The sequence below is a fragment of the Squalius cephalus genome (genome assembly GCF_949319135.1).
Source record: "Squalius cephalus genome assembly, chromosome: 13".
In the NCBI taxonomy this organism is placed as follows: domain Eukaryota; kingdom Metazoa; phylum Chordata; class Actinopteri; order Cypriniformes; family Leuciscidae; genus Squalius; species Squalius cephalus.
The window spans coordinates 32152287-32296465 of record NC_137134.1 but is presented as its reverse complement, the minus strand read 5'-3'; the positions used below and the strand labels follow the sequence as shown (position 1 = coordinate 32296465).

Here is a 144179-nt window from a genome sequence, read left to right as displayed (position 1 = left end):
TAAATGTACACATCGTAACAGATGGGAAGAAATATAGTGTAAGAAACAAGTTTTCAGTAGACTAAATTCTGGATGCATTTTTCCTATTCATTTTCTCCATTAGGATTTCACTAAAATATTTATAAGCCATAAATTAAACCACCAACTCCCAATATGAATCACAGAACAAACCTTGATCTGAAGCAAAAAGAAAAGAAAAAGTTTTTAAAAATAAGGAAAAAACACTGGTTTAAGACTGCTTGCCATCTTTTATGATGGAATGAACCGCAGTCATGATGCAACATTTGCCATAATACTTTGATTGTTTTCTTAAAAAAAAAAAAAAAAAAATCAACATTTAAATTTATGTTATAGTAAATTGTTGTAAATGTATCTCTCTCACACCGCATTGTCCTGCAAAATCAACTCTCAACTCATCAACATGCAGCAACAGAGCAATAACCAGCCGCTGTTCTTCTGATCAATGATGATCAATAACAGAGAAATAGAGCAGATATCACTGAGTTTATCCATTTATGTTTTGAAAAAGGATTTCAACTCAACATTTCAACTCAAGGATTTCAACTCAACATATGCCTGTGAACTAATTTGCATCTGTTTATCTCTGTATCTACTCAAGATTATTTTGGAAATATTTAGCAATCATTATGAATAGATATGATGATTAATATAGATGGGGTGTATGATAGAAATGTGTGTATTTGATGTGATTTATGTATTTTTTTCTCTTTCTGGCAGCTAATGTAAAAAGTGATTATCTTGTGGCATTGAATAAAAAAAAAATTCATCAGATATCATAAATATTGTAAACTTTTTCTTCTATATTAGTGATTTACATGTTTGCATTTTCAGACGCTTTTCTCCAGAGCCAATATGTTGTATGTTGTGTCCATCTGGCGGCCAAAACTAGAATATTCATCAATATTTAATTTAATTGAATGCATCCATTTTATATTTCTTTGCCATTTACAGTTTCTAAATTAGTTTTATTGCTTTGCACATTTTCACTTTGCTTTGTTTTAATTACAGAACAAAGCTGCAAATGCTTTAGAAACATAACAGTAGAAATATTTGTCATGCCAATAAAATGCTCTTTTCTGCTCTCCTGTCTTTTCGGGGGATGTTTGATGACTAAGAGTGGGCTCATTTGTTAACTGTGTAACCCAATCTCTGTGTAAAAATTAAATAATGATGCTGTTCTAAAGTCATTTTTACCCCCCGTTGTCTGACTCCAAATCTCAGGATAAAATTGTAATTTTGACCCCCTAAACAAAACAGTGGATTACTCAGTAATACATCTGTCACTTTTAATATTGTGGCTTTATTCCTTTATCTTTTATCATAAAAGAAATGATAAAAATCAAACATTTTAGCCAGTGACCTCTGGTTGAGTTGGCTCAGAATGACCCTTGTATGCTGTTGAGTGAAATTATCATGTTAGTATACTTGTGCATATAAGCAGCTTCTGGTAAAACTTAGATCAGATGCTTTCTTTACTGATGTTTTTTCACCGCTGTCATTTTTGTTGCATGTTTTTTTTTCTAATTTAGAGGAAAGCGTGCAGCACATATTTACACATTCATCTAGGTCACTTTCAGCAGCATGGACTGCGTCGGCTGTTCGCCAACAGTAGGCTATATCACTGCAAAGAGATTTAAAGAACTTTGCCACGAGTATATCGGGGCCTTGAATATAGAGCAACCCTGTATCACATGAAATACGTTCTGAGGAAACTATTTTGCAAATCGCAATTACGTTACATGCCAACATATAAGCAGTGCTATTACGTTGGTCCTTAACCTAATATAAGCAGTGCTATTACGTTGGTCCTTAACCTAATATAGCCAATCTATTGCAGTGCTATTACGTTTGTCCTGAACATAATAAATCCAAAGCAGGTTTCGTAGCAGCTAATGCTGTTCATTTTGTTTTAATTATTTACTCCCTTTTTTCTCATTGGGCTACAAAATATTATCTATGCCAGGGCGAGTCAAATGGCGGCACCCAGATAATTTTTATCTGGCCCTCCAACTGGTTTTTTGATGTTTAAAACCCCTCGCAATCTGATATCAAAGTCCCCGCAAAGGTTTAGCGCGTTCAGCGGTGATTTTAACAACGCACGTGATCATTCAGCGGTGAGTTTAACAACCCAGTTTCACGGCAGTTCGTGATATGGTCACGTAATTTAATCTATTGATTCGTGCCACGGACACGTTTATTTCGTTATTTATTTTTTATTTTTTTAAACTAATGTATTTTCAATGGGAAGCGTCTTTCGTGATAACAGCACGATCTTTCTGCCTGTCGGCTGCAGCAGAGAAGCTGTTTAATCAACATTTATTCACGAGATCTTATGTATTTTTATGTATTTTTTTAATGTTATTATTTCGGTCTTATTGCCGGGGAAGCTGGATTGCTTTGCTGTTTATTGATATTTTTAAAATTATATTTTATCAGTAGGAAATCGCGCTGAAGAAGTCTCGTTCCGAACACATCGCGATATTTGGCATCAGTTCACGTGTGTCAGATGTTGGTAAGTAAATAAATACCTAAATACGCTGTCCTAATAATGTGTGATATCATGTCTTTTCTGTTTGTCGATATTAATCTGCCATTATATCTGCCATCTCCACGGAGACTTTGCGCTTCATTGCTTTCTAATTCAAAACAGGGTGATTAACACTGCCTGTCACGTGACGTGCTATAGGCCTAGATATTCATATCAGATTAAAAATAGTACAATTAGTTCCAAAGTTGTATTTGTAGTAGAAGCACAGTAAAAACAACACTTACCATGCTTTTACCACAGTAACATTAGTTTTACTGTGATAAGTGTAGTAAAAAGACAGTAATCACAAAACTTACCATGCTTTTACCACACTATTTGTAGTTTTAATGTGGTACTTATTGTAAATGCACAGTAACCACAACACTTACCATGCTTTTACCACAGTAACCATAGTTTTACTGTGATTGGTTTAGTAAAGGACAGTAATCACAAAACTTACCATGCTTTTACCTCAGTATTGATTGATAGTTTTAAAGTGATATTTGTTGTAAATGCATATTAACCACAACACTTGCCATGTTTGTAAGGCTTTATAATGTAACATCCAATATTTGTAAGGTATATCAGTATTTTTTCCTTTAAATAATCCTATATATTATACATAATGATATTTTCTTTTCTCTTTTTTCAGCTGAAAAGACCAAAAGAGCCTTTCGGACTCAGTCAGCCCATTATTGTTGGAGGAGAAGTAAACGGAGGAGACGGACAGCTTCAAAGGCAAATATTCGCAATGGTATGTATGTGTTGGTTTTAACCCTAAATCAAACATTTTATCAAGCATTTGTTGTTTCTTAAAACCTTTCTCACAAAACCCATAGCCCAATCAGTACAAACAGAGACTCAAAGTCTTGATATTTCACAAGATTTAACAAGTTGTCAAATTCGTATGATACTCGTACATATTTGTATACTCGTACACAATCCTGCAGCTTTTACTCCTAGTGCTGTCATTGGCTACTGCCTCAATTCCTGTACACATTTATCGCGATATTTGTAAATCAGTTGCGCCCCTTCTTGGAAAGTTGTCGGATGTCACACACACTGTCAGAAAGTTTATATTAATTGCAAATTGGTCCCCGTCTGTTTATGTTCCAGTGATACATGATGTCTCTCCACACCTCATAACCTACCTCTGTTTGCAAGAGTGGAAAAGCTTATCTGACTTGTCTCATGACATCAGATACTCGATTATTTTGTCATAATCAGATCAGTTACACTGCTGATAACTGTCCCGTTTGCATGTAAATCATTTTCATGATTATTGCTTGCTATTAAAGACATACTTTTATTCATAGAAATGCCCACATATCAGTGAACTTAATACATAAAAATGCTTTTAACATTTAATTATGCAACACTCTTTACAGAAAACATATCCTACAGTTATAAACTGACTATTTGCAAGTAATGTATTAAAATTACCTTCCTTTCTGTTTTGCAGGATTACTTAGTCCTTTTTTTTTAAAGCTCTGCCAATATCAAACTCAACCCTCACAAGAGCTACTAGTGAGTCGCAGCGAATCTTGCCGTGATCAGCCCTTCCCAGGTGAAGTTTCTTAATATATCAGTATTTACTCATCAAATGTTCTCTCCTGAATCATATGGTAAATTAACTAATTTATAACTGTCTTAATTTGTGTTTCAAGAACAATAGAGTAAGTCGAGACTTTCTTGTTTTACAGCCGAGAAGGAAGACCAGTCCTTATATCAACGCAAGCTAATCGAATAAGTCCTTTGTTTCGGGTGAGGAAGGAACATCTGGTGCCCAAAGACGACAGAAAAGTGCGTGAGTCAATTGGTATGTCTTGTATTGAAACAATGCTGTATTTGTTTGATGTTGACAATTTTACATTGTACAGGTTATCACTTGGTTTTTGACCAAGTGAAGCTCTTGAAACAATTGACAGAAGAGTATGTTGTCTGGAAAGAAATCAAGCATCACTGGCAAAGGCTCAAAAGAGACCATGCTTTTCTAAAAAATCTTTTAAAATATGTTGCTGTTGATATGGTTAAAACTGTTTTTGTTCAGTACTTAGCTTATATTATGTGCTGCAATATATATATATATATATATATATATATATATATATATATATATATATACTTCAATGTGTATATATACTTCAATGTGTATATTATATAATGTACTGACTGCTGCTTTGTAAATTTATGTAAGGAACAGGCAACTCTGGCCCTTTGCATTCTACTTTTTGAGGTTAGTTAAGAGTTAACCTCCAACCCTAATCAAGCACATCTGAAAATTTTAACCCAAGTCTTCAGGTTTACTTCTAGACAATAGGCAGTAAACCATCACTGCTTTAAATCATGCAGAACATAAGCTGACCCGACTGTCCATTAAACAACTTGGTTTCTGTTTTTTTGTTTTACTTTCAGACCAGGACTGGAGAACGCCTGACAATGGGATGTTGAGACTTCTTCTTCTGGTTGAGAAAAAGCTACACCACATCAGTGATCACATCTTCTGTTCTTCAACTGAACAAACTGTTTAGACGAGGAAGAAGAACACGATAGAGACATACAGGGAAGAGCAAGAAACCAGTTTATCACAGCTAAACTGGTTTCTTGCTCTTCCCTGTATGTCTCTATTGTGTTCTTCTAATGAATCATTATTTTCCAACACAATATCAAATCTGTTTTCTGTAGGTGACTGAATATGATTATCTGGCACTCGTTTTGTGGCTTCAGCAGCTGTGAATGGATTCTTATGATGTTAATGTATTTTTGAAGACACATTTTTATTTATCTTGAATCTCATTTGTCTTTATGCTACTTTATCAACTGCTTTGTTCTCCAATAAAGTGTTGTTTAATAAAGTATGGTGACTATTGTGTTTTGAAAGTGGTGTTTGGTACAGTAAATAGAAATTTTTATTTGAGAAATTTTCATTTCTTATTTCTTTAAAAATAACTACATATAATTAATAACTTATAAATAACTAAATATAATTAATTACCATGATTCTTTTACTTGGGACATAAAAATTTAGATCTGGTTAATGATATTTGGGACAACAATGCAACAAAAGTTGCACATACATGTATGCATGTATGCCAGTTTGCAGTGAAATAAAAGGAAGCTATGTGAATAACAAGAGGCTGCAGTGGGCTATCTTGCTATAAATACTTAAAGCTTAATTGATGATGATCCATGTTGATCATTCTAGTATACTCTATAAAGTATACTCTATATATCACTGATGTCAGGAATATAAGCAGCAAGAGGGGGTGAAAAGGAAATGTTGGCACTGTTTTTTTGTTGTTTTACTGAATGGTGCATTATCCTTGTGTAATAGTAATAGTATGTGTAGATCTGTGTAGATTATACTGTCCTTCCACCCCCAGGGGCCCAGCAATGGCCCCCAGAAGAGCAAACAAATGCACATTTCAAATGGCTGTAACTCAAAGTCTGGTTAGTGTATCAAAGAGAAAATTGGCTGGACAACTGCTTATACTATGTTTAATAAATAATGTTGGCCACAGTTTTCAGACATATATGGAAAGCTGGCATAAAGGTTATTTTTAAAGTGCTCACAGTAAAATATCAAATTTCAGCCTGTCCCTCATATATGTCATAAAGGTTTGCACAATGAACAAATTTAGATATCCAGATGTCCATTAAATATATTATTTATTTAACATTTATTGTTTTATTACTAAACGTTTTAAACTACATTACCCACATATCTCTGTCATTCTATCAGTGGAGCAGGATGCATTGCACTGTAGTTCATTGAAATGTGCAGACATGCTTAGGGTTAGGGTTAGGATCTCGGTAAAGGAGTAATTTCTCACAACATAGAGACACTTTATAGTTAGCTTAATGTATAACTAACGTAATAATAACACCAAAACATACTTTGTAACATGAAGCGCCGTTTTATATGGGTTAAACGATTGTCCAATCACAGCGAGCTCTGCGATAAAGGCACAGCCAATACAAACCCAGCTGAACAGATGCGTCACACTTACATGCCCATTTATGGTAAATGATGACAGATCTCTTCTGGTTCCGGCTGCAGGGATAGATACCTTAAATAAATTGTATTTAGGCTGTTAAACATGCATTCCTTCTAATTAAATTATAAAACTCATATTTAAAAACAAAAGACTCCTTTGTGTGGTTACCATCCAAAAACGAGTTCACATGATCACTGACACAAATTTGCATAGACTGATGCATAAATACATTTGAAAGAGAAACTTTTTTTCTAAGCAATGGCCTACAGCAGGGTAGTTTTGCAGTATTTTAATTAAAAATAATTACATGTACTAAAGTGCTTCTAACATTTACAGTGTATGTATAGTATATTAAAGGTATATCAATTATATTCAAATAAATGTAACAAAAGCACAATGAATGGACACCATTTTGAAAGCTTATTCCAATATTTAATGTCAAACTGTTTAAAGACAAATGTAGTGCCAAAACTACTGCACAACAGTATAAAAATCAGTTAATTAAATATCCAGATACAGGAGCAATCTATTATAGTGACACATACATTAACGTTAAAAAATTGCTATGATGAAGTTATATATTTACAAACCAAGAGATGAGATTCAACTTTGTTATGTGAACATACATTTGTTTCTTCGCTTTAAAGAACAAATAGGTAAAAACATAAGCACAACATTTTACATTCTCAACTTTCATTCTATATCCTTGTGATTATTGGTCACTTTTATTGTAACTATGCAATTAATATGTCCTTCAGCAAAACACCTGATGAGCACTGACACTTTTTTGAAAAAGGCATTAGGCAGACATCAAGTACAGTTTATGAAGCTGAAAAGAGAAAACAAAACGCTTTAACAATATGGAAAAAGATAAATCACTATTTTCAATATTGGTTCTGCATATATCAAAGAGATCCTGAGGAGGAGTGGGACTTCACATGAAGACTTTCAGAAACTGAGACAGAGCAAAGGGTGCACCTCGCTGGACACATCCTACGCATGCCCAAACAACAACACCCAAAGACAGTTAGGAAGTGGACACCACCAGGAGGATGCAGGAGACAGGGAAGACCAAGGAAGACACGGAGACAGATGTTTCACGAAGACCTGAAGAATGTCAGTGTCCCATGGGAAGATGTGAAGAACTTGGCCACGGATTGAATACGTTGGAGGACACTTGTTGCCCAATGTGCCCAGCACAGGACTTGATGATGATGTTGTGAGTTTATCCATAACTGTGGGAAATGTTTTCTGTAAAGAGTGTTGCATAATTAAATGTTAAAAGCATTTTTATGTATTAAGTTCACTGATATGTGGGCATTTCTATGAATAAAAGTATGTCTTTAATAGCAAGCAATAATCATGAAAATGATTTACATGCAAACGGGACAGTTATCAGCAGTGTAACTGATCTGATTATGACAAAATAATCGAGTATCTGATGTCATGTGACAAGTCAGATAAGCTTTTCCACTCTTGCAAACAGAGGTAGGTTATGAGGTGTGGAGAGACATCATGTATCACTGGAACATAAACAGACGGGGACCAATTTGCAATTAATATAAACTTTCTGACAGTGTGTGTGACATCCGACAACTTTCCAAGAAGGGGCGCAACTGATTTACAAATATCGCGATAAATGTGTACAGGAATTGAGGCAGTAGCCAATGACAGCACTAGGAGTAAAAGCTGCAGGATTGTGTACGAGTATACAAATATGTACGAGTATCATACGAATTTGACAACTTGTTAAATCTTGTGAAATATCAAGACTTTGAGTCTCTGTTTGTACTGATTGGGCTATGGGTTTTGTGAGAAAGGTTTTAAGAAACAACAAATGCTTGATAAAATGTTTGATTTAGGGTTAAAACCAACACATACATACCATTGCGAATATTTGCCTTTGAAGCTGTCCGTCTCCTCCGTTTACTTCTCCTCCAACAATAATGGGCTGACTGAGTCCGAAAGGCTCTTTTGGTCTTTTCAGCTGAAAAAAGAGAAAAGAAAATATCATTATGTATAATATATAGGATTATTTAAAGGAAAAAATACTGATATACCTTACAAATATTGGATGTTACATTATAAAGCCTTACAAACATGGCAAGTGTTGTGGTTAATATGCATTTACAACAAATATCACTTTAAAACTATCAATCAATACTGAGGTAAAAGCATGGTAAGTTTTGTGATTACTGTCCTTTACTAAACCAATCACAGTAAAACTATGGTTACTGTGGTAAAAGCATGGTAAGTGTTGTGGTTACTGTGCATTTACAATAAGTACCACATTAAAACTACAAATAGTGTGGTAAAAGCATGGTAAGTTTTGTGATTACTGTCTTTTTACTACACTTATCACAGTAAAACTAATGTTACTGTGGTAAAAGCATGGTAAGTGTTGTTTTTACTGTGCTTCTACTACAAATACAACTTTGGAACTAATTGTACTATTTTTAATCTGATATGAATATCTAGGCCTATAGCACGTCACGTGACAGGCAGTGTTAATCACCCTGTTTTGAATTAGAAAGCAATGAAGCGCAAAGTCTCCGTGGAGATGGCAGATATAATGGCAGATTAATATCGACAAACAGAAAAGACATGATATCACACATTATTAGGACAGCGTATTTAGGTATTTATTTACTTACCAACATCTGACACACGTGAACTGATGCCAAATATCGCGATGTGTTCGGAACGAGACTTCTTCAGCGCGATTTCCTACTGATAAAATATAATTTTAAAAATATCAATAAACAGCAAAGCAATCCAGCTTCCCCGGCAATAAGACCGAAATAATAACATTAAAAAAATACATAAAAATACATAAGATCTCGTGAATAAATGTTGATTAAACAGCTTCTCTGCTGCAGCCGACAGGCAGAAAGATCGTGCTGTTATCACGAAAGACGCTTCCCATTGAAAATACATTAGTTTAAAAAAATAAAAAATAAATAACGAAATAAACGTGTCCGTGGCACGAATCAATAGATTAAATTACGTGACCATATCACGAACTGCCGTGAAACTGGGTTGTTAAACTCACCGCTGAATGATCACGTGCGTTGTTAAAATCACCGCTGAACGCGCTAAACCTTTGCGGGGACTTTGATATCAGATTGCGAGGGGTTTTAAACATCAAAAAACCAGTTGGAGGGCCAGATAAAAATTATCTGGGTGCCGCCATTTGACTCGCCCTGGCATAGATAATATTTTGTAGCCCAATGAGAAAAAAGGGAGTAAATAATTAAAACAAAATGAACAGCATTAGCTGCTACGAAACCTGCTTTGGATTTATTATGTTCAGGACAAACGTAATAGCACTGCAATAGATTGGCTATATTAGGTTAAGGACCAACGTAATAGCACTGCTTATATTAGGTTAAGGACCAACGTAATAGCACTGCTTATATGTTGGTAACGTAATTGCGATTTGCAAAATAGTTTCCTCAGAACGTATTTCATGTGATACAGGGTTGATATAGAGACAGGTTTGTGTTTCAGATGGGCGTTACCTCTCATAACCTGTGAAAGACTCTGATTGGTCCTGTTAAGCACCTGACCCGGATATAAGGACTAGCACTTTATGCCATTGTGCGTTCGTTCTACTTGATTGTGTTTCTTGATTGTGAATACTAGCATCATGTCAAATACAGCCGTATAAGGCACAGCATGGCAAATAAAACTGTGAGATGTGTCCCCAAAGACCTCAATCAGGTGTGTATTAAACAGACTAACAATTGTACTAATAGAAAATGGAGCAAATATGTCTTGTTTGAACAATGCAAAATAATAATAATATTTGGTGTGCTGTCCTGTTCTTATCACTGCACCTGTCGGCTCTGAGGCCCGGTCGTATCTGTACCTGCATGTCCATGTTTGCATACCATATATTTGGAATTAGCAATATTGGTTTGATATGAAAAAAAATATTTTGTTGCACAATTATTTGACTCTATCCATGGTCAGAAACAAAAGACCTGTCCCTGGCCAGTTTTCAATCCATCTAGACTTAATCAAATTAATATCTGAAATGGAATTACAGACTTGAAAGTACAGATGTTCTGTTTGGTATCATAAGCCATATTCACACAGCAACAGAAAGAATACAGTTGTCTGTCCTGTATTTGAGCATAGAGCCTCAAATTCCTGATTTAATAGGACATTTAGATAAATATGTAAATAATTGGTAAATAAATAAAGCCACCTCTATTAACATAGTGCTTTATACAATACAGATTGTTTCAAATCAGCAAATGATTATTCAAAGTAATATAACAGCAACAGCAAATCTTAAAAGTAACTTACCAATCAGAAGGCAAAAGCACAGCCAGACAAAATCAAATAAAAAATATAGCTGCGAGCAGCGATTACGGGCCCAAGCCGGTGGCACCGCAACCCCGGTGCCTTTAGTTACCTAAAGGCACCGGGGTGGCGGTACCGCCGGCTTGGGCCCTCCATCGCTGCTCGCAGCTATATTTATATATATATATATATATATATATATATATATATATATATATATATATATATATACACATACATACACACACACACATACATATATATGTATATATATATATATATATATATAAATTATTGTTCAAAAGTTTGGGGTCAGTAAGATTTTTAATGTTTTTAGGAGAAGTCTCTTCTGCTCACCAAGGCTGCATTTATTGATTAAAAATACAAACAAAAACAGTAATATTGTGAAATATTATTCCAATTTAAAACAGCTGTTTTCAATTTTTAAATATTTTACATAGTAATTCATTTCTGTGATCAAAGTTGAGTTTTCAGCATCATTACTCCAGTCTTCAGTGTCACATGATCCTTCAGAAATCATACTAATATGATGATTGATGCTCAATAAATATTCATTATTATTTTCAATGTTGAAAACAGTTGTGTACAGATTTTTTTTTTCAAAATGCTTTGATGAATGTTAGTTCAAAAGAACAGCATATATTTCAAATATATATATTTTTAACATTATAAATGTCTTTACTGTAACTGTTGATCAGTTTAACTCATCCTTCATAAATAAAAGTACTGATTTATTTTATTTATTTACCCCAAAAATAAAATTTTAATTATTACTAACCCAAAACTTTTGAGCGGTAGTGTTTAACGTTACAAAAGCTTTAGATTTCAGATAAATGCTGTTCTTTTGAACTTTCTATTCATCAAAGACTGTACACAACTGTTTTCGACATTTAAAATAATAATGAATGTTTCTTGAGTATCAATCATCATATTAGAATAATTTCTGAAGGATCATGTGACAGTGACGACTGGAGTAATGATGCTGAAAACTCAGCTTTGATCACAGGAATAAATAAAAGTTTAAAATATATTAAAATAGAAAGCAGCTGTTTTAAATTGGAATAATATTTTACAATATTACTGTTTTTGTTTGTATTTTTAATCAAATATATGCAGCCTTGGTGAGCAGAAGAAACTTCTCTGTTATGTGCGCGCCACAGACTGCACGCACGTCCGCTTAGAGTTCCGCCTTTTGCCTTCCGTCAATATTACGTTATTAGAAAAATATTTTTTTAGAGAATCGATTTTTTGACATTTGTGAATCGATTCAGAATCGTCCACGTCCGCATCGCGATGCATCTAAGAATAATTTTTTTCTCCCACCCCTAGATTTCATACAAATAAACAGTTACAATTAAGTCACTTACATTTTAGATGCAATGTTGACTGTTTTTGTTCTGTTTCAGCAGCGAAAATAGTTAAACAAAGATCACGGCAGAACCATCACTTATCACGTGTTTTCTCATAACTGAACGATTCAGCATTTTTAACGAATCGGTTGACTCAAAGATTGAATGATCAATCCATAAACATCTGTCTTAATCATGATCGACTCATTCGAACGAATCGTTTGAACGAATGAATCAATGACTCGCTTATTAAGATGGATGCCTGGCGACACCTAATGGCGGTTTAGTGTTGTTCATTCTTTCCCACATGTGTGTGATTTGTGTGTGCAACATTATCATTATTTTTCTTTCACTATTATATTAGCGATTTAAAAGCACCCACTCGTGTCACACGTCGATTAACCGGTGGGAAAATATCCTCAGACACATAGGCTACCTAATAAATGTATATTTAAATACAATATTGGCCTACCTGGTTAAAAGTTTTATATACTATTTTGATGTCCTTTTGGACACAAGAGGGCAGTATAGCCCTATATGTTTGCTTTTTTGTTGAACCAAATAGCACTAAATAGCCTGTTTTAACTTTTTCATTCTTCTTGAATTGCAAAAACAGAATAAAATGGGTTTAGTTGTGATATTTGTATTCTTTTATATAGAAATAAATGGTATATAATTACATTTTTAGAAGATTTTTAGTGTTTCCTTTTTGGACATTATTTAATCCCTCGCCATAGCAAAACCGTTTAAGATATTTATTATCCATTCACAATTTAGCATATTTAATGTAGTTTCATCATGTTGAAAAAGTTTGGTACGAATAAAATAAATAGTTTAAGAGGAGTGGCTAAAAATTCAGAGGCTGATTTAGCAAAAAAAAATCACATTCAGACCAAAATATCTGACTTCCTGATGGCCAGAGCTATTGAATGTAAATTAGAAAGTTGTCCAGCTTGATGAGAACAATATACAAACTATTTTTTCTTTACTGTAGTTAAAACTAACCCCCCCACTTTTGTCAAAAGCATGTTGAAAGTGACACACTTCCTGCTGCCAGTTGGTGGCGCTATAACTTTGACTCACAATAGCTACATCCATCTGATCGGCCTCTTACCACGAACACACTGCTGAAGTTTCATCAAGATCAGTTAATGTATGCAGAAGTTATTCCACTTCCGTGTTTCTCTTTTCTCGCCATAAATTCGATTCCTCGCCACAGCCAAACCGTTCGAGATATCAAAAATCCGTCCGCAATTTAGCATCCTCAATGCCTTGACTACATGCACACCGAGTTTGAAGGGGACACGGTGAATTTTCTAGGAGGAGTATTTCACATTCCACAGCAAGCGTTTTCCAAACAACCCATAATAGCCGACTTCCTGTTGGGCTGGCGTAAAACTTAGAGCACGAAAGTTGTTCGGCCCGATGAGATCTATATGTGTACCGAGTTTCAAATTAATTCATGCAAGTTTGTTTGATATATGGACCAAGTTTTAGAACCCCGTTCAAGGGGGCGCTGTCGAGCCCCCCTGCCACGCCCGGCTACCAGATTCAGCCCCGCCCTGATGGCCGCGGGTTCTGACCTGTGTGCAAAGTTTCAAGAGTTTTCGAGCACGTTTAGGGACCCAAAAGCCCCAGAAACCTTGAAAAACAAATGAAAAAGTAAATCTCACTCAACTGACAAATCACCCCCACCCCTCACACACTCAGAGACAGAGAGAGAGAGAGAAAATTCTCCAAAAAATCACATTCAAACCAAAATATCTGACTTTCTGTTGCTTTGAGCTATTAAGTGTAAATTAGAAAGTTGTCCGGCTCGATGAGAACAATATACATACCGATTTTTGTGATTCTAGGAAAAACTAAGGCCCCATTTTTGACTAAAGGTGGCGCTACTGAGCCATTCCACCACGCCCGTTTTTGAAACTTTGCACATGTCTACTGGCTAATAAGTGTGATGTGTCTGTTGAGTTTCATGCAATTTCAAGTATGTTAAGAGTCTCAAAAGCATCAAAAAAGAATAATAAAGTTTGATCCGTTGCCATGGCAACAGTATCTAAGATATCAATAATCCTTTCACAGGTCTTTATCTGCCGTGTGTCTACATTATACACATAAAGTTTGAAGCAAATCGGGTAAAAATAAGAGAGTGATTTCAAAGCATTTTGAAAGTGACACACTTCCTGCTGCCAGTTGGTGGCGCTATAACTTTGACTCACAATAGTCACATCCTTGTGTTCGGCCTCTTACAACGAACACACTGCTGAAGTTTCATCAAGATCAGTTAATGTATGCAGAAGTTATAACACACTTCCTGTGTCCCATTATTCGCCATAAATTCGTTTCCTCGCCACGGCCAAACCGTTCGAGATATCAAAAATCCGTTCGCAATTTAGCATCCTCAATGTCTTGACTTCATTCACACCTAGTTTGGTGGCGATCGGATGAATTCCCTAGGAGGAGTATTTCACATTCCATTGTATGCATTTTCCAAACAACGTATAATAACCGACTTCCTGTTGGGCTGGTGTAAAACTTAGAGCACGAAAGTTGTTCGGCCCGATGAGATCTATATGTGTACTGAGTTTCATATTATTACATGCAAGCGTGTTTGATTTATGGACCAATTTTTCCGACATAATTCCAGGGGGCGCTGTCGAGCCCCCGTGCCACGCCCGGGTACCAGCTTCAGTCCGGCCCTGATGGCCGCAGGTTCTGACGTGTGTGCAAAATTTCAAGAGTTTTTGAGCATGTTAAGGGCCCCAAAAGTGCCCGAGAAGTAGAAAAAAATAATAATAATAATAATAAATATAGCTGCGAGCAGCGATTACGGGCCCAAGCCGGTGGCACCGCAACCCCGATGCCTTTAGTTACCTAAAGGCACCGGGGTGGCGGTGCCGCCGGCTTTGGCCCTTCATCGCTGCTCGCAGCTATATTTATATATATATATATATATATATATATATATATAATCTTGAATGTATTTTTTATCATGTTGAAAAAGTTTGGTGTGAATAAAATAAACCACTTAGGAGGAGTAACTAAAAACTCAGAGTCTGACATATCCAAAAAATCCACATTCAAACCAAAATATCTGACTTCCTGTTGCTCGGAGCTAATGACTGTAAATTAGAAAGTTGTCCGGCTCGATGAGACCAATATGCGTACTGATTTTTGTAACTGTGGGTAAAAGTAACCCCCCCACTTTTGATAAAAGCATTTTGAAAGTGACACACTTCCTGCTACCAGTTGGTGGCGCTATAACTTTGACTCACAATAGTTACATCCATCTGACCGGCCTCTTACCATGAACACACTGCTGAAGTTTCATCAAGATCAGTTAATGTATGCAGAAGTTATAACACTTCGTGTTTCTCTTTTCTCGCCATAAATTTGTTTCCTCGCCACGGCCAAACCGTTCGAGATATCAAAAATCCGTCCGCAATTTAGCATCCTCAATGTCTTGACTTCATGCACACCGAGTTTGGTGGGGATTGGATGAATTCTCTAGGAGGAGTAGTTCACATTCCACAGCAAGCGTTTTCCAAACAACCCATAATAGCTGACTTCCTGTTGGGCGGAGCTAATAACTTAGACTGCGGAAGTTGTTCGGCCCGATGAGATCTATATGTGTACCGAGTTTCATATTAATTCATGCAAGTGTGTTTGACATATGGACCAAGTTTTCAGACCGTGTTCAAGGGGGCGCTGTTGAGCCCCCTGCCACGCCCGGGTACCAGCTTCAGCCCGGCACTGATGGCCGTGGGTTCTGACCTGTGTGTAAAGTTTCAAGAGTTTTTGAGCACGTTAAGGACCCCAAAAGCCCCTGAAACCTTGATTAACAATATAAAAGCAATAGTCAAATCCCCCCCTCCCCTCACACACACAGAGACACAGAGAGAGGGAGAGAAAATTCTTCAGAAAATCCACATTCAAACCAAAATATCTCTTTTCCTGTTGGTCAGAGATCGTTAATGTAAATTAGAAAGTTGTCCGTCTTGATGAGAACAATACACATACCAAGTTTTGTTGCTGTTGATAAAACTAACCCCCCCCATTTATGACTAAAGGTGGCGCTACTGAGCCCCTCACCACGCCCGTTTCTGAAACTTTGCACAAGTCTACGGGCTAATAAGTGTGATGTGTCTGTCGAGTTTCATTCAATTTCAAGTATGTTAAGAGTCTCAAAAGCATCAAAAAACAATATTAAAGTTTGATGCGTTGCCACGACAACAGTATTAAAGATATCAAAAATCCTTTCACAGGTCTACATCTGCCGTGTGTTTACATTATACACATAAAGTTTGAAGCAAATCGGGTAAAAATAAGAGGGTGATTTCAAAGCATTTTGAAAGTGACACACTTCCTGCTGCCAGTTGGTGGCGCTATAACTTTGACTCACAATAGTCACATCCTTGTGTTCGGCCTCTTACAACGAACACACTGCTGAAGTTTCATCAAGATCAGATAATGTATGCTGAAGTTATAACACACTTCCTGTGTCCCTTATTCGCCATAAATTCGTTTCCTTGCCACGGCCAAACCGTTTGAGATATCAAAAATCCGTCCGCAATTTAGCATCCTCAATGTCTTGACTTCATGCACACCGAGTTTGGTGGGGATGGGATGAATTTTCTAGGAGGAGTAGTTCACATTCCACAGCAAGCGTTTTCCAAACAACCCATAATAGCCGACTTCCTGTTGGGCTGGCGTGAAACTTGACAGAGGGAAAGTTGTTCGGCCCGATGAGATCTATATGTGTACCGAGTTTCATATTAATTCATGCAAGCGTGTTTGATATATGGACCAAGTTTTCAGACCCCGTTCAAGGGGGAGCTGTTGAGCCCCCCTGCCACGCCCGTTTCTGAAACTTTTCACATGTCTACTGGCTAATAAATGTGATGTATCTGTCGAGTTTCATCCAATTTCAAGCATGCTAAGAGTCTCAAACGCATCCGAAAAGAATATTAAAGTTTGATGCGTTGCCACGGCAACAGTATCTAAGATATCAATAATTCTTTCACAGGTCTACATCTGCCGTGTGTCTACATTATACACATAAAGTTTGAAGCAAATCGGGTAAAATTAAGAGGGTGAATTCAAAGAATTTTGAAAGTGACACACTTCCTGCTGCCAGTTGGTGGCGCTATAACTTTGACTCACAATAGTCACATCCATGTGATCGGCCTCTTACAACAAACACACTGCTGAAGTTTCATCAAGATCAGTTAATGTATGCAGAAGTTATAACACACTTCCTGTGTCCCATTATTCGCCATAAATTTGTTTCCTCGCCACGGCCAAACCGTTTGAGATATCAAAAATCCGTTCGCAAGAATTCATCCTCAATGTCTTGACTTTATTCTCACCGAGTTTGGTGGCGATCGGATGAAATCCCTAGGAGGAGTATTTCACATTCCATTGTATGCGTTTTCCAAACAACGTATAATAACCGACTTCCTGTTGGGCTTTTGTAAAACTTAGAGCACGAAAGTTGTTCGGCCCGATGAGATCTATATGTGTACTGAGTTTCATATTATTACATGCAAGCGTGTTTGATTTATGGACCAAGTTTTCGGACCCCATTCCAGGGGGCGCTGTCGAGCCCCCCTGCCACGCCCCGGTACCAGCTTCAGCCCGGCCCTGATGGCCGCGGGTTCTGACGTGTGTGCAAAATTTCAAGAGTTTTTGAGCATGTTAAGGGCCCCAAAAGTGGCAAAAAGGCAAAAAAAAAAATAATGAAGAAAAAAATAAAAAATAATCCTTACGAAAACAATAGGGCCTCCGCCCTTTCAGGGCTTGGGCCCTAATAAACAATAATCCTACCGAAAACAATAGGGCCTTCGCCCTTTCAGGGCTTGGGCCCTAATAAATTTCTTTAAACATTTTCTTCCAACCACTTGAAGTGGCCAACTGATACAATGGAGTATGATTTCCTTCCAGAAACGAAAGCTTTATAATTTTTCTTTGGAATAACACATAAAACCTGCTATCCAGATAGCATTGACATGGAGTCTGACCACTGTCTTGTGTAGGAGGATTAAAACATGAGAGCTCTTTTACCTGTCAATCATTTTGGATGACAGGCCTTGGGGGCGGGGTTTGTGGCTGAAGATATGGGGCGTGGTCTAATTCAGTCTGCACAACTTTACTGTCTGCAGGCTCTCACAGGTTATCAGACTTGACTGGAACTATTTCAGAACACTGAACTGTTGAAGAAAATGTTTCACACATTTGCTTTTTACAGTTTGTGCTTTATGCCGTCTGGTTGGTAAGTGATATAAAAGATGTTTAGTTGGTTTAGTCATGTTATTTGTGTGGACCAAAACTTAAAATACAATATATAAAGATGTATAAATTCAGATATTTTGTATACTGCCATTTATTTTACACATTTTATTTTATTTATTTATTTATTTTTTGTTTATGCGAGTTTTTCTATTGTTCCAAAGTCTGTTGTCACTTCAAAACAACTTCAAACTTCAAATAAAGCTTCATTAAACCAACTTAAATTGGGAAAAAGGTAACTAAATTGTAAACTGTGTGTTCTTCAGGTGTGTTTGGTGGCGATGCAGTGAAGTCAGTGTCAGTGACGGAGGGAGATTCAGTCTCTCTAAACTCTGATACTGAAATAAAGGATGATGATGTGATTGACTGGAGGTTTGGAACTAACGGGCCTCTATTAGCTCAAATCAATAGAGAGCTTGATGAGATCTTCATATCTGACGGCACTGATGGGAGATTCAGAGACAGACTGAAGCTGGATGATCAGACTGGATCTCTGACCATCATGAACACCAGAATCACAGACTCTGGACTTTATGAATTGGCCATCAGAGGAAGAAAGACCACATTCACTGTTACTGTCTATGGTGAGTAGAGAATTACAGCTCACTCTATTATATAACAGAAGTGCCATTTTATTGCCATAATTCTTCTTAATACTACAAAATAAAGATAATTTATTTGTGATCTTTAAAATTTCTCTATGACACTGTATTTCCATTTTAAATATGAATCCATATAGGCTTCTAAAACTGACCATGAGAAAAGCCTCTAACGTTTGTAGTGTTGATAATTTTCACACCTGTCATACTGTCACAGTGTTTTAAAACTCATAAAGCTCACTCAGAAATGAATGTCATGCAAGCAATGGCCAGGTGCAAATATGATGAACTACTGTATCTCCACACAAAAGCTTTTTATTTCTGCACACTGAGGATACGTTTACACATCAACAATGTAAACATCAGACACGAAAAACTGCCATTTTAGATACTTTTATCACGGTGATGTAAGTTCAAATGTTCATCTTTTAAATAAGTTTGGTTTTAGTTAGTTATTTGATGTTATATAAAAAAGGGGGGTGTGACTTCATGATTGACAGCTGTGATTGACAGCTTCTCTGAACATAGCCAACAGACTTTTGGGGGGATTTTCGGGAGATTGGAGCTTCAACTTTAATTTAGTAAATAAATGTAATTTAAAACTTAAGCAGAGTAGACCAATCACAACAGACTGAGTTATCTGACCAATCAGAGCAGAGTAGACCAATCACAACAGACTGAGTCATCTGACCAATCAGAGCAGAGTAAACCAATCACAACAGACTGAGTTATCTGACCAATCAGAGCAGAGTAGACCAATCACAACAGACTGAGTCATCTGACCAATCAGAGCAGAGTAAACCAATCACAACAGACTGAGTTATCTGACCAATCAGAGCAGAGTAGACCAATCACAACAGACTGAGTCATCTGACCAATCAGAGCAGAGTAAACCAATCACAACAGACTGAGTTATCTGACCAATCAGAGCAGAGTAGACCAATCACAACAGACTGAGTCATCTGACCAATCAGAGCAGAGTAAACCAATCACAACAGACTGAGCCATCTGACCAATCAGAGCAGAGTAAACCAATCACAACAGACTGAGCCATCTGACCAATCAGAGCAGAGTAGACCAATCACAACAGACTGGGTTTAGAGAGAATGAATCTTCGAACAAACAGCCTCTTTTGGCCAGAGGTTTTCAGCCTCTTTGAGAAATGATGTAATTTCATGTTCAAAAATAATGTTCATGTGTTTTTTGACATTGGATGCATGAATCTATTGTAGGAGACTCCAAAACAAAACAATAGAAACCTTTAAAATAGCATAATAGGGCACTTTAAGCAATACAATCTGCAGAATGACAGCACATTTAATTTCATGACATTTTTAATGTATTTTTGCAGTATTGTATTCTACAGGAGGCCTCATTTTCATGGAATATGAATGTAGTTTCATCTGTTGGTTAGAGAGTGTGTGCATGAGCGAAGATTTCAAGTAACGAAGTACAAATAGTTTGTTACCTTACTTAAGTAGAAATTTTGGGTATCTATACTTTACTGGAGTAATTATATTTCAGCCAACGTTTTACTTCTACTCCTTACATTTTCACGCAATTATCTGTACTTTCTACTCCTTACATTTTAAAAATAGCCTCGTTACTCCTCTTTCATTTCGCCTTGTTTTCTTTCCGGCTTGTCAAAAAAACGTTGCCCTCAGATTCCTGCATCTAAGCATGGAAGTACATTTACATTCCAATAAAGGTTTGATAACATGCCTCTGAAGTTTGACTTTTTGCACCATTACAATACTTATAGGCAACTAGTCATCATATCTTCCACTCCATGAAACACGTTAATGCTCATGAGTACACATATATGGTTCTTTGCATTGTACTAAAATGTGTTCATTTTCAATAGGCATATGTGCGGCTGAAACAGTAGCCTAGTGCATCCCAAATTATTCAACATTAACATTTTTTAATAACATTATAGTCATTATGGCCTTTAGAAAAACATTTTTTTGAGGAGATGGGGTAGTGCACTAAAGGCCCCTGTGGTGCGGCCTAAGCTTTAGTCCTTAATGGCATTTTTTTCCTTCCATTACTTTTAAAAGTAGTTTCGAAACCAGCACTCTTATACTTTAAGTAAAAAGCTTGAGTTGATACTTCAACTTCTACAGAAGTCTTTTTAAACCCTATCTATAGGCCTATTTCTACCTGAGGAAGGAATGTGAATACTTTTGACAGCTCTGTGCATGAGAATGTGTTTTATCACTGGACGGGTTAATGTGCTTTTGTGTTTGCATGTTTTGAGGCGCGAATAGCGTCAGTGTGTGTTTCTGTGAATCGTGTGGGGCTGAACGGACCACAATTTAACTTCCTCATATAGCAACAGTTTTAATGTGAAATAAAGTAAATAAAGAATCAGTGAATGCTAATGTCTGACAAAAAAACTCTCTGTGAATGTGAAATATTGATATACTGTACATCATACAGTATACTATGAGTAGTGAAAAGAAAAGATTGATGTTCAGCAGCATATGCATCTCTCTATATTTCCATGATTTGCATATTAATGCTGTGAGCTTGCAGATAAGCAAGTTTCAGTAGGAGTTATTTCCAGCTGTTATTTATAAGAAGTTTCCCCTATTCTTATCATTTTTTTTTTGAAAAATATATTATATGTTTGTCTGTCAATGACAAAAACAAATGAATAATTTAAAAAATGTATGTATGCACAAGTTTTACAAAAGATTTACAAGGTTTAAATAATAAAAATTTCTATTAGCATAAGAGTGACAAGCTTTGTTGTAACCGCTAGCGTGTATCATAAAGCTAACCACCATCATCATCATGTCATGTGACTGATGCTCTATATTAAAACTTCCTTCAGCAGACTGTGAAAAACACATGATTATCTGACAGTATTAAAACCCTCCAAGAAACTTTACTGCTTTTATATAGTCATTAATGGAAAGAGATGCTTTTTGCCTTCAAAAGTTTATAATTAGTCTTTTTTAAGGCTATGCTAACCAGCTAAACCGTGAGCCTCTGTCGATATGGACGGTTCTTTGAGCCCTGCTCAGGGATTGATACAGTAGTGGTTAAAAGTGATGTCTGGAGGGATGTTTGCACAATATTTGCTTTTAATAACACTTCAGGATGTAGCCTTTGAATTGAGACACAGCTAATGTGATCATCAGCCCCACTCACACCGCCAGCGACACGCAGCGACAAAGCAACATGATCTCATTCATTTCAGTGGAGAGCGGTCGATTTCTGGCTACACGAGCAACAGGATGAGCGTGTCCAGAGATGTGAGAAAGTTGAGATATGCTTAACTTTCTGCAGATTAAGAGCAACTGGCAGTTTAATGATAGTTACAAACAGCTTGAGGAAGCAAAAAATAGTAGGTTATAAATCTTTAAAATGCTAAAGAGGTATTGGACTAATCTAAGAAATAACAGTCAATGATCAGACACACAATAGACAAACACATACAAAAAATAAAGCATGATTTTGTAAATGCTTGTTCCTTCTCTGGCTGCAGTAACTTACACCAAATGTTTCCTGTATTTGTAACACAGTGGCCAGGAGGAATATTGCACCATTTTTCTATGAAAAACTTTCAGGTATATTATTATATAGACTAAAATAGGCAATACAGAAGGTGATTTTTTTTCTCTTTAATGTAAAAGTTAATTTACTCTCGTGCTTCGTCCGTCCACAGAATATCATCGGCTTCTTTTGTGGTGTCCATGCTGTTTTAGTTTAGAGATAACCAGATTTTCCCTCAGAGATTAAGTCTTTCACTGACACTTTAGCTGAAGATTCTTCTTAACATTGTGCATTCACCTCTATTTCATCACTAGAGCAGCAGTGCTGAACTTCCTCCATTTATACACATATTACAGTGGACTGATCAACATCAAGGTTTTTAGAGAAACGTCTAGAGAACTTCTTTAAAAAATCAGCTTATTTTATTTTGAGTAGAAAACTGAACTGTAACTGTAACTAAACTAATCCAGTTAACTTTAAAGTCATGATACTTTTACAACCATGTGCTGTAAACATTTGCACAATATTTTCAGCTAAATAAATGTATTTATTTGTTGTTGTAACTGCAGATCAGATTAAATTCTATTTCTGGTTTATGCTGAAATTGAGAAGTAAATGAGATTACTAAATTAATGTACATTGAAAAAAATTAAAGTTTAATTTACTAATTTTTTTTTATGGTAAGTGGTTCCACACAATTGATTTTAGCTACATTTAAACAAATGCATTAAGTTGAACTTATTAAATTTTAGTTCAACTTAATGCATTTGTTTAATGTAGCTAAAATCAATTGTGTGGAACCACTTACCATACATTTTTTTTTAGTAAATTCAACAAATAATTTTTTTCAGTGTAGTCCAAACAATAGTGTGAGTGGTCATAAACCAATACAGTATCATCAATGCATTGACACACAGCTCAAAAACACGTCAGACTGTGGTTTAGGAGAAAAAAATCAGCAGAACTGAAGTACAACCCCCAACACACACAGACTGACACACACTGAAGCAGTTTCCACATCAGTAGACTCGCTACACGACTATTAAACATTTCCTCTTTTCTGAACTGATGAAGAAAATGTTTTGCTCGTTTGTTTTTTGCTGTTTGTGCTTTTGCCATCTGGTTGGTAAGTTCGAAAAAAAAAAATTTTATATATAGTTTCAATTGTACCAGAATCATGAATCAAACAAAGATATCACTGTGTTTGCTTAGTTTTACTGGCATCTTACTGTAATTATTGAAATTTGAAGTTTTAGTGTTATAAACGTCCCTCAGCTGTTTCCATCTGAAGGAACAAAGTTCTGCAATATAAATAACGGGATTCTGTCCCAGTCAGAAAGGGCATAAATCTTAAACAAATATTTACTTTTCTACTTTCCAAAAGCTTAATGTATAATGCAGGATTTTGTTTTATATCAGTTTGATCAGGTAGTATGTGTGTTTGTAAGAGGACTGTATACTGTAATACTGTTCATTCAGCACCTCTAAAGATTCTGTGCAACAAATGTCTTACTTTGATTACTATAATAACTGATCATTATAAATGATGATCTGAAAGATCATTCTATTGTGTTTTGATGAACACTGAAAAGGCTGTTATAGTTCATGTGTAGATACAATAAATGTGAGAAATAAAACATGTACCAACAAAAGCACAACAGCAGAAGAACGAGTTTGTTGTAATTAATTAAGATTTGAAATGTTGCCCCTGTGAAAAAGGTAAAATTCAGAGATCTGTGTTTTGATTCAGAAAATTAATTTTTGGGCATCAAACACAAACGGTGTTCATATAGACTATATAAGATCATGACTGATGATTATGGTTTCCTATATTTTTGCATTGCCTCACAAAACTTTGTATGTCGTGAATGTCCGAGCTGCTGATGTCTAGTTGAATGTACCCAAAACAGATCTGTCACTGCTGTCATATTTTGCCTTGTAACGGCTGCCTGTGGCTTGATTTCACTTCTGATGTTTAAGTTCAACAAGAGCCGATGCTAAAGGTCCTTCCAGCTTAAATACTCACTTTTATTTTAAAGGATCTCACTTGACCACAGTGTCAGAGTCTCACTTTAATGTCAAAGCCGAAACAAATGTTTTTGATCATTTCAAACCTACAAGCTTAAAGTTAAAGCTTGATTAAACCAATGTTAAGATATTTATTTAAACATTTTTAGTTTAGTTTAGTTTAGTTTAGTTTAGTTTAGTTTAGTTTATTTGAGCTATTTTTCACAATCTTGGTTGTTACAGAAGTCATAAACTTACACAGTAATAGAAGCTCAAAAGGAGTAGGCTGAAGCAAGGAAGCTTATATGCGCCTACCCCTTTGTACAATACTCTCAGTACCTATGGATTTCACATTTGTATATCCAATTGTAACTCAATAAATAACACTGCATTTAGCAATATATATTACATTGATAAGGTTACCATAAAATGTGCAAAATTCAATTATATAATTTTCATACCCAGGCACCCACCACCACGAGCGTGCACCTGTTTATGAGTTACATTTCCAACCATACAATCAGTAATATGGATGTTACAAATTGCAGCATTTGAGATGGTTAGAGCTTGTAGCTACAATCCATATCCAATGTATATTGTCACAAGCTTATAGAGATAACTGTACAATGTTTGAGTTACAGGATACACATATTGTACAAGCAGCATGACTACATCTGCATTAGTAAGTTCTTCCATAAGGCATTATGTCGTGAAGGATAACATTAATACAGAATCCTGTATTCTACTAGAAAATTTACACCCACTGTTAAAAAAAAACCCAATCATAACTGGCACAACTGACATGACCAGTCTCCACATTATTCACTTCTTTCAATTATTATTATTATTATTATTATTATTATTTTTATTATTATTAATTTCTTTATAGATTCTATAATGCAAGTATTAGATTCAATGGTATCACATTATTAGCAGTATTGTGTGGAAAAACAATTAAAAAAACATTAACAAGAACTTCAACGTTTGACTGAGAAACTCTCTCTGTTCTCCAGTGTTTGCTGATGCAGTGAAGAACGTTTCAGTGAAGGAGGGAGATTCAGTCACTCTAAAATCTGGTCTTACTCAAATACAGAAAACAGATCTGATAAGATGGTGGGTTGAACCTTTAAACACCAACATAGCTGAAATTGATAAAGAGACAGGAATCTTCAATACATCTGATGTTCCTGATGGGAGATTCAGAGGCAGACTGGAGCTGGATCATCAGACTGGATCTCTGACCATCACAAACACCACAACCACAGACTCTGGAGAATATAGAGTGACCATCAGCGGGGAAACGACCATCAGATTCAATGTTACTGTATATGGTGAGTCACAATTACAGGTGTGCTTCTGTATACTATTTATTAGTAAAACAAACTTTAAGGGCACTACACATATTTCCTTTAAAAAATATGAAAATTTAATGTGGTTTACAATAAGTATTTACATAAGTTTTAGAATACTTAATGGAGTCATGAACTGCATTGTTTGGGTGCACACTTAATGTTTGTATGATTTTTACATCAAAAACGATCATAATTAGCCTGATTTTAGCCTCTGATTTGAACACTCAGTTTTAGACTTCCCATGCAAGGAGGTCAGGATCGGCTCTGTCAATGCCTAAAAGAATCGACACACAACTGATGCTGGGGTTGAGGGACAGAGTTGTGTATAGGGTTGGATAGGGTTAGGATGTGGGTCGATATTCATATATATATTATGCCAAATGCATAAATATAATATTCTAGCACCACCCATAAGGCCAAAATTACATTCGCTCCTCCTCGCTGGACATCTAGTGAGGACTAGCTAGACCCATTTGCTCTGCAGTGAGCAGCTTCTCCATCTCACGAACAAGCCAGTGGGTGGGGCAAAAGTTGCAATAATAAAGTAGTTATTATAAAGTAATTTTCTTCTGCAGAAGCGGTCATTCACCTATCAATAGGGTTGTTCGACTTCATGCAGCTCTGCGCAGACCGATCGGTGGCTGACTTGAAGCAGTGCGTGCTGGTTAGAAATTTTGTCTGACTTCAGATAGCGCCGACGCCACGTGACTGTGATGTGTGTCATCAAAGTACCGCGAGTACATACAATATTGAACGAAAATGTCCCTGAAAATATGTGTGTTTGAAAAATATTGCATTAATTTCACTTTACCTGTGGTAAAGTATGCAAACTCAGCAAGCAATTTTGCATTTAAAAGACGTCTAATAGCCGTCCAAACACAGCCCAGACGTCTAGCCTAAAGCAAGGCAAAATTCGGGCATCATTGAAAATGTAATAGACTTCTAAACCCAAAACCATAGCCCAAGAATAGACTAGTCATCAGTTAGATAACAAAGAAGTGAAATGAGTGAAGAAATGAAACCAAACACCTTGTAATCACTGTTTACTTTGCTTACATGATGGAATATCATACATCTCGCAAGTTATTTTGGCAAAAATGACATGTAAACAAATTCAAGGTTGTTTTGGCAAGAAGTGGGTTACTCCTAGCCGGACTATATCGGGTCTATTAACCTAGATGGTGAAATGACGGCTATAAATAATAAAACGGAATATTTATATATTTTCTTATAGAAACACCAAGATTCATTGAGCATTCGCCACTATTTCATCATAAGAGCGGATGCAGTGCTGAACTTACTCCATTTATAGACAAGGCTTTTATAGCAACTTCTAAAGAACTTGTTTTTCAATACAATTATTTCCAGCTTTAATTTAAATGAACAAACCTACTGTAAATAGGAAAATGAACTCAGCTACTTCTCCAATTTTGTCACATTGTTTGAACTCATTGTTAGCAGATTCCTGATCCAGTTAGCTTTTAAGTCATGCTACTTTACCACCATGTGCTGTAAACATAACACAATGTGTTTAGTGAAGTCATGAAAACATATACATTGATGCGTTTAATTTTAGCATTTATTTGTTGTTGTGACCGAAAATCAGAATAAATTATTTTACCAGTTTATGCTGAAATTTAGAAGTACATGAAATTCCCATTTGATGTTTCCTTTCTTTGGCCAGCAATCATCTCGTTGTTAAATATTTATAATTTGGACCTACTGTTGTAAGCCAAAGAATTTGTTTCTAGACTACATTACTAATTTAAACTAGTCTCAAACGAGAGGTCATAAGTCAATACAGTATCATCAATGCAATGACACACAGCTCAACAAAAATAAGTGATCATTATAAATGCCAATGTGAAAGAACATTCTGCTGAAGTAGTTTCCTCTCATCTGAGAGTTTAGAAATGTTGTCCCTTGTGATGATGCAATAAAAAGATGAAATTCAGAAATCTGCATGTTTGGATTTAGTAAATTGATTTCTGGCCACCAAACCCAAACCGTGTTCACATAGACTATAAGATCATAACTTTATAAGATATATCTTTGCAATGCCTCACAAAATGTTATATGTATGTCGTTGTCGCAATGCCCAGGCCTAATGGACAAAAGTTTTATTGTCAGTAATTCTACAGTCTAAAATCATCACAAGAGATGCTGATGTCCAGTTGATCTGTCATCTGTCATGTTGTTCTTTGTTACGGCTGCCTGCTGCTTTATTTCACATCTGATGTTTAAGTTCAATAACAGCAAGTGCTAAAGGTTCTTCAGACACAGACTGGCCTGAGCTAAACCAGCTCAAATACTCACCGTTTCTAAAAAAGAGATCTCACTTTGCCACAGTGTTCAGAGTCTCACTTTAATATCAAAGCCAAAATGAAAGTTTGTGATCATTTTAAAACTACATGTTTAAAGTTAAAGCTTGATTAAACAAATGTTAAGATATTTATTTTTTACCAGAAACTCTCTCTGTTCTCCAGTGTTTGCTGGTACAGATGCAGTGAAGACAGAGTCCGTTTCAGTGAAGGAAGGAGATTCAGTCACTCTAAACTCTAGTCTCACTAAAATACAGACAGACGATGTAATATCGTGGATGTTTGGACCTTAAGGGACTAAAATAGCTTCTGTTAGGGGTCCTGTAAGCTTCTTCACATATGATGATGTTCCTGATGGGAGATTCAGAGACAGACTGAAGCTGGATCATCAGACTGGATCTCTGACCATCACAAACACCAGATCCACAGACTCTGGAGAATATAATTTATTCATCAAAGGCGAAACAACAGACACCAAATACAGATTCAATGTTACTGTCTATGGTGAGTAGAGAATAACAGGTGTGCTTGTTCTGTCAACTCTTTATTAGTAAAACTAATCTTAAGATGGGGTTCTTACCTGTTTTAAAACTATGATGACTGGCCTTTAGCTCAAAAACACTTGATGGAACTTCATCCCACATCTTTCAAGAACAAATGCAAATACATGAAAATATAACACTGTAATTTGGGGTTTACAATCCCAAGCTGGTGGTCTCTACGGCATGAAAAGTTGTTTGTCCTTATATAATACTATCTCTAAAGGAATTGCACAACATACCTTATACTTTTTACTTAAAATGAAATGTTGAACTCTGTTTAGGCTAAATTTGGGTTAATTATATAGCATTTTTCACAATACACGAAATAGCTTTATAGACAAGCATATGATTGCGTTGTAATGAATGATTGCAGTGTCTCGGACACACACTTAAGCAGTCAAATATACTTGAGAGATTTAAATATGAATCCGTTTAGTTTATTGATTAAATCCATTTACTTGACAACCACTGCATAACACTGAGAGAGTGAGTTTTGTATTTAAAATAATATATGAAAATCTAGTTTCATATTGGTTAAAATGACTATTTCCATAAGTTTTAGAATACTTGATACAATGTATTAGGCCTATATAAAGATAACGTTTTAGAAGTATCACGATTATTGAGATTTAGCTAAAAATACAAAACGGCTGATGCGATGAGAGTATATAACAGTAAGATCAGGCCTTTTCATCATTTATTTTAGTTTTTTAACAGGACTGATGAAAGACATAGTGGGATTCACAGACATGGGATCAACCTGCCACATTCATTCACTAATGTGTTGATTTTATCAAGACTTATAACTTAGACATGATGAATGAGCTTCTGTCATCTCATGTTTTTAAAACTGTTTTATTTATTTTTTTCTTGTGTGGAGCAGAACATTTTATATTTTTAAAGTCTAAAGTCAGCTTGTTGAAAAGCTTAATTTATTTTATTATTTGTTTCATTTGTTTCTCTTGAAGGCCACGCCCCCTGTTGTGATTCTGTTGAAGCTGTGCTGCGATTGGTCGCCACTGCGCTGATGGGCGTGGCTTCTGCGCTTGCTGTTGTTCTTCTGGTCAATGACGTCAGAGCTGCAAGACGTAAAACAGAGAAACCAGAAGAGATATCATAAAAATGGTGGCATATATTGTATTTTTAATCGTAACTTAGATGAAAGTATGTCTGGTCTAATTGTTTAGTGATGGTAAAACGAAGCTTTGCTTTCCTATTCTCTCCATCTTTGGCTAAAACTGTGAATATTCTTTAATATTTCATTTTATTCTTTAAATCAACCCATTTTAATTTAATTTGTCAATTACACTGTTTTAAAGAGTTTAACAGAATATGACTTACTGAAGTGCTATAATACAGCTATATAACTATATATATATATATATATATATATATATAATTTTTTTATTTTATTTTTTTTCCATAAGGATTTCACTAAAATAGTTAAAAGAAATTAACCAAAACAACCAGCCTTCAATATGAATCACAGCAGTACAAAGTTTGGTATAAAAAAAAGCAAAAAAAAAAAAAAAAAAAAAAAAAAAAAAGTCAGGTTAACGACTGTTTGACATATTTTTTTTCAATATTTTCAATATTTGCATAGTATAATATTAGTAAATGTATCTCTCTCACACGTGTCCCACATTGTCCTGCAAAATCACATCATGCAATAACAGAGCGATAACCAGCCGCTGTTCTTCTGGTCAATGATGTTCAATAACAGAGCAGATATTCAGTTATTTTGCATCTGTTTTATCATTGAATCTACAATTTTTGTCTACTGTAAGTCTATTAGTCTACTATAAGACTATTCTGGAAAGATTTAGAAATATATGATAATTTCTATTCGTATTCATAATAGAACTGGGTGCATTTCATGCGCTTTATGTATTTTTTTTCTAATGTAAATTATGTGATTATTTTATATTGTGGCATTGAATAAAAAAACGTCCATCAGATATCATAAATATTGTGAGTTTTAATCTATAATAGTGATTTACATATTAATTTTAGATGCTTTTCTCCAAAGTGACTGTATGTTGGGTCCATCTAATGGACAAAACTAGAATTTTCATCAATATAATTGCCATCCATTTTATATTTCTTTGCCAGTTACACAGCTTCTTATTTTACTTTTAGTTGGTTTGCACATTTTCACTTTGCTTTGTATTAATTGTACAGAACAAATGCTGCAAATAAATTTTGTTACTGTAGGTTTGTTTATACAGAATCATTACAAATAACATGTTTCTCTATGGAGAAAATGAATGGGACTTTAACTTACAAAAATGTTCAGTAACATTATAGACATTACAGTTATTTGGACAATGTTTGAAAAATTATTTCAATCTCTGAGGTACAATGAAAGTAACAGTGACTATGTCTTTGGTCTGGTGACTGCATTCATTTATCTTCATCTGACACTTATTATAATACAATAAGGTTCATTAGTTAACATTAATGAATTTATTAACTAACATGAACATTTGTTACAGTATTCATTAATGTTAGTTCATTAAAAAAATTCAGCTGTTCATAGTTTGTTCATGTTAGTTCACAGTGCATTAACTAATGCTAACAAATACAACCTTTGACTTTAAGAAAATGTATTAGTAAATGTTGAAATTAATATCAATTAAGATTAATAAATGAAGTATTGTTCATTCTTAGTTTATGTTAGCTAAGGTAGTTAACTAATGTTAGGAATAGAACCTTAGAGCAAAGTGTTACCAACTCCTGTGATAAAGTGCTTGTGAAGCTCATCTGGTGATTTGGATAAAAACATCTGCTAAATGACTAAATGTAAATTATTGAATAATCGTTTTTAGTGTTATAATACCAAAGCAAAAACAATGAAAGAAATCACTGTTTGACCACATCGTCCTGTGACATTAATAACATTTAAATTAAGAAAATATCCCTTGAAACCAAATATCCAAATCAAGATTAAACAAGAAGCATAACAAAGAGAAAGCAAAATAAAGAAAACAAAATAATACATTATTACATTATCAAAGAAAATAAAACACATGTAACAACTTGGCTCAGAGGGAAAATATTAATAATTAATCATAACTTAGGATCTATTTGGAATATGTAGATCAGTTAATTGGATTAACTTTATGTGGCTAACTTAATACTGCAATCAATATCAAATCTGATGTTGTATCTATTCTAAAGGATCTATCCACACATAAAAAAAAATGTCGATCCTAAGGTGTTTTTTTTTTAAACCAGTAATTTTATTAATTTAGCACAAATTTATTTTACTCAGAATGTATGCATTAAATTGACTAAACGTGACAGTAAAGGATTTTACATGGTTACACACACACACACACACACACACATATATATATATATATATATATATATATTATGTGATAGATAGATCCTTACATGGATCCTTACATTTACATGGAATATATATATATATATATATATATATATATATATATATATATATATATATATATATATACAGTATATATATTCCATGTAAATGCTGTCCTAATAATTATGATGCTGAAAATTCAGCTTTGATCGGAATAAATTACATTTTTAACATATTCAAATATAGAACAGATCGCCTATTTTAAATTGCAATAATATTTCACAATATTTGTTTTTACAAAGATTTACTGTCTGTATTTTTGATCAAATAAATGCAGCCTTGGTAAGCTTAGACTTCTTTCAACATTAAACATCTTACTGACCCAAACTTTTGAACAGTAGCGCACTTGTAACATTTACTAATTATTCTAGTTTGTGCAATTACATTTATTTTGATTGATCGTTAAAGTTCAAATGGATTGTGTTATGATCTGTAATTGTTGTTAACAAATCTGTCAGAAGAAAATGTGCAAAAGGTTTACCTATGGGGGTACAACAGCGGCAGTCTTCTACGGTAACCATACACACGACTAATTACAGGTGCATCGAGAGCACAAATCACAAAATCTTTTAGAGGTCATGAAAATGTATTCAGATTTAGCATATTAATGAAATCGTGCCTCAGCTACAGATAGTCCGTCTTCCAAGATTATTTGTGATTACCCACCCAATCTTTCTTATCTAAGTATAACTGTGCCCATTGTATACAGAAATCAACTTGCTATTTGTTAGGTAACATATATATGGTTTTGCAGCCCGTTCTCACCCCAAAACGTCATGGTTTTGTGCCACTTTTAGCACATAGACCACCAAACTGTGGGGCTTCCAGTGCACAGCTTTATCCATATTTTTTTTTCCATGGTAAAACTTAATAGGATTTCCGTTTCTAATGATTTTCCTTTGAATTCTGTATGTTAAACTGTGCCATCAGAAACACCACATGGGGGATGTGTTACTTATGTTATTGACTTCACTGTAATGCTAAGCAATTCCAAAGAAATGAAGTGTGGAAGTGAAGCAATCAGTGTCAGGTTCATGCTGCTAACAGTTCAAGGTTACGTCACAAGATGTAACATCCTGTGCATGTCAGAAGAGTGGCTGTGTATGGATTGTGACACACATGCACAAAAAACTCACCCTCCAGTGAGTCCTGCACTGAGGGAATTTACAAGCCCATTGAGCCAACAGTGTGCTGTGTAAAAAAGATGGCAAATATACACCGCTCAATCAAGGTAGTGTTTTGAACCTTTTTGGTAAAGTGATTAAAATGTTTTTTTTTTTCATTATTATCTTAATTGTACATATTTTTAATGCTTTCTCACTAAATATTTCACTTCTCTTTTCAGTATGTTGATTGCCTTCAGTGAGACCTGTCCAGTTATGCACTTGCGACCCTTCAAACGTCTCAGAATCAGCTGGCAGAGCAATCATTTTGGTTTGGTACGAATTATGGTATTATATTTAAAAATGTTCTTGTCCCTTTGTGCTTTGCACTTGCCAAACTTGCTGTGCAGATTATGTCTGGCACATTGGACACCTGACATGAGCGACCTAATCAGCAGTGGGTATTGGCCAGCATCTGTGAATGCTGACACACTGTTTTCTGTAGATGTCTTCAGCTCATTTGAAGAAATGAAAGCTGTTGCACCAGGTTTACCGAGACAAGGTTTTTTTTGCGGATATTGGAGAGGAGGACCTGTCTGTTTGGAAGGGTAAGATCAGTGTGGATCAAAGTTGCCTCAAGTAGAGTTGAGAGAATATTAGTGTAGCTATTTCATTTTACTCCTTACTAATCGAATGTACAGGCTGGGAAAATACATGGAGACGTATTCCAAAGAAGCTTCATGGAATACACATTCTGCCAGTGCCAGTGTGAAAAAATGGCCAGTGTAGAGCACCTGCCCGGCATGTACACCCAACATGCTTGCTCTGTGCCGATGGCAACAGAAAAGTGTACCAAGTTCATACACTATAAGTAACTAGTTAGGAAAAAATAGCAACTTTCAGTTTTAACCAGAATTATTGTGTCATGCAGACTGCCGGCAAAGGGATATGTGGAGCCAGTCAGTGGTCTGCTCACGTGAAACGGCCAGAAGAGCAAGCAAACTGGATGAAGAGGGCCTTGAGGTGGTAGTTTGCAGACATGGAGTGCTACTCAAGGCTACTTAACATGTACAGGGGGGAATAATTGCTTATCCGCTGTACCTGCAGAAGGAGCTCCAAGCAGCCACAAACGGACAGTTCTTCAATCACACTTTGATGTTCTGTTGTTGTCTTTTGAGCGTAGGATCTGTTTCTCAGCTGTGCAGCAAATACTTGACACGACTCCCAAGTTGCTCTTTGTAGAAATGAAGTTTTACGCACGGCCGGGAGATCACTGGCCACAACAACCAAGTGAGTCTGAATAGAAAGATACATGTACATTTATATCATACAGTTGAGTAAAAATCAACGTTACTCAAGTCTTCTTCACTGTGATTTATTCTGGTGATTGGTTTGTAATGATCTGAGCTAATCATATGACTGTTGGTTCTACTGTGTTAAGCACTTTTTGGTTAAGTATATATGACCTTTGACCTGAGCATCCTTAATCTGCATTTCTCTGTACATTTAATGATTGAAAATGCCCATTACATAAAATATTTCTATCACACTAGTAACAATGTCTATTTCTGATATCAGGAATTACATTTTCACTAGTACTAGTTAAAGGAGGGAGGATTGTACTGGGAGCACTGGGGTGTCAGGTGTGACTGTGTGGCAATGGTAAATGGTTTACATGGCTCACGGGTCAGGTAGGAGGGCCCCTTCACAGAATTTTGCATAGGGCCCATGCAGGGAGGTCAGGATCGGCCCTGTCAATGCCTAAAAGAACCGAGCGCACTCTCAGCATGACTTCTCCTCTGCACACAATACAAGCCCACGTCTCATAGCATGATCATTCCCCACGCTCTCACGTTTGATCTTCTCTCACCTGTCGCTTTTACTCGCTCGAACACTTAACCTCGAACCTCAAATGGCAAACTGGACATCTATCCTTGAGGACAACCACGCATTTTTCTTTATCCAAAGTAGGCCTATTCCCATACTGGCTACGGTCCGCTTCATAAGAATTCAACGCTTTTCGCTTTCAGCTGGGTCTGCTGTTTGTCTGTCTCCATCTTTCATGGGATTTTTGCACATTTGTTCTCCCGCCCTTCAATCAATCAATGAAGTAGTTTCTGGAGCGTGATTTATTCTACCCTTGTATTATTATTATTATTATTATTATTTTACTCAGTAACAGATATGATTTTAAAATGTAGTGAAGTGCAATACTTCAAACTTAACATATTTAAGTAAAAGTAAAATTAGAAAAGTAAAATTAAAATTTAAGTAAAAGTAAAATCACAGATAACAACTACTTTAAAAAAGCTGTACACAAAACAAAACTACTCAATTATGTAACACGAGTAAATGTAATTTGTTGTTACTTTCCACCTCTGCCGATCACAGACATGTTGAGTGCATGAATGCAGTGATCTCCTCATTGTTTCTGCACACTAACAAATGTTTTCATCATAACTAACAGTGCAAACATAATGTAAATAAGAGATTTGTTGATACTGTAACGGTCACTAGCTGGAGTGCCCTTGAGAGCCACCAGAGGGCACTCCACATCAGACTATCATTATTCACTCACTACTACATTTCCCACAATTCACTGCCAGGACTCATCATCCCTGATTATCACATTCACCTGTGTCTCATTATATTGTTTAGTTCACCCCATATAAGCCTGGTTCACCTCATCATTCCCTGTGAAGTCTTGAACGTTATTCCACTGCATTTCTGTTGTTGTTGTTGTTGTTGTTGTTGTTGTTGTTGTTGTTGTTGTTGTTGTTGTTGTTTCTTGATCTCTGCCAGTGTCCTGGTTTTCCTGTTTCTGCCTCACTCTCTGGATTTGTCTGTTTGTTGGATTGCCTGCCTGTGTATGACCTTTGCCTGGATTTTATTACAATTCTGAATAACACTAAATAAACTGCATTTGGATCCTCAACCTTCGTATCTCAGAGCAGTACGTAACAGATACAACGGCAGTAAGTCAGTCAGTGCAAGAACTCAGTCCAGAATCTAGAACAGAATGCAAGTCCAAACTCATGCTGTTGGCCGAATTTCGTGTTTATTTTCACACTTTCAGTTCCACTAAAGCTCACAAATCAGTTTTTTATAACAGTAAAATCTCTTTTAATGTAGTCACGATGTTATATTGTATCATGTTTATCAAAATAAAATTAATACAATTTTGCACCAGCACTTATAGCGAGTGAGTTATAGGCTTTTGCGTTTGTCTACAGTTGTTCTGTACAGTTTAAACGTTGTTCCGATTAAAAAGTTCAGAAACAGATCCTCTCTATTCTTGTCGTTCTTCAGACTTTACAATAGTATGAATGTTTGAAAAAAAAAAGCTAATGCTGAAAGTTGAGTCTGTCCAGTCTTATTTCTGGCATATGTTTTAATTCGCTTTAAGGCTGAGAATGTCCACTCGACAGAAGCAGTGGACACAGCGACAGTCACCGCAAACCATTAGGATGTGTAAAGCTGCCCCATGCTCTAACAGATTATTTGATGGAAATCAATGAGATCAGCAGGACTTTTGCCTTCAAAATCAGTCATGGCATACATTACAGTTAATTCTGTTTTTACCCGGACAGATCGAATAGAGAGAGTTCTGTGACTGGATAAGGCTGAATAAGGGATTTTTTTCAGAGTAGGGAAAGAAACATTAAATTTGTGGGTTGAAAATCTATTAAATCTACAGAAAATATATTTTAGTTTATGCAGCGCATAAAGCAGTGCAACAAAGAGAAAAGCTTGAAATTAAGAGAATGGACTATTGGGAATAATTTAATAAAAAAATCTATTAAAGCGCAAGTCAGTGATTCTGATAGTGTTTAGGCCAGCAGAGAAGGCCTTGCTGGCCCTGTCGGCCCACCAGTGTTAGCTATAAATACAAAATGGCTGATAACTGATGAGTGTATAACAGTAAGATCAGACCTTTTCATCATCTTATCAACAGGACTGATGAAAGATATAGAGATCCGCATGCATGAGATTAGCCTTCCATTACTTACCAGACTGTTGTTAAACTAGAAACATGAGCGTCATTACTGTGATTAGACGTTAAACTTCCGACCAAGAGCTTGACTCATGTCTAATTTTAAATGTTTTTTGTTTTTACTGATTATTCTACGGTGGCAATCCCCGCCCAACCCGCACACACACTCCACGCGTGAATGCGGGAGACAGGGGAGCAAGCTGTGCCGTCACCGTGGCTGTCGTCTGGGAGATATCAGCCAAATCCAGGGCTGCCAACTATCAAGCATTCACCGTGAGACTCACGCAATTTATTTTGCTGCTACCTATTTCTTGGTAGCCTGGCAAGCCAGACCTAGGCTACATCAAGATGTTAGGTCTGGCAACTCTCCATAGACACGGCTCAATCTGAGGGGCGGGATAAACGGTTATTGTCTCTCAAAATCCCTCTGCACGCAATAGGATAGCGCTACAACCAATCAGAGCAACAAGCGGTCGATATCAGTGTCATAGAGAGAATGAATAGAGAATCTCTCTATGGCTCTGATCTGTATAATAAACTTTTTCCGTATCCAGTCGGCAAAACTCTGAACACATCTTCCTTTTTAAAAAATGACTGAAGTGCTGTTCTTGCTCTTTTCTCAAAGAAAAACTTAAACTGCAAGTCCAGTGTCGCGGCCAAAGCCGATTCAAAAGGCCGCTGTTCGCCAGCAGCAGCAGCCGCCCATTCATTGTTTTCAAGGTTCCCTAACGGTTGCAACTTTGTCGTCATTTTGTTAAGCCTGCCCCACCGACTCTATACACGACGTTATTGGCCTAACCCAATTTAGGTTTTTGCAGCAAAAAGGTCTATGGAGAGTTGCTAGACTACCCTGGCTGCAAAATACATTTTGCTGCCGCTAGGGTGCGTCTAGATTTCTAGGCTAATTTCTTGGTATTTGCTTGGCGAAATTGCTAGCCAATGTTCAGAATACATTTCACACAATTATACATTTATATCTTTATTATATTATTACTTATATGTTTTGTGTTATTAATAGTAATAATTATTTAAATAATTAAAAATATATATTATTATTATTATTATTATTATTATACTTTATTATTATTTACACCTTTATTATATTATTACATTTGATACCTTTTATACAATTTTCAAGTCACTGGAAAAGACGCCTAGTTGGTACAACAGGGTCACAGAGCATTTTCTTGAATAGGAACGTAGAATTTACGTATAAATAAATGGACAATTTTGATGATGTAGGCTGATAATGAGCTTCCCCTCTTTGAAAGACCAGCAGCCGCCACTGAAAGAGAGTGAAATGAACATTATAATTTAAAGTTACAGAACATCAGCACATCTGTCATTGAACAAGTTCTGTCTGAAATGTTGATTTTTCCATAGGGATGCTTTTGCCAGTAGGCTATAAATGAGGAATGTGAAATTCAGAGTGTTCTACAAAGAAACGAGAGAATGAGAAACCTCAGTGTTGGACTTTCTAGTCCATCGTTGGATTATTTTCCTGTCTGCATGGAAAAATAATCACACACGCAATAAAATGCTAATTTTGCCAAATAAAGATGTTTACCTTTACTGTAGTGTCTGTAGGTGGTGCTTGCCTCTTCCAGACATCCAGCGACAATAGATGATCCAACCAACAGTTACAGCCAGAAGCAGAACAGCAACACAGATCAGTGAAATATAACAGAGAAAATTCAACTGTAACCAACTGTAGAAAAAATAGCCTATGATTAGGGATAACACTGTAAAGAGGATATTATTAAATCAGAGGGATTGTTAAAGAAATTCTTACGCCAATAATTTTTAAAATTGTAGTTAAAAATAGTAAAATCCCCCAAAAATAAAGCTGAATGAAATCTGATCATGTAAAAAAGCATAATAAGTCATCTTTGAAGTTCAATCAGTTCACAGTTTACTGGAGAGATCTTCTATACTTCCAGCGGCTGTAGAAAATGAGGACCCAGCCTCGAACTAACTAAGGACACTAAAAACACACACACTAATGTTTCAGGAACATGGATGATCAGTTGATGTCATTTCTACAGGTTCTGATAGATCAACCGTACAGATAATTCTAGCAACGTACGAACATGTTGTTTGGTTCTTTACACAAATGTGGTTATTTAAAGATATATCATTCTTAAGAAACTATCTGTTGATTCTTCAACTGATCCTCCATTAGTCTCCTCCTCTTGTGGATCTGATGTCATAAACCAGAAGAATGACAGTAGCCACGCCCACCACAGCAGAGACGACCAATCGGATCACAGCTTCAGTAGATCCACAGCAGTGGACTTCTAATCCAACACTACGAGCTTCAAAACTACGAGATAGGCTAGTATCTAGTCATCTTCCTGCCAAAAAACAGATTACTTGGCTTTACAGACAGTTAAAAGGTACTTACAAATGTGGGTCTTGTAATCATTGTTCTAATATTAAAGAATGCAAATAATTCTGTAATTGCAAGACACATAAAATGTACAGCATTTAAGCATTCATTAATTGCAATACTACTTTTGTGGTATACAGGTTATCATGCAAATGTGGATGCTTTTATGTAGGCCGGACCAAGAGACGTCTTAATAATATAGATATAATAGATATAATAATATAGATATAATAATATGTCCGCTTAATAATATAGAATTCATAGACAATTGGAAAAGTTTTTGGGGCAAACCTGACCTGTTGAAAAGAGATGGTATTCATCCCTCCTGGGATGGTGCTGCTCTTCTCTCTAGTAATATGGCTCATAGTCTTAGAGCTCAAACATGACAATCTGGGGCTCAGGTCAGGAAGCAGACAGACTGGCTTAACCGACCGTCTGCTAGCGGCCTCGCGTCACCAAGGTCAGATAAATCCTATCACATAGAGCCTCTTTCACCTAGCTATCATCATATAGAGACTGTGTCTGTTCCCCGAATTTGGAAATCCAAAAAACGTTTAAACCCAACTAAGGTTAAAAATTTAATTGATGTTCAACAAATAAAAAACAGCTATAATACAGATGAGCAAATGCTAAAGCTTGGGTTGCTGAATATTCGATCGCTTACTTCAAAAGCACTCGTTGTTAACGATATGATTTCAGATAATAACCTAGATGTGCTGTGTTTGACAGAAACCTGGCTAAAACCAAACGATTACATTACTTTAAATGAATCAACCCCGCAAGATTACTGTTATAAACATGAGCCTCGTCCGAAACGCAAAGGGGGTGGTGTTGCTGTAATTTATAGTAATAGTTTCAAAACCACTAAGAAATCAAGTTTTAAATATAATTCTTTTGAAGCATTGGTGCTTAATGTAAAAATATATAGTGTAAACGATAAATCACGTTTGAGATTTGTGCTGGCTACTGTATACAGGCCACCAGGGCACCATACAGACTTTATCAAAGAATTTGCGGACTTTCTATCAGAATTAATATTGACTGCAGCTAAAGTACTAATTGTTGGTGATTTTAATATACACATCGATAATGAAAAAGATGCATTGGGATTGGCATTTAAAGACATTGTAAATTCAATTGGAGTTAGACAACACGTGTCAGGACCTACTCATCGTCGTAATCATACTCTAGATCGAATATTATCACATGGAATAGATGTTGATGCCGTTGAAATTCTGCAGCAGAGCGATGACATCTCAGATCATTACCTAGTCTCGTGTAAACTTCATTTAGCCAAGGCTGCAAAGCCGACTCCGTGTTTCAAATATGTGAGACCTATCACTTCTGCTACTAAAGATTGCTTTATTAATAATCTTCCTAAACAGTTTCATCATCTCAGCATCTCAGATAGCTTAGAAGAACTAGATATTACAACAGAAACGTTTAACTCTCTCTTTTCCAGCACTTTAGACACAGTTGCTCCGTTGCGCTTAAAGAAGATTAAAGAAAATAGTCCAACGCCGTGGTACAACGAGCACACTCGGGCCCTTAAGAGAGCAGCCAGAAAAATGGAGCGCAACTGGAAGAAAACAAAACTAGAGGTATTTCGCATTTCATGGAAAGAGAGCTCAATTACTTACAGAGAGGCTTTAAAAGCTGCTAGATCTGCTTATTTTTCAACCCTATTAGAAGAAAATAAACATAATACTAGGTATTTATTTGAAACGGTGGCTAAACTAACGAAAAATAAAGCTTCAAGCACCGAAGTTTCCAAGCAACACAGCAGTAATGACTTTATGAACTTCTTCACTTATAAGATTGATAATATCAGGGACAAAATTATAACTATGCAACCGTCTACTACAGTATCACATCAGGCAGTGCATTGTAGTCTCCCTGAGGAAAAATTTGATTCATTCGTTGCTATAGGAGAGGAAGAATTTACTAAACTCGTTAAATCATCTAAATCAACAACATGTATGTTAGACCCTATACCGACTAAGCTACTGAAAGAGATGCTTCCAGAGGTCATAGATCCTCTTCTTAATATCATTAATTCGTCTTTGTCTCTAGGATACGTACCAAAAAACTTTAAGCTGGCTATGATTAAACCGCTTGTTAAAAAAACGCAACTTGATCCTTCAGAATTAGTCAATTACAGGCCGATCTCGAATCTACCTTTTCTGTCAAATATATTAGAAAAGGCGGTATCCTCACAACTGTGTTCCTTTCTTGAAAGAAATGATATCTGCAAGGATTTCCAGTCAGGATTTAGACCGTACCATAGTACCGAAACAGCTCTCGTTAGAGTCACAAATGATTTGCTCTTATCATCCGATCGTGGTTGTATCTCGCTATTAGTGTTACTCGATCTTAGTGCTGCATTTGACACCATCGACCACAACGTTCTTTTAAATAGATTAGAACATTATGTTGGCATTACGGGAAATGCACTAGCATGGTTTAAATCATACTTATCTGACCGTTATCAGTTTGTAGCAATAAATGATGAGATGTCTCATCGATCACAAGTTCAGTATGGCGTACCACAAGGCTCAGTACTAGGACCGCTGCTGTTCACTCTGTACATGCTACCATTAGGAGATATCATTAGGAAACATGGCATTAGCTTTCACTGTTATGCCGATGATACTCAGCTCTATATTTCTTCAAAACCTAACGAAACTTACCAATTCACAAAATTAACGGAATGCATAGCGGATATAAAAAATTGGATGACTTGTAATTTCCTACTTCTGAATTCTGAAAAAACAGAGTTTCTAATTATTGGACAAAAAACGTCCTCACGTAATAATCTAGAATACTGTCTAACACTTGATGGCTGCTCTGTTAAGTCTTCGTCGTCGGTTAGGAACCTGGGTGTGCTCTTTGATACCAATCTTTCATTTGAAAGTCACGTGTCTAGTATCTGTAAAACTGCATTTTTCCATCTTAAAAATATATCTAAATTACGCCATATGCTCTCATTGACAAATGCGGAGCAGTTAGTTCATGCGTTCATGACCTCAAGGCTAGATTATTGTAATGCTCTACTGGGTGGTTGCCCTGCACGCTTAATAAACAAACTACAGCTGGTTCAAAACGCAGCAGCTCGAGTTCTTACCAGAACCAGGAAGTATGACCATATTAGCCCAGTTCTGTCAAAACTGCATTGGCTCCCTATTAAACATCGCATCAATTTTAAAATATTGCTGATTACTTACAAAGCACTGAATGGTTTAGCTCCGCAGTACTTGAGCGAGCTCTTAACGCATTATAGTCCGTCACGTCTATTACGATCTCAAAATTCCGGCCAGTTGATAATACCTAGAATATCAAAATCGACTGCTGGCGGTAGATCCTTCTCCTATTTAGCACCAAAACTCTGGAACAGTCTTCCTACCATTGTCCGGGAAGCAGACACACTCTGTCAGTTCAAAGCCAGATTAAAGACACATCTCTTTGACCTAGCTTTCACATAATACATTATAGACTTCTATAATTTAATGTTAGGCTGCATATAGTAGGTCAGCCGGAACCGGGAACACTTCCCAAAAATCCTGATGTACTCGTTACATCATGAGAAGAATGGCATCTACGCTAATTTTAGTGTCTGTGTTTATCCCGAGGTTTTCCTGCAGCCTGCCGGATCCAGGCCGTATCCAGATCTGACGAAGGACCTTCGCCTGGACCGATGACAACGCAGTGCTGAAGTGCCAACTAGTCTCTCCCTATGGAGGATCCCACTACCACTCTACAGATAAGGCGTTGTCGGGAAAATTCGTCTCGCGGTCCTACCCCAAAGCAACAAATAAAATAAAATTCCTTATCAAAATTGATAAGGAAAGACAAGTATTCTGTTTAGGCTTGGCTTGTAGGGAATTCCAAACCTGCGTATATTCAAACGCACATAACTATAGAACCCATTCTAAATGCGCATGTGAACGCCATCAGTGTTTCTCACAGGTTCGCATTTAAAGTCTGTGTAGAGAGAATGGTGTCGTCTTAGCAAATGACAAATGATCATTGCGACGGAAGCAAATCAATTAAAACTAACTTTAGATGGAAATAACTTAACTCTGCTGTACAGCCGAAACAATCTCTGTTGCCTTAAATTATACGCTTATCTCTGTAAAGCTGCTTTGAGACAATCTACATTGTTAAAAGCGCTATATAAATGAAGATGACTTGACTTGACTTGACTTAAAGACAGAGTATCGGAGCATAAAAATGCCATTAGAAAAGCTCATTTAGATTACCCTATGGCAAAACACTTCCAAAAATGTGCTCAATATAATCCAGAAGCCCTAATGGTTGAGGGTTTAGAAATGATTAAAAAGAGTATTCGGGGTGGTGACTGATTAAAATAAATTTTACAGAGAGAAATATCCTATATATATATATATATATATATATATATATATATATATATATATATATATATATATATATGAGCTACAGGCCACAGTATACCCTGGGTTGAATGAAGAAATAGACTTCAGTCCTTTTTTGTGATTTATGCTTTCTGTGTCTAGCCTACTTTTGTCTTTCATCATAATTGTTTTTTTTTTTTTTGGTCTTTGGATTCAATTTGCAATGTAGCCACCTAGTGGACTTTCTCTGTATGTGCATGTATTATGTCACTCAGGTGTTTCTAATTAGCACACATAAAAGAGGAAATTGTTTGGTTGGAAAGCACACCCTGAAGAAGGCCGTTTGTGCTGCTACACGTGGGTTGCTTTCAGCAATACTAGAGTAAGTAGAAATTATTCCACAAACTCTAACTGGCCAAGTTAAATTTACTTTGTTAATTTGATCTAATTTGTTAGTTCCATACATGTAACATCCTTAAATAATGAGTGTAAAACCTTTTTGCAAGTGTTTTTTTTTCTTTCTTTTTTTCAGTTTAGAACTAGACCTTGAACTCAAGACACACACATACATTTTAAGATTTGAACTCTCTTAATTATTACTATAAATCTATAACTAATATGCCAGAAATGATAAAGTTTGATCTTTGCCCAGGACACCCGGATGTTATTGCCTGATATTATGTGTATAAATATGACCCATCTTCATTCAATTGATATGAGAATGTTCTGGTGTTACACAGGCTCTGGCTATTCACAAAATCTTCCTCTGAGATTCTGACGGCAACAGTTTAAAAACCAAAGTGAGTTCTGAATAAATGTTGTGCTTTGTGTTTAAATGCGTTGAGAATCGCAGTGTGCAGCATATGAGTGCATGCAGACATTTAACTTTTCCTGCTTATTCATTTCAGGTTCATTATGGCAATGCTGAAAAGTTGTCTGCTTTTCATTATCTTCTCCATGGGGGATGCAGAAGGTAACCAAGACATTTATTTGTAAAACTATCTAAAAACATTTTGGAAATGTACATTATTCCACTGACTAATATTTGCATGAGGGTTTACAAGTGTATAAAGTACACATATTTTCAGCACATAATCACACAAACATAAAATCAGCTACATAAAAAAAATCAAAACATTCTTTGCAGTGAATTCTACAAGCAATGTTAATAGAGTGGGCAGTTTAGCCGGTAGATGCCCCGCTGGATGGATAAAATTTGAACTCCGATGCTACAAGTACATTTCTCAATCGACTGACTGGATCACAGCAGAGGTAATGTGTTACAACAAGATGATTTGGTCGCACTTTATACTAGGTGTCTTTAACTACATCTAAAAGACAGATCTAAAGACCTGTATCAAATTATTAACTTAAACTGATAAGTTATTCTCCAGTGAAGTAAATGCTGCAGTAAAACTAATATAATTTCTACATGGAAAAGTTAGTTCAGGCAAGCCAAAAGTCAATTCTATAATATCGTGAATCAAACAATATAAAATTAAGTAAAACCTATTCACCTTTTATACTGGTGTTCCCATCATGCACTGTGGCATGAATAATTAATACGTTTTGACTTCACTGTTTTCCAGCTGTATTTACCGGTACACCGTTTTATCATAGCTTTTGTTGGTAGGTTTAGTAATTTGGCATTTTGTTTAATTTTCTACTACACAATTACTCAAACAATCTATCGAATGTTACCGTCACAATTGTGGATTGTGTACCAAGTATTGAGGTGTTCAGTTGATTCAATGTAGATTCAATATCTATTGTTTGATTTATGAAGATTTTTCTAAATAAGCATACACTTTAAATGTGTGGTTTAATTCAGTATTATTTAGTCTCAGTAAAAAGTCAATTTTGTTTAATTTGCAAAAGTCTAAGTAGATGTTACTTAATTCTATGTGAAATTAAGTAACGTTTACGCAAGTACTTCAATTAACTAATTTAAATGTCAAACTAATTTTAAGCCCAATATTAAGTAGATTTTACTTGATAACAGTAGCAGTAAAATTAACTTGGTGTCAGTGCAAATTGTTACGAGGGTTTTATCAAGTAAATCAGACTTTGCTTTATTCTAAAAGAATTGGTTTTGTATTGACAAATCTGTCTCTTTAGGAAAACTGTGAAAGTCTTGGTGCGACTCTCGCATCTGTGAGGAATAAACTGGAAAATAATGTCCTGCTGAGTCTGTTGTCTTCTTCCACACGTTCTTGGATTGGTGCTAATGATGCTGTACAAGTAAGTTCAATTGTGTCCTAAAGAGACATTTGTTTGTCTACACTATAATTACTGCTTTAACCAGTAAATGCAAAGTTTGTAATGAAGATAGTTTTACTTCAAATCTGAACTTCGCTTCTTCCTGAAGTCTGACAACAGTAGTGCACTCTGTCTTCACTCTCTTCACTCTTTAGGAAGGACACTGGTTATGGAGTGATGGATCTCTGTTTTTGTATACCAACTGGTGCGCTGGAGAACCTAACAGTGCTGGTGTTCCCGAGAACTGTTTGGAGATCAACTTTAGTTGTAAGAATGCAGTCTTTTTCTTAATACTTTAAGTTCTAATTTAAAATCCAATTTCACGTCACAGTAACTATTTATAAAATCTATTTTATTTTGATTCTAACAACTCTATAATCATCAGAATAACTGATTTCATTATTCCACCTTACAGCTAACCGTTGCTGGAACGATGTGCCCTGTTCAATCTCATTATCCTCTATCTGTGTTAAGAACCTGTGAGACCTTTATGCTGCTCCAGTTACTTGATTAAACTACATTTACAACATCTCTCCAATCTTCTCTGAAACACCCCTCAAATTAATAAAAGCATTGAAAAAGCCAATTGTGCATTGTGGACATTCAAGTTCATGTATGTAAGAGCCTGATCTCACGGGAAAACGTACAAATTCTACGAGGTGGCTTATTCATACGACCTCACTCGTACGAATTAGTGCTTTTTTTTTTTTTTTTTTTTTTTTTTTTTTTTTTTTTGCAAAATCGTGCGTTACGAATTGCTCAATTTGTATGAATTCATACGAATGACCTACCCCGACCCCACTCTAAACCTACCCATCACGTGGGTTTAGAAAAATCGTACGAGTGAGGTTGTACGAATTAGCCAACTTTTATCATTCGTACGAATTGGTTGTGAGATAGCGTTGGTATGTAAATATAAATATATTGTGTGGCACTGGCAGGGGCGGATCTAGAAAAATATTTATGGGGTGGCGAGAGGGGGGCAGGAATTTTTCAGGGGTGGCAACATATGGCAGAAGTATATATACTGAATTTAATCACAGGTAAATTGGCCATAACTTTTAATTCGTTGCTGCCAATAGGGATGGGTATATCCAGGGGTGCAACTACCCAGTGTCAGAGGGGTATGCAGCAACAATTTTGGCATTAAAAACAATAACTGTCCCATGTAATGACTGGCAAGGTCTGAGGATATGGTTGAATGGCATTAAACTAGGCTTCATCATCATCAGGGGCGGTATAGCAAAGTTCAGCTGGTTGAGGCACGTTAAATATGGATCAGATTCGAGAATCATGAGTGTAGAAGAGATTCTTTAATGAGGTCCTTATTTACAATATTGATATGCATCTGTGATTGTATGTGATCTACATAAAGAAATAATTTACAATAGTATTTGTCAATGTATGTCTCATTGCACTAATAACACTCAGAAAATCAGCAACCATAATGCAATAAATATATTCCACTTAAATGTCAATATTGTAATGACCTGGCAGTCAGTGCTAGCAGCTGGGTGCATTATGGGTAATTGTTTGTTGGGAGTTGATGCGTTAAAGCAAGATGGTTGGGTTTTGTGTTGGTAAAATTGTGTGGTTTTTATGCTTAAGTTAGTTCAAGTGTTCTTGGTTCATTTACTGCTTTATGTAAAAATGTGGTTCTCACCGTCATGGAAAGAGATGTGTAAGATGGGTTTTTGCCTTTGCAGTTCATAGTCTGTGTTCTGAATAGATGACAGTACTATTCTCCGGCTGATCTGTGATACTGATGCTCTTCTCGGAGAGCGGTGTATGGGATGAGTGCACTTAGCTTGCGCTAGCAATTAGCCTATTAAAAGAAATAATTTAGCTCCAGTCTGCTCAAACGTTTAATAACTGGCAGTTATTACAATAATCACAAGGAAGTTAACGAAAATAGTACACAGCATAATACACTTATGTAAAGCAAAACACAATATCTTACATTTACTTGAGTACTGTACTTAAGTACACTTTTTGAGTATCTGTACTTGAGTATTATTTTTTTCTGGAAACTTTTTACTTTAACTTGACTACATTTGAAAAACAAATATCGTACTTTTTACTCCACTACAATTCTGTCCTTGAGTAGAAAGTAACATCAGTCAGGGGATGATTCTGGTTGCATTTTGGTTGGAAATGAAAGTCGGGTTGACATCACAACCCTGCATCTGACTGACATCAGAACCCGACGTTGGATATTGATTGAAAATAAAAGTCGGGTTGACGTCATAACCCGACTGATGTTGGTTTCTGACATCACCCCGATTTTCATTTTCAACCACAATACAACGTCTGTCCAACATTGGAGATCAACATCAATCTGACATTGGATTCTGACATAAACATGATTTTCATTTTCAACGTTGGGTTTGGTTTTCTAAATGCGAATTTTGTCACTTTTTTGGAGCACACTAGCTTATAGATAACAGTAAGGCTAACATATTCATACTAGAAGCCAAAAAACTTTAAATAGGGCAATATTTGGGGGAACAGTCATTTGGGTGTCCGAAACCATTGTGGACGTTATTCAGTGCACTTATTTAATCTCACATTCAATCCCACTACTGGAACTGTGTTCTAGAAATAAATTTGATATTGATATGAGGGTAGGTATGCAGGCATAGATTCAGAGGCATACAGTACTTTAAGTATTACATACAAACAATAATAAAACAATGCACTGACATTTACTTTTTACTTTTGATACTTTTCTGTACTTTTACTTAAGTAAAAATAGGTCTTTACAACTTTTACTTGTAACAGAGTAATATTTGACCAGTAGTATCTATACTTCCACTCAAGTAAGGAAGTTGTGTACTTCGTCCACCTCTGATATCTTGTCTGGTGATGACTCCAAGCAATGGAGTTTGTAAATCCAAGCAATGTAAACATAGGAAATTACCAATCGCATGCTCGACACATACTAATAAGGTAAAGATATATATATATATATATATATATATATATATATATGAACTTACATATTGCATGAACACATCAACACAGAACAAACCCAACAGCATAAATATTATTTACTGTCATCTTCTACCAGTGTGCGTCACTAATAACGGAACATGCGGTAAACAATAAACACTGTTCCCAGGACTGGCTTTCTGACAGGCAGGTTATAAGGATGCTGCAGCTGCACACATGCTTCATCATTTGGCAAAAAATACATTTGCATTTTTGTTCCCTGGATTATAAGCAAATTAATGCATAGTAGTATTTCTATCTATACTATTTCTTCATTTAATAAATGCTTAAAACACAGGATACATTTCAGTTATTTCATTATTGTATTACCTTAATAAATTATTTTTCTACAAATAGCTTACAGTGCCATTTTTAAGAAACCAAACACATTATGAGATTTCTTATAAAAACCTCTTTACAGTGTTTTACTCTTACATAAAGGTTTCTTATAAAAAGGTATGCAATCCTTTTCGTTGAAAAGGTCACGCTTGAAAAATTGAAGAAAATGTTCTTTTTGGCTTTTTAATATTAAAACACCCAGGATGCGCTAGTTTCGCTAGATAAGACCCTTATTCATCGTCTGGTATCGTTTAAAGCCCTTTGAAGCCGCACTGAAACTGTCATCTGGACCTTAAACCGTTTGGGTCCCAATGGAATCCATAATATGTGAAAAAATCCTGGAATGTTTTCATCAAAAACCTTAATTTCTTTTCGACTGAAGAAAGAAAGACATGGACATCTTGGATGCCATGGGGGTGAGTAAATTATCAGCAAAAGTTTTTTTAAAAGTGAACTTCTCCTTTAAGAGTTAGCTGGTTGTATAGCTACAGTTGCTACACTGCAGTGAGGACAACACACGTATAAACAATTTAAAAAAATGATGGAGAGAATTTAAATTTTGAAGTGAACTAATTGACTTTGCCACAAGCAGAGAATCTGAACCAAATATTTATTGTGCACAAGTTTTATGAACTAAATCACAAACCCATAACTAACCCTAAACAAAACACATACACACAATCACCCAGTGACTGAAAAATTGGAACAGAACAGAGGAATGAAGTTAAGGGTCATTTAAACATGAAGCTAAATTTCACAAAATGTTTTTTTTAGAAACTTAAAGGGGGGGGGGGGGGTGAATTGCTGTTTCATGCATACTGAGTTTTTTACACTGTTAAAGAGTTGGATTCCATTGCTAAACATGGACAAAGTTTCAAAAGTTAAGTTGTACGTTTGAAGAAGTATTTTTGTTCCAAAAATACTCCTTCCGGTTTGTCACAAGTTTCGGAGGTTTTTTTTCGAGTATGGCTCTGTCTGACGTAAGAGAGGGCGGAATTTCCTTATATGGGTCCTAAGGGCACTTCTCCGCGGGCGCGTGCGCACTCGTAGACCAGAGAGAGAAGAGAGCGAAAGCAGTACGTTACCTCAAAGCGCTATGCTCGGCTTTTAGGGAAGTCAATGTCACCAAAGAAGTGGGTTTTTGGTTGCCAGGGCAAGACAACCCTGCACAGATTCCCAAAGAACCCAGCATTAAGGGAACAGTGGATGGAGTTTGTTTTTCCTGAGCATAAACGGAGTTGTGTAGACTGTTTGTTCCCTGCATTTCGACGATGATTGTTTTATAAACAAAGCCCATCGACGGATTTGCAGATCGTCTAATGCTTAAGGATCGAGCAGTCACAATGATAAAGGTTCGCTGTCGCATGCGGTGAGTAAACTGCTTCAAATGTCTCTCTGTGTTGTTGTTAGCTCGGTTAGCACTATAGCACACCGCCCACACGGCCCGCCCCCAGCCGCTCGGTTTTTTCCGGAAAGACTCTGTATAGTCCATCTTTATATTATAAATATAATAAAACTAAAGACGTTTTGGAGATATGAAGGATGCAATACTACTCTATAGGTACTCAAGATTAACAGGAGATTGAGTGAAAATGAGCAATTCACCCCCCCTTTAAATATGTTATACAGTATATTCAGTCCAATGGTAATAATGTTAACCCTCTGGGGTCTAAGGTGTTTTTGGGGTCCTTGAGATGTTCTGACATTCGTGCTTTTTTCAGTTGCTTATAAATAAGCATTCATATTGTCATTAGAAAGATATTTATTCTTGCAAGAATAGTTCCCCGTCCACCCACAGTCCAGCTACAGGCGGAGTGAGACATTTCAGAGGTGTTTTGCTGGCAGTTTTATAATGTTTCTCCTCAGAGCTATCTCTTACAGCCCCCCAAACAGAAGAAACCCCTGTGGCTCCTCTAACCCCTCCCCAGCCCGGGAATCTTCCCACCTCTGAAGCCTCACACACACCCTTCCAGCTGTATCAACATCATAAAAAGAAACTCAAAATACAGCCAAGTGAATGAATGGCATTCATTTTGTTAAATCAGTGATATATAAAACAAAGAAAAGAGAAATTTTTCCATAACACTTGTAAATATATATTTTTATTTAAAAGGTTACAATTACAACAACAATTCAAGTGCAATCTTTCTTTGTAAAAACTAAAGTATACATTTTATCATACATATTTCAAAGTTTCAAAGGACACATTACTTTGAATATATAGCTTATACATTGGAAGAAACACTATAATAATATTATTTGACAAAACATACTATATTTAACATAAGAGCAGAAATTGGCAAACAAAAGCTTATTTGATGTGGCAGTCTATAGAAATGTATAATCTATACAAAACTAGTCAAAGAAATGTTGTCTTTCATATCTCTGTAACATATGTGTATCGTTTTAAGAAATATAAATGATAATTTGCAATTTAATACGTTGCTTATACAAATACATTTTATTTCAACATATTTCAGTCGATTTTTACTCATCTCAGTATAGCAATATAGTTTTCTAAAAGCGGATCATTCATTCACACACAGAAGCGCGATTCACTTGTGAATGAAAAAACGTACTACAGTGTATCCGTTGCTCCTCGAAATACCAGCACTTCTGAGGTACATTTTCCATTATTATTCTTAGGATAGTATTATTCCTCACAGCGCTGCAAGACGGTGTAAACAAGTACGATGATTTGAATAAACTTGAGCTGATATGTGGGCGTTCACAGTTTGAATGAGCTGCCTGAGATCATTTGCGTTTGAATAGCACGCGTTCTCCGTGGGCGGGATCACAATAAAAATAATGAGCTGAGATGTGAACGACTGGCATCTCTCTCTTTTTGTACAGATTACATAAACAGAGAATATTTGATTTAGTTTTGAATTAGATAATTTAAAAGTACACACTTGAATGTTTATAAAGATATATTGCTCATGCCTGGGTGAATAGTACTCGCTGAGTTTTAAGTTTAGAGATGTGCTCCAAAAAAAAGTGCTCCAAGCCGGACAGGCAGAAAGCACACCCTGTTTATTTTCTTTATCTTACAAAAACACTTTTTTTTCACTTGTAAGTGGACACATAAAAAGTATACATTTAACAGTTTATTTTTTCATATTTCTTAAGTCTGTATGACCATAAATGACGGAGTATTTTAAGTTTAGCCTATTTTGCTGCTATGTGAAAAAAATCGAGCAAAGTGCGCCGGCGCGCCGGATCTACAGTTTAGGTCAGTACAGTATCATATTGTGTGTGTGTGTGTGTGTGTGTGTGTGTGTAGTGTATTTACTAGTTGTCATATCAATGTATTGAATAAAAATAGCATCAAAATTCATATAACACTTCAAGCTGTTGTATGGTTGTTTTTACATTTCAATTCCAATTTCTAGAGAAAAATAAAGAAAGAAAAGAAAACATACACCATTTAAACAAGACAACATATTTGTCCTAGATTTGTTGAATTACTGAGGGGGGAAAAATACTCTGAACCTCAAGTGAATTTACACAAAACTGAGAAAGTTAGAAAGTGTAAGGTTGTGCCCCACTGTCCCCTAGTTGCAAAACATATATTTTAAACATTTTTATTATCACAAACTTATTTTGTTTATGCTTTAACTGAATTCTCCCACCATAGCTTTTAAATTGAATCGCCAGGACTCATGGTCACATGACGATAAACAATAAAATTACTTCCATGACCATCACATGTACCCTTCACTAACAGACTTGTGGAAGGCCCCTTGAGATTCAGTTGTTCACTCAGAAATATCTGAGCGGAAAGTCCCGACTGACCAATCAGAATCAAGTATTCCGGAGAGCCAGGTAATACTTTTGCACAAAAAGTTTCCTATAGTATCTGTAGGTGATGCTTATCTTTTTCAGAGCTCCTGCGGCGATAGTAAGTCACACCAACAGCTGAAGCTACAGACACCAGCAGAACAGCAGCAGATATTCCTGCAACAGCACCTGAAGACAGACCTGATCCTGGATCAGCTAAAGAGAAACAGACATTAGTCTGAGTGAATCTGACTGTGATTATAATATTCATTAGATATATTTTATAAAGATATATATATATTCATTAGATAAAGTGAAGTTCCCCATAAGAACAGTGTTTTTATTAAATAAACTGTAATACATGTAGATTTAGACTAGAAGTAGAGAGGAAAACATACCTAAGTCAGCCGCATGCTTCTCCATATGAGGTTCTTTATTGGTTTCATCTTGATCAGTCAGAGAAGCTGGAAAACACAAGAGAACACAAGAATTGAAGTTTTTGACAATCTTTTGATTCAATGTTACAAAGACACATGGATGCAGGATTGTATGGATCACAGTATTGCATATTTAATTCAAAAATGACTTTTTGACAGTTAGACAGTTTGACAGTTTTTTAAATGAGCAGAGTGATCAGAAATGCAGTTTATTAAATTTACAGCATGCCAATGAAATTGAATGTTTATTATAATAGAAAAATAATTTAATTAAATAATATTTAATTCCTTCAACAAAAACAACAAAAATACTTAAGGGAAAATAACATTGAGTGACTCACCAATGATGATCACACTGAATATTTTGATGGTGTCATCATGAGAGCTGCTGATTTTTCTGGTGATTTTTGTGCTGTCACACTTCCGGTTTCTGTTCAAGGTTTGCCTTTTGCCTGAACTTTCGCTTCTGATCAGCTCTGCTTCATAACGTCCAGCATGTTCAGATCTGATGTTTGTGATGGTCAGAGATCCGGTCTCATAATCCACCTCCAGTCTGTCTCTGAATCTCCCGTCTTCTCCATCATATAAACAGCTCGTGTTGTGATGTCCGTTGATCAGAGCTATGCGAGTGTCTTCAAAATACCACAGCATCTTGTCATGATGTTTTTTAGTAATATTAGTGTTTAGAGTAACAGAATCTCCCTCCATCACGGACACTTCATCACCAAACACACCTGGGGACACAAATAAACAATTATGTATGTGTGTGTACAAATTTCACATAGGATACATAGACTAAAGATATCCTGAAATTGTCACGATACCACACACAGGCAACAGGGATAGATCCAATAGCAGTATTTAATCAGGGTAATCCGTAAATCATAAACCAGTCCAGTCAAGGGTCAAAACCATAAAAGCGAAACAAGAAATAAGAACGAAACAAGAAGTTTTGTGACATTAAACAAGGACTCTGTGACAAACACTGAAACAACCAGGGTATATATCCACAGATACTAATGAGGTGACGGGAAACAGCTGTGTGCAATGATACAATGAGTGACAGAACAGGATGATGGGAAATGTAGTAAGAGTGAATGACACCGTGGGGAAAGAGGACCTCTAGTGGTGACCCAGGGAAACACAAACCAGACACTGTGACAGAAATCAGATTTTGTAGCGACTAGTTAACCGTTCCCATAAAAAAAAAAAGATAGATAAGTAAACATAACAAATAATTAATATCTAAATGCAAAAGGTTACGATTGAAGGTGGGTTAAGGGCTATGGGACAAAAAACAAATCATTAGCTTTGATTAAAAACCACAGAATTACAAGCAGAGTTAGTGTCCCAGTCACACCACTGAGAATGGCCGAAGTTACACATACGGTGTTTCACTCAATTGAAGCTAAAGCAAAGGTTTTTTGATCACTCACTCTTCAGCGTCTGGCGCGAGTGATTTCGATTCAATGTAAGTCCTGTAAAATAATCTAAACCATGCAAGGGATTATAAGGGATTACCTAGGCTACCTGAGGTAATTTTCCCAGACCTTTTTTACTGAAGAGCCTAAAAGTCGCCGTAATCTTTACTTACATTGTCCGTGATCACTGAGATGGGACTAAAATCATTGAGAAGCTCTGGTAGAATAACTACTTTACCCCATCTCTCCATGTTAAACTAGTCCCGTCCGAATAGGGCTTTTATTCAAGCCTCTGTTTGTTTGTTTTTGCTGTGTTGGAGAAATAACTACCAACCAATGATGCTTAAGAAATAAGATATTTGTAGGCCTATGTGTAATAAGAATAAAAAGATCGTATTGTGGTTTGTAGCCTATAGCTGTAGTCACATGATTGACTTTCCCAGAACAGGAGACACGAAATAAACGCCGTCTTAAAAAATGTATACCTGTTACAAGAAACATTGTCACCTTATATTCCTAAACTATAGGCTACAAAATTATTTAAACAGCGACCAATAGAACAAGATGCGATGTTAGAATATGATGTTAACTGAAACTAGAATTCGTTATAGGCTAACCATACATTCAAAAACGTCTTACCATCAAGGAGAAAAAACAGAGTAAGCAGAAAACAGCGTCCTATTCTTTCATCAGCTGTGTTTGATTTACATAGCCAGTGTTGCTCCATTGATCTGTTCAATCTCTCTCTGCCTGATCCAGATTAAATAAAAATAATGTCTAATGTCTTAGCCGGACAAATAAAAAAAAACGTATGCCTATATATCGCGTGTTGGTTGCGAATGCGAAACATTTAGGCTAAAGCAAGCATTACATCATTCAGCGTGATGTAAATCCCCAGATTCCCCAGATAAAAATCACGGGGTAGTTTCCACAAACAAGCCAGCCATTAAGTTTCTTAAGAACGATGAATAGTGACTTTCGGTTTCAAATAAGACAAATGTAACGTTACGTTGTTTTGTAACTGACTTAAAAATAAGCTTTCTGGACAAAACAAAACAAATCAAAACAAAACAATTAAGTATAACTTCAGGACTTCAAGGCATTTTGACCCGAGAGGGGAACACCTACAAAAGGGTTTTTCCTATAAGCAGAAAATGAATGAGTCACATGTGACGCAGTTGAACGCATAGTGAAACAGGGGCGGAAATTCCCTTTTTTTTTTTTTTTTTTTTTAAACGGGAATTTTTAATGCATGTGCTGAGGGGGTGCTAGATCATAGACAGGGGGAGCTGCTAGGCTATACTGTAAATATGTAAAAAATTAGCTAAACTTGGCCACTAAATATTTAATATTCAGTTATTTTAGTGACCACAATTAAAGTTTTAATTTTATTAAATTGAACAAGTGCAACATTCAGCATTCACTCAAATATTCTAAAAGGCTTATTATTAATAATAATGTTATTTCAGCAATATATCTCGTTATTTCGACATAATATGTGTGCGTGCAACAAGCAAGATGTGCATTTGTGAAATGGTGGATGAAAATGTTTTTTTAAATTAAGGTACAATTTGTCCAAAACGAAATTCACTTTAAAGAAAGGCTTTCTACAAAACAAAGTTTAATGAAGTGGTCAAAATCATGTCTGACCCACTCCATGTCTCTCAATATATTGTGGCTCTTACTCGTGCTGTTCACTTTTCATATTCAATATAGATGGAAAAAAATAATATTATAATATTTGAACAAATATGAAACTAAATGCGCTTTTTTTAATGGCTAAAACAGTATATTAGGCCTATACAGACTGTCTATTTGTACAAATTGCTGCACATTCATTTGATTCTGAATTTTGCACACACAAGTTGAAAGGCATTTGTTCAAATCAAGTTCACGGATAATTGTGCGTGCATTCATTAATCATTATGATGCTAAAATCATAACAAAGTAGGCTATGCTATGTACAAAAAATCAGATGAGCCCAGAATATGAACGCAACGTTTTATTACACGTTAAAGGGGGGGTACAATGGTGTTTCATGTTTCATCAACGCGCTTCAACAGGAAATCATCGGCAGCGCTGCATAGGATTTGTTCAAGAATGTCTCCAAAAAAGTGTGTATTTGGATGTGAGGGAAAGCTTACCGTGTTCAGTTTTCCAAAGAACCCAGTGTTACAGGAACAGTGGATGCAGTTTGTTTTTCCGGGGCAGCAACGGAGTGTAGGAAGTGCGGTTGTGTGTTCTGGTCGTTTCAGTGACGAATGTTTTATTAACAAGGCCCAGGTCGACGCTGGATTTGCAAATCGTTTGCTATTAAAACGTGGAGCGGTCCCAGTGATAAAAGACCCCATTCATGTAAGTACAACTGGATCAGATTTCTGTCTTTTGCTGGAAATCAAGAACTACCGCTTGACTCTATAGCTCCGCCTCCAGGACCTCGGCTTTTTCCGGAGAGAATCGGAAAGCTGTATTTTTCTTTTCTAAATATAATAAAACTAAACACTTTTTTGAGATATTAAGGATGCACTACTACTCTATAGGTACTCAAGATTAACATGAGATTAGGTGAAACTGTGCATGTTATGTACCCTTTAAGCATTTTCCTCCCATAGAAAACCATTATAAGAATGTTTAATGAGGCCAGTAACGTGCGGTGAAATCTTGTCATGGGTAGGCTGTGACCTATCAATGTGGCATATATGTTCATATTCATTCCCAAGTTCAATATCAGGCATCATCACATCGCTGCCTGCATACAGCAAAGTCAGTCATATGTGAGGCTAATGCACAATCAAATCTAATAATCAAATTAATGGACACATCTATCTTATGACTTATACAACAAACAAATGTTTTGTGCGGGACACAGTAAGAGAGGGAGGCGGCGCGGTGTCAGCGAACCGACAACCAGCCTAGTCACTCCTTCAAAATGCGCAAACGCGCACAGACAGCCACACACACACACTATTGGTCTGGTGACGGCGCACCAGGATTTGAATATGCTACAGTCAGAAAACATTGTGTCAGCAGTACAGCTTTAAAGTACAAAAACAGCTTATTCGCTCCTACAAACTGCGCTACGCGCACACACCGACACGCAGTTGTCATGGTGAAACATACAATCATTTGGTAACTTATCTCTGAAAAGCCCTGAATGTGCTCTGTACAGGACATGTAATGTCTCAGAGAAATCGCTAAAACATAATGTCCTCTACAGAGGACAAAACACTATAGTAGGTAGTCAGGAGTTTTACTAATCACAACTAGGTAAGCAAGATGATACGCACCTTTGTACGAACAACAGTGTTTTCACAACTCGGCGGTTTGTAGGCTTCCAAGTCATGAACCCAGCCATTTGTGAACTGAACGTGGGCTTCCTCCATAGATTTATAATTACGAAACTGAGCCTCGGAATAAGCACTCACACCACAGACTAAATAAACAAAAATATCTGGAAATGTCAGAGGAGGTAAATCGTCGGGGTCTCGAGTAACTATATTCTCTTGCAGGCACCTCATACGGATCCATATTTCCGATCAATGACATCTTTTCCATGTACCGTTTTCTTGCGTCAGGTAGAAGTTTGTCTCTGTATAGTACATTTCGTTCTTTTAATCGACTTTTCAACATTGTTTCGTGTAGTAAGTGATTGTTTTAAATCTCGCCCGATGTGGCCTCACAAAATGGCGGCGCACTCTTGTTTACGTCCCAGAATGCACTGCGCAGTGACGTCGGTTGCCAAGCCCGAGAGCGAGTGGGTCACGTGACATGAAGCAAGCTCGGTCTCTGCCTCAATGTTGATCATTCAAGACAGCATGAGAACTGACTGCGCATGCGCAAACCTACGTAAACTACGTTCTATGGACCAAAGAGGCACTGCTAACCTCTGCCTCAATGGCCATATGGCTTTGAATTTCCTGCATGAAACAATGGTTTTAGGAGCAAACAATGGCAAAATTAGTATATTATGTGTGTATTCCTGAACATTTTTGTTACAAAAATTTATATTTGGAATAAAATAAATGCAATTAATAATGTGGTGAATTAATAAAGTTCTTGGAATTAATAAATGTAATGTCAACATTTCCTTTGGTGAGGCACTGCCTACCCTGCCTACCCTGACTGCACGTCCCTGAATGAGGCTTAATGCAGATTAGAATGTCCCCGTGTTATGTCAAAATAATTAGACATTATGTTGAAATATCGACTTAATATCTCGAAATAACAATATAAGTTCACTTTTTTGTTCTTCAAAATGCGGCTCAGGGCTTCCATAGAATACAGCCTGAATATAATTGCTTCCAGAAATTATTTTTGGGGGTGCTATCGGGGTGCTTTGGTCTTTCTTGGGGGTGCTGAAGGCAAGCACTTGCTAGCCTCTCCCTAGCGCCGCTGATGCATACAGATTAAGCAGAGAGCAAACTGGATCTCTGATCATCACAAACACCACAACTGAACATACTGGAGATTATCAACTAGAGATCAAAGATATGTGATCAAGAGTTTCAATCTCACTGTCTATGGTGAGTTAAATCATTTTTACACAATTATTTTTTACTTTCCTTATCAGCCCATTGAATACTTTCATTTTGAGCAGTCTATTGTTTATGAATGACATCACAAACTCTCTCTCTCTCTCAACACATTAAAACAATGAAAAAAAAACTGCCCTTTTATTCACTGATGTGATTTATTCTGGATATCATCGTGTTCATTTGTGTGTTCATCAGTGTTGAATTATTGTTTTGTCCAGCATCAGTGCGTCTGATCTCAGCATCAGTCTCTCTCTACCTCTGGAGGTGGAATATCAGGATAAAAACACCTACAGCTGTGTGCTGAACAATCCCATCAGCAACCAGACCACACATCTGGACATCAACACACTCTGTCACACATGTGCAGGTACCACAGCACTGATGATAATATTCACTATGTGTGGATTTTATTGAGACTTATAACTTAAAGGTATAGCGGAGGATTTTCTTTTTCCGGGTGGGTAACCTATACTATTGGTCCACTTAAGTGTCAATCATTGTGGTGATATGTTTACGTAAGGCCGTCGTACGTGCTCGTGCACACGATTCACACGATGGCGTGCGCTCAAAATAGGTTGGGCTTCCCACTGATGCCTCAGTCGCGAAGTTTCTACTTGACAGGTAAAGTCTGGCATGCTATTTGGAGAAATCCATTTAAAATCACTGCTAGTAAAAGTAAATGTAAGCTATGATTAGCACGTGCATACGTTTGATAGGCGTTCCCTCTCGGGAGCAGGTAGAGTGTTGCGCATGTGCATTTTTTCAAAAAGTGGAGAGGGTGGTTCTTTTCTAAAATTCGGGGAAAATCCTCCGCTATACCTTTAAGATGCCAGACATGATTAATGAGCTTCTGTCATCTCATGTTTTTTTGTTTTTTTTAAACTGTTCCTAATGTTTTTTTCTTGTGTGGAACAGACAATTAGACCTTTTTTAATTCATGAAAGACTAAAGGCAACTTTTTTTAAATCTTAATTTAATTTATAATTTGTTTCAATAGTTTCTCCGGAAAGCCACGCCCCCTGTTGTGATTCAGTTGAAGCTGTGCTGCGATTGGTCGTCACTGCGCTGATAGGCGTGGCTTCTGCGGCTGCTGTTGTTCTTCTGGTCAATGACGTCAGAGCTTCAAGAGGTATAAGCAAAGGTAAAATTTCTCATGTTGAGCACACGAATGCGTGTCTTTTATTTAGAAGCAGAAAAACAATGGCGCTGCCAAGCTCCCATGTCATCACGCATTCAGAACATTTAAAGGGACCGCGATCCCTGAACAGTTATGAAGAAACACGCTAATAACAAAGTGCTGCATTTATAATGAACAGTGTATAGAACTACGCTTAACAACAAAGGTGAATTATGTATGTCACATTCACTACAGTTGAATAAAAACACATTATAGCATTAAACAGTTTATTTAAAACACATAGTGTAAATGTACACATCGTAACACGTTAGAGGATATATATATATATATATATATATATATATTACACTCACTTAAAGGATTATTAGGAACTAGTGATGGGAAGTCCGGTTCTTTTCCGCGAACCGGTTCTTTCGGACAGTTCGTTTCAATGAACCGGTTCAAAAAACTGGTTCACCAGTTCTTTTACGTCATCACGTAATGACGTCAATTCTATCATCCCGGCGTATAAATATACATTAAAATAAAGGCATTTGTAATCATAACTTCAGTTAAATAATAGTACTCATTGTCATAATCATCTTGGATAGGTTTCTTACATTTACGTTTTGAAAATGAACCCTGTAGTAGGCCTAAGGCGATGCGCAAACGCGGATGTTTTACATGTCTTAAAGTGAATAAACTGGTCTTCATCAATTTTATTTTATTTGTATTTAAATAAACTTACATTTCGCCGAAATTGGCCCCTCATTCAAGTCCTTGGTTCACCCGTGCTCATGTATCAGCACAGCACATAGACAGTATAAACACAGCATCAGTTGAACTTGGCCAAAAGAAAGTTCGGTTCAGAGACGGTGCGATCACGCATGCGCAGTCTTTCCAGCTCATCGGTTCTCCGTATCGAACGTGTCCGAAAGAAACAGTTCTCGGTTCTGTGCTGGTGATCCGAGAACTGCTGCAACAACCAGTTCTTGACTCGAGAACCGAACCGTAGCATGCCTGTGTGTGAGCTGAAAACTACTGAAACCTTACTAGGCTATAGCCTTATTCAGTCGACAAAACTAAAAACTCGATGCATGTCTCCAGTATGTTTAATACGTTATGTTTTGATTAACACATTATAAACATTTAATGCACCCTTTAAAACCTTGGCAAGAGTTTACATCAAAAATGTATATCACCTTACTTAGAAATTAAATTATCTGTTCCTGAAAATAATGTTTTAGTATAATAATGTTTAGTTTTATAATCCATTCATTCCAATCTTTAAAATAATACAGTGAAAAGGCAGTAGCCTATGTGATAAACATGTTTCTAACATGTTTTATTTTGTATACACTTATTGATGTTCAATAAAATAAAACATGCATTTCGTCCCTCTGAAAAAAATCGCACGCATGCTCAGCTCATCAGCTCATCGGTTCTCCGTATCGAACGTGTCCGAAATAAACAGTTCTCGGTTCTGTACTGGTGATCCGAGAACCGCTGTACCTGTACGTTCGGTAGTGCGCGCATGCTCAGTATCAACTGCTCGTGCTCATCACTTCTCTCAGCACAACATCTCAGTTCAGTGAACTGTTGGATTTACTGGAGTAACATATATGCCTACTCCGGGATATTGGTTTATTTTGAGTCGAAGGGACTGTCAGGAGTCAGGACTCAGGCATGTCCGAAAGTGAGTAACTTAACTTCAAGCACTGACGCAAGACGCGAACTGTTTCGAACGATTCAGTCCGATTAAGTGTACTGGTTCGACCAGTTCACTAAAAAGAACCGGTTCAAAAGAACGATTCGTTCACGAACCGGCCATCACTATTAGGAACACCATACTAATACTGTTTTTGACCCCCTTTCGCCTTCAGAACTGCCTTAATTCTACGTGGCATTGATTCAACAAGGTGCTGAAAGCATTCTTTAGAAATGTTGGCCCATATTGATAGGATAGCATCTTGCAGTTGATGGAGATTTGTGGGATGCACATCCAGGGCACGAAGCTCCCGTTCCACCACATCCCACAGATGCTCTATTGGGTTGAGATCTGGTGCCTGTGGGGGCCATTTTAGTACAGTGACCTCATTGTCATGTTCAAGAAACCAATTTGAAATGATTCGAGCTTTGTGACATGGTGCATTATCCTGCTGGAAGAAGCCATCAGAGGATGGGTACATGGTGGTCATAAAGGGATGGACATGGTCAGAAACAATGCTCAGGTAGGCCGTGGCATTTAAATGATGCCCAATTGGCACTAAGGGGCTTAAAGTGTGCCAAGAAAACATCCCCCACACCATTACACCACCACCACCAGCCTGCACAGTGGTAACAAGGCATGATGGATCCATGTTCTCATTCTGTTTACGCCAAATTCTGCCTCTACCATCTGAATGTCTCAACAGAAATTGAGACTCATCAGACCAGGCAACATTTTTCCAGTCTTCAACTGCCCAATTTTGGTGAGCTCGTGCAAATTGTAGCCTCTTTTTCCTATTTGTAGTGGAGATGAGTGGTATCTATCAGCTTGAATCAGTCGGCCCATTCTCCTCTGACCTCTAGCATCAACAATGTATTTTCGCCCACAGGACTGCCGCATACTGGATGTTTTTCCCTTTTCACACCATTCTTTGTAAACCCTAGAAATGGTTGTGCGTGAAAATCCCAGTAACTGAGCAGATTGTGAACTACTCAGACCGGCCCGTCTGGCACCAACAACCATGCCACGCTCACAATTGCTTAAATCACCTTTCTTTCCCATTCTGACATTCAGTTTGGAGTTCAGGAGATTGTCTTGACCAGGACCACACCCCTAAATGCATTTAAGCAACTGCCATGTGATTGGTTGATTAGATAATTTCATTAATGAGAAATTGAACAGGTGTTCCTAATAATCCTTTAGGGGTGAGTGTGTGTATGTATATATATATATATATATGTATTTTCTCTATAAGGATTACTAAACCATAAGCCATTAACCAAACAACCAACCTTTAATATGAATCATATATTGTTTATGAATCACATCAGTTTATGAAAATAAGGAAAGAGACAGGTTAAAGGGGGGGTGAAATGCTCATTTTCACTCAATCTCCTGTTAATCTCGAGTACCTATAGAGTAATATTGCATCCTTCATATCTCCAAAAAGTCTTTTGTTTTATTATATTAATCAAAGAAAGATAGGGTGTACCGAGTCTTTCCGGAAAAAACCGAGCGGCTGGGGGCGGGCCGTGTGGGCGAAGCTTAGCTGTGCTAACGCGCCGAGCTAGTGACAACACACAGAGACATTATTTGTTCAACAGTTACTCACCGTCCGGTTCCAACGTACGACCGCGAACCTTTATCATTGCGACTAGACGATCTGGGCTTTGTTTATAAAACAATCATCGTCGAAATGCAGGGAACAACAGTCTTACACAACTCCGTTTATGCTCAGGAAAACAAACTCCATCCACGGGTTCCTTAACGCTGGGTTCTTTGGGAATCTGTGCAGGGTTGTCTTGCCCTGGCAACCAAAAACACACTTCTTTGGTGACATTGACTTCCCAAAAGCCGGGCAGGGCGCTTTGATGGCGAACTGCTTTCACTCTCTTGCTCTAGTCTACGAGTGCGCGCGCGGCCGCGATCTTACCGGAGAAGTGCCCTTAGGACCCATATAAGGAAATTCCGCCCTATCTTACGTAAGACAGAGCCATACTCGAAAAATACTTTCCGAAACTTGTGACAAACCGGAAGGAGTATTTTTGGAACAAAAATACTCCTTCAAACGTACAACTTAGTTTTTGAAACTTTGTCCATGTTTAGCATGGGAATCCAACTCTTTACCAGTGTAAAAAACTCAGTATGCATGAAATAGCATTTCACCCCCCCTTTAACGACTGCTCGACGTATTCTTTCTATTTTTTCAATATTTAAATAGTATAATATTAGTAAATGTATCTCTCTCACACACAATGCCCTGCAATATCACATCAACATGCAGTAACAGAGCGATAACCAGCCGCTGTTCTTCTGATCAATGATGATCAATAACAGAGTAGATAACATTGAATTTGTCCAGTTATTTTGAATCTGTTTTATTTTGTCTACTGTAAGTCTATTAGTCTTCTATAAAACTATTCTGGAAATATTTAGAAATCTATATTAATGATATTCATATCCATGTTAGAAATGTGTGCATTTTTAGTGCTTTATGTATTTTTTCTCTCTTTCTGGCAGCTAATGTAAATAATGTGATTATGTTTTTTTTGTGGCATTGAATAATAATAATAATAATAATAATAATAAAACATCCAATAGATATCACAATATTGTGAGTTTTAATCTATAATAGTGATTTACAGGTCTGCATTTTAGATGCTTTTCTCCAAAGTGAGTATGTTGGGTCCATCTGGACGCCAATACAAGAATTTATCAATATTTCATTTAAGTGCTATCCATTTTATATTTCTATGCTATGTTTCTTATTTTACGTTTAATTGGTTTGCACATTTTCACTTTGCTTTGTTTTAATTGTACCAAAAGCTGCTAACGCTGTATAAACACAAATTTAGAAATATCTGTAATGCCAATAAAACAACAGCCTTTCTTTTTATTGAAGTCGTTGTATAACAAAAAAATATTCAGACTTAATGATTCTGCTAAGTTTGTCTGGACCAACTAATGCAATCCATGATGAATGAATATGTTTAAAATATACAACTATTATTACATAATGGCTTGATTATTTTAATTATTGAATTAAATAGAAATACACTAAACACAATTCAATAATAAAAACACGAGCAACAACATGCCACAGGAAATCTGAAGAGTTTTTTATTTATTATAGACATTACATTGTAGTGTTGAATAAATATGATAATGCAGTGTAAACAGTGACAGTGTCATTTCTGTTTTGGATGTGTTTATCACATTCATCTTCTCCATATTTCACATTCTAGCAGCCGTCTTCATGAATCACAACATTACAAACTGATTTGAAGCAAAATAAAACAGAAAAATAAGACTGAGGTAAGAGGCCACATATCAGACAATGAACACATGATTCTCTTTTCTTCAGGATTATAGATATTGTAGTTTTTCATGTGGAATTTGTAAATTAAATAAATATTGTTACTGATAGATGTGTGTTAGTTTTATACAGAATCATTACAAATAAGTTTATGGAGAACATAAATGGGATTTTTAACTGATTTTTAAACGTTCAGTAACATTATAGACATTACAATTTTATAAGCTTGAAAGATCATTTCACCCTCTGAGGCCTGAAGACAGTAATATTTCTGAACAGTGACTTCATGTCTTTTTCTGATGGTATAACTAGTGACCACATGCATTAATATTCATCTGACATTTATTATAATAACTCCTGTGATAAAGTGCATGTGATGCTCATCTGTTGATGTGAATAAAAATGTCTGCTAAATGACTAAATGTAAACGTGCACTGAGTGACTGTCACATTTAACATGAGGTTTATTAAATAATCTTAGTTAGTGTTATAATATCAAAGCAAAAGCAATGGAAATTACTGCTCAAAACATCATCCTGTGATTTTACCCACATTTAAATTAAGAAAATATCCCTCAAAAACAATCAAATATCCAGCAAAACCACACAATCATTAGATTGAACAGCAACGAGGGAAATAATGAATACGTATATATATATATATATATATATATATATATATATATATATATATATATATATATATATATATATATATATAAATGAATAAATAATTATCCAAGAAAATAAAACACAACTTTGTCATTACTTTCAGTGCTTTGTCAGTATTTTTCAATGGTAATAATGTTAAAGTAGTCGGACACTGATCCTGCTGGGATCCTCTCAAATCACACAATCTGTATTTTTATTCTGCAGAGAGAGAGAGAGAGAGAGAGAGAGAGAGAGAGAGAGAGAGAGAGAGAGAGAGAGAGAGAGAGAGAGAGAGAGAGAGAGAGAGAGAGAGAGAGAGAGAGAGAGAATCAGCACATCTGTCATCTATCAGTGAGTTGGATTCTGGTAAATGAGTTGCTTTGCCATTAGGATGAGTTTGTCAGTGCAGGGGAAATCAAACACAGATCTCTGAAGTAAAGAAGTTCAGTACAGTATCTTACCTCATCTTTTTCCAGTCCTTCGTAAAGTCCTTTGGTTTTCTCCCTGTCTGCTTTAAAAAAACAATCACATACACAAAATTAAACACTCAGAATGGGATATTGTATACACACACACACACACACATACACATATATATATATATATATACTGTAAACAAAAATGTGTGCCCCACTCTCCCCAACTCACAAAACGTATCCAGTGTTGGGGTAACATCAAACGTAACATGAGTTACATGAGTTAATCAGATTACTTTTTCAAGTAACTTTTTTTTTCCCCCATTTATTGACAGACAGCTCTCCTGTCCTCATGTTGAGAGAAATCATGAGTAATGGAGAGGCGTCTTTGACCTTCTATGATCCAATTGACTTAAGATTAACATCACATTTGTGTTTAATTTTTTCATTTTTATAATTAAACTTTCTTCTCCTGCCTCCAATTCTTCTGTAATCCAGAATGGCAGCACAGCTGTGAGGTTTGAGCGGCACCCTCTACTGTACAGGTGTGAATTTGCATTTACATTTACAGCCTGAGGATTATTCATTTCACTTTTGATGTGAAAGGGCCTTTACATTTGCCAAAAATTACAAAACCAACCCAGCAAGCCCAGCCGAGGTGAGAAAAAGTAATGCAAAAGTGATGTAGTGCATTACTCTCCAGAAAAAGTTACTAAATAATGTTGCTATTGATTACCTTGGAATGTCGAGACTGACCAATCAGAATCAAGTATTCCAGAGAGCAGTGTAATAATTGTGTGTGAAACACATAGGGCCAGATAACAGCTTGTGGCAGTGCAAACCTTTCGGCGTTAAAAACTTCTGTCAGGATTTACCAAAGACACGCAGTAAAAAGTGGTTATTTTTCCAGCTTACCTTCCCGATGCTAATTTATGAAAAAAGAGTATTTAAATGAATCATGCAAGGTGATTTACTAAGGTTTGCGGTCGTCAATGTACTGGTATTTGCACCATTATTAACCCCCCCCCCCCCCCCCCCCCCCAAAAAAAAAAACACTTTAATTTGCGCAGATCTTGGTGGATTTCATTGGTCATTATGGAAATGATCCGGGTGTGTCTGTGTTCTTTTATTTGTGTATCGAACTTTCCACTCACATCTGCACTTTTTTTGGAATTGTGTTCTCACACTAATTTGCCCTGTTTAGTAAATCTGGCCCCATAATGTTTTCCTCTCACTATAGTATCCGTAGATAACACTTACCCTTTCTCAAGCTCCTGTGGCGATAGTAAATCACACCAGCAACTGCAGACACCAGCAGCAGAACAACAGCACTTATTACTGTGATAACAGCTGGAAACACACCTGAATACACACCTGAATCTGAAGACAAACAGCCATTAGTGTGTGAGAATATGACTGTGTGTTTATACAATATGCTTTGGATATATTCTCTATGGACATTATATCTCTATGGACACTTTTACATTGTAATGTGAAAGGCTTACTCCTCTATTCCAATGTGAAATAATCCCATAACAGTTTATGAAATGTGTGTATGTTACCAAATAATTTTTCCAAAGGAGAATTAGAGATTAACTTCCCCTGTTTACAACTAAACTATCTGTGCTTCAAATCTATGCACAAGAGATGCCTTTTCGCTGTCTGTGACCCCTAACATCTGTCATCTTGAACTTTACATATGTTTGATCAGCCGCATGTTTCTGTTTGCCTTTCCAGTAGCATGTATCCATCAGCATTATTAATTATTTCTGATATATTATAAATATGTTTTTAAGATAGTTTGACAAACAATATTTATAGATATTTGAAATGTGTTTATAAGAACAACTGCAATATCGTTTTAAGTGAACTATAAAGTTAAGCTCCCTTAAGAACAGTGCATAAATAAACTGTATTACATGTTATGCAATATATTAATAGATAAAAAAAAGGAAGAAAACATACTCATGTTAAACTCCTGCTTCTCCAAACGGGGTTCTGCAGTGGTTTCGTCTTGATCAGACAGAGAAGCTGGAAAACACAAAGCAATAAAAAATTAAGCAATACGAAAGAACACATGACTTGATGTTTTTGATAAGACATATGAATGTTGGATTGTTTGTAGGATCACAGGATTTCAGTAATGTCATATTTAATTATTCACAAAATATTTCTCCTGAAAATGAGTCAGTCATCAAAAATAGTTTTTATGTTGATTAACTATTCAATTTACTTCTGTTCTGTTTATTTAGTTGCATTTTCATGGACTTTTAGTGTTTTTGTACATGAAACTTTATAATACATCATGGAAGATGGACAATTTGAATAGATGTGTAATATTAAATATTCAGAATATAAAAATAACTGTTTCAACATCTCATGACAAATACACCATAACAGACAGTTCTGCATGCCATTCTCTGATATATTTAAGAGACTCTAACACATCCTCTATGTGCCACATTATGGAAAAAGATGAAGAGGGTGCAGAGATTTCCAAAACGAAGGTTTTTAATCCAAGAATAAACACAAAGCAGTCCAAGCAGAGCGACGGTGTGCTCGACACACACACACACATGCTCTTGTCGCACACTAACACATTCAACAACCGACCACAGTGAATGAATGGGGAGGAAATTAAATACACAGAGGAATCAAACTATAGGAATAATCAGTGTCTATAGAAACTCATGAGTCGCGGGATATAAAGAAAAAAGAAACGCGTTGAAAGTGAAAATAAAACTAAAAGTCCATGAAAATGAAACTAAACAGAAATGTGACAACATCATGCCAATGGCATTGATTGTGGTTTTATATCATCTTTTTCTAATAGATCATTTTATTTCTTAAAAAAAGCTTATTGAGTGACTTATTGATGTAAATGACATTGAGTGACTCACCACTGACGATCACACTGAATGTTTTTATGGTGTCATCATGAGAGCTGCTGATTTTTTGGGTGATTTTTGTGCTGTCACACTTCCGGTTTCTGTTTAAGCTTTGCCTTTTGCCTGAACTTTCGCTTCTGATCAGCTCTGCTTCATAACGTCCAGCATGTTCAGATCTGATGTTTGTGATGGTCAGAGATCCAGTCTCATAATCCACCTCCAGTCTGTCTCTGAATCTCCCGTCTTCTCCATCATATAAACAGCTTGTATTGCGATGTCCGTTGATCAGAGCTATGCGAGTGTCTTCAAAATACCACAGCATCTTGTCGCGTTGTTGTTTGGTAATACCAGTCTTTAGAGTAACAGAAACTCCCTCCAGCACTGACACTGACACTTCATCACCAAACACACCTGAGGACACACATAAACAATTAGGCTTCTTGTGTCTGTGTGTAGTGTACAGGTTTCACCACATAAAAATATAATCCTGAAATCATTGTGTTGACCAGCTAACCATCCCCATGAGGACAACAGATCAATAAACATAATAAAACAAACAAAGCATGAGCACCCTCAGTTATTGTAAAAAACCCATATTAACTAAACAGATTTGCCAAATGCTTTAAAACGTATTAGTGTTTGTGCTCTAGACTAGAATGTCAAATGTTTCTATTTACAGTGTGTTTTTGCAGCGGCGAGCAATGTAGCCAATCACTGACATGTTTGTTGATCTCTTGAATGCAGTGGCCAATCAGAGGTGTTTAATTTAGTCAAAATGTCAGTACCACTCAAAAACACCAGAGTTTTTGTTCATTACTATTCACAGTGAATCCTCTCATTATAATAAACGTAGACACAATGTAATTAAGAGATTCATTGTGCAGTGTAGACAGCTTCATTGGTTATAACGGAACTTGTGAGATCGAGATGAGTAACAGCTTTGTAGTAGGGATGCACCGAAATTTCGGCTGGCGAAAATAATTTTTTGGCCGAAAGAAAAAAAGCCTGAAAATATAAGCCGGAAATGTGCCGCACAGCCCCTCCATGTTCAGCAATCAGGTTTCACTCTGGCTCAGCATGTTTTGCAAGTGTCTTCGCTTCCGAAGATGCACATCTTCAAAGTGACTGCAGTGTTTCACTGTGTGTGCGCTGCGCAAATTCTCTGGACTTGTTTCTGTTTGCAATAGCTTATGGCGCTTTTCCACTGCATGGTACGGTACGGCTCGCTTTAAATGGTACCACCTCTGTTGAGGTTCCAAGCATATCGTACCGATACTAAAATGTGACGTGAAAACACTGCAGATCACTGATTGGTCAGACAGAATCGTCACTACCAGCGTCATTGTATTTGCAACACAAGGCACCAAACCTGCTAGATTTAAATAGCCAATAACAGCCACCGCTGTAGCACCTGTTTTTAAACACTTGCTTGACTTGCTTGAAGAAAAAAAAAAAGAAAAGAAATGGCTGAATCGTGGTCAGAGGACGAAGAGCAGACGTTATTCTCGTTGGTTGCTGCAACTATAACAATCAGTCTATAATCCCACCCACTTTGAAGCGGCACTAACTGCAGTGGAAAAGCAAAGCAAGCTAAAGCGAGCCGTGCCACGCCGAGCCATACCACGCATTGGAAAAGCGCCCACGGACCGTTGGCTGAACGTCTGATGCATATGGCACACTTTTCTGGAAACACTTCAGGAGTTTCGAAGTCCCGATCTGATTGGTTGAATTCTGCAGGATGTCCGGGAGACGTGTGTGTCTCGTTCTTTAACAGTCCGCCTGGAAACAAATACCGTGACACCAATGTGAAACTAGCAATAGTGAAACTAGCTATGTGAAACTAGCAATAGCCCTACTGTGATGTAACAGGGTGTGTATAGCAGTGCTGGGCAACGCTAGTAAAATGGGATATCTCGTTCACTGATCCACTAATTGCTATCTGCTCACATGCTCTTATAATAATAGCTTTGTGGAATTGTGCATTATTTTGTTAATTGGTCAAAAAATAATCAATAAAATGTTTCAATTGTAATCAATTAAAAAATATAATTAACTGTTAAATCTGGTTATGTTGCATATTTATATAACTGAATGAAGAATAATATATTGATATATAGATATGAAAATATTGATATTTAATATTATTTTAATAGGCCTATTTTATGTCCATTGTTTGTTATTTTAAACAAATGTGTGGCTATTTTAGTGGCTTTTATTTATTTATTTTTATTCAGATTATTCAGATTCAGTAAAATTATTGAATTTAAAAAGTCTAATAATGATAGAATGTTACAAAAATGAAACGAATAGTCATTTTTTAAAGGTCATTTTCGGTTTCGGCTTTCGGCCAAGTGCATCCAGAATTTCGGGCCCAACATTTTAATTACGGTGCACCCCTCCTTTCTCCGTTTCCTAGTCCGGTACAGGAAGAACTAGGAAATAAATACCGCCCACAAAACGTTAAAGAACAAGGAAATATAGTACATTTAGACAAGTACAATATAATATAAGGTTTTAGATATTATTTTAAAATAACATTTATCGATGAAAAAGGGAAAGCATTAAACTACAAAATAAAATAGTTTGTCTTACCATCGAGCAAAACGCACAGAGTGAGCACAAACCAGCGACCCATCATTGCATCTGCGGTGTTTCTCTGTTGCTATAGAGTCTGTCTTTCTTCCTGCTGTTGTGATCTTATTCTCTGACCTGGTTCAGACCGTGGGTCTCTACATTAGGTTACTGAATGATATACACACGGAGACAGGACTGTGGCGACTCGTGCTCTTTTTATGGCCGGACCCTTTACAACAACAATAACACTGGGTAGGCTAATCTGAGGCTGCGCACAAGAAGTGCTGCAGTCATAAACGATCAGATGTATCACACCTGCCTCACAAAAACGCCCTCAATAATTTGATATGTAGTGTAAATATAAATTTCGGATAATAAATACACGACCTATTTAATATTTATCCACATCAAATCACAATAATCACTATTTCTTAGACCAAATGAAATAGCCTACTGCATTTTGGTTGCTGTTCTCGTCAGGCGAAGGAGAAAGCGAAAGCATCCGCGTAAATCCCAGTGCAGCCCATGGCATGGGCGGGATATCGGATATCGCCACAGTAGGCTACATCTTGTGAGACGTAATTAGGAAGTCTCTATGAATAAGCTACATTAAACAGACACATAAAAAGCCACGTGTTTTTCCTTAGCAGAATATGTGAATCACTGAATGCCTGTGACGCATTATTCATAGTGGAACTGCAGTAGGCTAGTCTTATTTATAGAACTGAAAAGGAATACCTCGCTATTTGACTCACTCCACGCAAAGCACCATTTTAATTGAAATAAGATGAATCCATTACTGATTTTAGGGAAACATTCTAATAAGTCGAAGCCAGGATTCATGCATTCCCCTTTTCACGAACTTTTAAGTTTATGGACGCTTCTTTTTGAACATGCACACAACACAATGCAATGTATAATTCAAAATTCAGGTAGTAGGCTAAGGCCTTTGAAAAAATCAGTACAGATATGCTGAAGTTCGTTTTCCACTTGTAAGAACAGTAAGTATTAAAAAATGTATCATTAATATATGTGGTCTTTCAGTAATGTAATGGGTGATCATCAGGTTGTGTTGGGGGAGGATATGAGGATTCACAAACACACACACACACACACACACACACACACACACACACACACACACACACACACACACACACACTAGATTATATCTCACTTCTGCTGTGTCGAAGCAGTCTGTTTTCAGACTTCCAGCATTCTCATCTTATAGTGCTCAGAGAAATGGTTCATGTTGTCGTTCTGTTCTGCTTGTGTTTGTGCAAACTGGCTGGTAAGTAATAAATGTGTTTTATATGTTTATATAGACTGATTTATTTCATGCTGTAGTTTTTATACAGAGTAATAACATTGAGATGCATTTGCTATTATTTTCAGATATTTTGAAATTGAAAAAGTATTACTTATAAATTCTGGTTTGGATTCAGGACTATCATCAATAACTTTAGGGACAGATTCAGATTCCTTTAGCTTTTCTCATTTTTAGCTTTTATGTTCATTTATTTGTTCTTTCGTTTGGCTTCTCCTGTTCTTCATTTTACTTTTACATAGTTTGATCCTAATTAAACCAACATAACGTTATTTGGGACCCGATCAACTCTGTTCTTTAGGAGTGTTTGCTGACACAGATGCAGTGACGTCAGTGTCAGTGATGGAGGGAGATTCAGTCTCTCTAAACTCTGATCTTACTGAAATGAAGGATGATGATCTGATTCTGTGGAGGTTTGGAGATGAAAACACTTTAATAGCTGAAATCAATGTAATGGACGACAGCATGACTGTATATGATGATGTTCTTGATGGGAGATTCAGAGACAGACTGAAGCTGGACGATCAAACTGGATCTCTGACCATCACAAACACCACAACTGAACATACTGGAGTTTATAAAGTAGAGTTCAAAGATCGTGTGAGCAAGAGTTTCAATCTCTCAGTCTGTGGTGAGTTAAATCATTTTTACACACTTATTTTTGACTTTCCTTTACAGCCTATTGAATACTTTCATTTTGAGCAATCTATTGTTTATGGATGGCATCACAGACTCTCTCTCTCTCAACACATTAAAACACTATTTTAAAAAAAAGCCCTTTTATTCACTGATATGATTTATTCTGATTTATTCTAATCTTTTCCAGCTCGTCTGCCTGTTCCTGTCATCATCAGTAACTCTTCAAACTGTTCATCATCATGTTCATTGGTGTGTTCATCAGTGGTGAATGTGTGTGATGCGACTCTCTCCTGGTACGCAGGAATCAGTGTATTGTCCAGCATCAGTGTGTGTGATCTCAGCATCAGTCTCTCTCTACCTCTGGAGGTGGAATATCAGGATAAAAACACCTACAGCTGTGTGCTGAACAATCCCATCAGCAACCAGACCACACATCTGGACATCAACACACTCTGTCACACATGTGCAGGTACCACAGCACTGATGATATATATGTGTGTGTGTGTGTGTGTGTGTTTACTGACCTGGGGTGCGTTTCCCCGAAAGCATCGTTAGCCAACTATGGTCGCAAGTTCCCTCATTACCAATAGAGTTCAATGGACATTGCGATGAACTTGTGACCATAGTTGGCCAACGATGCTTTCGGGAAACGGACCCCTGATCTCTGTCTTCTGTTGGAGATCAGACTGATGCGTTCACTTCTTTCTTTATCATTACAGCACCAGACACACAGTCGTCTTCACCCTCTCCAGTGTCTCTGATAGTGTTGATCTCTACAGCTGGATCTCTGATGATTGTTGCTGCAGTCGTGATCTTCTGCATCTGCAGGAAATGTAGAAAAACTGATCAAGAAGGCAAGTGTTTGGCATTTATCTATAAAATGACCCTGGGCAGCGCTCTTTACTCATCTCACTCAGAAAAACACTTTCTGCATTTCTCAAACTGCATCAAAACAAGAATTTAATTTACCATGGCACATGTTAGTGGTGTGACAATAAAAGTGATTTGAAGACAGACATGCAAATCTGCATTAATGTAATGATACAATAACAATAATACATGTGTAAAAGATGTTTAAATTAATTTCTAGAATAGCAATGACTATATAGATCTTGGTTATTTGAGACTATAGTTTGAATGAATCCCTTTTCTTTGCATGACACATTGACATTACAGTACAGACTGGCTCTTTCAGCATTATCCTGAACATTGTATAAGCATTCAATTAATGTGTCATATAACGGACAAGAGGCTCTCAGGAGCGCATGTGATCATCACATCCTTTTCATTTTCCCGCAAACAAGGTTTCAATTTCTTCACATACAGGCTTTTATAGACAAACAGGAAGTCAGGGAAAGTCTTGTTTTTTAAGTTTCATTTCAAGCTATTCACACATTGGCAATAAAAAGTGATAAATAGGCCTATATTAAAATTCTTACATATAGCCCCTTTAATGCTGTAACTTTGACAGCCATGATAATAACACATACAATATGTTGTGAAAAAAACATATCTAGTTGTTTAATGTATCTTGTATTATTTTTGAAACAGATCAGACTCTTGAAAAAGAGATCATATACTCTGAGCCAACGTTCATCGAAAGAAATGCACATAAAACGGTAAGATGATTTTTTTCTAAGTTATGTTGGACATCTTTGTATAACTTTAGCAGGCACACAAATGTATGTATGCTTCAGTATCATGATACAAAAGAAAACACAATAGCACCATATCATATAAATAAAAGCCATAAGATCATCATTCAATGCAAGACATATCCCAAAATCTATCATCAGAAAAAAAAAAAAAATTATTATTGTTGTTGTTGTTTTTTACAGAATTTTATAGAGGAAGATCAAGTGGAGTATGCACCAATCGCCATGAGAAGTTAATTTTTCTCCTGCAACAACCTTTACAACTCCTGCTGACAAGTTCTTTAAAACTTGTAGATGAGTTTTGGGATTGTTGACAATCACTGTATGTAGCACTTAAAGCCCCGTTCACACCGGCAGCAAATACAGCCGCCCACTTTCTCCGACAAACAACAAACGAACATTTTTGAAAATCGAAACGTTTTGAGCTTCGGGTGCATTGAAAAAGTATTTTTCCACTAAAATTTTATCTTATTCTTCAAACACTATTTATGTAAAATGGATGGCTATGAATAATTATGTAAAAAATGGTTAAATAATTATTTAGAGCCTTTTCATGTTTAACTCTTACAGGCGCAAATTCTGCAAGAGTGATTCGTGATTACGGTCTTGTGCACACTGCAAGTGCACATGAAGTGTGCCATTTGGGACAGGGCCACAGTTGTTTCATGTTTGGTCGAATTCACCGAATACAATGATCACATGTGTTTGGTGTTTATTCTGACACATAGACTGAGTCCGAAATCGCATACTCTCTTGTATGTACTTTGCGACCACTGAAAAAGTACATTATGTAGCCTATAGTATGTATGTAGTACGCACTACATTTGCCATGTTGTCATTCTCATGTGATCTACCAGCGTCAGTTGCATCGCTTCACTGCCATTCATAAATTCTCTCCCGTGGCCTCATGGGATATTAAAGTGTCCATCATATGCACACCTCACATTCTCACCGGGACAAGCAAATCATCCCGGTACTTTGTGCCTACTCTTATATGAGTACTGTGAATTCAGACATACTTATTTTATCACATACTGTTGTTTTTGCCTAGTATACAATTGGGAAATATGCGATTTCGGACACAGACAATTTTTTATAACAGTAAAAGCTCTTTTCATGTAGCCTAATCTTAATGCAATATTGAGTCATGTTTATCAAAATAAAACTGATAAAAGATATAGTACCACTTTATTGGTATTCATATAGTATAGTCTTATGTTGAACTTTATTCTTGAATATACAAGCGCTGTATTAACCAATACACAAAGTACTGAATGAAAAGTGTCATGGAAAACATCTGAGATGTCTGTGTATTTGACAAACAGGCTTTTGCATCTAATCAACTCCATCTGTGATAAAATAGCCTACGCAAAACGTCTCTACAGGAAGCAGAAGGTGTTTGACTTTAACTCTCTGTTTTCAATTCCTCCCCAAATGAAACGTCAAATCTCACCGGTTGAATCCAGCAGGAGTCGAACACACCTAATGATGTGACTTAGTTGCGGTCAGATGACTCCTGGAGTTTGAGGATCTGGTCCACTAACATCTCAGTATTAGAGTCACATTGAAACCTGTGGTTGGATATATTTACTGCTGAGCTGTACACAAATTGTGGTTTGACTTGTTGGGTAGATAAACAGCTTGTTCATGAGAATGTGTGTACCGCTGGATTTGTGTGCTTGACGTCTGTTTGTGAGTGTGTGTCGGAGGTGTGAACAGCTTGTGGTTGAAGGTCTTTTCCATTCCTGCTCATATGAAGCTCACAGTCGACACACTACAAAATGCTGAACCCATCAATAAAGTCTGACAGATAAAAGATTCTCTAAGACATATGTTAGTGTGAAGCTGAACATGTGAAATGTGAAAATATCATGTGTAATCAATACTTGGAGCTGAACATGTGAAATGTGAAAATATCATGTGTAATCGGTACTTATTACTTATCAATACTCATGTTCACGCTCCTCTCCATGACCTCACATTATAGTCATGGTAGATAAGCAGTGCTAGTTTCAGTGGTTATTTCTAACTCCAGTGTATGAGAAACCGAAGTTAGTTCTAAGCAGATCTATTCTTGACATCACACTTTTTTTTATAAAGTTCATATCCTGTTTTTTTTTTTTTTTTTTTTTCTGTCAATGTCTGGGGACTTTAAAGGGTACATAACATGCACAGTTTCACCTAATCTCATATTAATCTTGAGTACCTATAGAGTAGTAGTGCATCCTTAATATCTCAAAAAAGTGTTTAGTTTTATTATATTTAGAAAAGAAAAATACAGCTTTCCGATTCTCTCTGGAAAAAGCCGAGGTCCTGGAGGCGGAGCTATAGAGTCAAGCGGTAGTGCTTGATTTCCAGCAAAAGACGGAAATCTGATCCAGTTGTACTTACATGAATGGGGTCTTTTATCACTGGGACCGCTCCACGTTTTAATAGCAAACGATTTGCAAATCCAGCGTCGAGGCCTTGTTAATAAAACATTCGTCACTGAAACGACCAGAACACACAACCGCACTTCCTACACTCCGTTGCTGCCCCGGAAAAACAAACTGCATCCACTGTTCCTGTAACACTGGGTTCTTTGGAAAGCTGGACACGGTAAGCTTTCCCTCACATCCAAATACACACTTATTTGGAGACATTCTTGAACAAATCCTATGCAGCGCTGCCGATGATTTCCTGTTGAAGCGCGTTGATTTGCGCGGTCTCGCTCTCCTCTAGTCGACGTGCTCGCGGGCGAGCTTTTCCGAGAGAAATGCTCATATAAGGAGTTGCACTCTGATCTACGTCATTAGATCCACGATCTAAAAAAAACCAGCCGAAACTTGTACCAACCCGGAAGTAAGATTTTCAGCATAGAAATTCTCCGTTATTCGTCCAAAATATTTTTTTAAAACTTTGCCCATGTTTAGCATGAGAATCTATCTCTTTAACACTGTAAACAACTCTGAATACATGAAACACCATTGTACCCCCCCTTTAAGAATAAACACAATTTATAATTGTTGAAATGATAATTCTGATGTTCAGAGTATTTAATAATTTCTTTAGTTTTCATCAGTCTCGGGAGTAACTAAATGTATAAATTTGGCAGACAATTTTCTGCGCTGCTGTCCAAAGGCAAAAAGCAGTAACCCCACATATTTAGATAAGTTTTGTCTTTGTGTGGGTGTAACATGATACTGAGTCATAATGCGTTGTGACTGATCACTCTATTAAAACCTTTACAGGGAAAAAACCTGTCAATGTGGAGAGATGATTCTTGATGTAAAATAGTTAAGGTTAATTGGCCATGTTAGCCAGAAAAAAAACTTTGACACTTTAAGGGGTTAATTAATTAGAAAGACAGGCTTTTATTGGTAAGTAGAGTGCCATCTAAAGTCCAAAATTAGACTTCTGGAACAATAACAACTCCGAATTTGAAAGATCGGGTGAGCTATAAATACATCTCACAGTTGAGAAGCCAAAGCCCCAATAATAAACATGAAAGTGTTGTAGTTCCCTTTCGTTGTCACTCCGAGTTACGTCGGATGACGACGAATGGGGTTTCGCTTAGAAATCCTATCATCTTCGAGTATTAAAACACGAGCCAATGGCAAAGAAATGCCATGGGTCTGCGGAATTTGCATAGCGTAACTCCGCCCCACCCTGGGGGTATATAAGGAAGTCGCTGGCAACATGCAGATATGTTTTCGCTTCGGAGCCAAGTTCAATACTTCACTCCACAAGCCTTTTGAGTGTCATCTCAAATCTCTTCGAGACGAGCGGCTCTTCAGTGTGTTGGTGTGACGGCGTGTTCCAGCGAGATCGCATTTCCTGCTGCTGTTTTGTGCAGTAATCTGCCTACAGTGAGTGTGTTTCTCCCCGGGCGCTTCAGCACTCTGCTGAGCTTTTCCACTCTCTAAAAGAGCTGCACGCGGCACGTCTTTTTCAAGACGGTTCGCCCGTGTATTTTCTATTTTCTGGATGTGTGTGCGTGATTCATCTGTCTAACGGTCGCGAGCGCTGTTTTGCGTGTTGGGCTTAATCACGCTCGGCAGCGCTCGTTGATGAGTCATGTTTTTCATTGCGGGAACATGACCATCGCGATGTTTATAGATCGAGACTCAATGATCTCCATGTGAGTAGAGTCCCCTCTGCCACACCCCAATTTATCTCTTCCTCGAGAAGGGATACTTTGGCTGGTGGCCAGGGTGATCTGAGGGTTCGGTGTGGCACAACAACCGACGAGTCAATTCCTCGGGCCACACCCCCCTCCACATCGCAGACCATGCACTCACAGCATCACAAGGCGGGCTTGATTCCTCTGGAAATGAAGTTTCGACTGCGTTGCCTCCCACAGGAGTGCCATCGTTGCCGGGACCGATCCAGAGCTGTCAGCCATGCTTTCCCGGGCAGCTGAAAGCATCGGCTGGAGTGGCCCCGCCCTCCCCCCGAGCGCTGTAAGCTTCTCCCGGACGTGCATCAGGACGACTGCGCTCCGTGAGAGTCCACGTGACTTTCGCGGCCCGCGGGTGTCCTCCGCCTTCGCTGCTTTCGATCGCACGGCGATCATGGTCTGTATGGTCCCTGTCACTATCGTGGCACGGTCATGCAGTGCTGTGTGTCGCCTGCGCCTTCGATGCAGTGCTGTCCCGGGAGTTCTGTCCGAACCGGCCGCAGTGGAACGCTAGTCCTTCCCTGGCCAACCCTGGCAGAACGCGGAAATCCTAACCACGCCCCTATGCTGGGACGCTATGCCTCCCAGGCCCGGCCTGGTTTGTTCCGCCACGCACACTGCCGACCTCGCTCAGGCGACATCAGCACCTGCGTGATCCTGGGTCAGGTGATGTCCACTAGTGTGGTCCAGACATGGGCTTAGCCAGGTTGATGTGGGGGTGTCTGAGAGTTCATTTTTCTAAGCTCCCCCATGTCCCAAGCTGGGCTCTTTGGCGGTGTGGCTTCGACCACCTGAAGTAGACTCGGTCCTGCACCGATGGTCATCCATCCGTGTGGTCTCCTTAGTCTGCTTCCCGCCTAGGCCCCCTCCATGCGGTTGCTCCCCTCGGGTCTTCACCGGCCCTGAGCAGGAGCAAGTCGCTGGAGGGCGGCGCTGCCCGTCTCCGCCCCTTAGACTGCCACGCCAGCCTAAGCAGCACTCTTGAGACGGGCAGCCTAGTCGGCGGTGTGGTTCAGGATTGCGCCCAACAGTCTTCGATCACTCTATAAGCGGGCTGAGGACCTTCTGCACCGACGGTCATCTGTCCGTGCAGTCTCCTTAGCCTGCTTCCCGCCGACACCGCCCCTCTGCGATTCCTCCCCTCGAGCCTTCACTGGCCCAGAGTACGAGGAGGTCGCAGGAGGGTGGCACCAACCTGTCTCTGCCCCTTAGCCGGCTAACACCTGGCTGAGCAGCACAAACCTGAGAGGCAGGCAGCTTGGAGTTAGGGCTCAGTTCTTCAGGAGCTGGTAGCAGGACCACTCCTTCCCCCACTGGAGAGCTGGGGCAGAATCTCTACAAAAGAACTGATGCTCTTTCTCTGAGCCCCAAGAGGCTTGGATGACAGCACGCGCCGCCCACGGGCCACGCTCCTCTCATCCCCCTCTGTCGCCAGACCCCTGCCAGAGCACGCCCCCGTGGGACGCTGGTCCTCCCCTGGCTTCCTCCGGCAGGACGCGGTTAATGACCGTGCCCCCGCACCGGGCCGCTATGCCACCCACGCCTGGGCCGGTCATTCCGCCTCGCTGCACCCCCGACGGTACGTCTGTGGTTCGTAAGACCCCGCTGGTGCACTTTCTGGAAGCCTGGCTAGAGCTTCCCAGACTGTCCCGCTGGGTCGCGAGTACCATCAGGCTCGGCACGCGATTCAGTTCGCGCGATCTCCTCCCCGCTACAGCGGAGTCCGCTTCACTATGGTCGGTGGCAATGCCCCTGTCATGAGAGCGGAGGTCGCCACCCTACTGGCGAAGGGTGCGATCGAGATTGTCCCTCCAGCCGAAATGAGGTCCGGCTTCTACAGCCCTTACTTCATTGTTCCGAAGAAATCGGGTGGGTTACGACCGGTCTTGGACATGCGCGTCCTGAACCGCTCCCTTCACAGGCTGCCGTTCAAGATGCTCACGGCCAAACGCATTTTCGAGTGTGTGCGGCCACAAGATTGGTTTGCAGCGATCGACCTGAAGGACGCCTACTTCCATGTCTCCATTTTACCTCGACACAGACCGTTTCTACGGTTTGCTTTCGAGGGGCAGGCATACCAGTACGCGGTTCTCCCTTTCGGGCTAGCCCTGTCTCCTCGCGTCTTCACGAAGGTCGTCGAGGCAGCCCTTGTTCCCCTACGAGAACACGGGGTTCGCATCCTGAACGATCTCGACGACTGGCTGATTCTAGCTCACTCTCGAGACCAGCTTTGCGAACACAGGGACCTTGTGCTCCGGCACCTAGCTCGTCTGGGCCTTCGGGTCAACTGGGGGAAGAGCAAACTCTGCCCAGTGCAGAGGATCTCTTTTCTCGGTATGGAAATCGACTCGGTCGCCATGTGCGCGCAGCTTACGAGCGAGCGCGCGCAGTCACTGCTGACTTGTCTTCGTCAATTCGAGGGCAAGAGTGCGGTTCCACTGAAACTTTTTCAGAGGCTCCTGGGGCATATGGCATCCGCAGCCGCAGTAACGCCGCTCGGTTTGCTTCATATGAGACCGCTTCAGCTTTGGCTCGCGATCGAGTCCCGAGGTGGGCATGGCATCACGGCACGCGCCGAGTCCAAGTGACTCCGACCTGCCGTCAGACCTTCCCCCGTGGGGAACCTCAGTTTTCTTCGGGCCGGAGTGCCCTTGGAACGAGTGTCCAGGCATGTTGTTGTATCAACAGATGCCTCCACCACGGGCTGGGGCGCCATGTGCAATGGACATGCTGCCGCGGGCTCCTGGACAGGACCCCAGCGTCTTTGGCATGTCAATTGCCTCGAGTTGCTGGCTGTACGCCTTGCCCTGCACCGCTTTCGGGCGTTGCTCTAGGGTCAACACGTACTAGTCCGATCAGACAATACCGCCACAGTAGCGTACATCAACCATCAAGGTGGTCTACGCTCTCGCCGTATGTCGCAACTCGCCCGCCACCTCCTCATATGGAGTCAGAAGCATCTGAGGTCGCTTCGAGCCATTTATATCCCGGGACACCTGAACCAGGCGGCCGACGAGCTGTCTCGAGTTCGGCCTCTCGCTGGAGAATGGCGGCTCCATCCCCAGACGGTCCAGCTGATTTGGGATCAGTTCGGCGACGCACAGGTAGACCTGTTTGCCTCCCACGACTCGTCCCATTGCGACCTGTTTTATTCCCTGACCGAGGGCACGCTCGGCACGGATGCACTGGCGCACAGCTGGCCGCGGGGCCTACGCAAGTATGCGTTTCCCCCAGTGAGCCTTCTTGCGCGGACCCTGCGCAAGATCAGGGAGGACAAGGAGCAGGTTATATTGGTTGCCCCATACTGGCCCAGCCACACCTGGTTCTCAGAACTCATACTCCTTGCGACAGCACCTCCTTGGCCAATTCCTCTGAGGAAGGACCTCCTTTCTCAGGGACGGGGCACCCTTTGGCACCCTCGTCCCGGTCTTTGGAACCTCCACGTGTGGCTTCTGGACGGGACGAGGCAGGTTTGAGTACCCTACCACCAGCGGTGGTGGCTACCATCACTTCCGCTAGAGCATCGTCCACGAGACATGTCTATGCGTTGAAGTGGAACCTCTTCGTCACCTGGTGTTCTTCTAAAAATCTTGAACCCACGAAATGCCCCATCAGTGTCGTGCTTTCCTTCCTGCAAGAAGGGTTGGAGCGAAGGCTGTCTCCCTCCACCCTGAAAGTGTATGTTGCCGCCATTGCCGCACATCACGACGCAGTTGATGGTAAGTCTTTGGGGAAGCACGATCTGATTGTCAGGTTCCTGAGGGGAGCCAGGAGACTAAATCCTCCTCGTCCTCCCCTCGTACCCTCTTGGGACCTCTCAGTGGTTCTAACTGCCCTGCAGAGTGCTCCATTTGAGCCTTTGCAATCAGTGGAGCTTAAGTTCCTGTCAATGAAGACAGCGCTCCTGGTTGCATTGGCCTCCATCAAGAGGGTAGGGGACCTGCAGGCATTTTCGGTTGACGAAGCGTGCCTGGAATTCGGGCCGGCTAACTCTCACGTGATCCTGAGACCCCGGCTTGGATATGTGCCCAAGGTTCCTACTACACCCTTTCGAGACCAGGTAGTGAACCTGCAAGCGCTGCCCTTGGAGGAGGCAGACCCAGCCTTGGCACTGCTCTGTCCAGTACGCGCCCTTCGTGCTTACGTAGACAGAACGCAGTGTTTCAGGACCTCAGACCAGCTCTTTGTCTGTTATGGTGGGAAGCTGAAGGGAAAGGCTCTCTCCAAACAAAGGTTGTCTCACTGGATAGTGGACGCCATTGCTTTGGCATACCAGCAGCAAGGTCGACCGTGCCCCCTTGGTGTGACGGCCCACTCCACTCGGAGTGTGGCATCCTCTTGGGCTCTAGCGCATGGCGCCTCGCTAACAGACATCTGCAGAGCTGCAGGCTGGGCGACACCTAACACATTTGCGAGATTCTACAATCTCCGAGTAGAGCCAGTTTCTTCTCATGTACTCGCTTCAACTAGCCGGTACTAGATTCTGCTCAGGTGTCTTCGCTTGCTCGCCATTCCTCTCCACGGACGGGATACGTGCGATATTCCTCAGGTGAGCCTCATAAGCCCTGAGTCTCCTCCAGCACTGACGACGTCAACGCCAGAGTTATGCCACTGGCAGCTTTCGCGCTTGGCTAGGTGCCTCCATGTGCATGGTTCCCTTCGGGCGACCCCCACATGTGTATTCCACTGTAAGCCTCTTTGAGCATGTGTCTTTCCCTTGGCAAGCCACCTTGCCACCCCTGGGGTTGAAATATTCCACCTGCGGCTGGACACCCCAGTGTTACTCCGTATGCAGCCCTTCGGGGTCATATGTGTATTCCAAGTCCCCCCCTTCGGGTTGGGCATGATTGCATATTTCCACTGGATATGCTTCCCAGTGTACCTTGGTATTCCTGTGTTAAGTAGGACTCCTTCGTCCGTGCTAGTTCACGACAGGGAGCTCAGACTTACGCAGGGCACTGGAAGACAGTCGAGAGGTGGCGTGATTATACGGGAACCCCATTCGTCGTCATCCGACGTAACTCGGAGTGACAACGAAAGGGAACGTCTCGGTTACGTATGTAACCCTCGTTCCCTGAGTAGGGAACGGAGACGTTACGTCTCCCTGCCACTTCCGCTGTACCGCTGGAACGCCTGAGTTCAGTCTCGGCTCCTCAGCGAAGACATATCTGCATGTTGCCAGCGACTTCCTTATATACCCCCAGGGTGGGGCGGAGTTACGCTATGCAAATTCCGCAGACCCATGGCATTTCTTTGCCATTGGCTCGTGTTTTAATACTCGAAGATGATAGGATTTCTAAGCGAAACCCCATTCGTCGTCATCCGACGTAACGTCTCCGTTCCCTACTCAGGGAACGAGGGTTACATACGTAACCGAGACGTTTTTCATATACTTTATGACTGTGATTTCCACACACTGGAGTCCAGTTTATGAACACTAAAAGACAGGACCTCTTTCATGAAACAGGAGCAAAACAGATGTCTTTGTAATTGTCCAAATCCCTTAATAATGTTCTCAAAGGATTCACATAAAAACGTTATTTATACATTGTTTGTAGAAGGTTTGTAAAATGTCCTCATGTTGGAAGAAAACATTCTCAGAACAGCATTCTTGGACCATATATGACAACTAACTTCAAATGAATAAGGTTGTGTGTCTGTTTTAAAAGATCATCCTCTGAAAGTTTAGCCTGTCCCATTAGTTATTCTTCCTAACTTTTCTCTTAAATTGATGTAAAGGCTATGCAAGTGTTAGAATGAAACCCTTTCAAAACACTGATCATGAAATCACCACATATTGTCGTTAGTATTTGATGAACGTTCTCGTAATGTTGGCAAAAACATTTTTTTTGGACAAGATTCTGCGAACGTCCTTTAAATATTAAAAATCACTAACTTTCTGGCTTAAAGTTAGTTCTTTCATGACAACTCTTGGAGTGATTGGCATGGAAATGGGTATGACAATGTTGTATGTTTGGTCTTGGTTAAATAGATCAAGACATGCTGCTGCTGTACAATATAGAGTACATGAATTACCCGTAGCGGATCTATACAGGTGGAGCTGGGGAAGGTAGAGGATTTCTGAAGCGCGCTGCACTGCTAAGACAAATGCTAAAGTATTTGAAGGTTGAGCAGCGAAGCTCATTGGCTGCTGATACGGCAGGAACCAATCAGCTGCACCCTATAGATGACGATGTGATTATGAACAGGTGAGTTAAAGGACCTATTAGCCTGCACCATAAAGTTTCATGCCAGAACTTTGTATATGTCACACAGCCAAATCCCCTGTGTCATGTCATGTTACTGTGTGTGTGATCTCAGCATCAGTCTCTCTCTACCTCTGGAGGTGGAATATCAGGATAAAAACACCTACAGCTGTGTGCTGAACAATCCCATCAGCAACCAGACCACACATCTGGACATCAACAGAGAGAACGGATAATACAAATATTGTGACATGATGAAGTTTTAAATTCAAGTTATCAATAAAATCAACAAGAGGTTTAATGTGTTGGTGCAAATGTATTAAAAAAAGATAAATATTTTGTCAAATTATATGGAAAAGTAAACCACACTATATGAGGAAAGAAACAATGCATTCAAAAGATAATGTGGTCTAAAGGTAAACGTTAGTAATGCAAAACGAAGATTTTCTCACAAATGCTTTCCTCAATACTGTATATACGCTGCGGCCATCTGGTGGCCAAAGTATTCTTTAATATTTCTTCAATATTAATACATTTAATAATGTCTTAAATGCCATGCATTTTATATTTATTTGTCAATGATATGTTTTAAAATGTATTTTATGCTGCTTTGCACTTATTTCCTTTAGCACCGTTTTAACTGTACGCCGCAAAACTGCATTTGCTTTGGCAACAACAACACAAACATTTGTCATGTAATTAAACACATTATAATTCAAACTGAAAATTAAATAGCAACTGCTAAACTGATATACATCTATGAATCATACATCATACGCCCATAATATGCATAGGCCTATAATTATAATTAAAGGAGTGTCACAATAACAAGAAGTTACAAATTCAAATTGAATGAATGATTAATTTGACCTGATGTTACCAGATGTTTAAAATTGTTATTATTATTTAACTCAATCAATTGTAATTATTATTGAAAGATTTCTGTACTAATTGTGAGTACCCCAATGGTCTTCTTTAAACCTTCATTACAGTTAAAATTAATTGTGTGAATTAAATCACATTTACAGCATTTGCCCACATAGACAGTGTAAATAATGTACACATCATAACACAAAAATTAGTTCTAAATATGATATGATTTATTTGTTCTTTAAAGAGTGCAACAGTCAAAGAACAATTTTCCAGTGGTTTGTTTGTATATATTTGTAAATATTTTCCCATTTATTTTGACAATAGAGATTTCACAGAAGTATTTTTAAGCCTGAATCAAATCATGAACCTCAAATACGAATTATACAGCATTCATTTCTCTATGGCAAAAAATGAATGGGATTGTATCTTCCAGAAAAATGCTTTGTCTTTAACAGTAAAAGTGCTTCAATACAAGTTTCAAAGTTATACAGTATATCGAGTACAGTCTACAGATATGTAGATTAACAATATAGATTAATTAACAATGTAGATTAACAAAAGCACAATCATTAACAAAAACACTTACCATTGTTTTTGTGTAATACCATAAACATATCTACTATAATAGTTTAAATAACTGCCCTGCAAAACTGAGGTACCTCAGATCAATCAGACTTGCAAGGCCTATGAAAAAGAAATACAAAACCTGTGCTAATTGAAAAAATCAAGTTGATAAAAATGATTGAATCCAATATTTGGTAATAATATAGCATATTATAAGCAAATTTTCAGAGGTTGGACATTTTTGGCATTGAACACCACAAGTGTAAAAAGGTAAGAAAAAAAATCAGCAGTCATTCTACCCTGTGTAAACAAAAACATTCAGTTTTAGTCTAATGCAGTATATTAACGAACATATTCAGGAAAAAGAAAATCTCCAGGACCAAAATGTCCAGAACACAACATGAGGGTTGAAGGCACATTTCAGCAAATTGCACAATAAAAGAAAATATTGCCACGCCAAACAGCTAAAATTGTCTACAGTGACTGTTAAAATTGCAGATGATACCAGATCTTTTTCTACATTTTAATGCAATATTAAAAATTAATGAAACAATCAAAAATAAAAATCTTAAAAATAATAATAAAATCACCTGGTTGCATAAGTGTGCAATATAATTATTTATATTTGAGGGATGTAATAATGGGGGATGTTGAGAAATTAATCAACCACATCCAAACTCTTAATGAAAAGTACCGTAATTAAAATCCTCCGGTTATCATTTAAGTGATGCTAATTGTCCATGATATAAAATAAGCCGTTTCTGTAGGATTTTCTTAGCCATGGCCTGCAACAAGCTTAAAAATGATTTCTTGGGATCTCGTTGTGAAGAGGTAACACTCAGAAGAAGGGTGCAAAAGTATTTACAAACCATTAGATGTGCCATGGAATACCATGAAGGAAGTCATCAACCGGTGGAGGCAATACCCAAACAGCAACGTCGGCCCAGATCCGGCCCACATCTGGTACGCGTTAAATCCACATCGGGAACCAGACAGTACATGTGGCCTGGATCTGGGAAGACATTATGTTGCTGTCTAGGTAGGGTAACAATGACAAAATGTATCAAGGAGGCTGCCAAGAGACTTACAGTAACATTAAAAGAGCTGCATGAATGTCTGGAAAGTACTGGTCATTTGCTGCATGTGAAAACAACATTCAAGCCAAAAATCTAAGCCCACCTAAATTTTGACTTAACATTTTATGGTCTGATTAAACCTAATTACCAACCACACGGATAGTTCCTAATATCAGAACATTTGGCACAAAACCTGTAGGCCTCCATTAAAAACCTGAGGATGAATAAGTCATTAAAAATATGGTTTCAGATTAGGAAGAAGACTGATTTGGAAAGGCCCATTCTGAAGCAAGACTTCAAAAAACTTAAAGAATGTTTTGAAGAGGGCTGGAGATCCCCTGCAATATGATCAATCTAAAGCTCTTTTGCAAGGAAGAGTGGTAAACATTTTCAAATCAAGATGTGCTAAGTTGATGGACATTTTCAAAAAGACTGGCTGCTGAATTAAAAGCAAATGGTGTTTCAACCAAGTTAAGTTAAAGGGTGTGCACACTTCTGCAACCAGGTTACTGTGTCTTTTATTTATATTTGTTTGTTACATGAATTTTGTTGGTTTAAAACCACATTAAAGGAGGAAAAAGGTCTGACATGATTTTACTTGGATTCAATTTTGTTACATCTCAATAGTCTGCATTTGTAACAGGGGTGTGTACACTTTTATAGCCATTGTAAACATCCAGTAGCAGGTCATTTAAATCTGATTTTAAAAGTGCTTTATCGTGGTATTGTTTGGTAACAATGGATTAACTATTATCCTGCTTCAGTGGGTGTACTGTTGGGTCGTCACTATCTGAAAGACCTGAAAATGAATCACACACATAATTAAATACTAATTTTGCACAATAAAGATGATGTTTTCCTCTCACTACAGTATCTGTAAGTGATACTTGCCATTTCTGGAGCTCCTGCAGTGGCGATAGTAAATCACACCAGCAACTGTAGCTACAAACACCAGAAGAACAGCAACAGATATTCCTGCTACAACAGCTGAAGAAGGACCTGAACCTAGATCAGCAAAAGACAGACAGTCAGTGAATCTGTCAGATTGATCTAGAACAAACACAATGAGATATCAGAAGGTCTGAGAGAGTATGTGAATCTCATTCAGTTTAAAGTGGAAAACTATTTCATGCAGAAGTACCATCCCAGCTAACACATTTTTGTTCTACGTTTTGGTTATGGAAACGTAAAAACGTTCAGTTTTCTCGAAACTTTAGTGGAACGTTTAAGGTTACTATGATGTTCCTGAAATGTTCTTTCAACTTGATTGTTATTAACAACTCAACATAGAATGTTGATTGGTAACATTCCAAGAACATAAAACTCCAGTTTCCTTAATATTAATAGAACATCATTTAAAGGTTAGTATGATGTTCCTGAAAACACTCTTTTAAACATTCAAACACCTGCACACAAGAACTACAAGCTACATCCTTAGATGAAATCAACTGAAGATAAAAGACATTAAATCTCTGAAGATCTCAGCAGAAGATGATTAAACAACTCCACAAACACAATTACCAACTTTACTTATTACTAACCAGACTGACTTTATTTCTACATCTACAGTGGCTCTTATTGAGAATTAGAGGTTTAGATGTTGATGATTTTTTGAAAATATTTCATTTGAAGTCACCATCAGCCCAACTACAGGAAACACTGTTTCCTGGTACTGTCAAATATTTGTTCCTGCTTCAGTGTTATTTTAACCCTCTGTAGTGTGGAAACATATGAACACTGAATGGTGTTAATGAATCACCAGGAATTCTGCATTGTTTAAGCCAGAATGTTAGTGGTCCTTAATATTTAAAGGACGTTTGAGGAATGATGTTCACATAATGTTTTCTGCCAGCATTATGAGAACATTCGTTCAATACTAATGACAATATGTGGTGATTTCAAGATTGTTTTGAAAGCGTTTCATTCTAACACTTGCATAACCTTTACATAAATTTTAGAGAAAAGTTAGCTAGGAGAATAACTATGGGACAGGCTAAACTTTCCCATGTTCCAAGGATGATCTTTTAAAACAGCCACACAACCATATTCATTTGAAGTTATTGTTATTCTAATGTCTAAAGGATGTTCTAAGAATGTTTTCTCCCAACATGAGGACATTTTAAAAACCTTCAACAAACAATGTATAAATACGTTTTTGTGCAAACCTTTTGAGAACATTATTGAGGACCAGACAACATTGATCAAACATTCTATTAACATAACTGGAAGTACGTTTGTTCGTAACTTTGAGAGAACCTTGCCAGAACATTAGCCAAAGTTATTTTCTCTGTCAGCTTGGGCCAGTGGCGGACTGGGACAATAATTCAGGCCGGGAATTTGACTCCACTGCCAGGCCACCTCTGCTGCTGCAGTCACCACCACCCTATTCATGTAATCTACTGGACTGATAAACTTGTAGGCTAACCCTATTAATGTACCAGGTAGACTACCAGATGCAATATAAATGAATAAAAAAATAACCCTTAAAAACTCACTAGAATACACCATTTATACTACCAAACCAATGACAAATAGAAAATTGGCTTTTTAAAAGAGATAATAAGAGACACATTCACATGTTGAAATATTTACATTTTATGTATTTTCAGTGCTCAACTCTAGGGGTGGGCGATATGGCAAAAATATAATATCACGATTTTTTTCAGAAAAATCACGATTCACGATTTTATCACGATTCTTTTTTTAATGTTGGTTTTACTATTTTGTGACTGAGCATTACAGCCAAACTAATGTCCATATTTTAAAAACAAAGCCTTAGGTAACAAAATATAAAATAAAAAAGAATAGCAGACAGGGGCGAAGATATTTTTTTGTCATTTTCTTTGTTATTAAATATTAAGATCAAAGATACACATTACACATACACAACTTAATATACAAATTAAATAAACAGTGCTTTATGTTTTCAGCTGCAGTAGGTGTATTTAACAGTAGCATTGAAGAAAGTACTTAAAATAACAAAAATAACAAATATGAAAATAAAACAAAACATAGACTTCACTGTATAAATTATACATTGATACTTATTAAAGCTACTATTAAAAGTTATCAGTCAGGAGCAGTGAGTTATTTTCTCTTTGCATTTTGTTGTTTTATTAACATTAAAGGGATAGTTCTCCTAAAAATGCTATTTGTCATAAGTTACTCTCTCAAGTTGTTTTAAACTCGAATAAGTTTCTTTCTTCTGTTGAAAATAAAAGTTATTTGGAAGAATGTTGGTAACCAAACAGTTGATGTACCCCAGTGACTTCCATAGTATATTTTTCTCCTATGGAAGTCAATGGGGACCAGCTACTGTTTGGATAGCCACATTCTTCAAAATATTAATATTAGAAAGATATATTAGAAAATATTAAAAGGAAATTAATACAGGTTTGTAATAACATTAGAGTGCGTAAATAATGAGAGAATTTTTATTTTGGGGTGAACTATCCCTTTAAGGAGAAGCGGCAGCGTGTTTACTATTACTACTATTACTACTGTCTCTTTAAGAGTTGCGCACGACGCGTCTATTATACACGCATTTGACAAGCAGATTTTCTCTCAATTTTCTCAAGTTTGCGTTCACTTTAGACATAACCGACTTTGTTTATGTAAACCATGTATTTATGTATTTGACAGTATTAGCACAATAAGACTCAAAAGATAACTTAGTCCAGTATCCAGGCGCTGGTAGACAGGCTTTTAGTGCATGTGAACTTCACATGTACGCGCTGAGAAACGCACACGTTAGAACAGCGCATCAGCACGCGAATTAAATGTTTAACCGACAAGGCATTAAAGCACTGCACTGCGTCTGCATTCGTAGTTGCACACCAGCCTATCACATGCCAGGCTGATGGTCTGCACAGCGGCAGCCGGCAGGCCAGAACGACCGTCAGGCCACCGGGAAATGTCCCGGTGCTCCCGATGGCCAGTCCGCCCCTGGCTTGGGCTGCTACAGTTCCAAGTCATCAAGATAGTATATACACACCCTCACTGTGGAATATAAAGAAACATGATATTGTTACATTAAAAAGTACCAATATCGTGTTTCTTTATATTCCACAGTGAGGGTGTTTTCACTGCCAGATGGAAAATTGCCTGAATGTCTAAATTACACTTACCAATGACAATAACGTCAAAGCTCTTTACACTGCTGACGCTGCGACGACGGCGACGGAGGCTGCTTCTGCTGATCTGTAGTTTATAGAGTCCAGAGTCTGTTGTTCTGGTGTCTGTGATGGTCAGAGATCCAGTCTGATGATCCAGCTTCAGTCTGTCTCTGAATCTCTCATGACAATGAAAATCTGTGCAAGTCTTATTGGGATCTCCACTGATTTTAGCGATGGAAGTGTCATTAAAATACCATGTCATCACATCATTTGGGTTGTTTATTACACCAGGATCTAAAGTGACAGGTTCTCCCTGCTTCACAGATTTTTTCTTCATTTGATCTTGTTCAGCAGCAGAAACACCTGAAACACAAACCAACAGATAATTGAAGGATCTTTTGGGGAAAGAAACACCACAACGAGAAAAAAAAAACTTGAAAATATTTGTGCAAACTGCACATTCTTTTTTGACCTTCAGTCTGTAAAGCAACTCTAGAATGGTACAGGCTATAAAAACTGCATTTATGAACTAGAATGCTTCAGATCCAACACATGGCCAGAGGAATTTCAACAAAACACTATTCTACCAAATTCGATGAGTTATTTTTTCGAACCTGTCCCAGGCAATTTGTCCAATTTACACAAAATTTGGCATATATCACCTAGGTGTCATGGGCCATCTGTTCTTGTGTTTGTTTTGGGGTGCATGGGTTTTGGTTCAGTTTCATGTGGTTGTTTGTTTCCATAGTTTTTCTTTTGATTGATTATGTTGGATACCTGGTGATCGTTTTGTTAATTAGTTTGTTTGGATATTTCAGCCCTGTGTTTCTTTCAGTCCATTGTCTGTTCTCAGACATACGTGTTGTTCTGCTCATGGTTTACCAGTCTTAGGCCCTGTCCACGGGTATTTTCAAAACCACAGTTTTTTCTATGCAGTTTAGCCGTTTGTCCACAAGCAAATGCAGTATCCGGTCACTGAAATCTAATTTTTCAAAAACTCCTGCCAGGGTGAAGATTCTTTGAAACTACAGTTGTGTTGTCACGTAGACGGTGAAACCGGAGAAACCAGAGAAACCGGAGATTTTGGCTTGTGACGTCGGAGTGCATGCTATTATCTCCTTTGTTTGATGCTAGACTGTGCGCCACTATCTCCTTTGTTTAAATGAGGCGAGACTGTGCATTGGCAGACATAGCCAAAATATTGATGCTAATAGCTGTGCAAACAGGGCTTATTACATGTATACAGATACATGCACAGTTCTCCCATTATATTGTGGAACAGAGGCATCAGATCGCAATACTACACAGCTCACTGCTTATGACAACATGTTGTTAGCCTACCAGAACCGGTAGGCTAATAACCTTTTTTTTCAGGCTTCTGATTGGCCAACGAGGCTTTACGGTTAGGGTTATATCAATACCTGTTGGTTTAGCATGCTCTTGACAGTGAATATATATACATTTTTTACTTTTACCGTGCTTGTGTGGACATGATTCTTCTTTTTCTTTTTTACAAAGGAAAACTATGTGTGGACTAGGCCTGAGTATCCTGAGTATTTTTGGTTTGAGTTTAATAAAATCAACTGCTGCCTGCAGTTAGATCCAGCGCTTTTCATTACCTGCTTTAACAGAAGAACAGACTGACTAAATGGACATAGCGGCAGTAAAGATCCTCCTCTCTCAACATCTCGTCCACTATGATAATGCCAGCCTCTGCCTGTTTTTCCTGGCAGGTTTGAATCTGCAAAAACCAAAGCACACATGCCTGGAGATGGCCCTCAACGGATATTCATGGAGTTTGTGGACTGGGTCCATTTTTGCTGCAGATCTCCCTTTACCATCAGTAAGATGGAGGAGGATCACAAAACCACAGTCCACGCCGTGAGCATCGCCACTTCAGCCAAGCCTCCGGCATAATTAAAGCCTAACCCTACCGCAGACATAGAGCCTTAGCTGAGTTAATGTTGTCTGTGATGTTCCATTCCATTCCGATGGTCTCTGCCTGTTCCGTATCGCCAAAAAGGCCATTCCTGAAATGTATGTCTGTCCCATGTCAGCCAAGAAGGCTGATCCCGAAGTGTCTGTCTGTCCCATGTCAGCCAAGGAGGCCACTTTTAATCTTTCTGTCCATCTTGAATTGGTTTTGTAACCCTCTGCCCATGCTACCCAGTTCTTCAGCCCTATCTTCGCTGGCTCCTGCCAGCCCTTTGGCTCTTCCTAAACTGTCTGCTCCTTGTATCCTGGATCCACCTGGGGCTTCTAGTTCACCAGGTCAGCCCTGGGGTGTCAACTCTTCAGCTCCAAGCCCATAACTCCACCTCAGCCTAGGGCTGTAGTCAAGACCACCTTTGTCGAGTCCAAGACAAGTCCAAGACCAGGACTAGTCGAGTCCAAGTCAAGACCGAGTCCAAAGAGGTTCGAGTCCGAGTCAAGACCGAGTCCAAAAAGGTTCGAGTCCGAGTCAAGACCGAGTCCAGGACAGGAAAAAAAAAGTCTGCTAAAAAATATAGGCTAGCCTATAGAAATTAAATCATTATGTAATAATGAAATAATGAATAATTTTAATTTTATTTAAAATAATTGACTAATTTAAAGAACAACAAAAAATAATAATTATATAGCCTAGGCCTAACACATTCGTTTCGACTGTCTGATCAGCCTTACATTCTGTTCCTGTCAATCATACACGCGATGTCAACCAATTAAACTGCATGAGGGAAGACCAAGACAACTCACAGACACACACACACACACACACACACACACACACAAGAGATGCGGATAAACCGCGGATCGGGCGGATGACGTGACGAAAAATAATATTTTAATTAATTTCGGGCGGGTGGCGGCTGAAGCAATCAAATGAAAAAAGTTTGCCACTAAGCAAACCTGCAAGTTATGAGCTGGGTTATTTTGTTTCGATATTAGCTATATTTTAAAACAGCCAGTCATTGCGCCTACCACTCATGGAATAGGCAAAGAAAGAAAGAAAGAAAGGTAAGAAAAAAAGTCGGAAAACTTTGCCCATTAATTAGATGTGCAAGGCAAGCAGGCTAGTTTTCGGGGTGTTATGGACAATTAAAAATGTGAATATTCACGTTGCACTAGCGGTGGACTTTCAGCGAGTTTATTTAAACATTTATTTTTTAAAGAGCCGTTTGTGAGTCAAAAGAGCCGGCTCTTTCAGTGAGCTGAGTGAAACGAGCCGGCTCACGAAAAAGAGCCGAAATACTTATTAGGTGTCCAGTGTTTCACTTTCCCTCCAATAATATATTGTTTTAATATCGCGGCGACGTATGTGTGATTACTGGGAACATAATAAAGAAACCTGGACTCGGTCGAGACCAAAAGCCATATTTGGCAAGACCAGTGGCCGAGACCGAGACAAGTCCGAGTCCGAATACCAGCGAGTCCGAGACAAGTCCGAGACCATAGAAAAGCGGTCTCGAGTCCGGACTCGAGTCCAAGACCGGACTCGAGTACTACAGCCCTACCTCAGCCTGTCGACCAGTCGGCTCCACCTGAGACGGCCGTCCCTAAAGCTCCTTCCTCATGCCTCTGGCTCCACCTTGGCTACTCACTCCCTCGGCTCCACTTGAGATGGCCGTCCCTAAAGCTCCTTCCTCATCCCTCCGGCTCCATCTTGGCTACTCACTCCCTCGGCTCCACTTGAGATGGCCGTCCCTAAAGCTCCTTCCTCATCCCTCCGGCTCCACCTTGGCTACTCACTCCCTCGGCTCCACTTGAGATGGCCGTCCCTAAAGCTCCTTCCTCATCCCTCCGGCTCCATCTTGGCTACTCACTCCCTCGGCTCCACTTGAGATGGCCGTCCCTAAAGCTCCTTCCTCATCCCTCCGGCTCCACCTTGGCTACTCACTCCCTCAGCTCCACCTGAGACGGCCGTCCCTAAAGTTCCTTCCTCATCCCTCCGGCTCCACTTTGGTCAGCCATTGCTTGTCGCTCGCCATGGACTTCCAGGCCTTCATCTGCGACTCGTCCCTCCACCCATCAGGCTCCGCCTTCCCTCCAGCTTCACTTTGGTCCTCAGTCAGAGCAGACTGACTTCACCCTTTTCTCCCAGGCCCCACCCCTACTTAAACCGTGAGTGGTTGTCGCCTTTGGCTTTTGGCTTGCTTAGTTTGGGGACATTTAGTTGGGGACATTTAATATTCAACATTATTATTGATCTGCTTGAATTGACACCATTATATGAGAACTGAATTGAGCTAGACGATGGCATCACTGTTCTCTACAGAGCAGATATATATATACACTAAATTAATAACTTTCTTACAACAAAAATGGAATGAACTTAAGCTGGACTATGACACTATTTTCTTCTAGATCTGTGGTACAGCCGAAACAAACTTTGTTGCATTCTTTTCCTGTTATCACTGTAAAGCTGCTTTGAAACAATCCATATTGTAAAAAGCGCTATATAAATAAAGGTGACACCACTGTAGTGGCAAAAACAATGTTGGGTTTTTCCTGTAACCCCCTGTTATTGTTTCTAACCACCTGGAGAATGCGAGAACAGGGTCAGACTCACAGCCCAAATCCAAGAAAATCCAAGAGTGTTGTTGTTGAATGTTTGTCGATATTTATTGCAAATAAAAATAAAGTACAAAACAAAAATGAAAACTTCCTTTGTAGCGCTTGGAGTTCAGCTTTCTCCTACAGGCCAAGCTCCAGTAACACAGATCCAGGCCGAGGTCAAAGACTGTATCTGCTGGCACGCCTTCTCCTTCTGTGTCCCCTTCTGCGCTACATGCTCCAACTTATAGGACAGCGCCCTCTCTGGCTGTAGAGGGTGTACCACTCAAATGCAATAGAAAAGACAATTATAAGTAAATTATGAAACCAAAAATAAACTCAAATGCGGCTCCTACACACCGGCCCCTAATTGTTCTCTATAGAATCAATTATTTAAAATAAATACAAAAAAGGAGCCAAAAATCAAATAATCTCTTAATGCTTTTAGAAAAATATGTATATATGTATACATTACATCCCTTATTGGTGATCTTTAAGGGGCACTGGACACACTTCATTTTCCAGAATTCGGCACAGCTTGGTAATGGGCCTATCAAGGATTGAAGTCTGTGTCTGGAGCTTCACGGATCGGACCAGCCCCTTTCGATCAGGCTTGGTCTCTAGAACTCTTCCTAATGGCCATGACCCTCTAGGAGCAGTGGGGTCAACCACCAGAACAAGATCTCCAACATTCAGGTTCTTCTTCACTACAGTCCATTTTTGCCTTTCCTGGAGTAGAAGAAGGTATTCTTTGGTCCATCTATGCCAGAAGAGATCTGCCATGTACTGGACCTGTTTCCAGCGGCGTCTAGCATAAAGGTCTGATTTCAGGAAGATTCCAGGAGGCATAATGGGCTTAGTTTTCAGCAGGAGGAGGTGGTTTGGGGTCAGCGGTTCTAGGTCGTATGGGTCTGAGGACACTGTGGAGAGAGGACGGTTGTTTAGAATAGCCTCTACCTCACAGAATAGAGTTTGAAGACCCTCATCATCGATGGACTGTTGATGGAGTGTGGAGTACAGCACGTAACGAACAGATCTTATAAGCCTTTCCCAGACTCCGCCATGGTGCGATGCAGCTGGTGGGTTGAAACTCCACTCGATTCCATCAGGAAGCAGGGCATCCTGAATCTTCAACTTGTCCAGTGTCATCAGAGCTTTCTTGAGTTCCACCTGAGCACCCACCAAGTTCGTTCCGTTGTCAGATCTGATGTGCTTAACCTGCCCCCTTCTGCAAACAAATCTCCTCAAAGCGTGAATGCATGAGTCAGTGTCTAATGAGAAAGCTACTTCCAAATGAACAGCTCTGCTGGACATACATGTAAACAAAACTCCATACCTTTTGATGGTGCTTCTTCCTCGCCTCACTTCAATCGGGCCAAAGTAGTCCAATCCGACATTGGTAAAGGGAGGGAGGTCAGGTAGGATTCTTTCTAGTGGCAAATCTGCCATTTTTTGCTCACCTACTTTGCCCTTCACACGTCGACACATGACACATCTTGAGAGCACCTTTCTTGCTAAGGAGTTGGCCTTAATAATCCAATATTTCTTACGGAGCTCTGAGAGCATGTGGTTCCTGCCACTGTGACCACAACGTTCATGAATGTGTCTTAAAAGAAGAATTGAAATGCGTGAATCTTTGGGCAAGATACAGGGGTGTTTAGTTTCATCAGGCATGGCAGATTTATGCATCCGGCCACCTACTCTTAAGATGCCTTCATCTAGCACAGGATCAAGCCTACAGATCCTGCTGCTCCTTTTCACTTTAGGTGGGGTCATTTGCAGTGTTGTAATTTCAGCTGGGAATGCTTGCCTCTGAACATAAGAGATAACTGACCTTTCTGCCTGTAAGAGATCTTCCACTGTGAGGAGCTGTCCACCGGGTTTGGTCTTGAAACCCTCAAGGTTTGGGCTCACCTTTTGGCTGTGGGAGCGGGTTGTGACTTGATTCGATGGGAAGTCCTTTTGTTTTTTGATTCTCAGTATCAAGGCCTTTTTCAGTTTGATGTACCATGCCACTGCTTTAAGTAGCCTAATCCAATTTGAAAAGTATGAAATAAGCTGGTCTGTGGGTGTTTCAGTGTTTACCACTGTTGTAAACACAGTAGTGTTTCTCCTGACCTCTGGATCATCTTGTAACACTGAGCCCAATGCCTCCACCTCTAACCAACTTTCCTCAGGTTTCCATAGGAACTCTGGGCCATGCATCCACCTCCTTTGTTCCATGAATTTACCTGCACTCAATCCTCTCGAGGAATCATCAGCTGGATTGTCTTTACTTCTTGCGTATCTCCATTGAGACAGCTCCGAGTTATCCCGAATCAGCGAGACCCTGTTGGCTACATACGTTTTAAATCTTGCAGTGTCACTTCTAATGTACTTAAGTACAGTTTGGCTGTCAGTCCAGAAAACGGAGGGCTTTAAGGGTAGATGTAGTTCTCTCCTTAGCATTTTGTCCACCTTTACCAACAATGCTGCAGCGGCCAGCTCCAGACGTGGTACTGTGATGTTCTTTAAAGGAAGGACTCTGGACTTTCCCATGAGAAAAGTGACATGTACAATGTCCTGTTCATTAGCTTGTCTTATGTAGCTCACTGAGCCATAGCCATTCTCACTGGCGTCAGCAAAGTGGTGTAGTTCTGCACACTTTGTTGTTCCATAGCCTTTTGGTTTCAAACAACGTGCAACACTGAAGCCTTTTATTTTTTCTAAACTGTTTGTCCATCCTTCCCACCTGTCTACTACAGCTTGGGGCAAAGGCTCGTCCCATCCAAAGCCTCTCTGGCAGAGCTCCTGTAGCAACTGCTTGGCTGGGAGAATGAGAGGAGCAAGAAACCCGAGGGGATCAAAAATGGAACTTACAACAGAAAGTATGCCTCTGCGGGTATGTGGCTTCTGGCTTAAATTGATGTTAAACTGGAAATGGTCAGAGTCCACAAACCACTGCAATCCCAGGGCTCTTTCCATTGGTAGGTTGTCTTTGTCAAGATCCAGTGTTTTGATTTCTTTTGCCCATTTTTCTTTTGGAATGGATGCTAGAACTGCCCGATTATTGCTGACCCATTGAGTAAGCTGGAATCCACCTTTGTAGCATAGTGCAGTGAGATCTTTTACTAGCTGGATGGCTTCAGACTCTTCAACCACGGACTTAACACAATCATCCACATAAAAGTTGTGCCGGATTGTTTCAGCTACCTGAAGGGGAAAACAGCTTTCATTGTCATCAGCAGTTTTTCGTAATGCAAAACTTGCGCAACTTGGGGAGGACACTGCACCAAAGATGTGCACAAGCATACGGTATTCCTTTGGGGTTTGACGGGTGTCACCCTGTGGCCACCACAGAAAGCGCAAGTAGTCCACACCTGATTTTTCTACTCCCACCTGATGGAACATTGACTTAACATCAGCCATAATTCCAATGGGTTCTTTGCGGAATCTCCAAATGACTCCGACAAGCGAATTGGTCAGATCAGGACCCTGTAGTAGCTCTGTGTTGAGGGATACACCTTTAAAAGTAGCTGCACAATCAAACACCACTCTAAGTTTCTTCTTTTTGGGGTGATACACTCCATGGTGTGGTATGTACCATACCTTTCCAGGTGCCTGTGTGAGTTCTTCCTCTGGGACCTCCTCTGCATAATGATTTTCAAAGATGTCATTGAGGAAGGCAACATATTCCTGTTTGTATTGTTCATCTTTTTTCATTTTCCTTTTCAGAGTTTGGAGGCGCTGTTCTGCAACTTGGCGATTGTTAGGCATGCTGACATCAGTTTTCCTGAAGGGCAACTTCAGATAGTAATGTCCATCTTGTAAGACCGCCTCATTGGCTATCTCTAAAAACCTTCTGTCCTCAACTGACATTTCGGTCTTCTCCTCAGATGCTACCTCACTGAAATCCTGATTATACTGTGAGATCAGAAGCTGTTCTAGACTTGTAACTGATATCCTATTCACAGTCACATTCTCTGCACTGCCATCAGCACTTCTCAGTGGCCCGTTTACAACCCACCCCAATAAGGTTCTAACTGCGTAGGGTCCCCCACCTTGACTATTAACAACCTCCCATGGTTCTATGCACTTTGGAGCATTTGTGCCAATCAACAGCTCCACCTTTGAATTAATGCTGGGAAGTTTGACTCGACTTAGATACTTCCATTGTGCTAAGTCTTTCTGCTTGGGAATGCTGTTTGTGGTAACTGGCATTTCTTTTTGAGTGAAGAGATCAGGAAGAGGTAAGAAGTTATTGCTGTCCAGTGATGAAACTTCCATTTCAGAGACAACATGAGTTGGAACAGTTTTTTCTTGATTCATTGTGCGTAGAAGAATGTGTGTTTTTCTTCCCTTCAGATTGAGCCGAAACATAAGATCCTCGGAGCAGAAGGTGGCGGAGGATCCAGGGTCCAGGAGAGCATACACCTGTAAGACTTGGCTGCCCTTTGCTGCCTTAACCTGAACTGGGACAATGGACAGCACACTCTCTTGGTCTCCGGCCCCTAAATGACCACATAACCCTGCTGATGCATTGCCTGTAACATCAGAGGGTCTTTCTGCCTTTTTGATGATACTATCTTTGGCCTCAATATGTAGGACACTAGGGTGAGCTTGCTTACATACTTTACAGCTGAGACGCCTTTTGCAGTCTCTGCTAATGTGGCCTGTGGAGAGACATCCAAAGCATATGCCTTTGGTCTTTATAAAACTGAGCTTGTCTCTGTGTGTTATCTTTAAAAAGTCTTTACACAAGTCCAATGTGTGTCCTGAGCTACAGAAGGGGCAAGAAAGATCAGACTTCATCTGCTTTTGGGCAATAGCTATACTAGTGGCAAAACTACTGCCAGATGACTTCGAGGCCTGTGGTTTGACTGGGGATCTAGCCTTTCCTCTACTAGCCGACTGATCCTGAAGATCACCAAATACTGGATCAGCTGCTATGCGAGCTTGTCTTTCAATAAAGCAGACTAAATCTAAAATCCTTACCCTACGACTACGTTGTTCTTGCAGCTCATAAGCCTTGTTACGCCATCTCTCCCGAAGCTTGTATGGTAGCTTGAGCACAATGCTTCTCATATTGGATACTGTATCCAGCTCCTCCATATATTCCATTTCCTCCATAGCATTGCAGCAGCTCCTAAGGAACATGGCATAATCCTGTAGTGATTTAAAATCCTCAGATTTTATTTGGGACCAGGATAGGGCTTTTTCCAAGTAAGCACAAGAGATCTTGTATTCGTTTCCAAAATTTTCCTTTAGCAACTCCTTTGCTCTCTTGTAGCCTCTATCTGGTGACAAGTACTCACAGCTCTTGACTAGCCTTTGTGCTAGGCCTCTAGTATATTGAATAAGAAACTGCAATCTCTCTTTATTGTTATCAGTTTTGCTTTCAACCATATTTTCAAAGGAGTGAATGAATGACTTGTACTCAAGAACTTGTCCATCAAAGAGTGGAATGCTACCTTGCGGTAGTGTAGACAGAAGTTGCTGCTTCATAAGAATCCTTGTTAATTCACTCTGCTTTTCCAGAATTTTAATCATGTGGCTTTCCTGTGCTGAACTGGGTGTTGGAATTTGTCCTTGAGGTACAGTGGACTGAATGGCTGGAACTGACCTTGCTGGCTGGGGAATGACAGGGGGAATACTGTGAGCTGAGGTCTGCTGTGGTTGTGACCGGGTATCACTGCTAGCCATGGGCTGGAAAACAGGTCTGCTGTGAAGAGGAAATTGAACCTGAACACCTGGCCTGGTTTTAACGACTGGGGACGTCCTGTCATGGAAATAAAGTGAGCTATCAGGCTTTTCATCCAATGGTACATGTGTCACTGTTGATTTCGTCTTCACTTCATCTGCTTCTGCACCCAGCAAAGGCATCTGAACTGTGACATCAGACTGGGCAGGTTTATGCATCTCTATTTCAGCTTCTTTCAGATAATTAATTTTTGCAGTAGTGGCTTCAATTTCAGAATGCAACTCTAAAGTTTCTCTCTTTTTTCTTAGAATATGCTCCTGCTCCTCAATTGCATGCCTTTCTTGCAGCTTTGCAGCTTTAGCCATTAAAGCTACTCTCTCTGCCTCTGCACTGATGCGCAATGGCACAGACGATGTATGTGATCTAAATGATTGTGCGTCAGTATCTGTATCAGAATCTTCTACTTGGGTGACAGAAGAGGTGGCTTCAACTATGGCTTGGGAACCTGGGTTTTCTATGGCTGAAATCCAATTTTCAACGTTAGTCATAAAAGCCGTTATCTGCACACATCTAGGCTGATACCATGTTTCGTGGTCTTCTTGATTTGCTTCCTCATCCAACATTTCACTATAGGAGGCATGCATGGCTTTGAACTCTTCAAGAAATTCATTAAACTTAATCATGTTTTGTTTAACTTCATCCAGAAATTCCGGACTAGTCATTAAATCATTCACAATGTTCATTCTTCGTGTTACATGTGACATTTTTCCTCCTCTAGATGAGCGCAATTGCGCGACAGTTTCATTCATGTCTTTAACAGGGTTTGTTTCTTCTTCGTTAGAATCAGCCATTATTCTCAAAAAAAACCTTCCCAAAAATCTCAGAAACTATTTATCTTGCTTGCTTCAATCAATGCAAAAGTTCTCAAAAATGTAGAAAGCAGTATGTTTTCTTTCCAAAAATCAACATATCGTTGCCTTTCATTCGTTCCAATTTGGCTGTGTTTTCACAACGGCAAACTGCCTTTCACCACTCTTAATTGTTTGTCACAGTTCACCTTCACCAACTCACAAATCTGCGGTGAGATTGGTTTCTATATCCTTCAAATATGATTCACTTTGAAAACACATACCTCCATTCGAAGTGTTTCTTTGTTTGGCTTGCCACGCTTTCCTTTGTCTTCATATCGCGTAGTTTCAACATAAATCCATCTTTGATCAATTCACAGCAAGTCTTTGACGAAATGTAGTGGCAAAAACAATGTTGGGTTTTTCCTGTAACCCCCTGTTATTGTTTCTAACCACCTGGAGAATGCGAGAACAGGGTCAGACTCACAGCCCAAATCCAAGAAAATCCAAGAGTGTTGTTGTTGAATGTTTGTCGATATTTATTGCAAATAAAAATAAAGTACAAAACAAAAATGAAAACTTCCTTTGTAGCGCTTGGAGTTCAGCTTTCTCCTACAGGCCAAGCTCCAGTAACACAGATCCAGGCCGAGGTCAAAGACTGTATCTGCTGGCACGCCTTCTCCTTCTGTGTCCCCTTCTGCGCTACATGCATAAAACTTATAGGACAGCGCCCTCTCTGGCTGTAGAGGGTGTACCACTCAAATGCAATAGAAAAGACAATTATAAGTAAATTATGAAACCAAAAATAAACTCAAATGCGGCTCCTACAACCACCGTTTTTTTTTTTTTTTTTTTTTTTTTTGCCTACAATGACTAATTTATTGACAAAATGTATCTATTTCCAAAGGTAAGTGGTGCTATAATCTAAGAAACTTAAAAATAATAAAAAAATAAAATAAAAAACAGCTCTAATTGTCAGTTTCAAAAAATGTGATTTAAACATATAATCTGCATTTAAACATTTGTTACATGACTTACCAGTAACAGAAACACTGAAGATTTTTTCACTGATGCTGCTGATGCTGAAGATCTTTAGTTGATAAACTCCAGAGTCTGTGTTTCTGATGTTTGTGATGGTCAGAGATCCAGTCTGATGATCCAGCTTCAGTCTGTCTCTGAATCTCTCAGTGCCTTCATTACACTTAACATCTGTACAAGTTTTACTGAGATCTCCATTGATTTGAGCAATGCGAGTGTCATTAAAATACCATCTAATTCTGTCTTGTTTGGTTTTTACAACACCAGTGTTTAAAGTGACTGAATCTCCCTCCATCACTGACACTGACACGTCATCAACACCAGATACACCTGAAGAAGAAATGAATTTGTGATAATGCAGAAAAAATATACAATAGCAAAAAAGTGCTGTGAATTTACATAAAACATATCATAAAGATTGAGAGTAAAAAAAAGAGCCTGGATTAAAAATGTAATGCATGACACATGCAAACAATTCATAATGGATTTACATATTCACTCATTAGACAAACATACGGGAGTCTCATCGATAATTTTAAACAACTTAATGAACATCATAAAACCGACAGCCTGATCCATATTTTCCCTCCGTTTCCTATTTTTTTTTTTTTTTTCACATTTGGGCATTCATATATCTGAGAAATTCACCTAGATTGCACAAAAACTCAATGCAGGACTTTCCTAAACATCTGCATTTCACTTTGTACAATCAGGCCAGCAATGCAACATTGCTCTGCTAATTTGATATAATATTTAATACTTTTTAAATGTTATAGGAAATAAAATAAAATTACTAAGGGCGAATCTACAAAATTATTTATGACAAGGGGTGGCAACATTAAAGAAAATGGCCTTGTAGATTTATGGCCTGACTTACACATCTGTCTCTATGACTTTGAGAAACAGTTGCAGTAATCATCCATACTGTTTAAAATAATTTTAATGAATTACAACATATTAAAATCCAGGGCACCAAGATCTAAACACATCAACAAATTCTAAATGTCTTTGAGCTTGTAGGTCTATCATCAGAAACAGAAGACTACTGTATGTTGTGGACATTATGAAAGGTCACCCAGAACACCCTAGCATCCATTTAGCAACTGCATAGCAACACCCTAGCAACCGCCTACTGTCTCTGTATATACTGACCTTCAAATTTCAAACCATTTTTTAGGCTATTTAAACTAGGCAACCTTTTCAAACCAATAAACTTAGTTAATTAATATTAGACTCTTCAGCAATCTGAGAATCCACGTATCACAAGAAAATAGTTATGGTACTCGACAAAAGTCAAAATTATTAAGCAGAATGGTTGTGGAAAATATTACATTAGACATGTATCTGAATGGGATTTTCTCCTACCCTCACTACCCCACACATTTATAAGATTTTTAAAACAAAGACAAACCACTTATGATTATTTTACCACAAAATGTGTTGCTCCATCAATGTTAAAAAAAAAATAAAAATTTTTTTTACTGCAAACATTTTCTTTAAGGTGCTTTTACCCCTTTTGTGCCCTACATATAAGAATACATCAGAAAATGTATTTACTGCTAATTTTAACTAAATTAAGACCCAAATAGGCTAATGTGTATGCATTTGACAGAGGCTATAATATAATATCAATATCAACAAAAATATCAGCAAGATGGATGAGATGTTTTTTTTTATTCCACGTCATTTAACCTAAGCATAGGTCCCACCCCTTTTCAATGTTTTTCCCATTGTCATTCACGATATGAATTTGCTCTTTTTATGTGCCAGCAACCTCAGAAATGTGTCGAAAAATAAATATGTGACCACATATATCACAAACACATTTCACCTAAATTTATCCTCAAATTAAAACAACAGTAATTAATAAATAATTAATATATTTCGAATATAAAGTGATTAGAGCTCAGTCAGCTGACACAAAATGAAACTAGGTAAAATTCGTCGTTCGAAAGAGTGATTGTGACTAATAAATGTTTTACTATAAACAAGCACACACACACACACTCACACACACACACACACACACACACACACACACACACCAGAGAAATAAAAATAGCCTAATAAAATACATTTCCATCGAATGTAAAGCGATTAGAGCTGACAGAAAAAAGAAACTGCGTCGCGTTCTTTGTTCGTTTTATCGGCGGTAAAAGAGATTGTAACAAATAAATGTCTTACCTTGGTCAAGACAAAACAAAGGTACTGACAGCAAAATAAAGAGAAGCTTCATTTTCACCACCTTTTGTCCGAAAATTAAATGCAGATTCTGTGAAATAAAAACGTCTGGTTCTTCCGCATTAATGACGCCTATGAAAGTAAAACTTTGTTGTGAGTAGGCTGATGTGAGTAGGCTGGCCTACAGATAAGCCGTTCAATTTAATTTGTTATTTTCATTTGTTTTATCAAGTAACACAATTCGTCTAACCCATTTCACTGTCAACCCAATATATTAAAAAAAAAAAAATGTCACAGTGAAAAATAAATTAAATATGACATCTATCACTCAAAATTATAAGCAAAAAAAAAAATAAAAATGTTTACCTAACTATTTAAACCTATTTTAAACATGCTGTATGATTGAGATCTTACAGATTGTTAAAGGTTCCATGAACTGTAAGATCATCAGTCTGTGTATGTTATCAATAATGCATTATGGGTAAGAATTCTGTTTGACTTCTGACCTGTGACACTTCTTTTTCAAACATAAGTTTGGCTTCAGTATTTTATTTAATTGTAAATCAGTTCTATCTCGAGAGGAAGTCAGACTGTGAGGTTAATAACTACTAGGACAGGAAGAAGCTCTCCACCTACAAGTTACATGCACATGTTTGTTTAAAACTTCAAATCACATTTCTGAAGAAATCAAACCACAGCAGGTTTCAGTTTGAGTGATGAATAGCTATAGATATATATAGTGTCATATAAAACTGATAATATGTGGTTTTCAACTTTTTTGTTTTGCCAAACACAACAATTGACAATCGAGTTATTATAACTATAATACATTCTGTTGTGATTAAATTCAGGGAGATCCACTCAATACTCTTCTTTTGATACATGTTAAATACAGCCAGGCCATTTCAAAAACTATCAGTGTTAAATGATAAAGAATTAGGAATGTATGTTTTCTGCCATTAAGTTAAAGTCATCAAACAGTTATAATCGTAATGAGGGCCAGAAGAACAATTATATATAACCATACTTTATATATCATATAACTATACACATCATGTGTTCAGAGGAGGGGCGAACTATAGGAGGGGCGAAGTCTGTCAGGGGACGATTGAGATTCACACATCAGATTAACAGTTCGAGTGTTTTTGGTACGTAGTTCAGACACAGACAAAGAAAATGTTTCACATGTTTGTTTTGCTCTGTTTGTGCTGTTGGCGTCTGAATGGTAAGTTATAAAAACATTTTATGGCTTCATGTTTTCAGTTCAAGAGCAATAAGCTGTTCAAATGACACTGCTTTCATGAGACATTAATGTGAGATCTACTTTGGATTCAGGTCTCGGTTCATGATCTCAAATCAGGGAATTTTGAAAAGTCATGGAAACGTATAGAAATTGTAATCATTTTCCATGACTATTAACATTTCAGATTAAAAATCACAGAAAAGTAATGGAAATTTCTTAATAATGTAAACTAAAACTATTGGAGGCTTTGTAATCCTCGGTTGCTTTCAAATGGCATGTATTTTTTGTGGGTTTTAAATGACTGTTGATCATGACATGAAAATGGAAAGTTATTGGTTCACTAATATCTGTTTGTTCATTTAAATCATCTTTAATTTACTTATGTGTGTCTGCTGCTGTTCTACAACTTACATTTAAAGGTTACAAATTACAGCTATAATTTCAGGCCTTATTAACAACATGAACCTTAATCTGTGATTCATCTGATTTTATGTTTGTTCATCAGGTGTGTTTGGTGATTCAGTGTCAGTGATGGAGGGAGATTCTGTCACTCTAAACACTGATGTTACTGAAATACATGAAGATGAAGATATTGTGTGGAAATATGGAGCTGAAAACTCTCTGATAGCTCAAATCAGTAGAGATGCTGGAATCTTCTCCACGTATGATGATGTTCCTGATGGGAGATTCAGAGACAGACTGAAGCTGGACGATCAAACTGGATCTCTGACCATCACAAACACCACAACTGAACATACTGGAGTTTATCAACTGGAGATAACTAGAGCGAAACTGACATCAAAAACATTCAGTGTTTCTGTCTATGGTGAGTATAGAGATCATTTGTCCTTTACATATTCTTATTTTATTTTTTACATACTGTAAAGTTTACAAATTTTGTAGTTTGAGATGACAGATGTTATAAACACTCACTCAACACAATGAAATGAAAATGAGATTGTTGATTAGATTTACCAATTTCTGTTTATTCTCTCATGTTTTCCAGCTCCTCTTTTCACTCCTAACATTACCAGAGATTGTTCTTCATCATCATCATCATCATGTTCATTGGTGTGTTCATCAGTGTTGAATGTGAGTGATGTTACTCTCTCCTGGTACGCAGGAATCAGTGTATTGTCCAGCATCAGTGTGTGTGATCTCAGCATCAGTCTCTCTCTACCTCTGGAGGTGGAATATCAGGATAAAAACACCTACAGCTGTGTGCTGAACAATCCCATCAGCAACCAGACCACACATCTGGACATCAACACACTCTGTCACACATGTGCAGGTACCACAGCACTGATGATATATGTGTGTGTTTACTGACCTGATCTCTGTCTTCTGTTGTAGATCAGACTGATGCATTCAATTCTTTCTTTATCATTACAGCACCGGACACACAGTCTTCTTCACACTTGTCTCTGATAGTGTTGATCTCTACAGCTGGGTCTCTGATGATTGTTGCTGCAGTCGTTGGGATCTTCTGCATCTGCAAGAAATGTAGAAAAACTGATCAAGAAGGCAAGTGTAACCTATAATTTTAAACAAGTATTATAATAAATAATATTTTAAATGTACAGTCTAAATATTGTAAACAAGCTCTAACTATCATTTAATCACAGTTATTATCATATATTTCCTAGATAATTGCCTCTAGTTCCATTTTATGGAACGAATTGATATAGTGTTATAAATTTATTGTAAATGTAAATGTAATTTTATTCAATTTGGCAATTATTACACTCATATCAAAATATATGTCCATGTCTGAATAACACTGAATGTCTCACTCGCACATTTCTCAATCTACATGAAAACAAAATTGCAAATCTGCATTAATTCAATAATAAATCAACTTCACTGCCCTAAGTTGTAAACTCATCTAGCAAAGATATAGTTTTGTTGTTCTAATGAATCTATTATTACTGTTATGCAGAAGAGATCACTTACGCTGAGCCAACATTCTACAAAAGTAAAGCACATAAATCGGTAATCATTTATTCCTTATTTATGTTGTGTGTGTGTGTGTGTGTGTGTTTGGTTTCAGTGGTGAGTCCGGTATACTTGGCATCAGGGATATTAGGCTGCTGTCACTTTAAGACCTGATGCACAGATCCATTATACTGTTACACATGTGTCTTCTTTTCTTTATTTTTTTCTCACAATTGCGAGATTATATCTTGCAATTAAGACTTTTTCGCAGAATTGCGAGATATAAACTCACATTTGTGAGAAAAGTCAGAATTGTAGATAAAATGTCACAATTGCATTTTAAATAATTTTTTACTCTGCAGTGAACAAAAACAAACAAGCGGGCAATTCTTAGAAGAAAAGTCAGAAAATGTGAGATACCGTACAAAAAAAAGTGAGATAAAAAAAATTATTTTTTGTTGTTGTTTTTTATACAGAAAATAAAAGCAGAAGATCATGTGGAAGAGGATGATGTGGTGTACGTTTCTGTCGCCATGAGTAGATGATCAAAAACCTTTTTTCTGAATACCAGATCCAGCTTGCTCTACGAACCTTTAGTCTGTGCTTGAGTTTTGGGATTCAGAATCATTACATGTACAGTAGCAAGAGAATTCAGCACAAATTCCAGTGGTGTAAAGTATTGGAGTATTAGTTACTGTCCTCAAGTATCTTTTGGTTACTTTGTAGTTTTACTGAGTATCAAAGATATTAGCAACTTTTACTTTCTACTTAAGTACCTTTTTGAACAAGTATATGTACTCTTTACTCCAATACATTTGTGAAAAGTAATGCAATTACTCGTTACATTTTGCATGGCACCTAACTTATTCTGCAGCAGTTTATTGCTGCGATAAAGAAGTGATATCGCCATCTACAGGGCATTGAAGGTACTATAACTTGTGTGTTTTGCCCTTACTCGCACAAACTTGTCAACAAGCCTACTTTACACGAATGCGAGTGCATTATATGCTGAATCACACGTGTTTCATATATGAGATGAGGCTGAAGTCAGGACGTAGAGTGCAAGTAAGCTTTGACTTTTTTACTTAACATTATTTTATTTATCCATTATATTGAAGAGACCTTTTTACTTATGCTCTTTTTGAGCACCTGAGCTTAACTGAGACGTGAGTATTTGTAGATGTCTAAGCGGCCTTGATTTATTGCAATATTGAAGTGTTCAGTTTTATTTTGATTTTAGAAAATAAATGTGATCGCTCTCCTCACAGATCGACTGTTTCTTGTTTTTCACTGGCATGTCTCTTTGGTGTTGAGGACTAGTTCATCTTTGAGCCTATTTTCAGTATGAGTAAATGAGTACTGTTAAAACCAGATACTCTAAGACTTTTACTCAAGTGTAACTTGTGATGGAGTCATTTTCACTGTAAGGTATCTGTACTTTTACTCAATATGGTTTTCAGGTACTCTTTACACCTCTGACGAATTCTGAAAGAAAGAAATTTCATAAAATCCCAGCAGAGATACAGAAGGATGACTCTGAGGGGTTTGAAGTGTGACGTTGAGAGATGGACCAATGAAGCGCTGTCCTAAAGACTTTGATTTGTAATTCAATGTCTTCTAGCAATGTCTTCTAGCAAAATCTAAATGTAGTGGCACATTGGAGCATTTTCATGTTTGACTCTTAAAGCCTCAAAACTATTTTGTTTTCTATTAGAAAAAGTCTAAACACAACAACAAGCACACACTTAGCTTTCTCATAATCAATAAAATACAATAAGCAGGACTTGGTCAAATTAATGGGACTTTGTAAAATTGCATTAGTTTAGAGATTGGTTTGATATGTTTGATGGACAAACATCTTCTGCTTGAGCTTATGTCGGAGGTTTGTGGTGTGTTCATGCACATATATCTTGATGTTTCAATAGCACGCGGTTGAAGGGTGTTTTTCCATTTCTGCCCACACGAAGTTTAACTTCTGCCATTCAACGGTTTAACTGCTTTGATTAAGGTGGTCTCAAGTCACACTGTAAAATATGGAAAATCATATTGATATGAGCCTGAATCATTTGTTCATTTATTCCATTCTGTCTTGTTGTCTCTGTGTATGTGCATGTTTGTGTTACATGTGGGTGGTTTCTTGAGATACTTTTGTTGCTGATCCAGATATAAGGCTGCCGAAACACTCAACCTCTGCCATTATCGTGCCATTGTGTGATTGATTGTAGACTGTTTTGCTATTACCTTGAGTCATTGTTTTGTCTAGCTTAGAGTATCATACCAGAGAGATTGTGAGTGTGATTTTGGACCTGTTATTATTCTTGTTAACTTGACCCACGCCTGATTGACTACAATTTTGCATTCTGATTTGGCATTTGTTTGCTATGAATTGTATATCGTCTGTAAATATTCTTGTATTTTTGCCAAATTAAGGGAGGTAGGGGGTTTGACGCCATTTTATTTTGAATATCTTTAATAACAATATCTTTTCACATTGTTTTTGGTTTAGGGAGGTTTTTTTTGTGTGTGTGTGTGTGTGTGTGTGTTAGGAATTGTAGAGGGGGGGAAAATAAAAAAAGATTGTTTTATTTTGGCCTTGTCTGCCCCTGATGCTAAACCCTTTTAAAAATTATACTTTTTTTTTTTTCATTTCATCTCTCTGGTAGTGAGACTTTTTCTTCCTTTTCCTGCTGACCCCTAGCGGTCGTAACAATGCTGTTTTGCATATGCATCATGACTTTATCCACAAGCTGTGAACCTGCAGATAAGCTGTGCAGTCATTTTAAAAAGTTATGTCTAAGAACTATTCTAGATATCACACCTTTGTTTTATAAAGAACACATCCTGTTTTTTTCAATGTCTGAGTCATTTTAAGAATAAATGCAATGTGTTTTCTGTTGTGATATTTATGGTTTAATGCGGATTATAAGTAGCAACACTAACAATCTAGACATTTTGTCAAAGTAGTAGTTTTAAACAACTTCTCATTTGCAGTTGTTACATTGTTTTTGTCTTTGTAAGTGTGTCACCTGAGCTGTAATGTCTCATGACTGATGACTCAGTATTAAAACTCCCTCAGTAGACGGGAAAAACACGACTGGGACAATAGCAGCTCTACTTCTGTCAGATAAGATGTTGATAACATAAGGTGTTTTTAGAACACGTCCTTCGGATGAGACGTTAAACCGAGGTCCTGTGGTCATTAAAAATCCCAGGATGTCCTTTGGAAAAAGAGTAGGGGTGTAACCCTGACATCCTGGCCAAATTTGCCCCTTGGCCTCTCTCCATCATGGCCTCCAAATCATCCCCATATACCGATTGGCTTCATCACTGTCTCCTCTCCACCAGTAAGCGGGTGTGTGCTGGGCGTTCTGGCGCAATATGGCGGCTGTCACATCATCCAGGTGGATGCTGCACACTGGTGGTGGTTGAGGAGATTCCCCCTTCCATGTTAAAGCGCTTTGAGTACCTAGAAAAGCGCTATATAAATGTAACAAATTATAAAATTAATTATTATTATTATTAGTAGGCTACTGCACCCTACTATGTGGTTAGGGTGCTCTGGGTGGTTGTTTACTAGTCAAAAGAGTGATTGAGGAATAAATTACACCTGTAGTATAAGGCTGAAACTGTGCAGTTTACCCACTGATGGATATATCTGTGGTCATTTCAACTCCGAAAGTCATAATTTCCAACTTCTTCAAAAAAAAAGTGCATTGTGGGTCAGGTGATATATCTGGTAGTTGTTCAGTTAACTAGATGCATTTGTAAAAAAAAAAAAAAAATCCCTTTTGTAATATCAGATGTTATAACAAAAGGGGCAAGTTTTGAAAGGGACTAACACAAACAGTACTTTCAGGTACAATACATATATGATTGTCATTGTCATTTCTACAGGTTCTAATAGATCAACAGTACAGATAATTCTAGCAATGTACAAACATGTTGTTGTGGTTATTTAAAAACACATCTCTGACACTGAGTTCTCATTCATTAAAAACTATCATTAGCTGTTCTGATGATCTTCCATTAGTCTCCTCCTCTTGTTGATCTGATGTCATAAACCAGAACAATGACAGTAGCCACGCCCACCACAGCAGAGACGACCAATCGGATCACAGCTTCAGTAGATCCACAGCAGTGGACTTCTAAATAACCAATGATAAAATAGTGATTTTCAACTAGACAACATTAGTCTGTTTCAGGAACTCGAAATCTGCACAATCACAGGAACTGTAAATATGATAAAAACAGCAATGTTGAAAAAATAAAATCAAATTGTTTGAATCACCAGCAACTTTTATTGTATGGAATAAACAAAAAATAAATAAATAATAATATCTACTTATATCAGCGCTACCGTACCTGCATATTCACTCTGAAAAATAATTCAAAGGCTTAGTAAATATCACAGCAATAATTAACTTTATTAACTTAATAAATTCTCTGAATTTAATTTAGCCTACTTGAGGGTTGAGCATACCAAAATAATTGACTAAAAATTCAACAGTTAATTTGGTCAAATTTACACTTATATATCCATTTATTTTCACTAAAATAATTTAGTATTAGACTAACCAATTCGTTTTTTAAAAATGTACTTATATTTGTGAAATTTCTATCAAAATGTTTGAGAATGGAGAATTAAACTGATTTGTTTCAAGAACCTCACATATTACTTAATTGAAATCAATATTATTAATCTTTAACACACACTTAGGGAGTTTACTCAATTAAAACAATTACTTTATTAATTTGTAAATGTTTTATTTTTTCATATTTATTCTCAGACTCATCCATTTATTCACATTTATATACACATTAGGTATGTAATGAAACGTGAAAGACTACTATATAGATTAAATATTTGTATTGCCTTATATGGTTTTCGTAATAAATTGAATTATTATTTGAAACAATCAAAAATGGCTGGGATCCAAAAGGCAGATTTTCCACATTTTTGACCACAAGATGTGGTTAGTGTGCACTGTGTTGAAAAGCTTCGAGTAGTCAACCATTTTATGATACAGTTAAGGTGCTTCACAAAGCTTCATTTCACCAACATTATGTATTTATTTCCAACAAATGCTCCTGTATTGTAAACCCTCCAGCATTTCCATCTCAAAGATTCTGTCAGTTCATACATAGCTCAGATCAATCATACAGAAAGATTGATATAGCAGTATATAAGTGCTACTTTCATCTACTACCTCACTGTCTTCCTACATGTGCTGCAGATGTAGTAAACATCAGCATTTGACCACTAGAGGGATGGGTCATATTCCTACAGATTCAATTATGCTTGTGTAATGCTATTTTCTTAGACAACAGTTCACTATTACAATATAGAATTATTGAAAATGTTCACCACTTCACCACAAATACAATAGTTTCAATAGTAACAATGACAATAGTATAGTGTTACCCACAACAAAGTTACTTCAAATACAGTTATTGTAAAATTATTATTCAATATGGAAAGTTCATAGTGTAAGATTTCCCTTCGATTAGGAACAGCATCCCACACAGTGTGCTTTTGTGACTGACTGCATTTATAAATAGTAGCAGTATGCATATTATACTAGTGCCATCTAGTGTCCTAACCAGGAATTCACCATTCCAAGATTAGAGCCACCATCCAATATTATTATTATTATTAATAATATTAAATAAATACATAACAGTTGATTAGACTCTATACTTCTGATTACAAACTCAGTAAATCCATGACAAATTCACAGTCATTATAAAATCTGTTTTTATTGGCATTTGTTTCAGAAAAAGGGGTAGTAAAGTATTTATAGTATTTATATAAAAAATGAGACGAAATGTCAAACTCAAACTTACCTTATACATACAGACTTTGAGCAGATGCAAAAAGTATTATTATATCACAGCAAAGCATTCGTTGAAATGGAAACCTTCCCCTCATCTCAGTTGTGAAGATAATGCGGTACACAACATAATATTTGACAGTAGAAAAATATAAAATCATATAAAATGAGATGAGCAAATATAAAAAGAAATATAAAAGAGCTAAACAGCGTAACATCCGTTCCCTTTCGTGGTCACTCCGAGTTACGTCGGATGACGACGATTGGGGTTTCGCCTAGAAGCCTATCACCTTCGAGTATATAAAAACGAGCCAATGGCAATGAAATGCCATGGGTCTGCGGAATTTGCATAGCGTAACTCCGCCCGCCGCAGGGGGTATATAAGGAAGTACGCTGCACAAATGCAGATATGTTTTCGCTTCGGAGCCGAGAACTTCTCCACTCCTGCAAGCCAAATATTCTGAGTTAGTCTTCTCTTACCTTCGAGACGAGCGAACTCTCCGGTGTTGGTGTGACGGCGATTTCAGCGAGTGCTCACTTCCCTGCTGATCTGTTCAGTGATCTGACAGTTAGTGTGTTTCTCCCTGTTCGCTTCAGCATCCGCGGAGTTTATCCTCTCACAAAAAGAGCATTGCACGTGGCACGTCTTTTTAAAGATGCCTCGCCCGTGCACTTCTGGTTGCGGTCGCGAGATATTTTTCTCTGATGGGCACGATCTCTGCTTGGCGTGTTTGGGCGTTGATCACGCTAAAGCAGCGTTCGTGGATGACTCATGTTCCCATTGCGGGAATATAACCATCTCCATGCTGCGGTCGAGACTCAATGAACTCATCAGAGCGAGAGTCCCCCTACCCACACCCCGATCTACTGACTCCGAGAGGGCTAGTACTTCGGCTGGTGGCCGGGGTGACCTGAGGGTGACTGTGTGGGACATACCGCCGACACGTCCACGGTCCACACACCCCTCTTCAGCATCGGTACCCGCGAGTGTACAAACTGAGACCGCTGGTCCCTCTTCGGAGCCCCAGCGCGTCTCGTTTGGAGCTCCAGAGGAAGATACCATGTCGATCGCGGCATCACAAGGTGGGCGCGAGTCCTCGGGAAGTGAGGATTCGGCTGTGTTGCCACCCTCGGGCGCGCCAGCATTGTCCGAGTCTGATCCCGAGCTGACCGCCATGCTTTCCCGGGCAGCCGCGGCCATTGGTATTGAGTGGTCCCCGCCACCTGATCCAGTGCGCTCGCGGCTGGATGATTGGTTTTTGGGAGCGGCCGCTGACACCCGTCGCCGCCCAACCCCAATACCATTCTTCCCGGAAGTGCATGAGGAAGTCACGCAGTCCTGGAAGGCTCCCATGTCTTCCCGCGATCGTTCGTCGGCTTTCTCCGCCTTTCCTCCCCTCGATAGAGCTGATGCTTGTGGGTACACTGGGATTCCCATGGTTGAACGTTCTGTCGCGATGCAGCTGTGTCCGGCAAGCGCTTCATCACGTGGCGATCCAAAGCACCCGTCCAAAGCCTGTAGATTCTCGTCTACTATGGTGGCGAAGTCTTACAGAGCGGCGGGACAGGCAGCTGCTTCTCTGCATGCCATGGCCATCTTGCAGGTTTACCAGGCCAAGATGCTCCGTGACATGCACGAGGGTAGGACAGACCCAGGGCTCTTTGATGAGCTGCGCGCCGCCACCGACCTCGCTCTCCGGGCGACGAAGGTGACCGCGCGCTCCCTGGGTTTGGTGATGTCCACAGCTGTGGTCCAGGAGAGACATCTCTGGCTGAACCTGGCTGATATGCGTGAGCCCGAGCGGACTCGTCTGCTTGACGCTCCCATATCCCAGGCCGGCCTTTTCGGCGGTGCAGTCGAGGATTTTGCCCAACAGTTCTCGACTGCCCAGAAGCAGACTGAGGCGATCAAGCACATTCTGCCCCGGCGTGCTGTTGCTGCTAAGCCACCGGTACAGAATCCTCAGCCTGCTCGCCGCCGAGGGCGCCCTCCTGTGGCTCCCGGCCCTCTCCAGCCCCGCCGCCCGCTAAACGCCAGGCCAAGCGGCGCTCCTGAGACGGGCAGCTCAGGATTGGCTTTCCCTTCTGTCCAGGAGGTGGTAGCAGGGCCACTCCTTCCCCCGGTGGAGGGCTGGGGGAGAATCTTTTGTTCTCCACTCCCCGCTGCTCGTCCCACGACGGGCAGCACCCTAATGTGGTTAAAGACAGAATCGAATTCCCCAATCCTGAGCCCACAGAGCTCGAGGGCCACAGTGCGCGCCACCCTCGGGTCCCGCCACTGTCGCCCTCCTCTGTCCCAGAGCTGCGGGATGACAGCACGCGCCGCCCACGGGCCACGCTCCTCTCATCCCCCTCTGTCGCCAGACCCCTGCCAGAGCACGCCCCCGTGGGACGCGCGCCCTCCCCTGGCCTCCTCTGGCAGGACGCGGTTAATGACCGTGCCCCCGCACAGGGCCGCTATGCCACCCTCGCCGGTGCCGGTCATTCCGCCTCGCTGCCCCACCGACGGTACGTCTGTGGTTCGTATGACCCCGCTGGTGCACTTTCTGGAGGCCTGGCTAGAGCTTCCCAGACTGGCCTGCTGGGTCGCGAGAACCATCAGGCTCGGCTACGCGATTCAGTTCGCGCGATCTCCTCCCCGCTTCAGGGGAGTCCGCTTCACTATGGTCGGTGGCAATGCCCCTGTCATGAGAGCGGAGGTCGCCACCCTGCTGGCGAAGGGTGCGATCGAGATTGTCCCTCCAGCCGAAATGAAGTCTGGCTTCTACAGCCCTTACTTCATTGTACCCAAGAAGTCAGGTGGGTTACGGCCAATCCTCGACCTGCGCGTCTTGAACCGCTCCCTTCACAGGCTGCCGTTCAAGATGCTAACGGCCAAACACATCCTCCAGTGTGTGCGGCCGCAGGATTGGTTTGCAGCGATCGACCTGAAGGACGCCTACTTCCATGTCTCCATTTTACCTCGACACAGACCGTTTCTACGGTTTGCTTTCGAGGGGCAGGCATACCAGTACGCGGTTCTCCCTTTCGGGCTAGCCCTGTCTCCTCGCGTCTTCACGAAGGTCGTCGAGGCAGCCCTTGTTCCCCTCCGGGAACACGGGGTTCGCATCCTGAACTATCTCGACGACTGGCTGATCCTAGCTCACTCTCGAGACCAGGTTTGCGAACACAGGGACTTAGTGCTCCGGCACCTAGTTCGTCTGGGCCTTCGGGTCAACTGGGAGAAGAGCAAACTCTGCCCCGTGCAGAGGATCTCTTTTCTCGGTATGGAGATCAACTCGGTCGCCATGTGCGCGCAGCTTACGAGCGAGCGCGCGCAGTCACTGCTGACTTGTCTTCACCAATTCGAGGGCAAGAGTGCGGTTCCACTGAAACTATTTCAGAGGCTCCTGGGGCATATGGCATCCGCAGCCGCAGTAACGCCGCTGGGATTGCTTCATATGAGACCGCTTCAGCTTTGGCTTCGCGATCGAGTCCCGAGGTGGGCATGGCAACACGGCACGCTCCGAGTCCCAGTGACTCCGGCCTGCCGTCAGACCTTCACCCCGTGGGCGAACCTCAATTTTCTACGGGCCGGAGTGCCCTTAGAACGAGTTTCCCGGCATGTTGTTGTATCAACAGATGCCTCCAACACGGGCTGGGGCACCATGTGCAATGGTCATGCTGCCGCGGGCTCCTGGACAGGACCCCAGCGCCTCTGGCATGTCAATTGCCTCGAGTTGCTGGCTGTACGTCTCGCCCTGCACCGCTTTCATGCGCTGCTCAGGGGCCAGCACGTACTAGTCCGATCAGACAATACCGCAACAGTAGCGTACATCAACCACCAGGGTGGTCTACGCTCCCGCCGTATGTCGCAACTCGCTCGCCACCTCCTCATATGGAGTCAGAAGCATCTGAGGTCGCTTCGAGCCATTTATATCCCGGGACACCTGAACCAGGCGGCCGACGAGCTGTCTCGAGTTCGGCCTCTCGCTGGAGAATGGCGAATCCATCCCCAGACGGTCCAGCTGATTTGGGATCAGTTCGGCGACGCACAGGTAGACCTGTTTGCCTCCCACGACTCGTCCCATTGCGACCTGTTTTATTCCCTGACCGAGGGCACGCTCGGCACGGATGCACTGGCGCACAGCTGGCCGCGGGGCCTACGCAAGTATGCGTTTCCCCCAGTGAGCCTTCTTGCGCAGACCTTGCGCAAGATCAGGGAGGACGAGGAGCAGGTCATTTTGGTTGCCCCGTATTGGCCCAACCGGACCTGGTTCTCCGAACTAGTACTCCTCGCGACAGCACCTCCCTGGCCAATTCCTCTGAGGAAGGACCTCCTTTCTCAGGGACGGGGCACCTTATGGCACCCTCGTCCCGATCTTTGGAACCTCCACGTGTGGCTCCTGGACGGGACGAGGCAGGTTTGAGTACCCTACCACCTCCGGTGGTGGCTACCATCACTTCCGCTAGAGCATCGTCCACGAGACATGCCTATGCGTTGAAGTGGAACCTCTTCGTCAACTGGTGTTCTTCTAAACATCAAGAACCCACGAAATGCCCGATCAGTGTCGTGCTTTCCTTCCTGCAAGAAGGGTTGGAGCGAAGGCTGTCCCCCTCCACCCTGAAAGTGTATGTTGCCGCCATTGCCGCACATCACGAAGCAGTTGATGGTAAGTCTCTGGGAAAGCACGACCTGATCGTCAGGTTCCTGAGGGGAGCGAGGAGACTAAATCCTCCTCGTCCTCCCCTCGTACCCTCTTGGGACCTCTCAGTGGTTCTAACTGCCCTGCAGAGTGCTCCATTTGAGCCTTTACAGTCAGTGGAGCTTAAGTTCCTGTCAATGAAGACAGCGCTCCTGGTTGCATTGGCCTCCATCAAGAGGGTAGGGGACCTGCAGGCATTCTCGGTTGACGAAGCGTGCCTGGAATTCGGGCCGGCTAACTCTCACGTGATCCTGAGACCCCGGCTTGGATACGTGCCCAAGGTTCCTACCACACCCTTTCGAGACCAGGTAGTGAACCTGCAAGCGCTGCCCTTGGAGGAGGCAGACCCAGCCTTGGCACTGCTCTGTCCAGTACGCGCCCTCCGTGCTTACGTAGACAGAACGTGGTGTTCAGGACCTCAGACCAGCTCTTTGTCTGTCATGGTGGGAAGCTGAAGGGAAAGGCTCTCTCAAAGCAAAGGTTATCTCACTGGATAGTGGATACCATTGCTCTGGCATACCAGCAGCAAGGTCGTCCGTGCCCCCTTGGTGTGAAAGCCCACTCCACACGTAGTGTGGCTTCCTCTTGGGCTCTAGCGCATGGCGCCTCGCTAACAGACATTTGTAGAGCTGCAGGCTGGGCGACACCCAACACATTTGCGAGATTCTATAATCTCCGAGTAGAGCCAGTTTCTTCTCATGTACTCGCTTCAACCAGCCGGTGCTAGATTCTGCTCAGGTGTCTTCGCTTGCTCGCCATTCCTCTCTACGGACGGGATACGTGCGATATTCTCCTCAGGTGAGTCTGATAAGCTCTGAGTTCCTCCAGCACTGGTTACGTCATCGCCTGAGTTATGCCAATTTCCATAACACAGCTTTTGCGCTTGACTAGGTGCCTCCATGTGCATGGTTCCCCCTCTGGGCGACCCCTACATGTGTTTTCCACTGTAAGTCTCCTTGTGAGCGTGTGTCTTTCCCTTGGCAAGCCACCTTGCCACCCCTGGGGTTTAAAATTCCACCTGCGGCTGGACACCCCAGTGATTTTCCATATGCAGCCCTCCGGGTCATATGTGTATTCTAAGTCCCCCCCATTAATGGCTGGGCATAATTGCATATTTCTCTCTGGAGATATGCTTCCCAGTGTACCTTGGTATCCCTGTGTTAAGTAGGACTCCTTCGTTCGTGCTAGTCTCACAACAGGGAGCTCAGACTTACGCAGGGCACTGGAAGACAGCCGAGGTGGCGTGATTAGACTGGAACCCCAATCGTCGTCATCCGACGTAACTCGGAGTGACCACGAAAGGGAACGTCTCGGTTACGGATGTAACGTCTTCCTGCCACTTCCGCTGTACCGCTGAAAAACGCCTGGGGCCAGTCTCGGCTCCTCAGCGAAGACATATCTGCATTTGTGCAGCGTACTTCCTTATATACCCCCTGCGGCGGGCGGAGTTACGCTATGCAAATTCCGCAGACCCATGGCATTTCATTGCCATTGGCTCGTTTTTATATACTCGAAGGTGATAGGCTTCTAGGCGAAACCCCAATCGTCGTCATCCGACGTAACGTCTCCGTTCCCACTCAGGGAACGAGGGTTACATCCGTAACCGAGACGATTTATTTATTTATTTATTGTACTAAAATAAGAATTTCTTGAAACGAAACTCATTTACATACAAACACAGACAAGACCAATGACAAAGTTAAAAGAAAACAGATGGTATAATATCCAGCAATCAAATAACATTATCAGAGAAACAAAGACAACATTTAAACGTACAATTAATCATTGAAAATCGTAAAAAGTCAGATGGTAGCCTAGACATTGATACAATGTTGAGTTTTGATCCAAACCATCATTTTGGTTGAGATTTACATTTCATTGTTTAAAGTGTGTTGATCAGCATTGACATTTTGATGAAAGCCATCTTTCAGACATGTATCTCTGTTAGACTTTTTAAAGGTCTTGCTCTCGTCTTAGAATCGACCGCATTTTCACTCGGTCTCAGACGAAGAGGGGAATTTATTTCAAGACCGGTCAAGACCACAACTGATCACGAAATTATTTGTTAACATCATTAGTGTGATTAGACGTTAAACTTCCAACCAAGAGCTTAACTCATGTCTAATTTTAAATGTTTTTCGTTTTTACTGATTATTTTACGGTGGCAATCCCCGCACACACTCCACGCGTGAATGCGGGAGACAGGAGAGCAATCTGTGCCGTCACCGCAGTATTCGAGCTCAGTCCCATCGCGGATTTTGCTGCTACCTATTTCTTGATATTTGCTTGGCGAAATTGCTATCCAATGTTACATATGTTTATTATGTTGTTATTCACATTTACATATTATTATGTTATGTATTATGTTTACTTATTACATCATTAAGTAATTACATAATGTTTACTTATACATCATCTGTTATTTTTTTATAATAATATAATAATACTACTAACAATAATATTTTTATAATATAATATAACAATAATACTATTTTAATAATTATTACTATTAATAACATAAAACATATAATAAGTATAATATGATTTTTAAGATGTAGGCCGAAAATGTACGGTGACGTACGTAGGCCCAAAATGAGCTTCCCCTCTTTGAAAGACCAGCAGCCGCCACTGAAAGAGAGAGAAATGAACATTATAATTTAAAGTTACAGAACATCAGCACATCTGTCATTGAACAAGTTCTGTCTGAAATGTTGATTTTTCCATAGGGATGCTTTTGCCAGTACAGTGAATCAGAGGAATGTGAAATTCAGAGTGTTCTACAAAGAAACGAGAGAATGAGAAACCTCATAGTTGGACTTTTTAGTCCATCGTTGGATTATTTTCCTGTCTGCATTGAAAAATAATCACACGCAATTAAATGCTAATTTAGCCAAATAAAGATGTTTACCTTTACTGTAGTGTCTGTAGGGTGTGCTTGCCTCTTCCAGACATCCAGCGACAATAGATGATCCAACCAACAGTTACAGCCAGAAGCAGAACAGCGACACAGATCAGTGATATATAACCTGGGTGTTCAAGATCTGCAGCGACTGTAAAGAGAGACGCAGGCTTTAGTGTGAGCGTATCTTATCTATAACAAACACTGCGAACTTTGACTAAAACTACATCAATTTTAGGAGTCAGTTAAATAAAGGATCTGTTTGACATGTTTATTAATAGCAAACATGAATTATTAATAGAACTTCATTCATTGACAGAAACACATCTAAACATTAAATAACCTTTTCAGACTGTGATCACAAGGAAAATAAATTCACCAAAATAATAATTTATAGAAATTTAGTCTTTTGCTTTACTTTCTAATAAAGAAGTGCATGCATCCAGTATCACAAAGTAATTGTCTTTAAATGTATAAATGATCATAAAAAAGAAAAATGAGTCTTTATAAATATTGCTTTGCACAAAGTGTATTGAGATTGTTTGGTATCCATCTATTAAAGTACCATTTAATATAGTGCAAATGTGTTATTTTCAGAACATCTTACAAAGAGAGTAAGAGGCCCAAAATAAATTGTAATATAAATCATTTATTTCATTGAAAGTTGTAAGGTACTCACTACTCACCAGTGACAATTACATTGAATCTCTTGACTAAGGTGTGTCTGCTACTGATGATTTCTAGATGATAAAATCCAGAGTGTTCAATTCCAATATCATTGATGGTTAGAGATCCATTTTCATGATAATGGATTCTGTCTTTGAATTTCCCATCACGTGAAAAGACTAAATTTGTTCCATTAAATTCTATGAGAGTTTCTTCATCTCCAAACTTCCACAGCAGTTGGACACATTTCTGTATTTTAGTAACACCACTGTCTAGAGTAACAGGTTTTCCCATATTCACTCTTATGGTTCTCACTGCATCTGTTCAAACACATGTGAATGACAAAGATCAACATATACTGTGTAACATCTCACCAACACAATCATTCATCCACCCTCCAGAGTGAGCCTTTCCCTGAGTATTGACTCATCCACTTATAGTGACAGGAGAAACAAAGCTTTCTGAAACTTTGGCTGTGTCTGAAATGGCCCCCATACACTTAAATTGGCCTTTATTTGAAGGGACAGCCATTCGGTGTCTGAAACCATACTGGACATTATCGAGTGAACTCATATCTATCCCATCCATTTTCCAAACCACTGGTCCAATGTGGCTACAGCATAATATCATACAGGTTTAAATTCTTTTTTAATTGATTTTTAAATTGTTTAATTAAGGGTTAAACATAGTTTTCATGACAGAGTTCAGGACAAATCTTTTCATCACTAATGGAGCTGCCAGTTTGCTACGTTTCAAATAATTATTAAACCGCAAACACAAACCATGCAAAAGCTGCAGCCCTTCTGGCACACTCAGTGTCCGAATTCACTCACTCGTTTTCATTCACTCCTTCAAGTGGACTATATTAGTGAAGTAATGTAGGGAATAGTGAATGAGGATATAGGGGGCGATTTCAGACACATATTAACCAATTGAAACAATGGACCTTTTCACAAACTGTAATGGGGCTTTTTAACAGTCATCAGCATTGTAAATACATTGTTTTTTTGTTTTTTTTTGTTTTTTTTTTTGCATGTACATTTATAACACTATATTAGTGTTGGGGTTCTCGATCTCGGACTTGAGTACAACTCTTTGTGGTACTGGATTCGGATGCATTTTTACTCGGACTTGAATTCTCTTTCGACTTAATTTATTGTGCTTCTCCACACCTAAATACACACAAAGTTGTCAAAATGCCTGTCTCTGTGAGTAGGCCCTACTCACATGTCTTATGTAAACGTCAACAGTTGAGAGAATATCGGAAATGTCAGTATATTAGATACATGCATTAGATCTTAAAGTGACAGCAGCCTAAAACAGGTGCTGTCTGTATAAAAAAACAAAAACAAAAAACAGTCAGTATCTGATGTGACCACCATTTGCCTCACACAGTGCAAGTGTCTCTTCTGACTGCCGTTATCAATCTCTCTTCTATTTTTATCCAGTGTGAAACACAGTTTTCTTTTGCTATTTGAACAAATGGGAACATAATAAATATATAAATAAATAAATTATATATATATATATATATATATATATAAATTATATATATATATATATATATATATATATATATATATATATATATATATATATATTTATATATATTTATATATTTATTATGTTATATATATATTTGGTCCGTTGCTTTCCAAAAATGATTCACTGTTTTGAAACGAAACACCACATGCTGGCAAACCCTGCTGGTCATAAAAACACCTTTTACAAATGTTTTATTACTTTTCAAAACAATTATGACTTAACTAAGCTTGTTTACTGAAATCACATGACTGGCATTGTGATGCATGATCCAAAAGCACCCACCACAAACTCCACTTCTTATTCATTTACAAGAAAAAAATACACAAATTTTCCATTTCAAATACTAAAGACCTGACAAAGTATCACGTTTTTTTTTGTTTGTTTTTTTTTTCTTGCTTGGCTTCTTCCTCCTCTTGTTATTCATATTCCACTGATGAATCTTCAGAAGGAATCCGTCTCTTGCTATTCTGTATTATGTACTAAAAAGAAATAGCCTACTGTATACCCAGAAAAGTTCTCATGATTTACTCATCTTTACACTTCTGACCAACTGTCACCAGCGCTGCCTGAGAGTCGAATTCACGTTTGACATAAATGTAAACACGTTGTGAAGCGCACCGTGAAGCTTGACGAAGAACGCTGTGAAACTCACAGGAAAAGCGGCGTTTTTACCGGTATAGATCGTTCACACATCAGCACCAAAAATCTGTGATGGCAGTCATCATTGGAAATGATCTTTAAACGCTCTGTGTAGCTGTCGCAGATAGAGAATTTTCTTGTTGAATATTTTTCACCTTTGAAAGTTTTTGTTTTGTTGGTTTGTTTTGTTTTATAAATGTTGTGCAATACTTTAATACTTATTTGGGAATTGTAGCCTATATTTGATTTGCATGATTGGGAATAATGACACCTACTGGAGAAAATAAGTGACATAAGACGTACTGGTCATGTGATTTGCGTGAACACCGGAAAAGAAAAAAACAGAGAAAGTTGTCGCACACAAATTGAGAGGTGTAATATTGAGAAGGGTGTTTGATCAGAAAATGTCTCCTGAATCCTGATTGGAAAGCACACGGTATATGTTTGCATATCTTGGTTATCGTTTATTTATAATTTAAGGTAGCCTATTGTGTGTATTGATTTCAGTTTAATAAGCTAGGCTATATAGCCTATCGAACAACGTCATGGCAAAATCACGTCATCACGAATTTGATTGTAATTTTGGTTTATTTTAATTTTTTTTCACGGTGTCCATTTTATTTTTGTGATGTTGATTGTCCTGATTCTTGAGAGGAAGACATGAAATATAGAAGGCATCAGCTGAAGCGTGTTTTTTTTCTGGTTTGGAGACAACAGTCAGGAGCCGTTATCTTCTTTCGCCCGCATAAGGAGTATTGCTTCAGTTTTACTATCTGTTTAATATGACAACATTAATTTATGACTGACTTACAGCCAGAATGCTCTTAAAAACAAAAGACATGAATAATAGTATCCAACCGCAGAGCCGCAGCACTGATGAATGGAATAAGGCTGGGTCTCCAGCGCGACACCTTAAAAAGCTTTAAGACGCGGCGCAATGGTCAAGATGGCTATAACGACAAAGCAGACTACTTACATCAGTGCGTTCTGACTTAGTACGTGATCATACCAGTCATCATTTTGTAATAACACACAGCCTCATACGGGTAATTTACTGGTAATATTAAAACTCCCCTCATTGGTAAATTCCCAGAACTGATTACCGGTATTTTTGAAAAAGGTCATGTTTACACATTTCTCACTGGTAATTCACCGGTAATTTAACAGTAAACACTAAGGGGCTATTGCAATGTTCCAATTGTGTCAAAGCTCTTGATATTGTTTTGTTGATTTTGTTTTCAGTTTATCGTTTTTAACCAATAATATCCAGTTTTATTTACAGTAATTTGTTCATTTAAGATGATCTACATTATTAGAATATTTAAAAATACTGTAAAAAATTAAACAACTGAAATAAATTAAAGACTTCAGCTACTTACTGCACACATTAACAATGAAACTCTTGTGTAAGGTGTGTCTGCTGCTGATGATCTCTAGATGATAGAGTCCAGTATGTTCAGTTGTGGTGTTTGTGATGGTCAGAGATCCAGTTTGATCGTCCAGCTTCAGTCTGTCTCTGAATCTCCCATCAAGAACATCATCATAGATGGAGACGTTTTGGGCAATTCTATTAAATGCAGCTATGAGAGAGTCTTCATATTCAAACATCCACAGTATCTCATCATATATATCAGTAAGATCAGTGTGTAGAGTGACCGAATCTTCCTTCATCACTGACACTGACTTCACTGCATCTGTATCAGCACACACAAATGGAGAACAAACAGAAAACATTTCTGGGTGCATTTTTAAAAAAAGGTGATGTATTATCTACAAAAAGAAAAGTACATTCTCTTTTATATCCATGAATTGGAATAAACTTGAAGTGCTGATATTTATTGATATGCTGGCTTTTGTATTTCTGTGCAAGACATGCATTAACATTTACTACTTTGTCATGAAATACTGCATTCCGTGCCCTGTAATTTTGTCAGTCCATACAATTACTCAGGTTACACATGACCCCCCATTAATGGTCCAATCATCCATAGTGGATGATTTCATATACACTTCTAAGGAGAGAATTAACTTTTATTCTTAAAGTACTCACCAAAAATAGTTATATTGAATCTCTTATGTATGGTATGAGTGTTGCTGGTCATCTGTAGGATATAAATTCCACACTGTTCTGTCCTTATGCTCCTGATTTTAAGAGATCCAGTTTCATGATCCACCTCCAATTTGTTTAAGAATGGCTTAGCATTATGTTTTTTTATGGCCCTAACTTGGGACGTTTTATCGATTGAACTTATCACAATGTTTCTGAATATCCACTGAATGAGATGATATTTCTGTATTTCAGTAACATCAGTGTGTAGAGTGACAGAATCTCCCTCCATCACTGACACAGTCTTCACTCCATCAGTTTTATCAGACAAAACTGGAGGAAAAACAAAAAGAGTTACTCAGAGATAATATAATATTGTGTAATATATACACAATATTACAATATTTCCCCCCCCTTCAACAAAATTTGATTCAACATTTTATAACTATCCTCATTTTAGGTTTATTAAAGGCGCAATATGTATGTTTTCGCCGCCAGAGGTCGCATTTTCAAAATAATATCCAAGTCGAATCTTGATGACGCTACGAAGGAGAATGTAACGATGGGAGATGTCATTTTCACCATCCAGAGATGTGTGGAATTCAACCAAATTTTTAACCAATCAAAAGATCAAACAAATGTTATTCCCCATGTCATGTTCCCTTTCTAGTTAATATCTGACAAGTTGTAGAAAAAGAATAATAATTAAATAATCTAATTATTACACTGAAATCCCTGACATACTCACCACTGACATTGTATATCATCTCTTTGTTTCTGCCATGGATGCTTAGTTTATAAAGTCCAGATTGTTCAGTTCTGATGTTTGTGATGATGAGATCTCCAACCTGCTGGTTTATGTACAGTCTGTCTCTCCCATCAATAACATCATCATATAATTTAGTTGTACCTGCTGCTCTATTGACTCTAGCTATGAGAATGGCATTTGGTCCAAACCTCCAGTCTATCACATCTCCAATCTGTACTTCAGTGAGACCAGTGTGTAGAGTGACATTATCTCCCTCCATCACTGACACTGTTTCACCAACTGTATCACCAAACACACCTGAAATTAGATATAAAACACTGTAAGAGTCACATGTTGCTGTGATTACTGACAAGCACGAAGATGAAGATTCACGGGTAGTCCATTAGATGATGAAGAGAGTAGCAGTGGTTCGAAAAAATAAGTATTTTAACAAAACAGTGGATGAGTAAAACGTTGTCTATTCAGTGTGCACGCCGCCATTTCTACTGAACTAACGCTACTCAATTCATAAAGGGAACATGTGACCGGAAACTACCATACTCAGCCAACCAAACAGGACCACCGTACATATTATGGTTACAGCCATTACATTATCACAGTTAGAATGAAAATACATATATATATATATATATTTTTTTTTTAAGGGAAACCAAAATTAAGCTAGTATAGCCTACATGAATCAAAAGTCTTACCGTAGAAAGAAAACACAATGAACACGGAAAAGGTCTCCATATTGCTGTGGAGCTCTTCAAAATGGTATTTTAATGAACATTATTGGTGGTTCATCTATATTTTATCCGTTGCCTGTGTCGATCGTACATGAAACCGAGACCGATTTTAATGAAAAAAAAACAAAACAAAAAAACAGTAGAGATCGACACTTTATAGAGCATTTAGGCCAAGCCTACACCATGGGAAAATTTACTTTGTTTGCGAAAAGCTGTAATTTCTTGGAAAACACACACTGTGTCACACACCCCACGTGGTTTTGCACCTTTAATTACTAATTGTTGCAGGCGTTTCCCGTGTAAAGAGTGGGAAAGTTTGACAGCACCAGTTACAGAATCTCACCCACAAAGTTCACTACAAATACTGAAACAATAATAATGACAACCTTTGGTGAAGGTCAGCCCAATATGCAGCAAAGGACCAGTCTGCTTCAGGAAGCACTACACAAAAAAAAAAGAAAAAGAAAAAGAAAAAAAAAAAAAAGAAAGAAAGATCACATTAAAAGGAAATAAATCAAACTAAATAATCAAAAGTAACAAAACAAAACAAGAACACAAATTACAATATCCTTAAACCCCCCCCCCCCCCCCCCCCCCAAAAAAAACCTATAACCTAAAAAAATCTATGCACAGTAATTCCATATTCAAAGTCACTTAAATCACAATTATTCCCCATTATGATGCTCAGTTTGAACTTCAGCAGAAAGTCTTCTTTTGTGTTTTATGGCAGTCGGTAAACTATTTTAAGGTGCATTTTCTCCACCTACTGAGATGGAGTGTGAAGCCTTGATGAACGAAAGGAAAAAACTAAATCCTTCTAATCAAATCTGTATCTCTTAAATATTTTAGAACAATATCATACACCCTTAACTGTTTCTGTGAATTCTGAAATATATTCTTAACTCTGTGATTCATTTCCATATCTTAGTTTTTCAAGCTGGTTTCATTCTCCTTTATATGCATCAGTGTAAAAGCACATGTTCAGCTGTTTCTGATTTTTCACAGAAATTGCAGCTTTCTGACTCACACTTTACAATAATATGCAGTGAATAATTAAAGTTTGAGTTTACCTGGTTATAACAGCATATTCTCTTCTTTTTCTTTTCTGTTTCCATTTACCCTTCTTTCAATCCCCACTTTCGGTTGAATGCTAAATAGGTGTCTCCCCTTTGACTGTTTATTCCATTCTTCTAGCCACATATTTCCAAAAGCTGTTTTAATAATACCTTTTACTTCTGTTTTACTTGACGGAATTTCTATGTCAATCTCTTCTTTTCTTCACAAAGTGGAAAGCACATATCCATACAAATTCTACTCTTACTTCTGTTTGATTAATTCTATATAAATTCTGTAAATTTCACTTAAAATATCCTGTCTCGATGCTGATTTTATATAAGGTGAGGGACTTACATGAGGGATCCACACCAACATTCAGCAGCTTGATGGCACATGACATGACTGAGGTGGGGGAGGAGTGGGAGGTTTGTGGGGGCGGAGTGACGAATGAACTGTGTGTAGGAGTCATTGTTCATTGGGGGCGCTCTGACATTGGCATATTAGGAGCACATGGGTAATTAGACAACAGGTGTATTGGTAGTGGGGAAGCACACAGTTTTTGACTGTGTTAAGCCATGTACTACATGGAATATCATGCCGACCATGCTTATAAGACTGTAATGTGTTGGATTGAGTTTAATGGTGCTTCACTGATAAAGAGTGATGTTCAAGGACATATGGAATATGGACAATGTCCATGTGCTGTTTTTGAAAGGTATGGACTTTGAACAACAAAGAATGAGACACCACAAGAAGCAAATTGGAAGTAACGTTTATGAATTAGAGCACAATAAATAAAAGACATTTGTTGCATCTTAAATCGGTGTTCATGGAGTTTATACGCGTTAATTACTTGCTCACTCCTATACCACAGCGGCTTAATGGAAAGCTGTTACACTGTGACTTGTTGCGTTACAGTCAAACTTTCCTCTTCCTCCTTGGCCAAGAAAATCTGAGATAGAGTCCAGACCTTCTGCCGTCAGTCTGAAGTTCTGGCTACGCAAGACTAACCAGACCACAACATGGACATGCTCTCGTAGTTAGGGCATTCACCATCCACGAACTCAGCTTGTTGTTTGCCCAGGCATGTGAGACAGCGATCATGGCCATCAGATGAGGTCAGTAAACGACAGCATCCAGGAATACACGGACGAAAAGACCCGGTGCTGGGAACTTGCTCTCATCGCCAAATGCTGCACATTCTTTGCAAAATAGCAACAAAGCAATTAATATTCACTCCAAGATCACTCCTAATAGCAATGAAAATTGCTTTTTGCTCTGTCTTTTGCTCAAACAGAAAGTGACTGGAATGAGAGATCGTCGTCTTCCAACCCCTCAGCTCTGAAGCATCTCCGAGTGATGCCGGTACTATTTATCCCTCACTAGGGGGCAGTAAATTACCATAACACCACAAATAGAAATGATCAAATCATCAAACAAAAAAATAATCTATTATTATTTGGAAGCATACAAATGTCTCTTAAAATGACTCTGTTAGAGTTGCATTAGCTTTCTATAAGTTTGAATTTAAATTGTAATGTCTGCCTTTGATTGCACATGACATTTGATATCACATGATAGCAAAAATATGTTATAGAAGCAGTAATTTTCACTTATAATACAACAATGATTTACAATTGTATGGTTTTCTCAGTAAAAGTGCACGTAAACTAAAATCATCAAAGTTTTGCCTGATAAGGACAAATATTTGGTTGATCATAAACCATGCAGAGATTTATAAATAGGCTGCACAGGTTGCTATTTGATATGAGTAATAAGTTCTTGTTCTTATTTATACATGCACAATTCTATCCAATAAAACATTGATTAATTTGCCAAGGGCTTATGTTCATGTAACCCATACTCTATTCATTCATTCATTCATTCACAAAAATGACAACTATAAAGAATAAACTTTACAAATACAAAGTCTGTTTTTGTCTCACTGTAACATGTGCATCAACAACATAATAATGACTAAAGCTGCAAGATAAACCAAACAAAATAATACATTAAAATTGTAATTAAAAAATATTCATCAATTGGCTCACTTGCGTTAAAGAAAATTTTATACATTAATCATTATAACGTTTTTGTTTTTTTGATAGGCTAATTCATTTCACCAAATTAATGCGTAAAATTGACAACCATAATTTGAATCATCACACACAACATCACACCACGTCTGATTGCCATCAAGTTTCAGTTTTAAGGAATTCAGTTTAAAGGAAACTCTGATTGCCATCAAGTTTCAGTTTAAAGGAATGACATATATGAATGTTCAGCACTGATTGGCCAATGCAGTTGTCAACAAGAAGCTCCTTTCACCAATGAAAAACCTTTCGGCACACCCCCTAACTTTGGCACGCCCACCACTTCAAGTGGCTGAGAGTGTAGCTGCAGTTCAGAGATCTCCAACAGTTCTCCCAAATTTCAATCTGTCAATACTACTACCACTACTTACAATCATTTTACAAAGGGTTGAAAATGTAGTGTAGTAAATGCTAATCAGTGTAAGAAAGAAGTCTTCAGATGAATGTTTGTCACAGTCTGATCTATATACTGCCCTAAAAATGGCATTTTTTGCCCTAAATGCCCTAAACAAAAAACATTTCTGAAAAATGGCACCTGGATGTTTCCATAAGCAAAATATTCAGACCAGAAGGAAATTATTAAATTATTGAGAGTGTGTTTTGTAATTATGTGTTGGTTATTGTAAAAAAGAAGATTTATGCAGTAATCCAGGTAGAAGTATAAATATAACTGACACATCTGGAACTTCCCTGTTTGGAGATAAACAAATAAGCTATAGCATTTCTTCCTAGACTAAATTACTAAATTCATCCAGTCTGAGAAAGAGTGTATAATGTGGTCTCATTTAAGCAATGGCACACAGCACTGTGAGGAAAAAACAAAACAAGCGACTGTGGTTTACAGAAAAAAAAAAACTCTCCGGAATTGGACAACATCCCCAACACACACACAAGTACAGATTTCAAAGAGATTCTGTACACAGACTTTCCTTTCTTTGCATTAAAGCAGACCACAGATGTTCTCAGATTCATCAGAGGTCTTGAGTGATACTATTTCAGACCCCTGATCTGTGAAAGAAAATGTCTCACACATTTGTTTTTTGCACTTTGTGCTTTTGCCGTCTGGTCGGTAAGTTAGTTCTCGGTAAGTAGTAGTTCTAACCAATTGTTTTACATTATAATTCTACTTATGCTTTCCTAAAATCATCAGAAGATACTTTATTTCCAATTAAATTTACTTTAAACAGATCTGCAGCCTATTGTGCTTGGCCTCGTACCTATTGCTGTCTTCTTTTTTTTTTTGCCATTTTATACAATTTTACTGCCTTTTTTTATTTCAAAAGCTTAATTAACTTCAATGTTTTAACTTTTTACAAAGCCGCAAGTGTATTTCCAAAGTTTGTAATTTCAAAATATGTTTTGGTTTAAGCTTGGTTAAACCAACTTGTTTTGGCACACTGAATATCTTACGGTAATGTAAAATGTCTCTGTTTCCCAGTTTTTTGTGGTGCCATTGAGACGGTATCCATTATGGAGGGAGATTCTGTCACTTTACACACTAATCTTACTGAAATACAGAAAGACGATCTTATAAAATGGGAGTTTGGAGATCAGAAGTCTCTGATAGCTGAAATCAACACAGAGGCTGTAATATTTAAAACACATGATGGTCCTGACGGGAGATTCAGGGACAGACTGAAGCTGGATCATCAGACTGGATCTCTGACCATCACAAACACCAAAACGGAAGACTCTGGACTTTATCTGATAACCATCAGTAACAAAATAGTGAAAGAATACAGATACAATGTTACTGTCTATGGTGAGTAGAGAAGCGTAATTCACTCTTGTGTACTATAGGGGAGAGTGGGACACAAACTAATGTGGGACTAGTTGTAACACTCATGGTTTAAAACTTCTCACACATGCCAGCATGATGAAACTTGATGTATTTACTAGTTGCCATATCAACACTATATAGAGAAAATGTTGCACCAAAATTAAAAAATCTTTGGAAGATATCACTGAACATTTATTTGTACTTCAAATTGGGTTTGTTATCTAAGGATTGGAAAACTGTGTCATTTGTGTTTTAACAACGTTTAGTTCACGTGTTATTGATCCGGGAACTTTGAATCTGTGAATATTTTGACAACTTCACTGAACTCCTTGAGTTAAACACTGACCGCATTTCTTTATATTCAAACGCTATGAAACGCTATTGTATCTATGTATCATATCCATGAAACATTAACCTATGGAGCTCTGAAAAACACTGCCAGCGGGACATTAAACAGGAAGTGTTTGTCTGAACTAATAACAGGTTTTGCAATAGAACGCAAAAGATTTGAAAAATGTTTTCCTTCCATCTCATTTTTCTTTTTTTTCATCACAATCCCTTTATGCGCGCCATAAAAACTCAAAATTAATGCAGTTCTCTTGTTAATATTATTTGAAACATAATAATGTTGTTGATTTCATGATTCTGATTAGGCACTAAACTAAAAATACACTAAACAACTTTTGTTTAAATGAATCACAGTTTATAATGTACACAAACCGAGATTTTTTTTTTTATCTTCAGACTTTTCAGATTTTTATATCCAGCTGGAGGATAAACGTAGGATATTTTGAGCCAATTTGAGATGTTTACATCTGTATATGTCCATTTCTGCTTGAGACTGGTAGTTTATGGTCCTCAGTTGATAAGAGTTTGATGTTCCGATATTCTCTGTAAGCATTTACAAAGTCAGCAAGTGTATGATACCTATAGCGTTTTAAAATCTGTTCAGATTTCCAGAAGTTGTGTTACATATTCCAGCCTTAATTTTCTATTTTTTTCTATAACTGCACGACGCTGAAGTTAAGCAAGTTAGTTAGCAAGTCTCTGGTGGTCTCGCTTCCGGTCTGCGCGCATTCATGTGTTTTGGAGGAAGTGTGGCTTTGGAGGGCGATTTGCAGGGAGGGTTCATATGCTTTCAATGCTAGCATGCTATCATTTCAAATTAAAAGCACTTTGAATACCACATTCACACTGTAGGTACTCAAAATTAACAGGAGATTGAGTGAAAATGAGCATTTCACCCCCCCTTTAAATAATCCATAGATTTTTACATTCCACAAGGGCATCTTGCTTTATTAAGTGTTGATATGAATTACTTAAATAATCAAACCTCAACACAAGGGCAGATTTCTTTGAGGAAGATGTTTTTGTAAATCAGAAAATACTGCCTCACGCCACCATCTTTGTGCAGGTGCGTGACCTCAGTGAGATTACAATATCTGCCCTTATGTAATAAATTCCTATTCCATAAATGTTAATAAACTGTTGAAGAAAGTGATATAAAGGGCCCTATTTTAACGACCTGAAACACAAGTATCAGTATATTTAATAGGCCTATTTAATGTAGGCCTGTTTGAATAAACCAAGTTTGAAACAAAGAAATGAAACTTTAATATAATAATGTGTAAACTGAAAGGATCCCTTGATAGTTTTTTTTTCCTTGACACTTATAGCCTACTATACATCGATCAGACTTGACTTACATTAATGTATCTCTGACTGCAGGCATTACGCGTATAAATCCAGTGTTGATCTCTACCGCTGCTTCTGGGTCTCTGTTGATTGTTGCTGTGCTTGGGATCTTCTGCATCTGCAAGAGACTGAGAAAAACAGCCGAAGGGGGCAAGTTACCTATTGCTGCAGTGAAAAAATAGACAAAACATCTACATTTTGTGAAAAATCATATATATTTCTAATAAAGACTGATCATTGATAACATGGTGCATGCATACATTTCCCAATGATGCTTTCCCAATTGTTTTAACAGTTCAAACCCACAAAGAAGAGGTAATATATGCTAAACCAACACACCGCAAGCAAAATTCACATAAAAGGGTAAGATAACTAATGACTGTGTGTTGTGTGCTTTCCATTTTGTTGTCTCAAGTTCAGTGTCATTATATGCATTTATAAGAAAGTGTAGAATGTTAATGAATAAAAACCAGAAAAGACTCTTAAAAAATGCTGGATTCTTTCAACCAAAATTTGGGTCAAAGCAAATGTTTGGGTTGGTCCATATTTGACCCAAAGTTGGATTGAAACAACCCAGCATTTTTAAGAGTGTAAATAGATGAGGAAAATAATAATCAAACATCTTCTGTCTTTATTATTTCTTACAGAGGTTTAAAGAGAAGGATGAGGTGGTGTATGCAGGCGTCACCATGAGTTGTTGATCAAACTCATTGTAGCTCTCTTCTTTTTTCAATAATGATGTTCCTATGTCCCTGTAGTGCTGAGTTTCGGACAAAGTGCTTGGACAAAACTGAACGTTATTCAACGACATCAAGTTGACAGATGAGGTTCATTAAAATGACACTGTAATAATAGTTTCTTCGGGTCCATTGTGAAAACTTCTGTTCTAGAGAATTAATAGATTATTTAATCAATTCTTAAATTTCTATCAGGCCCTATTTGTGTTATGTGATGTTTGGTAACACTTTATTTCAATTGTCCACTTTAGACATTCTACTAACTTTAAGTAACTTTGCAACTACGTCAACTAAGGCCCTGTCCCAAATGGCACACTTCATACGCACTTTCGGTCTTGTGGACTTACAATGGCTGCCGAGTCCATGAGACCGTAGGACACCCCATGACGAAAGATTAAGTGGTTAGGGTGCCTTTTGGGACAGGGCCTAACTCTCATTAGAGTATCAGTAGACTGTTAGGTTCGGGTTAGTAGAATAAGATGACATGTAGTTACTTAGTCAGTAGAATGTCTGTTGGAGGACCATCATCATCTGTGTAAGTGTTAGCAGATATTAAGCAGAGAGTCTACAATTACTCTAATGACAGTTAGTTGACATGTAGTTGTAAAGTTACTTATAGTTATTAGAATGTCTAAAGCAGACTATACAAATAAAGTGTTACCAGCTGTTTTCTAAGTAATAGGCTAGTCAGTTTACTGTGATCTTATTATAGTCCAGTCATTTGAAGCCAAAATGGGGGTCAACCTTGAACAAATTGCAACAGAAGTAAACTCAACTGATTTTGTATCCTCCATATGTCCTGAGTAAGGAAAAAAAACGCCCCGAAGAATCCCATTAGGGGAAAGTTCCGAAAAAGACCCAAATATAGCCTATTCATACGCCTATTCATTCTTTTACTCACGTGAATAGGGTAAAAATTTTAACCTTTAGATATCACCATGAAAATTACTGAGCTGATAGGCCTATGTCACACTTCCTGCTTCCGGAACGCGGAGTAGGGATTCAGAACTTCCGGTCAACAGTATTTCTCCATAAGGATTTAGATTATCAGCCATAATGTCTAACCATCTGAGGTAGACTGACCACAAGCTATGAGGTTGTGAAACGAAGGTTTTTGCTCCTGTAGAAGCTATAAGTTCGTATGAAATCAACCTTGTTTTAAGAAAAACAGGTTTTATCCGCGATCTTATGACAAAAAACTACACTACCCACAATCCTAAGCGTAGCAGCAACGTCTGCTGATTGGTCCAACTCGCTGTTACCATAGAAACGTTTACCTTACTGGCGAACACGCGCAGCTGTTGTTGTAGTGTACTGGGTTGCTCTGCGTCAGGACGTAGACAGCCATACCTCAGCTTTCACGCTTTTCCACTTGAGAGTTTTCATTTAGGCAGGTTGCGGAGAGATTTGGTCCAGCGGTATCTATCGGACTCCGCCATTGTAAAAAGCTAACCGGGAGCCGTATCCCTACTAAAAGACGTTCTTCCGGTCTTCAATTTTTTCGTGACATAGGCCTATTACTTACATCAAGACAAACAAAAAATGTATTACAAGTTTTTTTTAATTGTTTGTTAACATGGACAAATGGTGCATAATCTAATTGCATATGTGCTAATTCTGGGGGTTCACTTTTTATTTTACCTACCTTTTGTCTTCTGCATTCTCCTTACCATTGTCTCCTGTTCTTCCCTCAGACTCATCCCCCAGAAACAGTCCCATAGACCCAGCCCCAAACCCCATCTCTGCAATAAAAATTAATAAAGGCTGGTTTCTAAAGTACTTCTTCCTGCCTATATGTATCAGTGCTCATGGGTAGCCTAAATGGGTTCCATTCAGACCTTAAAGGTACAATATGCAAGAATTTTTGGCCGCTAGAGGGCGCTACATTCCAAACAACAACAACGGCGTAGCTTGATGACGATGTGAAGGAGCGTGGAATGATGGGAACTGTCGTTTTCAACTCCGCCGTGGATGTAAATCAGTCAGACGGGAATCGAAAAATCATGCTCATGGATGAGGCTAAGTTCTATTTTTATAATGACATGCTTTTTGTGGCGAGGGGGGCGTGGTTCAGCGCGGTCTGTAATGAGAGAGAGAAGAGACGAGCGGGACGCAAGTAGGTCAAGTGCAAATGACGAACACCTGTGTCTTATTGCTGTGATCCGCGTGGAGAGACCGCTTATAAGCCGGGCGCTGGAACGAGAGAGAGACTGAAGAGAAAATTGGACGCAGAGAAAGAAAACCAGTGGATCCGAGCTCTCATTTTTGAACTGTTTTGTGCCGTCGCGGTTGCCACGGTGAATGCGCGTTGTGCACTACTTTTGTTTGTTTTGCTTTATTTTAATAAAGTACGAGTCCCAGTCACGCCGACCCTGTCTTCTTCCTTCCTGACTCTTGAACCTCATCATACTTTTATTTCATTAAAATGAATTAACCGCAAGAAAAGTAAGGTTTAATACTAAATTGGTTATCATAGATGTTACTGTATGTCGAATTCATTGTTGTGATAATGCGGCGCAGTTTTACGTGTTCTAAACAATTGTTGTAAAAGTACATTCGAACATACCCACATCATTTGCCAAAATACTGATTAATCTTTATGTATAACACATGCTATATTTATTTACATGGCCATAAACACCAGACATGATAAACAATGTCAATAAACTAAACACAAACCTAAAAAAATAATACTTCCCTTACATAAACATAACTATTACCGAATGCTACATTTGGAAAATATAAAATTAAGCATGCTTTGTCGACAGATCCAGCTGCAATCGGTAAAGAATAATTGTGTTCCATAACGACTGCAAGAAACAAGCTAACGTGTGTTGCTTGATAGACGCTACAACTACAACTTCCGCATTTGTCCAGGACTTCACGCAGTACGAGCGGAAACCGAGGGTAAAGCGGATATGACGCAATTGACTGGCGACTCCCAGCTCCCCCCTGCTCTAACGCCCCGTTTCCTTGGTTAAAATCGCAATTTTCTCACGATTTAAAAATAGTTGGAAACATTTGGGATATTGTAAGTAATCAACTTGACAAAATATATAACACTGGCCTTGAGATTATGGGATATTTTAATGCAAAATTCTTACATATTGTACCTTTAACATTAGCCTAAGTATTTTACTCTTATGTCAACAAGATTCAACAAGATACTTTCACATGGCAAGACCCAATTTTTAGATCTGTTGTGGTATTTATACAAATTAGCACATACGTAATTAGATTATGCACCGTTTGTCCATGTTAACAAATAATTTCAAAAAACTTGTTATACATTTTTTGTTTGTCTTGATGTAAGTAATCAACTCAGTAATTTTCATGGTGATATCACATTACATTTGTTTTTTTTTGCAATTTGTTCAAACTTTTTCATAAAATGACGACTATTAATGTGTGATTTGTTCTAATACAATTCACAAGGGCAAGCATCATCATACACAGAACTGATCATGCGGCATTAAATGCATTTGTAATTGTAACTGTAATTCATGGTAATTTTGTCAAGCGCACAACATTAGTCACATGTCTGAATATCAAAACAGAATAATATGCTCTTGTATGATTATATTTAAATCTCATATTACAATGTGTTTGTCTTGAATGCAACTCAGTAAATGCATGCAATTAAAACACTCCAGCAGCTCAACGTGTGAGTCAGACTGAAAACTGTGGTGGTGGTCTTCTTTCTTCAGATCGGAAAGAAATGTGGTTTGATGTGATGGTCACAAACAACTTTTGCAAGAGTGTGTGTCTATTACTGGACGTTAATGTTAGAGGCGCATTAGCAAATATGTGAGGTGTGAATTTTGTATTTTTGTGAGTTCGCAGGAATTGGATGTGGTTGAAAGGTGGGCTTTTTTTCTCAATTCCTGCTCAGTTGAAGTTCACAATCCGTACACAAAACAACTACATAAAAATATATCATTTGTGATTGAAGTATTGAGATTGATATTAGAGGGCATTTGCATCTCTATATGACCTTATACACTCATGCCTCCAAAAAACAATACTCTATTTAACGGCCTTCAATCTTAAAATCAAATCTTTAAAAAATGGGTTGATCGAAAGGAAAAAATCTGAACAAATGGTCTAAAAATGGTTTCAACTGCAGTTGCTGTAGAGTAGTATATCAACTTAACTAGACTTTTTGTTTTATATCTCACACAATAGAGTATATTTCTAAGTTTGCAGGTAAAGCTTCACTTCATCTCAGGCCCTGTTTACACCTATGCATTTTGATCGTTCGGATTACAAGTGGATGACACTAAATACAGGTGTAAACGGGGTCTAAAACATTTTGAGCTTGTCCACTTTCAACCACTTCCAGAGGTAGACGAAAACACATTCAACCGGATTGCTTTTGTACTGTAAACGCTCATGTAGTTGAATGTGACCTAATGCGTAAACCTTATGGGAAGTGTGGCAGCCAGTCTGGATTTAATCTTTATCACCATTCCTGATTTCTAAACAATCTCACTGCGTTCAGTGTGACGTCAGCAACACAATGCATTCTGGGACTTTAGGACTACATAGTCTGAGTATTAATGGAGGTAGATGTTAAAACTTGTATTTTACAGTTAAAAACACATGGTAACACTTTCTGTGAAGTCCATGCTTATAATGAATTATAGCTCCATTTATACTTATTTATAAATAAGTATTACAATTGTATAAATATATTTATAACTAGTCATTAAGACCTATACTGCATTATAAGAACAGTAATAGTTACATTTATATTATTTTTAATAATTACTTATAGGTCATGCATTTGCTTTTCAATGCCAGTCAAACTCTGGACACAGACTTGTGAGAGACGGGTTGGTGTGTAGATCTTCACCTGCCAATGTATTCTGAGCTGTTTTAGTGACTTTAGTGCGGATAAGGAGTTCAGTGCTCACTACTTGTCCAAATGAGCCCATGGAATCAATCGTGTCTGGACCATAGGACTATGACTTTCTTTGCAATGCTATTTACAACCTTATAGTTCCTCAGAACACTATTCGGGATCGTAATTTCCTACATCTACTAAGAAAAGTATAATATAAAATCAGTTGAAGTCAAATTTACAACGTTGAAAATCATTGGACGACACCACGCGAGCATGGCGCTGTTACCAGGGAGATGTACAACAAGCAGCAGATGGATGAAACGCGCCTAATAACCTTCTTTGTTTATAACTGTATTATATTACAGTATTATTAGCACAATTCAAGTGCTAGAGCAGTGTTTATCCCCAGTGACTCGGCAGCTAGGAGAATTTTGCGTTGAACAAATGAACAACTGTAAAGCGGTAATGTTTTTACACGTCATCGAGCAACGGACCGCCTTTTTGGTCGGAACGGAAGGATGACGGTCTTATCAAGTGGAAATATTCAACATACAACTTCATGTTTCCAACTTATGCTCGATATATTTTGTCTACTACCTCATACCTTCCTCTGCTTCGTGTACTGGAAGTGGAACCCAAAGCAGATGATGTGAAACTATAAACAAATGAAACTGTAATAACAGCATTTGACTAGAGGGATGAGGACGCATATTGTAATTGTATACCACTAAAGCGCCACCTAGTGTCCTAACCAGGAAATTAAATGTTTCAAGATTTGCTCCAATTTACATTATGGAAAATATAAATCAGAATCCGGTTTAAAAAATAAATTGGTTGATTATTCAGAAATGACTCTTTATTGACATTGTTGGATAGAAGACAACTGACAGTCGTGAAGTTACGGAACCTTTGCAAATTATTTGTTTCAATGTTGATGTGATGTCTGTATGCAAAACACAACAAATGGTAACAATTAAATGCATTTTAATAAGACTAAATTAATTTAAATAAAACAAATTTCTGTCTTTGTTGTAGGCTACTAATAGGCTACTGACACAAGACATCTAAAAAAAATTGTCAAAAAAAAAAAGCCAAAAAATAGTAAAAACAAAGCAATTGCTTAATGTATGCATGACGATGTGCACTCTGGTAGTCAGCATAATACACAGTAGTACACATTTGTTGTTTTACTAGGTTATCGTTTTACTTTAAATTATTTAGTTGTTGAAAATAGTAATTCTGAGCAGCTATAGCCTATCAAGAAATCCTATAGGAATATAAATGATCAAGTAGGCTATCTGTATTTTTTAGTTACTTGAACTCTAATGAAAGTAAACTCCACTAACTAAGCATTTGACAGTAGGCCTACAACATACTATTTCTATTTCGTTTTACTTAGTTTTTACTCAGTTTGCTTATTTTCTTTGTGACTGTAATTACAAAGAGAAAATTCAACTGTAACCAACTGTAGAAAAAATATGATTAGGGATAATACTGTGAAGAGGATATTGTTAAATCAGATGGATTATTAAATAAATTATTACGCCAACACATTTAAAATTGTAGTT

At 38.5% G+C, this 144179-nt stretch overlaps 6 protein-coding genes and 1 long non-coding RNA gene across 11 annotated transcripts; 3 read left to right on the top strand and 4 right to left on the bottom strand.

Annotated features, from left to right (window-relative positions):
• The first annotated feature begins 2455 nt into the window (after positions 1-2455).
• LOC307169984 lies at positions 2456-5124 on the top strand. 2 transcript variants are annotated; one of them, XR_013823258.1, is made up of 5 exons: positions 2456-2533; positions 3201-3302; positions 4011-4115; positions 4252-4351; positions 4964-5124. It is a non-coding gene; the product is annotated as an uncharacterized lncRNA (long non-coding RNA). The 2 variants fall into 2 exon arrangements; XR_013823259.1 differs by having other exon boundaries at positions 4252-4367.
• Positions 5125-52389: 47265 nt separating this feature from the next.
• LOC307169967 (uncharacterized protein) lies at positions 52390-56170 on the bottom strand. Its single transcript, XM_079890864.1, has 4 exons — positions 55960-56170; positions 54241-54633; positions 53861-53926; positions 52390-53678 (listed from the first exon to the last, which is right to left on the bottom strand). The coding sequence occupies exons 1-4, from the start codon at positions 56045-56047 to the stop codon at positions 53533-53535; spliced, it is 693 nt and encodes a 230-aa protein (XP_079746990.1). The 5' UTR covers positions 56048-56170; the 3' UTR covers positions 52390-53532.
• A 9608-nt stretch (positions 56171-65778) lies between these two features.
• On the bottom strand, positions 65779-73024 carry LOC307169966 (uncharacterized protein). 4 transcript variants are annotated; one of them, XM_079890863.1, is made up of 6 exons: positions 72542-72632; positions 69962-70360; positions 69027-69092; positions 68322-68441; positions 67107-67156; positions 65779-65956 (listed from the first exon to the last, which is right to left on the bottom strand). In XM_079890863.1, exons 1-6 carry the CDS (start codon positions 72585-72587, stop codon positions 65942-65944), a joined length of 696 nt encoding a protein of 231 aa, XP_079746989.1. In that variant the 5' UTR covers positions 72588-72632; the 3' UTR covers positions 65779-65941. The 4 variants fall into 4 exon arrangements, with proteins under 4 accessions (XP_079746989.1, XP_079746987.1, XP_079746988.1 ...); XM_079890861.1 differs by lacking the exon at positions 65779-65956 and adding an exon at positions 72839-73024 and having other exon boundaries at positions 67017-67156; XM_079890862.1 differs by lacking the exon at positions 65779-65956 and adding an exon at positions 71571-71728 and having other exon boundaries at positions 67017-67153; positions 72542-72590.
• A 689-nt stretch (positions 73025-73713) lies between these two features.
• On the top strand, positions 73714-77965 carry LOC307169947 (uncharacterized protein). The gene is made up of 6 exons (XM_079890831.1): positions 73714-73814; positions 74152-74481; positions 74677-74958; positions 75209-75343; positions 76041-76108; positions 76328-77965. Exons 1-6 carry the CDS (start codon positions 73766-73768, stop codon positions 76379-76381), a joined length of 918 nt encoding a protein of 305 aa, XP_079746957.1. The 5' UTR covers positions 73714-73765; the 3' UTR covers positions 76382-77965.
• A 9624-nt stretch (positions 77966-87589) lies between these two features.
• Positions 87590-107575, bottom strand: LOC307169949 (uncharacterized protein). Its single transcript, XM_079890834.1, has 5 exons — positions 107421-107575; positions 105237-105566; positions 93150-93500; positions 89914-90027; positions 87590-89821 (listed from the first exon to the last, which is right to left on the bottom strand). The coding sequence occupies exons 1-5, from the start codon at positions 107470-107472 to the stop codon at positions 89766-89768; spliced, it is 903 nt and encodes a 300-aa protein (XP_079746960.1). The 5' UTR covers positions 107473-107575; the 3' UTR covers positions 87590-89765.
• A 945-nt stretch (positions 107576-108520) lies between these two features.
• On the top strand, positions 108521-111863 carry LOC307169950 (uncharacterized protein). The gene is made up of 6 exons (XM_079890835.1): positions 108521-108642; positions 109166-109486; positions 109667-109951; positions 110053-110184; positions 110600-110652; positions 111072-111863. Exons 1-6 carry the CDS (start codon positions 108594-108596, stop codon positions 111138-111140), a joined length of 909 nt encoding a protein of 302 aa, XP_079746961.1. The 5' UTR covers positions 108521-108593; the 3' UTR covers positions 111141-111863.
• Positions 111864-123707: 11844 nt separating this feature from the next.
• Positions 123708-131929, bottom strand: LOC307169641 (uncharacterized protein; the record flags this gene model as incomplete). The annotated part of the gene is made up of 7 exons (XM_079890369.1): positions 123708-123739; positions 124020-124161; positions 124697-124996; positions 128240-128554; positions 128911-129240; positions 129656-129973; positions 131815-131929. 6 exons carry the CDS (start codon positions 131927-131929, stop codon positions 124022-124024), a joined length of 1518 nt encoding a protein of 505 aa, XP_079746495.1. The 3' UTR covers positions 123708-123739; positions 124020-124021.
• Positions 131930-144179: the final 12250 nt, after the last annotated feature.

Bases quoted from the DNA above. Each gene is read 5' to 3' on its own strand.
- LOC307169967 (XM_079890864.1), bottom strand. From the start codon at position 56,047: ATGGAGCAACACTGGCTATGTAAATCAAACACAGCTGATGAAAGAATA. The intron at 54,634-55,959 runs GTAAGACGTTTT...TTGTGTCCCCAG, and splicing joins TCTGTTTTTTCTCCTTGATG to GTGTGTTTGGTGATGAAGTG. The intron at 53,679-53,860 runs GTATGTTTTCCT...GTTTCTCTTTAG, and splicing joins GAAGCATGCGGCTGACTTAG to CTGATCCAGGATCAGGTCTG.
- LOC307169966 (XM_079890860.1), bottom strand. From the start codon at position 71,619: ATGCATCAGACGTTCAGCCAACGGTCCGTGGGCGCTTTTCCAATGCGT. The intron at 70,361-71,570 runs GTATGGCTCGGC...GTGTGTCCTCAG, and splicing joins GGGCGCTTTTCCAATGCGTG to GTGTGTTTGGTGATGAAGTG. The intron at 67,157-68,321 runs GTAAGTGTTATC...GTTTTTTTAAAG, and splicing joins CCACAGGAGCTTGAGAAAGG to CAGACAGGGAGAAAACCAAA.
- LOC307169947 (XM_079890831.1), top strand. From the start codon at position 73,766: ATGGTTCATGTTGTCGTTCTGTTCTGCTTGTGTTTGTGCAAACTGGCT. The intron at 74,482-74,676 runs GTGAGTTAAATC...AATCTTTTCCAG, and splicing joins TTTCAATCTCTCAGTCTGTG to CTCGTCTGCCTGTTCCTGTC. The intron at 76,109-76,327 runs GTAAGATGATTT...TGTTTTTTACAG, and splicing joins AAAGAAATGCACATAAAACG to AATTTTATAGAGGAAGATCA.
- LOC307169949 (XM_079890834.1), bottom strand. From the start codon at position 107,472: ATGAAGCTTCTCTTTATTTTGCTGTCAGTACCTTTGTTTTGTCTTGAC. The intron at 93,501-105,236 runs GTAAGTCATGTA...TTTGTGTTTCAG, and splicing joins CTTCAGTGTTTCTGTTACTG to GTGTTTCTGCTGCTGAACAA. The intron at 89,822-89,913 runs GCAAGTATCACT...ATTCATTTTCAG, and splicing joins CTGCAGGAGCTCCAGAAATG to GTCTTTCAGATAGTGACGAC.
- LOC307169950 (XM_079890835.1), top strand. From the start codon at position 108,594: ATGTTTCACATGTTTGTTTTGCTCTGTTTGTGCTGTTGGCGTCTGAAT. The intron at 108,643-109,165 runs GTAAGTTATAAA...TTTGTTCATCAG, and splicing joins GTGCTGTTGGCGTCTGAATG to GTGTGTTTGGTGATTCAGTG. The intron at 110,653-111,071 runs GTAATCATTTAT...TTTTTTATACAG, and splicing joins AAAGTAAAGCACATAAATCG to AAAATAAAAGCAGAAGATCA.